This window comes from Tribolium castaneum, chromosome 8, assembly GCF_031307605.1.
Source record: "Tribolium castaneum strain GA2 chromosome 8, icTriCast1.1, whole genome shotgun sequence".
NCBI classification, from domain to species: Eukaryota; Metazoa; Arthropoda; class Insecta; order Coleoptera; family Tenebrionidae; genus Tribolium; species Tribolium castaneum.
Genome location: NC_087401.1, coordinates 17,276,761 through 17,398,656, shown reverse-complemented (window position 1 = coordinate 17,398,656; position 121,896 = coordinate 17,276,761). Strand labels below are relative to the sequence as shown.

At 35.4% G+C, this 121,896-nt stretch overlaps 25 protein-coding genes, 1 long non-coding RNA gene and 8 other non-coding genes across 38 annotated transcripts; 10 read left to right on the top strand and 24 right to left on the bottom strand.

Moving 5' to 3' along the window:
* Window positions 1–394: 394 nt before the first annotated feature.
* LOC658210 (probable multidrug resistance-associated protein lethal(2)03659) lies at window positions 395–7,471 on the bottom strand. The gene is made up of 6 exons (XM_964618.4): window positions 7,326–7,471; window positions 7,046–7,279; window positions 6,412–6,999; window positions 3,403–5,066; window positions 3,126–3,356; window positions 395–1,341 (listed from the first exon to the last, which is right to left on the bottom strand). The coding sequence occupies exons 1-6, from the start codon at window positions 7,415–7,417 to the stop codon at window positions 422–424; spliced, it is 3,729 nt and encodes a 1,242-aa protein (XP_969711.1). The 5' UTR covers window positions 7,418–7,471; the 3' UTR covers window positions 395–421.
* A 2,739-nt stretch (window positions 7,472–10,210) lies between these two features.
* LOC658360 (cytochrome P450 4C1) lies at window positions 10,211–12,828 on the bottom strand. Of its 2 annotated transcripts, none has more exons than XM_008196314.3 (7): window positions 12,458–12,828; window positions 12,235–12,414; window positions 12,125–12,188; window positions 11,431–12,077; window positions 11,079–11,387; window positions 10,864–11,035; window positions 10,211–10,814 (listed from the first exon to the last, which is right to left on the bottom strand). In XM_008196314.3, the coding sequence occupies exons 1-5, from the start codon at window positions 12,798–12,800 to the stop codon at window positions 11,218–11,220; spliced, it is 1,404 nt and encodes a 467-aa protein (XP_008194536.2). In that variant the 5' UTR covers window positions 12,801–12,828; the 3' UTR covers window positions 10,211–10,814; window positions 10,864–11,035; window positions 11,079–11,217. The 2 variants fall into 2 exon arrangements, with proteins under 2 accessions (XP_008194536.2, XP_064214497.1); XM_064358427.1 differs by having other exon boundaries at window positions 12,573–12,707.
* Window positions 10,238–11,121, bottom strand: LOC103313304 (chymotrypsin-1). The gene is made up of 3 exons (XM_008196256.3): window positions 11,079–11,121; window positions 10,864–11,035; window positions 10,238–10,814 (listed from the first exon to the last, which is right to left on the bottom strand). The coding sequence occupies exons 1-3, from the start codon at window positions 11,119–11,121 to the stop codon at window positions 10,238–10,240; spliced, it is 792 nt and encodes a 263-aa protein (XP_008194478.1).
* A 239-nt stretch (window positions 12,829–13,067) lies between the features above and the next one.
* On the top strand, window positions 13,068–15,267 carry LOC658432 (uncharacterized protein). Its single transcript, XM_015980758.2, has 5 exons — window positions 13,068–13,708; window positions 13,754–14,337; window positions 14,387–14,501; window positions 14,556–14,708; window positions 15,139–15,267. The coding sequence occupies exons 1-5, from the start codon at window positions 13,264–13,266 to the stop codon at window positions 15,234–15,236; spliced, it is 1,395 nt and encodes a 464-aa protein (XP_015836244.2). The 5' UTR covers window positions 13,068–13,263; the 3' UTR covers window positions 15,237–15,267.
* A 1,050-nt stretch (window positions 15,268–16,317) lies between these two features.
* LOC100142545 (serine protease 1) lies at window positions 16,318–17,204 on the bottom strand. Its single transcript, XM_015980749.2, has 2 exons — window positions 16,938–17,204; window positions 16,318–16,901 (listed from the first exon to the last, which is right to left on the bottom strand). Exons 1-2 carry the CDS (start codon window positions 17,105–17,107, stop codon window positions 16,340–16,342), a joined length of 732 nt encoding a protein of 243 aa, XP_015836235.1. The 5' UTR covers window positions 17,108–17,204; the 3' UTR covers window positions 16,318–16,339.
* A 31-nt stretch (window positions 17,205–17,235) lies between these two features.
* LOC103313305 (uncharacterized) lies at window positions 17,236–18,271 on the top strand. Its single transcript, XR_010335228.1, has 3 exons — window positions 17,236–17,359; window positions 17,403–17,565; window positions 17,618–18,271. It is a non-coding gene; the product is annotated as an uncharacterized LOC103313305 (transcript).
* A 360-nt stretch (window positions 18,272–18,631) lies between these two features.
* Window positions 18,632–19,710, top strand: LOC103313322 (uncharacterized). The gene is made up of 3 exons (XR_010335131.1): window positions 18,632–18,767; window positions 18,815–18,968; window positions 19,021–19,710. It is a non-coding gene; the product is annotated as an uncharacterized LOC103313322 (transcript).
* Window positions 19,711–21,024: 1,314 nt separating this feature from the next.
* LOC658670 (anoctamin-4) lies at window positions 21,025–26,217 on the top strand. 2 transcript variants are annotated; one of them, XM_015980755.2, is made up of 13 exons: window positions 21,025–21,206; window positions 21,276–21,511; window positions 22,295–22,917; window positions 22,978–23,391; window positions 23,441–23,703; window positions 23,948–24,069; window positions 24,122–24,600; window positions 24,661–24,800; window positions 24,846–25,051; window positions 25,409–25,514; window positions 25,572–25,750; window positions 25,800–25,998; window positions 26,054–26,217. In XM_015980755.2, the coding sequence occupies exons 1-13, from the start codon at window positions 21,155–21,157 to the stop codon at window positions 26,170–26,172; spliced, it is 3,138 nt and encodes a 1,045-aa protein (XP_015836241.1). In that variant the 5' UTR covers window positions 21,025–21,154; the 3' UTR covers window positions 26,173–26,217. The 2 variants fall into 2 exon arrangements, with proteins under 2 accessions (XP_015836241.1, XP_008194539.1); XM_008196317.3 differs by having other exon boundaries at window positions 25,800–26,007.
* Window positions 26,218–26,317: 100 nt separating this feature from the next.
* On the bottom strand, window positions 26,318–27,415 carry LOC658732 (platelet-activating factor acetylhydrolase IB subunit beta homolog). Its single transcript, XM_965094.4, has 4 exons — window positions 27,274–27,415; window positions 26,875–27,023; window positions 26,644–26,827; window positions 26,318–26,597 (listed from the first exon to the last, which is right to left on the bottom strand). The coding sequence occupies exons 1-4, from the start codon at window positions 27,337–27,339 to the stop codon at window positions 26,328–26,330; spliced, it is 669 nt and encodes a 222-aa protein (XP_970187.1). The 5' UTR covers window positions 27,340–27,415; the 3' UTR covers window positions 26,318–26,327.
* A 130-nt stretch (window positions 27,416–27,545) lies between these two features.
* Window positions 27,546–29,493, bottom strand: LOC658800 (fatty acyl-CoA reductase 1). The gene is made up of 5 exons (XM_965158.4): window positions 29,247–29,493; window positions 28,559–29,051; window positions 28,078–28,510; window positions 27,769–28,026; window positions 27,546–27,717 (listed from the first exon to the last, which is right to left on the bottom strand). The coding sequence occupies exons 1-5, from the start codon at window positions 29,439–29,441 to the stop codon at window positions 27,612–27,614; spliced, it is 1,485 nt and encodes a 494-aa protein (XP_970251.1). The 5' UTR covers window positions 29,442–29,493; the 3' UTR covers window positions 27,546–27,611.
* A 1,605-nt stretch (window positions 29,494–31,098) lies between these two features.
* LOC658874 (alpha-tocopherol transfer protein-like) lies at window positions 31,099–32,497 on the top strand. The gene is made up of 3 exons (XM_965225.4): window positions 31,099–31,285; window positions 31,585–31,744; window positions 31,789–32,497. The coding sequence occupies exons 1-3, from the start codon at window positions 31,147–31,149 to the stop codon at window positions 32,408–32,410; spliced, it is 921 nt and encodes a 306-aa protein (XP_970318.1). The 5' UTR covers window positions 31,099–31,146; the 3' UTR covers window positions 32,411–32,497.
* A 400-nt stretch (window positions 32,498–32,897) lies between these two features.
* On the bottom strand, window positions 32,898–41,704 carry LOC658944 (fatty acid synthase). The gene is made up of 14 exons (XM_008196258.3): window positions 41,553–41,704; window positions 41,125–41,503; window positions 40,871–41,074; window positions 40,696–40,825; window positions 39,281–40,107; window positions 37,429–38,625; window positions 36,252–37,230; window positions 35,926–36,204; window positions 35,714–35,879; window positions 35,206–35,668; window positions 34,750–34,905; window positions 34,294–34,699; window positions 33,583–34,242; window positions 32,898–33,533 (listed from the first exon to the last, which is right to left on the bottom strand). The coding sequence occupies exons 1-14, from the start codon at window positions 41,623–41,625 to the stop codon at window positions 32,931–32,933; spliced, it is 6,522 nt and encodes a 2,173-aa protein (XP_008194480.2). The 5' UTR covers window positions 41,626–41,704; the 3' UTR covers window positions 32,898–32,930.
* A 3,037-nt stretch (window positions 41,705–44,741) lies between these two features.
* Window positions 44,742–52,650, bottom strand: LOC135266945 (fatty acid synthase-like). Its single transcript, XM_064358425.1, has 12 exons — window positions 52,526–52,650; window positions 52,103–52,478; window positions 51,723–52,056; window positions 50,850–51,676; window positions 49,364–50,515; window positions 48,196–49,174; window positions 47,864–48,142; window positions 47,654–47,819; window positions 47,146–47,608; window positions 46,521–46,676; window positions 46,065–46,470; window positions 44,742–46,013 (listed from the first exon to the last, which is right to left on the bottom strand). Exons 1-12 carry the CDS (start codon window positions 52,605–52,607, stop codon window positions 44,778–44,780), a joined length of 6,456 nt encoding a protein of 2,151 aa, XP_064214495.1. The 5' UTR covers window positions 52,608–52,650; the 3' UTR covers window positions 44,742–44,777.
* Window positions 52,651–53,443: 793 nt separating this feature from the next.
* On the bottom strand, window positions 53,444–54,401 carry LOC659095 (acyl-CoA Delta(11) desaturase). The gene is made up of 3 exons (NM_001319267.1): window positions 54,281–54,401; window positions 53,726–54,245; window positions 53,444–53,675 (listed from the first exon to the last, which is right to left on the bottom strand). Exons 1-3 carry the CDS (start codon window positions 54,399–54,401, stop codon window positions 53,444–53,446), a joined length of 873 nt encoding a protein of 290 aa, NP_001306196.1.
* A 465-nt stretch (window positions 54,402–54,866) lies between these two features.
* LOC659179 (fatty acid synthase) lies at window positions 54,867–64,170 on the bottom strand. The gene is made up of 14 exons (XM_965506.4): window positions 63,010–64,170; window positions 62,584–62,962; window positions 62,263–62,466; window positions 60,984–61,943; window positions 60,061–60,411; window positions 59,792–60,015; window positions 59,392–59,746; window positions 58,127–59,348; window positions 57,804–58,079; window positions 57,353–57,518; window positions 56,842–57,307; window positions 56,636–56,791; window positions 56,180–56,585; window positions 54,867–56,126 (listed from the first exon to the last, which is right to left on the bottom strand). Exons 1-14 carry the CDS (start codon window positions 63,080–63,082, stop codon window positions 54,867–54,869), a joined length of 6,498 nt encoding a protein of 2,165 aa, XP_970599.3. The 5' UTR covers window positions 63,083–64,170.
* Window positions 64,171–64,238: 68 nt separating this feature from the next.
* On the top strand, window positions 64,239–67,263 carry LOC658399 (leucine-rich repeat neuronal protein 1). Its single transcript, XM_961505.5, has 5 exons — window positions 64,239–64,756; window positions 64,801–65,186; window positions 65,804–66,011; window positions 66,063–66,244; window positions 66,942–67,263. The coding sequence occupies exons 1-5, from the start codon at window positions 64,367–64,369 to the stop codon at window positions 67,219–67,221; spliced, it is 1,446 nt and encodes a 481-aa protein (XP_966598.1). The 5' UTR covers window positions 64,239–64,366; the 3' UTR covers window positions 67,222–67,263.
* A 3,102-nt stretch (window positions 67,264–70,365) lies between these two features.
* Window positions 70,366–75,699, top strand: LOC103313323 (brain-specific homeobox protein homolog). Its single transcript, XM_015980771.2, has 4 exons — window positions 70,366–71,183; window positions 73,433–73,549; window positions 73,605–73,805; window positions 75,443–75,699. Exons 1-4 carry the CDS (start codon window positions 70,862–70,864, stop codon window positions 75,559–75,561), a joined length of 759 nt encoding a protein of 252 aa, XP_015836257.1. The 5' UTR covers window positions 70,366–70,861; the 3' UTR covers window positions 75,562–75,699.
* A 163-nt stretch (window positions 75,700–75,862) lies between these two features.
* Window positions 75,863–76,977, top strand: LOC659322 (acyl-CoA Delta(11) desaturase). Its single transcript, NM_001321669.1, has 3 exons — window positions 75,863–76,070; window positions 76,151–76,670; window positions 76,716–76,977. The coding sequence occupies exons 1-3, from the start codon at window positions 75,863–75,865 to the stop codon at window positions 76,975–76,977; spliced, it is 990 nt and encodes a 329-aa protein (NP_001308598.1).
* Window positions 76,978–77,340: 363 nt separating this feature from the next.
* Window positions 77,341–78,866, bottom strand: LOC107398048 (odorant receptor 22c-like). Its single transcript, XM_015980769.2, has 6 exons — window positions 78,788–78,866; window positions 78,645–78,730; window positions 78,030–78,598; window positions 77,882–77,984; window positions 77,680–77,835; window positions 77,341–77,511 (listed from the first exon to the last, which is right to left on the bottom strand). Exons 1-6 carry the CDS (start codon window positions 78,864–78,866, stop codon window positions 77,452–77,454), a joined length of 1,053 nt encoding a protein of 350 aa, XP_015836255.1. The 3' UTR covers window positions 77,341–77,451.
* Window positions 78,867–79,017: 151 nt separating this feature from the next.
* LOC103313324 (odorant receptor 4) lies at window positions 79,018–80,449 on the bottom strand. 2 transcript variants are annotated; one of them, XM_015980766.2, is made up of 6 exons: window positions 80,237–80,449; window positions 79,752–80,194; window positions 79,598–79,699; window positions 79,449–79,551; window positions 79,258–79,404; window positions 79,018–79,210 (listed from the first exon to the last, which is right to left on the bottom strand). In XM_015980766.2, the coding sequence occupies exons 1-6, from the start codon at window positions 80,447–80,449 to the stop codon at window positions 79,145–79,147; spliced, it is 1,074 nt and encodes a 357-aa protein (XP_015836252.1). In that variant the 3' UTR covers window positions 79,018–79,144. The 2 variants fall into 2 exon arrangements, with proteins under 2 accessions (XP_015836252.1, XP_015836251.1); XM_015980765.2 differs by having other exon boundaries at window positions 79,752–80,449.
* Window positions 80,445–82,105, bottom strand: LOC107398047 (odorant receptor 85b-like). Of its 2 annotated transcripts, XM_015980762.2 has the most exons (6): window positions 82,010–82,105; window positions 81,737–81,965; window positions 81,104–81,696; window positions 80,957–81,059; window positions 80,702–80,860; window positions 80,445–80,655 (listed from the first exon to the last, which is right to left on the bottom strand). In XM_015980762.2, coding segments are annotated over exons 1-6 (1,143 nt in total). In that variant the 5' UTR covers window positions 82,012–82,105; the 3' UTR covers window positions 80,445–80,598. The 2 variants fall into 2 exon arrangements, with proteins under 2 accessions (XP_015836248.1, XP_064214419.1); XM_064358349.1 differs by lacking the exon at window positions 82,010–82,105 and having other exon boundaries at window positions 81,104–81,689; window positions 81,737–81,904.
* LOC107397429 (odorant receptor 85b-like) lies at window positions 82,079–83,950 on the bottom strand. The gene is made up of 5 exons (XM_015980763.2): window positions 83,687–83,950; window positions 82,800–83,359; window positions 82,648–82,750; window positions 82,238–82,393; window positions 82,079–82,193 (listed from the first exon to the last, which is right to left on the bottom strand). The coding sequence occupies exons 1-5, from the start codon at window positions 83,873–83,875 to the stop codon at window positions 82,119–82,121; spliced, it is 1,083 nt and encodes a 360-aa protein (XP_015836249.2). The 5' UTR covers window positions 83,876–83,950; the 3' UTR covers window positions 82,079–82,118.
* A 789-nt stretch (window positions 83,951–84,739) lies between these two features.
* On the bottom strand, window positions 84,740–84,799 carry Mir11642 (microRNA mir-11642). Its single transcript, NR_161896.1, has one exon. It is a non-coding gene; the product is annotated as a microRNA mir-11642 (primary transcript).
* A 37-nt stretch (window positions 84,800–84,836) lies between these two features.
* Mir3858b (microRNA mir-3858b) lies at window positions 84,837–84,927 on the bottom strand. Its single transcript, NR_161871.1, has one exon. It is a non-coding gene; the product is annotated as a microRNA mir-3858b (primary transcript).
* An 8-nt stretch (window positions 84,928–84,935) lies between these two features.
* Window positions 84,936–85,027, bottom strand: Mir3851i (microRNA mir-3851i). Its single transcript, NR_161838.1, has one exon. It is a non-coding gene; the product is annotated as a microRNA mir-3851i (primary transcript).
* Window positions 85,028–85,038: 11 nt separating this feature from the next.
* Window positions 85,039–85,133, bottom strand: Mir3851j (microRNA mir-3851j). The gene has a single exon (NR_161839.1). It is a non-coding gene; the product is annotated as a microRNA mir-3851j (primary transcript).
* A 27-nt stretch (window positions 85,134–85,160) lies between these two features.
* Mir11625a (microRNA mir-11625a) lies at window positions 85,161–85,275 on the bottom strand. The gene has a single exon (NR_161840.1). It is a non-coding gene; the product is annotated as a microRNA mir-11625a (primary transcript).
* A 91-nt stretch (window positions 85,276–85,366) lies between these two features.
* Window positions 85,367–85,530, bottom strand: Mir11626a (microRNA mir-11626a). Its single transcript, NR_161841.1, has one exon. It is a non-coding gene; the product is annotated as a microRNA mir-11626a (primary transcript).
* Window positions 85,531–86,380: 850 nt separating this feature from the next.
* LOC135266902 (uncharacterized) lies at window positions 86,381–86,895 on the bottom strand. The gene is made up of 2 exons (XR_010335111.1): window positions 86,820–86,895; window positions 86,381–86,768 (listed from the first exon to the last, which is right to left on the bottom strand). It is a non-coding gene; the product is annotated as an uncharacterized LOC135266902 (long non-coding RNA).
* Window positions 86,896–88,236: 1,341 nt separating this feature from the next.
* LOC659524 (putative fatty acyl-CoA reductase CG5065) lies at window positions 88,237–92,065 on the bottom strand. Its single transcript, XM_965823.5, has 9 exons — window positions 91,958–92,065; window positions 90,395–90,604; window positions 90,096–90,347; window positions 89,898–90,043; window positions 89,739–89,848; window positions 89,493–89,685; window positions 88,648–89,029; window positions 88,479–88,597; window positions 88,237–88,427 (listed from the first exon to the last, which is right to left on the bottom strand). Exons 2-9 carry the CDS (start codon window positions 90,602–90,604, stop codon window positions 88,331–88,333), a joined length of 1,509 nt encoding a protein of 502 aa, XP_970916.1. The 5' UTR covers window positions 91,958–92,065; the 3' UTR covers window positions 88,237–88,330.
* Window positions 92,066–92,117: 52 nt separating this feature from the next.
* Window positions 92,118–93,718, bottom strand: LOC659586 (lysocardiolipin acyltransferase 1). The gene is made up of 4 exons (XM_008196259.3): window positions 93,554–93,718; window positions 93,401–93,504; window positions 92,760–93,355; window positions 92,118–92,540 (listed from the first exon to the last, which is right to left on the bottom strand). Exons 1-4 carry the CDS (start codon window positions 93,609–93,611, stop codon window positions 92,207–92,209), a joined length of 1,092 nt encoding a protein of 363 aa, XP_008194481.1. The 5' UTR covers window positions 93,612–93,718; the 3' UTR covers window positions 92,118–92,206.
* Window positions 93,719–93,784: 66 nt separating this feature from the next.
* LOC100141651 (gustatory receptor 52) lies at window positions 93,785–95,685 on the top strand. The gene is made up of 2 exons (XM_001812862.4): window positions 93,785–95,389; window positions 95,435–95,685. The coding sequence occupies exons 1-2, from the start codon at window positions 94,616–94,618 to the stop codon at window positions 95,678–95,680; spliced, it is 1,020 nt and encodes a 339-aa protein (XP_001812914.1). The 5' UTR covers window positions 93,785–94,615; the 3' UTR covers window positions 95,681–95,685.
* A 656-nt stretch (window positions 95,686–96,341) lies between these two features.
* Window positions 96,342–97,609, bottom strand: LOC659726 (uncharacterized protein). The gene is made up of 2 exons (XM_966004.4): window positions 97,406–97,609; window positions 96,342–97,359 (listed from the first exon to the last, which is right to left on the bottom strand). Exons 1-2 carry the CDS (start codon window positions 97,491–97,493, stop codon window positions 96,359–96,361), a joined length of 1,089 nt encoding a protein of 362 aa, XP_971097.1. The 5' UTR covers window positions 97,494–97,609; the 3' UTR covers window positions 96,342–96,358.
* Window positions 97,610–97,699: 90 nt separating this feature from the next.
* Csl4 lies at window positions 97,700–98,646 on the top strand. The gene is made up of 2 exons (XM_064358384.1): window positions 97,700–97,786; window positions 97,843–98,646. The coding sequence occupies exon 2, from the start codon at window positions 98,000–98,002 to the stop codon at window positions 98,588–98,590; it is 591 nt and encodes a 196-aa protein (XP_064214454.1). The 5' UTR covers window positions 97,700–97,786; window positions 97,843–97,999; the 3' UTR covers window positions 98,591–98,646.
* Window positions 98,647–121,896: the final 23,250 nt, after the last annotated feature.

Genomic DNA, 121,896 nt, shown 5'->3' with positions numbered 1-121,896 from the left:
AACTTTCGGATGGTCGCTTTTTCTGGTAATTACTCAGTGCATCTCTCACACCCTCCAACATTTGAGCAACTTTATCTACCACTCACATTCTTTTCAAATAATTCTCGTAATTGTTGTGTCACTTTTCGTCCAACTTATCCCAATGGTGACTTTGATTTTTTTGTGTGGTCGTGTGATGGAAGAGCGCAAAAAAATCATCAAACTCACGTACGAAATGGATCCGAGTTTTGGAAAATCGCCAGAAATCGTCAGTTTGATCCGAAAAACCGAGATTAAAATCACAGCTGCAAATTTTTTTGTTTTGGACAAATCAACAATTTTGGGCGTTTTGGAAACTATAGTGGCTTTCGTCATCGTTCTGGCACAATTCAGGACTTGAAAAAATAATACTCTCGACTGTATAATTTTTTTTAATAAATAATTATTTTTTCCCACTCGTTTGAACAAACCCATAAAACAAGCCATTTTCGTTCTTCAAGAGTTGGGCAGGTGGGCCAAACTCGGCCACCGTCCCAGCATCCATCACCAGGATCTTGTCCGAGTCCATGATGGTGTTCAACCGATGGGCGATGGTCAGAACCGTACAATTCCGAAACTTCCTCCTTACAACTTTCTGGATAACTTCGTCGGTTTTCAAGTCAACATTTGCGGTCGCTTCGTCCAAAACTATGATTTTTGAGTTGCGCAAAATGGCCCGGACTAGGCACAAAAGTTGCCTCTGGCCCACACTAACATTAGCCCCGCCCTCCAAAATCGTAGTTTCAAGACCTTGCGCCCAATTCGTCACCATTTCCTTAAGTTCAACCTCTTCGAGTGACGACCACAACTGACTGTCGCTGAATTGCTCAAACGGGTCCAGATTTTGGCGCAAAGAGCCCAAAAAAAGCACCGGATCTTGTGGAATTATTGCGATTTTTGAGCGCAAAATCGACAACGGGAGCGTTTTAGTGTCAACACCGTCGATCAAAACAGTACCATCGAAGTGAAACAGGCGGAAAAGTACCGAAATTAGACTGCTTTTGCCAGCGCCTGTCCGGCCAACAATTCCGATTTTCTCGCCTGGGTTGATGTTGAATGTGACGCTTTTGAGTACCGTTGTGTTGCTTAGAGGGTACTTCATGGTCACGTCGTCGAAGAGGATGCGACCATTGTTGGGCCACAAGTCCGATGGTACCGTGGTACCATCGTCTTTTTCGGGCTCCAGTTCCGCGTATTCGACCACACGTTCCACTGAAGTCATCTGGGAGTCGAGTTCGCTCCAGGTTTTGGTGCCGTATTGGATTAAGCCCACCAGGGAGGTGGACTGGGTTATGGCCAAGCCGATGTAGCCAACCCACATTTCTGCAAAAAATATACAGAAATTATTGTGAAATAATCGACAGTTTTCCAATTTTTTTGAAACTAAAATTTACAATTTTTTGGCTTTTTTTTATTTCATTTATTTCAACCCACTTGTTGAGATCCACTGTGTGTCTTATGGAGGTTTATAAGCAGTAATTTTTTTCATTGAACAAACTGGAGATAGTGGCTCATGGACGTTTTAAGAATTTTTTAAAATTGTGGCTAACATGTTCATTTGTGTGGGAGGTTCGAATCCCGGTCCCGGCACAAAAAACTTTTGTTTTTTTTCTTAACATTTAATAACAAAATACAAATTAAAACGTAGTGGACCAAGGAGTTAATTTACCTCTGCTCTTGTGTCAATATTATTAAAATTTACGCAAATTTTTATATTAGTTCAGCGGTTCTCAAAATTGGGGACTTTAATTTCAGAACGATTTCTTGAGCAAACTATGCATTTTTTGCTGAATGATTTGTTTTGCCATACTCTATCTACCTTTAAATATTTGCTAAACCATTCCCTAACACGCTGTATAAATTTAATTTTTTTTGATATACCAGTGTTTTAGTTTTTTCAGTCTTTATTTGTACTTTTTATTTTCTACTTTTGGGTTCAATAATTTTCTAATTTTTCAGTTTTGTTGCAGTTTTCTATTTTATCAATTTTTTAATTTTTTAAATTTAATTTTTATTTTATGTTTACCGTTCGCTAATTTTTCGGTACTTTGAGTTTTTCAAACTTCCGGTTCTAAAGTTATTTCAATTATTTAGAGATTTTTCACTTTTTAGTTTGATATATTTTTTAAAGTTATTAGTCTTTCGATTAGATAATTTCAGTCCTTCGATCTTACAGCTTTTTTAGCAGTTTCTTATTCTCTGTCTTTCTTATTTAAGATGACTTCTCACACTTTTTTATTTAATTTTTAATTTTAAATTTTATTTAATTTTATAGTTGCCCAGTATATCAGTTTATTTTTTATATTTTCAGTATTTCAGCTTTACTTCTTGAGTTTTTTATCTTATTATTAATTTTCCTTTTCATTTACTTTTACTTTTGTATTCTACAGTTTTTCAGCATTGCCGTCTTTTATAGTATTTTAGCCACTTTTTTTAGTCTCAAAGTCTCTTAGTATTTCAGTGCTTCAGTTTTCTTTAAGCTATTATTAAATTTTCTACTCTTCGGTTCGATATTTTTTTTATTTTTCTTTCATTTGCATAGTTAGTCTGTCGATCTTTTAGTTTTCCAGTGTTTTAATCTATCTCTTCTCTATTTAAAATGATTTGTTACATTTTTTTATTTCCATTGTTTGTTGTTTTTTTCAACTTTTAGCACTTTATTTTCGCATTATTTCAATATTTCATTGATTTATTCAATTTTAAGGTTCTCAGTTTTTATTTGAGTGTCTCGGCTACGTAAAATATGAATTATTTAATTCATTATTATAAATATTTCAATTTTTTTATTTTACAATTTTGAGTTTCTTATTCTTTTTAATTTCTTTGTATCTCAGTCACTTAATTATTTTAATTTATTATATATTTTACCTTGCAGTTTGATAGTTTTTTAGTTTCTTGTGCTTTTAGTGACTGTTTTAGTTCTTTTTTAAATTTACGTCTTTTACAATATTTTAACTACTTTTTTAGTTCCAAGGTTTTTTCAGAGTTTCTCTGTTTTTTAGTGCTTCCAGTTCTTCAATTCCGTAGATTTTTTACAATTTTTTCAACTCAACGGTTTCCCACCTTTTAGGCCTTAAAACAAATTAAAAAAAAAATTAGTTACTCACTCGAGCCAAAAGCGAAGAAACTGAAGATCACTAACCCAGTATAAAGAACACACGTAAAATCCGTCCAAAAAGTCAAAGTCGAATACATCGCTGTCAACATATAAAAGGCCGAACTGTACAAATTCAAATGATTATCAAACTCGCGCTCTAGGATTTTCTCGCCACCAAAGGCCCGAATCGTCGTCAAACCCTGAAGCGAAGCCATCGTATGCGTAAAAACCGAGCTTTTAGCTGGAAAAAAAAATAATTCCCCCAAAAAAAACCAAACCAAACTCACTAATTGACTCCGTTCGTTTCACATTGTTGTTAGTCGGTTGGAACAAAATCCCGTAGAAACTGATAATCACCACTAGGATTATAGTTGGGATTATCATCCAATAGTTCAGGATGGATATAGTTATGGTGATCCCCAACAGCAGCAAGCCCATGGTCACACCCAGGATCAAATTAAGCGGGATTTGTTCGTCCACACAACCCATATCCTTCGAAAACCTGTTAATAATCCGCCCAGAAGTGTGATGATTGAAAAATTCCATGGGTCCATGTACCACATTTCTGAGCATGGCATTGTGCAAGTTCCTGGCCGCTTTGAGGCAATAATGCGTCAAACAAGTCAAAGCAGTGTAGGTCATTGTCACGAAAACCACAACCAGACCCGTGTACACGTAAATACTATTAGTGCGTGTGAAAAATTTGCGCAGTTCGGAGTGAAAACTCTTCTCCTGGGCCATGTTTACAAGAAACGCCACGAAATATTCAACAGTGTTGGCCAAAGCTTGGCTCAGGATCAGTAAAACTAGAATGAGTAGACTAACGAGTGCGTTTCCGGCCGCTTTGGTGTAGCTCCGGTAAATCCGGGTCGTGGTGGTTCCGGAGCTCCGGTGTTCCTTGATTTCGAGCGGGAGGTCGTAACTTTTCATTTCCTGGACTCCGGGAGTGTCGCTCCTCGCGGCAATTGAGTCAATTTCGTTGCTAAAATCGTGGAAAGTTTTCTCACGTATTAGGTAAATTTTGGTGGCGTTTTTCAAGAAGTGGACTTGGTGTGTCACCAAAATCACGCATTTTTGGGCCAAATAACCGAGAATACAGTCGTTGTAAATTGTGGAAGCCACGTGTGAGTCTACAGCTGATAAGGGGTCGTCCAGGAGGTAGATTTGGGCGTTTCTGTACACAGCCCTGGCTAAATTAATCCGGGCTTTTTGGCCCCCGCTTAACATAACTCCGCGTTCGCCAACGAACGTGTTATCGCCAAAGGGGAAAAGGGAAAAGTCGCGCTCGAGTGCGCACACTTTGACCACTTGCTGGTACTTTTCCGGGTCCATTTCCTCGCCGAACAGGATGTTTTGCTTGATGCTGCCCGGAAAAATCCAGGGGTCTTGGGAGGCGTATGAGACGGCTCCGGTTACGTCAATTGCGCCTTTTTTCAAGTCCAGTTCGCCTAGAATTAAGTTAAGGAAGGTGGTTTTGCCGCAACCTGCACTTCCAATGATGCCAATGACTTGGCCTGAAGTTGCGACGAAGTTTACGTTTTTCAGTAATTCGTAATTTGGTGACCAGCTGAAGCTGGCGTTAGTTAAACGCACGCCGATGAAGGTTTTTTCAAGGTCGCTTTGTGACTTGATTAAGTGTACTTGCGGGATGTGTTTTTTGGTGATTGTGGGCGTTTGCTCGTATTCGGTGAGAAGGAAGTTTTGGATTCGGAGGATTGAGATGCGGGCTTCGGAAAAAAGGGTGACTCCGAGTGGCATTAGAATGATGGTTGAGATTTTTAAGTATTCGTAAATGTTGATTAGGCCGAAGACGAATTGGGATGTGAGGGAACGGCCAGTTAGGAACATTATTAGGAGGCATAAGTAGACGGCGATTTTGGTGAAGAGTAAGCGGAGGCTGTTGTTGACCACGCGGTATTGGAGAGATTTTCGGACTTTGGACAACTCAATTCTGGAACAAAATTATTTTTTTTACATTTGGAAAAAAATACAATTTGTACATGTGGTGTTTTCATTTTTTTTACCTCAAAAAACTGCAAGATTTTACCACTTTTTGCATTTATCTTCAATTTTATCGAAAACTATTAGTCGGAAAACAATATTTTTTTTTGGAAAAAATAGATAATTTAAAGAGCTTTCCAACGATAATACACTTCATGGGGTTATCTCTCATAGTTCCGGAGCTATTGCTCGAGAAATGTTCCGGGTACCCAAAATTGAAAAAAACTGCGACGAAAATTGAAAAATCAAACATCAAAAAATCGAACATATGGACTTTTTGTGGACTAAAAACAACTTTTGTGGGTTGTTAAGATATGTGGAAGTCCATAAAAATTTACTGGAGTGAGTTTAAAAAAATTTTTTTTTCACCTCTTTGAAGGTAAGTGTTTTACTCAGGAAATTTTAGCAAAAAAATTGAAAATTTTAAATCTCGTGAAAAGTTGGTATAATACAGAAAATGAGCCGCTGAATCCAATGGAACAAACCGCATTGCTCTACGGCTTTTAGTTTTCGAGTTATGAATTTTTTTGTTGAATAAAACTGTTCACCATAAATAGCCACATAAAATTAAGGAAAAAAAATTTAAAAATTTTTATTCTTGTGAAAAATTGATATAATATGTAAAATGAGCCGCAGAATTCAATAGAACAAACCGCAGTGCTCTACGACTTTTAGTTTTTTTTTTATGAATTTTTTTAGTGAAAAACTTTGATCGCCTCTGTAGCCGGAACTTTTGCCCGGAGCGGCTCCGGGTTTGGTCGATAAAATAGATAAAATTAAGCGCTATCAGATGGTTTTTTGCTCGTTCCTCTAAGTCTTATAGTTTCCGAGAAAAACGCAAAAAAAGGTTTCCATTTTCACTTTTTTTCAATTTTCAACGGCCAATTACGGCCAAACTATTAAAGTTATCGACAAACGGAAAAATTGAGGACAACCGGAATAAAATCGGAATCGGTTTTATTTGATTTTGAGACACTTTAAAAATTGACCGATTTCTAAGGGGGGGGGGGTGTTCAATTTTTTTTAATTTTTTTTATTTTCTTATTTACGGCTAAACTATTCTAAAAAGTGGAACTATTTTGATTCATGCCTATGCAAAATGATCCGGGGAATCGATTGGCATCAAGAAAATTGCCAATTTCCCAATAGTTTTTTGATTATGAATTTTTTAAAATTTCTAAAGGTTTAACCTTTTTAGAAATATATATTTTTTTAATTTTTTTGATTTTTACTTTTTTTTTTTGATTTGAAATATTTGTTTACACAACGTAAAAAAAATCGCACACTTGACTCACTTTCTGGCCGCTTCAATCAGCTTGGCAAATGAATTTTCCCACGTGAACATTTTAATCGCTTGAATTCCGGAAACAATGTCGTTCATAAGCCGAATTCTGTAGTCGGTTTTAACGGCAACATTTTTACGACAAATGGAGATTTGTCTGGACATGTAAGCTTGCAGCAAAAGACACGAGACAATAACTGCAATTCCGGCCAAAGCCGTGTGACCTAGAGCATAATCCAGGTAAAGTCCCGCGAGGATTGTCTCCAAAGGACTGATCCAGATAAAGTGCATGTAGGCGAAGACGTAGTCCAGTCTGTACACGTCGTTCGACAGCAAATTGACGATTTGTCCGGTGGTGATTTTTTGGAAAGTGGTTTTCTTCAGTGTCAGCGATTTTCGGTAGATTAGGGACGAACAGGCGATTCGGGCTTTAAGTCCGACGATGGATAAAGACATGACGAAGAAGTGGAAGAAGAGGACGCGAAGTAACGACAATAAAACGATGGCTAAAGCGTACAAAAGTGCTTCTTTTAGTGTTGTGTTTGTCTGCTTTGGCGTGTAATAATTTAAGAGATTGATCAAAAAATGTGGCTGACAAAGACTAGAACCAAACATTTAAAAATAAATTTTTCCTTTGGCAAACTTACACCACAGCCAAGTCAACCGGAAAATACAAAATGCCAAATTTTGCAATTTCCCAGCCAAATAATCGCCTAATAGCCCGAGCTAGTGACGGTTTTTTCTGGAAATTTTCCTCCTCGAACCAGAACTGTTCCAACTTATCTCCCAACATTTTCGAGTCGATTTCCTTCAAAGGGCTGTAAAGGTCGTCTTCGCTTAAGTCTTTCTTCCATCCTTTGATCACAATCGGAAGTTCCCAACTAAACTCATTCTTCTGGTTTGTTTTCAAATCAGTTAAAATCTTACCAGAACAGAAAGTGAAAAATGCAATTTGTTCGCTCCTTCGGGTGGCTTTTTCGCGTTTTTGAATAAATTTTCGTACGTTCTTTATCTTCCATTGTGACGGAGCTGACTGGGGACAACGATTGTGATATTTTCCCCAATTAGCGATTATCACAATTGTGAATTACGACCGTTTGTACGGTTTTAATTGACGGTTAGTTATCGTAACTTATTAACTTGGTAATTTATTTAAAATCTTATTTTTTAATAAAAATTACGTTTTTTTTCTGAATTTAAATTGAGAGAAAATAGAACAAACAGTTCAGTAATTTTCTGCTCAATTTTGTTAAGTGCACTAAATCTACAATGTGTTCAAAAATGATTGTCCATCAAGTCGACTATGGATTTTAAACATAATGTGCCGTTTAATTTAAATTGTGAATGCCGTCAAAATGACAGAACCGTGAAAATAATGCAAAAAGATCTAAAAACGAAAGAAAAAAAAAACAATTATCACGAAAATATAAAACACAAATCAAGGCAACTTTGTCGAAAAATGCAAAAAAGTGAGTAAAAAGAATTCAAAAACTTGACAAAGGTGACAATAGTCAGAAACTACAATAGTTATTTGGACGAAGCGGCACATTAAATATTCCATAGTTGACTTGATGAACAATCATTTTTGAACACTTTGTATCAAAATGAAGAAAATATTTTTTTTACGTTTAATTACCTATCTTGGTTGCGTTTATTGAATTGATCGCCAATTATTTAGACTAAAATAAATTGCTTGTGTTTTGCTTCGTTTAAGCAAAATAGAACGAGTTTAATTTTTTTTTATTTTTTATTATTGAAACACCAAATACAGTATTTATTGGTCGGTTTTGAATTGTGCCAGAACGATGACTGAAGCCACAATCGTGTCCAAAACCGCCAAAATTGTTGATTTGTCCAAAACAAAAAAATTCGCAGCTGTGATTTTAATCTCCGTTTTTCGGATCAAGTCAACAATGCCTGGCAATTTTTTCTTCTTTTGTTTGAAAGTCGGGTTTATTTCGTACGTGATCATGACGATTTTTCTTCGTTCTTCCATCACATGACCACACAAAAAAATTAGAATCATTGTTGGGATATGGAGGACCAAGAGAGTCACAACAATCACAGAAATCTCTTCAAACGTCTGATAGTTGTAGATAAAGTCGCTTAAATGTTCAAGAGTGTGGACCATAGATTGAACAATTATTAGAAAAATAGGTATTCCAAAAATTTCGTTAAACAGTTGTAAATTTTTCTTCTGAATTGTCATTCCATATGCGACCGTTTTTAAGTGGTGATTTTTAAGTTGAGTCTTTAGTTTTTGGTACCTTGAAGCTAAAACAACCAAAAGTGTACAAACAAAGTACTTGTACCAGAAAATGCAATAGTTGTCAATGACTCTGACTATTCGTAGTTGGACTACATATCGTTGGAAAAAACTGGCTTGATATTCTTGACACCAGTAAAATATAACGTAAGAAAGAGTCAAAGCATAGATTAAATTTGCAAAAAATAATCCCAAATAGTACGATTTTTTTCCCATTCTTCTCCCTTTCACGAGTTTCAAATTTGCCCAAAACTCGCTCCATTGGCTCTTTTTCCAAAAATTCAACCCCAAAATTAAATAAGTGTTGCAATGAAGTAATAACAAGTCGTTAAAAGAATGAAGCAATTTAATAATTGGGCTGAATGTTGCGTAAAATTTACGACACTTTAACGAATAAAATTCGGCAAAAATGTAAATAATGACAATGATAATTGGCCACACTTTCCCCGAAAATTTATCAGCAAGTGTTAAAAAAATTCCAAACACTTCCAAATCCATGATTGCGTGTCGCAGAACTTCAACTATTAATTTACGATCGAGATTAGAATCGAGTTATTTGACAAGCAATTTAGAACAGATATTATTACATTTCCTGTCTTAATAATTCATTTACACAAAATCTATCAATAGGTTCAAAATTAGGAAGTTTGGACATTCTCCAATTTTTTTATTTTCTTAATTACGGCAAAACTACTCGAAAAAGTGGAACTATTTTGATCCATACCTATGCAAAATGATCCGGGGAATCGATTGGCATCGAGAAAATTGCCAAATTCCCAATAGTTTTTTAGTTATGAATTTTTTTAAATATTACCAATTTTTGGTTTTATTTGCAATTTGCTCGAAAACGATTAGTCAGAGAACAATAAACTTTTTTGAAAAAAATAGATAATTTAAAGAGCTTTCCAACGATAATACACTTCATAGGGTTATCTCTGATAGTTCGGGAGCTACTGCTCGACAAAAGTTCCGGGTACCCAAAATCGACAAAAACTGCGACGAAAATTGAAAAAATCAAACATAAAAAAATCGAACATATTGACTTTTTGTGGACTTTTAACAACTTTTGTGGGTTGTTAAGACATGTAGAAGTCCAAAAAAATTTGCTGGAGTGAGTTTAAAAAAAAATTTTTTTTCACCTCTTTGAAGGTAAGTGTTTTACTCAGGAAATTTTAGCAAAAAAATTGAAAATTTTAAATCTCGTAAAAAGTTGGTATAATACAGAAAATGAGCCGCTGAATTCAATGGAACAAACCGCATTGCTCTACGACTTTTAGTTTTCGAGTTATGAATTTTTTTGTTGAATAAAATTTTCCACTATAAGAAATACCTAACTTAATTTTTTGCAAAAAATTTTAAAACTTTAGATCTCTTTAAATGTTGGTATAATACTGAAAATGAGCCGCTGAATTCACTGGAATAAACCGTTTTGCTCTACGACTTTTAGTTTTTTAGTTATGATTTTTTTTTAGTGAAAAACTTTAATGGCCTTTGTAGCGGATCCGGGTTTACACGTTTTGTGTTTCTACACCAAAAATGAGAAAACTTTATCAGTACAACTTATTTATTGCAATTATTTGAAGAAATAGATATTCGCAGTTTCGCAAATCCACTTGGCATAAGCCTCCACTTTAGTGAAAACCAACGGATGATTGTGATGCGAATGACATTGGTGGCTTTTCCCCGAAGCGGCAAAAATCACATCATTAAAAACCCCAACTTGTCTTCCGGTACCATCAACTAAAGGACCCCCAAAATCAACTCCACACATGTCTTTCCCCTTTCCACCGTAACCACAAATCTGCTTCTCATCCAACTTAACACTCGAATGAAACTTTTTCTGGCAATCTTCCATTGATAAAATTTCAAGGTCAAGTCGGCCAAGGTGGTACGGTTCAGGTTTCGAGTAATCGTTTTTATCATTTTCGTTCCATCCAAAAGCTGTCAACTTTTTCACATTTTTGGAGAAGTGACCAAGTTGAATCGACGCGACCAAAACGTTTGATTCGGTTCGTATTAAAGCGATATCGTTCTGACCAGTGGTACTATCAAAGTCGGGATGTACCTCAATTTGGGTACTTTTATACCGTTTTGGTGGTACATCAGAGTGGCTATAAACCCCAACATCTACAAAAATCGTATCTGGATCCCTACAAAGTACCTCAACCAAAAAAAAACGCAAAAAATTTAAACAAGTACCCGCCCAAAAGGCAAAAACCGGACGTTAGTACCCATTGATTTGAAATAACACTCCCTAGACAAGACTTAATCACTTCATTATTTTTCAAATGCTTAATTGAAGCAATGTACGGGATGGTACCATTGGTGTTCACACCACCCAACATACGCAAAGTAAGACGACTTGATGCAACTGAAACGAGTACCATGATTTTGGAAATGTACGACTTACGTACCATTCACAAAAACAAACAAACAAATGACACAAAACTTGCCCATTTTGTTGCAACTTTGACTCAAATAAATGTTATCTGTCTTTATATATTGCAAAAATCGTGACAGTACCATAAAATAAAACCAAAACAAGTCGTAAAATCATTTATTTCGTTTCTCCAAAACAATTTTATAGCCATTTGTGGCCTTGGCTATGATATGTATAAGTAGTACCACCTCATCTATACTTTTATAATTCGATGACTTGACCCGGTACTTCCTTAAAATCGTCGCCAGAATCACTTTCATGGACAACATTGCGTACTTATAACCTGAAACAAGCAATTAATTTTGCTCCGTTTGGTCAGGTCGTACCTAAACAATTCCTAGTACCGTAACTGAACGGTATGTAAGTACCAGATGGCCGTTCTTCAAGGAACCGGTCCGGGTCAAATTTTAACGGTTCCGGCCAAAAATCTTCCCTTCTGTGTACCATCATTATGGGTACTATTACGCGCGAACCGGCCGGGAAAGTACCACAACTTAGTTTCAAGTTTTCGTCAAGGGAGCGCATAACGAAGGGGATTGGGGGTAATAATCTTAACGTTTCCTTAATTACGCGCTCCAAATAGTCCAAATGGTTGATTTCGTCGAGGGTACTACCAGTGGTACTACCAAAAACTTGGTCAATTTCAATGAAAATTTTTTCTTGGATTTGGGGAAACATGCCCAAAATTAATAAAACCGAACTTATGGCAACGCCCGATGTTTCGGTACCAACGAAAAACATGATCTGAGCCTCCTCGATTGTGTAATTAAGGTCATGAGAGGGGATTAAGTGGTTGAGGAAACGCTTTTTGTCCAAATTATCCGATTGTTTCATTATATCAATCATTTGAGTGATGAAGGTACTGTTTTGTTTCCAAAGTACTGCCAGTTCTTTCCGCAACGGTGAAAATTTCCATAATATATTTAAATGGCACAAAGGATTAAAGAATCGCTCAAGCAGAATTTCTTCAATTCTAAAAATTATTTTTCTTTAAGAGAAAAAAATTAAAGTGGTACTAACCGAAACACCCGCCTTAAACACGCTTCAGTGTCTATAAAAATGGGGTCAACATCGGCCAAAGTCTCTAGAACAAAGCAATGTATTCAAGTTACTGTGACACTAAATGGTACCACAGGCTGAGTCAAGTGTGCATTTCCATACGATGGGAAAAATATCTTCATCACTTTGGTACTTTTCCAAGTTCTTGACCAAAATTTCAGCTTGTTTGGCAAAAGCGCCAATAAAAGTGTTTAAAATCGTGGTATTGAAGGTCGGGTTAATGTTTTTGCGGTGCTTTTTCCACAAATCAACTAAAACCAAATTTGGTACTACTCACAAAATATTGGTACTGACCTGGAGCTGCAGCCAAAGCCCGTCGAAAATATTCCGACATCAATTCATAAAATTCTCCCTTATCCAAGTGATGAGTCAGAATGACTTTCAAGTCGCTGGGTTCGGTGGTACTTACGTATAACCATGGTCCGAACCAGATTTTCACAACTTTAGGGTACGATTTGTAAATGTTTGCCAAAGTTTGGTGAATTTCTTTGGGCCCTTTGACCAACAAGTGGAGACTTCCGAGAAAAGGGAGGCCAAAAGGGCCTGGCAATTTTGCACTGTAGTACCACAAGGTGACCCTTTTACGTAATAAAAGTAGTACCACAATTCCGACTAGAAATGCACTTACGACAAACATGTTTGAAATACTAGAGAGAATGTGATTTCTATTTGAATAAATTTCGCGTTTGTTGGTCAAGGATAAGTGGTACCATTCATATATTTTAATAAATTATCGATTTCTCAAAAAATTACTATTTAAAATATGTCAACACTTTCCAAAAATCATTGAAAACGTAGGCAACAATATCGAATATTTGTACAAAAATGTAAAAAAAGATTAAATACAAGTTTAAATTTTCTAAAAAGTCATACTTTGCACAAAAATCCGATAAAAACACACGATAAACATGTTTACCAGCAAGAATGTGATTTTTAATGAAATTAATCCCGCGTTTGTCGGTCAAGGACAAGTGGTACCATTCATAAATCACAAACATTTCACACCAATTTGTCGATTTCTGGAGCGTATATGTGACATTTTTCGCTCTGGTAAATCATACTTTTAAGCACGTCTTTTTGTCTCAGTTCGTCAGTTTAAAATGCTTCTTGTGATTGTGTTGGTACTACCTCTTGTGCGTTGTAACGATATTATTCGCTTCGATTTTTGGGAACCACCCGAATTAAAAAATGAGATTGAATCAGAATTTGGTGTTTTCGTAGATAAACGCCCAAAATTTCACACCGAAACAGGTCGTACCAAAATAAACAACTTACTAAAAAATCACTTGACAAGACTTTACGAACAAAAATTCAAAAACCATGACCATGAGGCTAAATTTTTCGGCACCGCCTTGCAAAACAAGACGAAAAAATTCAATAAGTTTTTGAGCCTCTTCCAAATAGTACAATTCGAAAATTCGGAGTGTCAGAGTAGTAGTACCTTTGGTGATTATTTGGGTACTTGCTACCACGAAACGGAATGCTCGGCCTTGAATGGTACCAATCTGGGCGATTGTGCGGATGGTTACGGCGTTTGTTGTGTCTGTAAGTACCACCAAACCTTTGACACTTAAAAATTGGTACTTCCAGTTCGTAACACTTGTGGTACGAGTTCAAATCGCAATTGTACGTATTTTGAAAGTCCGGGGTACCCTGACTATGACCCGCCCGGTTCCATGGTACTTCCCCCAAGTTCGAGTACCATGCCACCGCCAATCACCCCAGACCCTAGATTTCCAATTACCGGTGGTACCACTCGTCAATCAGACACTACCATGGAATGTACCATCAATATTTACAAATTGAGTGATAACGTCCAACAAATGCGACTTGATTTCATCGATTTGGAGTTAAGGGGGCCTGTTAATGGTACTTGTAGTACCGAAAGTTTGGTAATTCAAGGCCAAAATATCAATACAGTACCGGAAATTTGTGGTTATAACACTGGCCAACATGTTTATGTTGATGTATCAACATTGACTGGTCCTTTACAATTGTCGGTACTATCAAGTACCGGTGAAAGAAAACGCTACAATATCCGAATCTGTCAAATTGCAAATGATTGTTCGCAATCAAGCAATTGTCTACAGTACTACACCGGAGTCACTGGAATGATATCATCATTTAATTACGATCAAGCAGCCATAAATAACCGAAGCCAACCGGGATATTTTGTTAGTACCAAGCGTAAAATTTTCCGCTCTAGTAACACAATAATTGCAGAACAATCTCAACTATGCGATTTGTATACGAAAGGAAGCCGGTTTTTGCTCAATTACGTACACAAATATGCCCAATGGGCTTGAATATCCCTTCCAATTGGTTAACTTGAATGAGGGTAGGTTTTTGGCAAATTGTTACAAAAAAAAAATAATAAAAAACATTCTTCAAGCTGGTGAAAGTACCGTTCCAGCGGGTCAAGCTGGCGCTGAGATTTTTAATTGTCCAGATGATTACATAATCATAGGTGGTACCAGACTGTGTGGTGACAAATTCAACGATGGGGCTTTGATAGAAGATTTTACCATGAATGCGCCCGTTACAGGTGAGTTTTCATTTGTTTTTCAACATTTTTTAGGCAGTTTTTAGAATTGTTCAACGCTTTTTTGTCAATTTTTTTTTGCAATTTTTAATTTTTTTTTCACAAATTTGCAAATTTTTGACAATTTTTTATACATTTTTGTCATTTTTTTCAAGATTATGCCCATTTTGCCAAAATTTTTTCTTGGTAAGTCAAGACTTCATAATTTTTGACATACTGTGACTAATTGTTGTCCATTTTTGACTTATTTTTATCTTTTTTTTTCACAACTATTGTCAATTTTTTATATTATTCTATTGGTTTTTAACACTTTTTTGGTACATTTTTTACACATTAAGTCAAGTTTTCATAATTTTTGACAATTTTCTCACTTTTTTTGTCAAATTTGTCAAATTTTTGCTGATTTTTTAACAATTTGTGCAATTTTTGGCAGATTCCAGTGCCGGACCGATCGTAATTCCAGTACGTACTGACGGAAGTGTCACAGGCCGTGGCTTTAAATTATTCTACACCCAAAACCGATGTGTTTGATTATTTATTCGTATTTATTAACACAAATAAAAATGCTTGCAATTTTTCTATTTGTTTTTATTTCGCATTGAATTGAACTACAACGATCAAGCAAGTGGTGACAGAACCCAAAATTTTGAAAACTAAACTTTTGTCAATTTGAAAAAACTCAGCGGCTGTAAATTGTGGAAAGTGGTTCCGACTTGTCTTGATAAAAAAATCAAGTTCTCTTTGTTTCTCATCTCGAAGAAATCGTCTCAAATAACAAGCTTTCAGTAGCAATTTTCGTGCATTTTCGCCCACTTGATTACAATATGCAATGGCCAAAAAAGTGGGAACCAAACATTGCATAATTGTGATTAAATTTGCAATCAAAATACCGAAATATTGGCCTTTGGTGTAACCATAACTGTTTTTGAAAACATCGTCCAGTAGTTCAACCACAATCAGCCCACAAGTCATTACAAGAGGAACAAAGGAAAAACCAAAAATCTGATTAAAATTTAAAACACAATCATTAAGAGAAACCAAGCGATTTTGGATTTTCCCCAAATTGTAGTACTTTATTTTATGTTCAAGTTGCTGGTACTCTTCCTTGATTATTTTCGCCAAAATAATCACAACACATGTGATGTAAAACTGATAGTAAAGTAGTACCTCATCGGTAAAGTACTGGCTGAAAAAATCAACTCCTTCCATGTCAATCCAAACCAAAATCGAGACCCAGTCAAGTACCACAAACACAACTTGGGCTAAAAGAAACCGAAAAACGTATTTTTGACCATGTCTTTCAACCACCGACCATAAAATAACCCATTGGTCCATTTTACAAAAAGTACCATCGACTATTAAAACCACAGCAAAAAAGTACATCATAACTTCGATCAAAATATTATTATTAAGCTTAATCGGGGTGAAGTTTTGGTAATAAGGCAGTCGGAAATAATTCGAAAAGAAAGTTGAAACAGTTAGGGTAATTACCAGAATTGTTGAATAGATTTTATTAGGTTTTTTGGGCCCAAGTGCAAGGACTTGACCAAACATGGCGATTATTTTCGACATTTTTGGTGTTAATGACGAGTTGAATTATTAAAAACGGAAGTGATAAAAATATGATTTTAATCTCAGTTTTTATTGACTTTTAAATAATGTGTCACTTGATAAATCCAGTCGAGATATTTGGAGATGCGCACAAATAGTAACGGGTACTCCCCTGTACAATCCTCCATTGATGAAAAAACGCCAACCAAGGCACCACTCCTTGCATCAATCAGGGGACTCCCCGAATCTCCAAAACACAAAGTAGTACCAGAATCACCCATCCCACAAATTTGGGTACTTGGATCAACTCGATTCTGCCTCAAACTGTGCATTTGTTGGCATTTGTGGTACTCTACAGTACCCAATCTGGTAACTTGTTTCCCAAATGGGATGGTACCATATTGTGAGGAACGACCCCAACCAACGGCAAACACCGCCAAGTGGTCCACATTTGCAATGGTACCGAAAGGTACCATTGGGACGTGTATTTCACTTGCTAGTTCCACCAGACACAAATCATTGCGGTAGATTTCCGGCGATTCAGATTGGTTTTGGTGGATGGTATATTTCACTATTTTATGGGTAGTACCATGGTCTAGGTACTCACCAACATGGACCGTGATCCATTCTATGGGATTGTAAATACTGAGGAAATTACGCAGCTGTTTTCTTGTGACTTACATTGGGGTGAAACAATGACCGGCTGTTAGTACCCATTTGGGTGCAATTATGGTACCGGTGCAAAAATGGTTCGAGTTGGCCCTCCATAGGGAGTTTTTCAAAGACACGACGTACGGGAACTGATCACTTGATACAGTCATAAATAACGAGACCAGGAAAAAGTGTAACATGGTACCACCTCAGTAATAATAAATATAGGTTTGTATACGTGGTGGTACTAAATTTTTGCCACCATCTCACGTGGACTCGTGTTATCAAATCGATAAAACTCCATTGGTACTTAAACAACCAATTAGTACCGAACATAATAGAAAATAAATTTTTATAACTCGTTTAAAAGCAACAATTTTTCTTACGCCCACCAGTCACAAATGCAATGGTACCGCTACTTTTAACCCTGTTGGTACCTTTAGTGGCCTCTGGTAAGTACCAAATTTCAGTGGTACCACCTTACTTTTATTTTAGGCCCGGTTACCAAGCTAGCAAATCCTGGTGAATTTCCATACGTTGTTTCGATTCGATTATCTTCAAATAATTTGCATTTTTGCGTGGGTTCTGTCATTGGTGCCCATTGGGTACTATCATCAGCCATTTGTTTCACACTTCCGAATTCTTCCAAACAAATTGTGTACAATAATAATGAAATATGTTTATTTTTTCGCTATTTTTTTTCTTTGTAGGAATGGTACCGATTTGATCATTTACAGTAACACTATAATGAGTGGCGGTACCATTGGTAATCTGAACTATGGTAAAAATCTGATACTACATCCCGGGTTCGTACGAACCCCTCAAATAATCCGTAACGACATTGCGTTAATCCAAGTCAAAAGTTCGTTCTATTGGTGGTGGCAAAATAAATTAGGTGTTAGTACCACAAGTCCGATTTCAATCGGGCGCCAAATTTTAGGTTCAGATGGGCTTTCCCTAGCTTGGAGTACTCTAACACCGGATTTGAAGAAGTTAGTTTCTGCCAAATTAACAGTCTTTCGCCTGTCTACAACCGCAAGTACTACCAATGGTTGTACCAACAGTGACGAATTTATTTGTACCATCAATAAACCTAATGATAAGACTTGTCATTATGAAGCTGGAGCGCCTCTTATCACTGATCGTGAAAAGTACCATAAATTGGTGGGCGTGGCGTCCCATCTGTTCAATGGGTGCCAGTCCAGTCCTGGATCTTTTACCAGAGTTGAGTACTTTTTACCATGGATTAATGATGTCACGAAATTGGGTCTTAGAGTTGAATAAATGAAATTAGCACGATTTTTATTGTTTTAAAACCACTCTGGTACCAACAGTACCACAAAAATAAAGTCTTGTGAACAATTTTTTCTTGTTTACTAATAAAACAGTGTTCTTTTTCCAAGCTGTACTTCCAAGCACAAATTGCGAAATGATCGATAAAGATCAAAATATTAGAATAGTACTAACGATATAGGTGGTACTGCAAAAAAATGGCAATTTCTTGCCACGAAAAATCATGCAAATACCGGATTCGGTATATTACAATTATTTTAATAATTGAAATCACTGTACCTGATGGTACCTAAGATTCGTAATTTTCCGCACGATTGGTACCACCATTAAATTTTAACGTTAAGTGATAATTTAAGGATTATAAATCTGGTACTTACTCAATCATGCACAAAATTACAAATTCATAAAAATTAATGGTAAAATTTTAATGGTACCACTTTAAAACCTTTAATTTTGATTAGGTACTGCTTGGATATAAAAGAATTTAAACATTTTTTATTTAAATTAGAAGTTGTGCAAAGATGGTTGCACTCACTGCTTGTTTATTTTTTTTGTTTGCCACTGAGGGTAAGTACTTTTGGTCGTACTTTTCGTTACTTGTACTCAAATTCTAGCAATGTCAATGTTAAATGGAGCCCCTAAACCAACATATAAAAACGATATTCTGGCTATTAAACACATCAAAGACAGTGTAGTACTGAAATCATGTATAGGAGTCGAAATTTCCACTTTTTGGGTACTTTCATCAGCTCTGTGCCTTCACAGCAAGTACTTACTTAACCTAGTGTTTTTAAACCAACTTCTTAATCAAATTTTCAAGTATTTCGGACAAAGTAGTTGTTGAAGCTCGAGTTAACGAGGAAAAAGTCTTACGTTACACCAATACCGAGGTTAAAATTCATCCAGATTATGATAAAATGAGCGGGAACAATGACATCGGTGTGCTTCATATCAAAGGAGGGAAACATATTGAAGGGATGGGTCAACACCTTATACTTCCATTTGCTCATTTTCCTAAAATGAATGGAAGTATAAGTGCTTGGAATTTAAAATCAGGCGGTTATTCCCAGATAGTTGAGTCTCTAGAAGCTGGTCATTTAAAAGTTAATATTTATCTTATGACTGATTGCAAACTGCAATTTCCTCAGTTGGACGCGCAAGCCCATTTACATGGAGACTATCAGATTTGTACATTTCCAATGGTTGAAGGTTCAGATTTGTGTGAACCAGATTCCGGGGCGCCATTGTACAGTTACCATAAGTTTAGTAATAGATGGGGATTGATTGGGATTTACAATGATATTATGGCTGCAACAACAGGACGTACACATCAGTGTAATCAAGAACATCGACATCCGTTGATTTTTACACAGATTTTTCACTACTTTGGGTGGATTTCTAATGTTACTAAAATTCCCTACGAAGTTTTGAAAGGAACTAACGCAATAAATAAAGATTACAAGTAAAAAATGTATATTAATCGAATTTCAAATAAATATTTTTCTATGTTTTCTGAACCCACAAACAAAAAAGCGTCTGATGCGGTTGAAAATTAAAAAAAAGTGAAAATGGAAACCTTTTTTTGCGTTTTTCTCGGAAACTGTAAGACTTAGAGCAACGAACAAAAATCCATCTGATAGCGCTTGAATTTATCTATTTTTTCGTCCAAACCCGGAACTGCACCGAGCAACGGTTCCGGCTACAGAGGCAAAGTTTCTCTAAAGTTCTCAAAGTTTTTCACTAAAAAAATTCATAAAAAAAAAACTAAAAGTCGTAGAGCACTGCGGTTTGTTCCATTGAATTCAACGGCTCATTATACGTATTACACCAGCTTTCTTGTAATACTAGCTTACGCTAGAAATTTTTTAAAAATTATTTTAGTTTGAAAAATGGTGGATGCGCCGGGTTATTTATTAAAAATTCATAACTCGAAAACTAAAAGTCGTAGAGCAATGCGGTTTGTTCCATTGATTTCAACGGCTTTTTTTCTGTATTATACCAACTTTTCACGAGATTTAAAATTTTAAATTTTTTTGCTCAAATTTCCTGAGTAATAAGTAATACACACTTACCTTCAAAGTGATGAAAAAAACATTTTTTTTTAAATTCACTTTAGCAAATGTCTATGGACTTCTTTATGTCTTAACAACCCACAAAAGTTGGTAAAAGTCCACAAAAAGTCCATATGTTCGATTTTTTGATGTTTGATTTTTTCAATTTTCATCGCAGTTTTTGTCGATTTTGGGTACCAGGAACTTTTGTCGAGCAATAGCTCCGGAACTATCAGAGATAACCCCATGAAGTGTACTATCGTTGGAAAGCTCTTTAAATTATCTATTTTTTTCAAAAAAAAATTATTGTTCTCCGACTAACAATTTTCGAGCAAATTGGAGACAAATGCAAAAATTGGTAAAATTTTAAAAAATTCATAACTAAAAACCTATTAAAAATTTGTCAATTTTCTCGATGCCAATCGATTCCCCGGATCATTTTGCATAGGTGTGGATCAAAATAGTTTCACATTTTGAAATAGTTTTGTCATAATTAAAAAAACAAAAATCGAAAAAAGTTTTTTTAGTTTTTCACTGGTGCAATCAACACGCAATAATTGATTCCATCCTAAACTTTTAAATTCTATTCTGGGCATCTGTGACATTTAACACTTTGAATAATTTCAGGTCATTCCTATCTTTAGTTGTAAAAAACGCTCCCATTCCAATAATATCGATATTAACGTGGGTTAGTAAAATTGATTTTACTGTGTTGTTATTAACGTTTCTATAGAGTTGGTTTATTTATTATTAACCACTTTTCCGATACAATCTACATTACAAGCCAAGTGAGATATAAAGAGATAACTAGTTGGTTTCCCTTAGTCATACATTAAGGGCGAGAAAAGTGCAAAAAAATGAACGGTAGTGCAAGTGTTTGAGTGATTTTAATGCAACAATCAGATGGATAATAACACAATTTTCATTGAAACGGAAAAGGCACAAGGATCAAACGGTACTAGCAAAAATATTTTCTTTCACGTGTAGGTGTTCAATTGATTGACACAGTTTTAATCGATCGAAGGTTCTTCCCGACGTCCGAGCAACGAAAGCACGTGCAGTTTAAACGTACCATTTGAACGTCAACCCACACCTCAAGTCTTCAACGCCTTGGGTACCACCTTAGTTAAAACCAAATCTAAATCCCTAATCAACATATCCAAGTACCACAACAAAACTCTGGATCAGGAGAATTGCTTGAACGGAATTGAGGAAAGTCCAGACAATCACTTGAGACGTGGTTCCCTACAGAGTGACAAGGTACTACCACAAGTGGTACCACCTCAAATTAAGTTAAAAAATAAATAATTTCTTACAAAAAAACAAAATAATAACCACCTGCGTCACCTTCTGTATTATACCTGCTTTTACACTTACCTTCAAAAAAATGAAAAAAAATTTTTAACTCACTCCAGAAAATTTTTATGGACTTCTATATGTCTTAACAACCCACTAAAGTTGTTAAAAGTGCACAAAAAGTCCATATGTTCGATTTTTTGATGTTTGATTTTTTCAATTTTCGTCGCGATTTTGGCCAATTTTCGGTACCCGGAACATTTATCGAGCAATAACTCCGGAACTGTTAAAGATAACCCCATGAAGTGTATTATCGTTGGAAAGCTCTTTAAATTATCTATCTTTTTCAAAAAAAAATATTGTTGTCCGACTTATAGTTTTCGAGAAAATGCAAATAAAACGAAAATTAGATCATATGCTCAAAAATTCATAACTAAAAAACTATTGGGAATTTGGCAATTTTCTTGATGCCAATCGATTCCCCGGATCATTTTGCATAGGTATGGATTAAAATAGTTCCATTTTTTTTGAAAATTTAGCCGTAATTGAAAAAAAAAAAAAAGTACCAAAAACCACCCTGTATTAAGATTTTAGTTATATAGCCTAAGGGTAACATTAGTCATTATTAGCTGAAAATTTCACTTTTTAACTACTGAATACAATAGTTAATAATTTTTTTAGTGTTATACAAAATTTTTGTAATATTTTTTTTTCATCTCTTCTCCTTTCTTCATTTTCTCTTTGTAGAAAAGTAACCTGTCAACAGTCAGAGACGCCTTTGGGCCCCAACTGGCCACCGACTCCTTCGTCACTCTTCCTGGCACCCCCATCCCATCCCTGGTCCAAGATGAAGAAGAAGAAGAAGAAGACTGGCCCGAAATCCCCCCACCAACACCCGCAGAAAAGGAAGATGTTCTAGACCCCGAAAGTTTATATTTCCGAGATGGGCGCCGAAAAATCGACATGGTACTAGTTTACGAAGAAGAAGAACTGGGTGTTATGACCGAAGCTGAGGCACGAAGACGTGACCATAGAAGAGTGTTCCAGGAAAACTTGGTCAAAGAAGGACTAGAACTAGAACTGGAACACAAGGATATATCATTCGATGGTAAAACGTGGTTCTTGAAAATACATCTACCATGGAAGACCAAGACGCGATACGCGGCCGTCATGGGCATGAAACTGCCCATCAAGCGCTTTATCACCATTTCAGTGAAGGCATGGGACGATGAGAAAAACCAAAACAAGAAGGAAACTTTCTGGGCTAAGTTGCAAAGAAAGTTCAGCGAGTTCACACAATACAATACTGATTTAATTCCCGAGGAACCATCGTTTTACGAAGCCACTAAAGGAGCAGACAGGGAGGAACAGTAAGTACTACATAACTCACTTCCAGTACAATTTTTGTGCAATAAATTAAAAAAAAATAGATTTGTGGTCAAGGACCGAGTCACCAGCTACTCAAGTGCCCAAAGAAGCCTAATAGTTATGCAAATTTTGCTCAGAGTTAAATTTGACGAAACGGATAAAGTTGGAATAAGACGACTTTTGAACGACAACACTTACCTGGCCTGTTTTCCCTTGCATGAAGGTCGCTGGGAGCGCAATCAGAGTGATGGTAAGATTCTAGACAGGCGAAAATTGTACTTAGAATGGGCAAGGCCGGGCAAATGGATGAAAAAACAACCATTGTGTCTGGTACGGAAGTACTTTGGGGATAAAATCGCTTTGTATTTCTGCTGGTTGGGTTTTTACACGAAAATGTTAATCGCGCCAGCGATTGTTGGTACTTTGTGCTTCTTGTATGGCCTTTTTACCATCGATAGTCCCGACAATATACCGACGTAAGTACCATATATATTTTTTTTTGAAAACTTTGGAACGACTTTTTAGGAAAGAGATTTGTGACCCGTTAGGTCCCGGTAACATTACTTTGTGTCCCTTGTGTGATAAAGCATGCAAGTACCAGAAATTAATAGATAGTTGCAAGTTTGCACGTTTGACTTATCTTTTTGATAATCCAGCGACTGTCTTTTTTGCTATTTTTATGAGTCTTTGGGCTACGGTTTTTCTGGAACTTTGGCGAAGGAAACAGAGTGTTATTCAATGGGAGTGGGACCTGAATGGTACCGATCAAGACGAAGAACCACGACCAGGTACTACCAAAAAATAAGTTGGCAATTGAAAAAAAAACCTAAAGTCCCTCATAACTTTAAAATTGAGTTAAAAATTGGTCTGTAACCGATTGGCAACTTCATAATATTGCCAACTTAAACTGTCATAACTTTGAAATAATTTTCAACTTTAGCTAATTGTGGAAAATGTTAGCAATAATGAAGTTTTTTATAATATTGTCAATTTAAAGTATCATATCGTCAAAATTAAAACTGGTACTTGCAGAATTCGAAACAAGCGTCAAGACCTTCCGTACGAACCCAGTAACGCGCGAGAAGGAACCTTACCTACCTGCTAGTTTCAAAGTTGTGCGTTTTTTCGTTACTGGTTCCGCCGTTTTCTTCATGGTACTACCAACCCAAACGGTACCATTTTAAAGTGACTATATTTTGTTTGTAGTTAGCGGTGGTACTATGTGCAGTCTTGGGTACCATAATCTATCGACTATCACTTGTTTCGGTGATTTATGGTGGTGGAGGTACTTTTTTGAAACGTCACGCAAAAATCGTGACGTCAGTCTCAGCCGCCTTGATCAATCTGATCATAATTATGTGCCTAACGCGATTCTATCATAGACTTACCATTTATTTGACTAACATGGAAAATCCAAGGACGCAGACTGAATATGAAGATTCTTACACGTTCAAGATATTTCTTTTCGAGTTTATGAATTTTTACTCGTCTTTGATTTACATTGCATTTTTCAAGGGACGTTTCTATGCGTTTCCGGGTGATGCAGCAATTCGTGAATCGATTTTTTCAAGGGTTAAAGGTGATATTTGTGACCCAGCTGGTTGTTTAAGCGAATTGTGCATTCAATTGGCCATAATAATGGTCGGTAAACAAGTCTTCAATAATTTCGTCGAACTTTTCAATCCGTGAGTAGTTGGCTGTGCGAGTAACTGTCAAAATCACACGGCCGGGATTGATTTTTTTAGCAAATTTTACAATTGGTGGAGGTATAGAACTCATAGATCTAATACCAAAGACTTGACTAGGAAACATACAAGATGGGAGGAAGATTATCATATGCAGGATCCAGGCCGCTTGGCCCTCTTTGATGAATATCTCGAAATGAGTAATTATGACAGTTTAGACAGTTGTCAAAATAATGAATTGATAGTTTTACAGTATGGTTTTGTGACGTTATTTGTAGCTGCGTTTCCTTTAGCTCCACTCTGTGCCTTATTGAATAATGTAGCCGAGATTAGATTAGATGCGTACAAGATGGTGACGCAAGCCAGGCGACCTCTAGCGGAGAGATCGGAAGATATAGGGGCGTGGTATGGCATCTTAAGAGCCATCACCTACACTGCCGTCGTTTCAAATGTAATTTCTCACAATTTAGCAATTTTTTTCCATTTTTTTTTTATAACACTGGATGATAGATTCAAGTTTTTGCTTCCAAATGCAAAAAAAATCGTTGGAAAATGTTGAAAATTGGCCGAGTTATGAATTTTTAAACGGGGAGGTGCAAGTCTAAAAATTTCAAAAGAAATTTAAAAAAAATTTAAAGGGCTAACCTAATAATTAGCTACGTTTTTTCTGTCTAATGCCTATATACGTTTTCAAAATAATGAAAAGTGGCCGATTTATCAGTTTTTGGAAGCAAATAAACAATTCCAAAAATTTTGTTAAACAATCGTAATGTTTGCCAAAACGAGTGAGCGCAAAAAATTCTTTAAGGCCTTTGTCATCGCATACACCAGCGACTTTATCCCACGCATGGTCTACCAGTACAAGTACTCGCCGACTGAGGATCTAGTAGGCTACATTGACTCCTCACTGTCAAGTATGTGGTGAATACGTTATTTTTTCTACAATTTATTGTATACATTATTTTTTCTAGCATTTAACACTTCGGACTACCACGCTGACATGGGTGGTGACAATAACGAGGAACCACCACCTAGCATATGTCAGTACCGTGGGTACCGTAACGGCCCCGAAGACATCGACAAATATGGTCTAAGTCCGCAATATTGGCACGTTTTTGCTGCCCGTCTCGCCTTCGTCGTAATATTCGAAGTGAGTCGCACGAATCACATACAAATTTTTTCTACAACTCGTTTTCAAGCACATCGTGTTTGCCTTGACCGGAATCATGCAATACGTCATTCCGGACGTCCCTTCAGAACTCAAGACACAAATTCAAAGAGAAACTTTATTGGCCAAAGAAGCGAAATACGAACACGGTTTGAAGAAAAGTGATAACGATATGTACGAAGATTTGATGAATACAATCAAAGAGAACAATAATCCACGGGTTGAGGGTGGTAGGAGAGGTAATTTGGGTGTTTTTACGTCAAAGTTTGTTATTTTTTGTCGTAGCTTTGAAAGGCTCATGGGCGAGAAGATTGAGTCGCTTATCGGACGGCTTGGACGCACATGTTGAAGTGACAAGTAGGAAAAAAAATTCAGTCAGTTCCACTGTTTGGGAAGTTACGTAATAGCGACTTTTGTTTGCATTTAAATCAATAAAAAATGTCATAGTTGCGGTGTGTTTGATGTACGCGCTTGAAATATTGCTAGGTGACGGTAAAATGGCCGCTTGACCTTGGCAACGTCAGTGGGACAAATCGATAAAAAATAAAATAAATCAAAATTATTTATTCAAAAGAGTACAAAGTTTATCATAAACGGGTCCAAAAACCTTCAAATAGCCCGAATTGGTCAAATGCAGATAATCGTGCATGATGTGATGCGAGATTGTTTGGTCATTTTGTACAATATTGTGATGAATTTCAACGACATGAACATTCTGAGTGTGTTCATCTGCATTTGCCTCATTACAGAATTTATCAATGAGGAATGTATTAACATGTTCGTTTCGCTCACGGTACGGGTTAGGGTACTGCCCTCGAGGTAACAAAGTCTAGAAAAAAATCTAAAAAAACACAAAACAAAAAAAAACAAATTACCGGTAAAATAACAAAAACATTGCCCAATCTCTGCTTTATCTCTTTAACAATCTCCAAAATCCCTTCGAAAATCTCATGCGGCGTACAATCCGTGTTATTAGTACCAACAAAAAGTACCACCGCTTTTAACTTGACGTTAAAATCGAGTTCGCCATTTTGGATCCGCCATAACACGTTCTCAACCCTGGGGGAATCACATAGTAAAAAAACAAGATGGTGGGTTTTTTGTACCTATCGCCACCTATCCCGAAATTGATGCAATGCAAAGCGCTGATTTTTTCAAGCCATAAAGTAGAAAACTGTAATTGTTCGATGATAGAATCACCAATGAATAAAATTTCTGACTCGCAGGTGCGCGCTTGTTGGACGAAACGTTTGTGCTAGAAATTGAATAATTGGAGCAATTGTTTCAAGTGTTTAATGACAGGTGTGACCTTGACCCAATCACCGGACGCTAAATTCAATTTTTTGACAAGCAAGCGGCGAAAAAACTGGACATAAAGTAAACAAACAAAAAAATTAACTGGCCGAGGCAAAGCCGAGGTTAGATTTTGTTTTATATTTTTTTTTATTTTAAAACTTTTAATTCTAATTATAACAAAAAAATTGATAAGTGAGATAAAGTCATACCATGCTCAATTTGCGTTCATCTCCATCGTAATCTTCGGATAATTTCGGGATTACGCAAGGATTCATTCTGAAACAGTCTGAAAGTACTTAACATGTGCACAACGTCTAACCTCTGCCTTTCTTTATTATTTTTTCCTGCAATTTATTTTGCGTTGATTTGTGTAGAATCCTGTAATTGGTTGAGTTGACGCATCAGAGGTGGCGGCACTTATCACATTGGGTAACAACTTGGTTTTTATCGATCGATTTGTTTTATTATTTATAAGAAAAAATTAAAAAACTAACTAATTGTGTTTTATTGGCAGTACTACAAAAAATATACAACCATACCATACATTTTAGTATCTTAAAATGGTACGAGTAAGTGTTTGGTACCACTGGTACCCATAATACAGTAGTACTACTAGGAATAGTATTTTGACTACAATATCCACGGCCCACATTCTACAAAAAAACGTTATAATTACAAAACTGAATAAAATTTAAGGTACTCACACTTTCATATGACGTCTAGCCGCAGGTACTGTCTCATCACTTTCCTTCAAATTATTTCGTCTGAGACACCACATACACTTCGTTAAATAGTCCTTCAAGTCAAACCCTTCACCATCAATTTTGTAGACTTTTCTCTCAATCTCATTCATAATACCTTTGACATCATTGGCTCTTCTATTACTAAAATCCCAAGCCCGGTTTGTATAATACTCAAAAACTTCATTCCCTTTTTGTATTCTTCTCTGAATTTGGTACAAACTAAAAGTACCAAAGTAGTACCAGTCAAAACTTTTGGTGCTAGAGACTTACACTGGTTTGTACCGAAGTAGTACCAAAATTACGTCAATCAAAATCGCTGGTAAAAGTTGAAAGAGATAAAAACACAACTCGTGCACCCATCGTACTGTTTTGATCGACCCACCAGGGTACCACACAACTCCATTAAATGGTACTTCATTAAAAATAACACTTTTGCCCGTGGTTATGAGCTCCTCCCATGTAAAATTGTATTGTGATGAAGACGTTATGTTGTAAAACTGGGCGTTTTGGTCGTGACTTAGGTAGTACCATGAGGCAGAAAGCATACCATTGATGGTCACATCCGCCGGTACAAAATCCGCGTACGAGTCACCTTGCATGTACATGGAGCGGATTATACCTTTCCCAGCACCCACAAACAAACCCATGGGACCCTGCAGATTGTTGACCCATCCTGGAATGGGTTCGGCCAAGGTGGGACACACTATAAAAAGTCGATTAAATCGTTGGTTACGTGGTTTAATAGTAGTACCAATGGAAGGTCGTACTATTATTGATGGGACTATGCCCATTTTTTCCACAACTAATGCCTCGGCTAACGCCTTGCTGAAAGTATAAGTGTTGGGTGCGTCACCAAGTAGCTCTTCAATATCATCGTCTTTGCCAAATTTGATCATTTCAAGTACTTCATGTGGGTTTTTTGGTGGGTTGTACGATTTTTCATGTAGTACCTTGACGTTTGGAAAAGCATAAGCTGTAGAAACGTGGACCAAAAGTTTTAAGTTTTTGCATTCTTGTGCCAAGTCGAGCACGTATTTGGTACTTCTGGTGTTTATTTTAACGGCAGTTTTGACCGAGTCGTCGAAACGCGTGGAGGCGGCACTGTGAAATATAAAATCAATTTCTTCCTGGAGAAGGATGCGGTTGGGGGTGGAGATTCCGAGGCCTTCTTGAGTGATATCGCCCGGAATAATCAGACATTTTTTAAGAACGGACGGATTTTCACGTTTAAGAACGTCAAAAAGCTAAAAAAAATAGATAGTAGCAGTTTTATATTTTAATATTTTTGGATTTTTTTTATTGTTATATGTAGAAGACTAAAGGCTAGACATTTAGCGAAAAAATTGTGCATTGGTTCCATGTCGTTTTGGAGATATGGCTCCCGGAACCACACAGTACTACCTAAAAGATGCGCTAACTTGATCAAATTTTTACCGTACCATGTTACTATAAAGCTCGTCGAGACGCTCTTGTGGATTTTTTCCTTTCTTGCTCCGAACCAACAAATATAATTTTTTCACTTCGGTGCATCGTAAAAATTTCTCCACTAGCACTTTGCCCAAAAAACCAGTGGCTCCTGTTATTAGAATGTTTTGGTCTTTGAAAAGTTGAGAAATTCGGTTTGTTTCACTCATTTTTCATTTAATTAAACAATACAAAGGCAAGAATCAAACTGCAGTACTGTATTCTTAGCCTGTTTTAAATATTGGACGTTGGTAACCTTGATTGGGCTTGCACCCAATCCTTTCATCTAATTGAATAAAGCTGTTGATTTTTAGTACCATCATTGGTGTTTCGGAAAAACTTGTTTTAAAGTTTGATAAAAAAATGTCCGAAAGTCAGGACCAAGGTCGGTTGTAATTTTTAATTTATTTAAATTTTAGTCCATTTGTCTACTCAAATAAAATAAACAAAAGTTATTGTTTGGCAAGTGTTTATTTTTTTGATTTTTTATTTCGTCATTGACATTTTCCTTTTATGAGAAAAAACGGTACCACTAGTACCACTTTTAATTGAGGCCAGAATGCAAGAAAAAACTTTCTTATCGATGTTGCATTTAATTTACATCTTCTGTCGTCACAAAATATTCCAATTTCAAGAATAAACAACAAATTAAAAGCCAATAAGTGGCTAATTGAAGTGCATCAAGGTAAATGGTTCAAAGATGCAAGTGAAAGCTGTAAAATAATTAAGAAATTATTTCGTAACTTAAAATAAACAATAACGACGTAATTACATGAAAAACTAGTTTATTGGTACAAAGGTACCACTGCTTGATCCAATAAACATAAATCTTAATTGTATTAATTGTAACATCACATAATTTTGACGTATGCAAGTCGGTGTGCGCAAATGTAAAAACGGTTGCCTAGAAATTATGAATTAATTATTTAATAATTTTTGATTTACATTATAGTTAAGCAGCAGCGTTTACAAAAATTCTGTGATTTTTGGTCGCAAAAAGTAGATTTTTTGGTAGTACTGTTTAGTACCGGACGTTAAAACACTCAAAAGGAATGCAAAAGAAATGTAAATTTTATTGTATTTTATGGCTTAGTCACAATATCTTAAAATAAAAATAATAGCAGAGCCTTGATTTTTACTTATCAGTTTTTTGTTTTTGTTTAATACAGAAACGTTTATATTTTTGCTGAATTAATTAATATTGCATTAATATAATAAATACACAGTTCCGGTGTCTGGTATTTATTTGTGAATAAAATTAGGATTAAACTTATCCAAGGTCATCAAATTTTTCTTTCTTCAATTGTAAACTTTATTATTGCAAAAGGAAAAACTTGTTGATTATGCACAAAAATTAATTTAATTGCATGTAAATAAACACGTAAAAGTGGGTTTAATGAGAAGAAAAAGTTAATATACATAATTAATGTAAATTATTTTGCACAACGGAAATTACAATCGTATTCAGTCAAGCGAACAAACTTTTTAACAATTTTTTTTGACCCAAAAATCAAAAATTTTGGTAGTACTTTTGAGTACCTCAAGACTAAACAGCTATGCGAATGCAAAAAGTTTTGCACTTTTTACATATTTATCTTTGGTCTCAGCTCCTTAAACTAGAATGACAAAAAAAAACAAAAAAACATTACTTTTAGTTGGTAGTACTTTGACAAAAAGTGAAAATTAATTGATTACTGTCGCAATTAATAAGAATGTGACCCATCTTAAGACCGGGTTTGTAGCTTACGCAAATTACGCGTCAAGTCATGGTCATTTCTCGCAACCGGTTTCGGAGATCCTTGCTCTTGACGTGTTACCACCACCAAGGCTAAACACGCGTCTCGCTTTCGAGGCGCTCTTCCAGTCGTTGACACCATGTCTCTTGTGATACCTGACGAAGAGCAGCAAAAAATTGTGAGAAATGCCCTCAACGAAGACGTCAACACCAGACAAAGGGACTTGGAAGCGATCAAAGAATGGCTGAGGAAGGAGCCGCATCTTCCAGACACTTGGGGTGGGTCATTGTTAGTTTAGTTTAGTTATTTTGTAATTTATCGGACACTAAACGTCAAACCTTTGGTAGTACTGTTGGGTACCAAGCGACAAAATGCCTAATTGTCTTTAGAAAAAATTGTTTTTTGTTTTATTTTTGGGTTTAGTCATTGTTACGTAACCGAACGTAAAAAAAATTAAGGAAAAAAACACGACTTTTATTGAGTACTACTGAAAAAATATGAAAGATAAACATAAAGTGTGACCCCTTATTCCACACTACAATTGACTGATTAAGGCAAATATGTCAATACTTTTTAGATGAGGGCCGTTTGATGAACTTTTTGCGCGGCTGCAACTTTTCTCTCGAGCGCACGAAACGCAAACTCGACATGTACTTCACCATGCGAGCTGCAATTCCGGAATTTTTCACCAATCGGGACATTACACGTCCCGAACTGCAGGAAATCGTCAAATTAATGTAAGCTCCGCCTAAAGCCTCGCCCATCTATACATATTTTGTAGGCGTGCTACTGTTATGCCAGGCCTCACAGCCGACTGCAAACGTGTGACAGTAGCTGGTGCAAAAGCTGTCGATTTTGACACACCTGACATTGCCAACTTTATGAAAATCGCACTCATGATGGGAGATCTCCGCCTCGAAATGGAGGAAGTAGGCGTGGCTGGTGACATATACGTCCTCGATGCCAGTGTTGCCATTTTGAAGCACTTTGTTAAAGTTTCGCCAACGATTGTAAAGAAATTTTTTGTGTGTGTCCAGGAGGCGTATCCGGTCAAGGTCAAGGAAGTGCACGTGATCAATGCCACGCCCCTTGTTGATTTTATAATCAAGTGGGTGTCGCCGTTTTTGAAGGAAAAAATCCGTAACCGGATTCATGTTCATCAAAATATGGAGTCGCTTTACCGCCATGTTCCCAAAGAGTTACTTCCGGAAGAGTTTGGTGGTACCGCAGGTAAGGTTACCGAACATATGGCCAAGTGGATGGAGGCGTTGGAAAAGGAGAAGGCGTGGTTTGCCAAAGAGGAAGGGGTGAAAGCCGACGAATCAAAACGGCCGGGCAAACCCACGTGTCATGAGGAGTTGTTCGGATTGGAGGGGAGTTTCAAACAGCTGGCGATTGATTGATAGCTAATTTTTCTATTTAATTTATTAATTCGTGGGTGTTGTAGTACCATTTGGTGGTATAAATATTTATTAAATTTTTTGATAATTTTGGTGGTACTTTTATTTAAACATTAAAATAAAGTCATAGTGTGACCCATCGTCCCAAGCTGAAATTGTCTAATTAAGTCAAAAATTATAAAATTATGAAATTTTGTCGAATCGTGTGTGCTTTGTCACCTGTTTTTTAGAAAAAAATTGGGATTCAAAATAATTTACAACAATTAAATAATTTTATAAGATCAAATTTTAATTTTTTTTTAATTTTTGAGCCATTTTTTGAGTTTTTAGAAATTTAAATTGTAAATTAGACCCATGATGTGACCCATCTTTCCACACTGAAATTGACCGATTAGGTGAACACAGTTGTAATTTTACGGTTTTGACCTTCATTTCGCTAATTACATGTAATTGATACGAAATTTGTAATTATTGGAAATAAAATTCAATGTAATTTAAGAAAATTGGTTTATTTATACAATAATTAAAGCCCGAGAACCTTTGTAATATCATCAGCAAGTCCGTCTTGTTCAACAATTGTGAAATGATTGCCTTTCAAATTAATTACTTCAACTTTCTCACAAACTTCCGATAAGTTATAATCTTCTTGCATATTTCCAACGACCGGAACTTCCGGTTTGTACAATCTAATCACTGATTTAATTTTTGCTTGTGTTTGGTATTCACGTACTGCTTTGTACCTTCTATGGAAAGTGATCAAAGCTTGTTTATCCATTTTTTCCTTGTTTAATAACTCAGGTGGTACCAAACTAGCTGCCGTTTCAATTCTTTCAGCGAAATTGGTACAATTTAACAACTTGTCTCGATTTTTATCTAGGAATTCGATCGGTAAAAAGTGGGCTAGGACTGAGTAAATAATAAACGTTTCGAATTCGCCTTCGGTACTGCCGGAAAGGTGCTGCAAAATGGAGGCTTTTAGGTACTTTGGAGCGCCATCTATTGCGAAAATTGTGCCAAAACAGTCCTCTGATTCGAGGAGAACTGCAAGTTCAAAGGCCACAAGTACCCCAAATGAATAGGCGATTAATGTGAAGTTTTTTCTGTCTTGTAATAATGTTTTGACGTGCTGTAAAAAATCGTGTTTTTTTTGTTAGTTAATTAAAGAAATTACGCACCGGTAGGATATTTTTTGCAATTTCTTGGACTGTATTTTCGGGATTTTTGAACGAATATTGCAAACCGTAAACGTGAGCTTTGAGTTTCTGGCTCAAAGTTTCGATTAATTGTACGACACCTTCAATGCCAGGTAGTACAAAAATGGTGGGGGCGTCTTCATTTTGATTGGCTAGACTTTTGAGTTTAATGAATGGTTTATCGTCTGAGCTACTATCTGGTACCAGTTGGATTAATGCTTTAGTGCCTTGTTCCATTTTTTCAGTTTGTGTTTTACTGTTTTTTTGGTTTTGTAAGTCGAGTAATTTGGCAAATGTCATGTTTCTTAATTCCTTTGGTGGAATAAAAATGTCAAAGTCTTTTTCGAGTGTTTGCAAAATTTCGTTTCCAAGGATTGAGTCCATTCCAAGTTCGGTTAAATTCGACTGTTGGTTAACTGTTTTAATGTCCTTGATGCCTAAAATAGCACAGACTGCGTCGACTGGATTTTCACCACCGATTCTTTTATCGCGTTTTTCTGCCACAACCATTGACGAAACCACTGGATTGTCTTGGTTGAGGAAACGGTCCATCACGTTAAGACAGCTGGAGATTTTCTGTTGGAGTGTTCCACCAATTACTAGTTCCTTGTTGTCTTTTTGCATTTTGGCAACAAGGCCGACCTAAAATTTGTTTTTTTTTACACACTAATAATAACGGGAGGGAAAAATTACGTCTCCAATTGCTCCCCATTGGATGGCCAAGGCTGGAAACCCTTCACTTTTTCTTTTTTCGCAAACTCGCTCCATGATCGAGTTGGCCATGCCATAATTGCTCTGTCCTATGTTTCCACGTCCGCAGGAAACGGACGAAAACACGACGAAAAATCGCAAATTCGGACACAAATCTCTCGAGACTTGGTCCAGATATTTGGTGGCGAAAGCTTTCGGTGTGAGAGAAATCCGGAAATTTTCTTCGGTTTGGTTTTCGAATAATTCGTCCTTTAGGACAACAGCGAGGTTGAAAATTGCGTCAACTGGAGCCAACTTTGTGGCTTCTTGTATCAATTTGACGCAATCGTCTTTTGACGAAATGGTGATTGTGGAAATGTTGACGCGAGCGCCGTATGATTGCCAGATTCTGAAGTGGGATTAAGTGATTAATTGGTTTTGGGTTTGGGATCGGATTACTTGATTCGTTGCGTTTGATAACCGGTTTGGACGCCAGTTCTTGAAGTTAAGACGAGGTTTCGAGCTCCTCTCAAGACCAACCAATCGGCTAATTCTAAGCCAAAACCGCCCAAGCCACCTAGGATTATGTAGCATTTGCTTGGATCAGCCCAGAATCTTCAAAAATTAAAATCACATTAACTGATTAATTATCAACAGAATTGGGAAAAAAATATGAAAACACGTGTTAAAACCTTTCGAATGATACAAATCTGAATTACAAATAAATAAAAAAAAATTTTTCATGTAAAATCTGTGTCACGTTCAACTTAGAAACCCAGTTTTTATCTTAAAAAATGCATAAAAATTTGAAAGAAAAAACTGGAATAATATTATTTTCCATCGTTTTTTGTGTTATTTGCGTCAACAATTTTCTAAAAATCTTCATCTTTTCGCTGTAAAAAATTGTGCTCTTACTTAGGCAAACACTGAATCGAAGCTTCCTTGTGATTATCTTCCCTAATCTTGAGTAAAACCTTCCCTATGTGTTTCCCTGTGGTCATGTACCGGAAAGCACCCTCAACATTCGCACTTTCAAAAACAGTCCTTGGCAAAGGTTTAACGTAACCCTTTTTAACACCTTCACAAACCATGTCGTTAAGTGTTAATTTAACGTCGACTGGTCCATTAAACAACGAATCTAACATAATCCCATGATAACTTGCCTCCTTCTCCAACAATAAAAGTTGAAGCGAGTTGTTATTAACTAAATCGAATTTGCCAATTTCCATAAATTTGCCACCTCGTGCCAAACATTGGATCGAAGTTTTCAATTTTTCTTCAACCAAAGAATTCAAAACTATATCAACGCCACGACCTTGAGTCTCTTTCAAAATCAGTTCTTTGAACGAAACGTCTCTGGAATTCCCAATATGACTCTCTAAGACAAACTATTAACCACAATCCAATAAATCACGAGTAGTACCATTAATTTCCGGAAAGTTTTTCTTGAGAAAATCACGTTTTTCTTTGGTACCAACAGTCACAAAAACGGTGCATTTGTGGGCAAGTGCCACATTAATGGCCGCCAGACCTACACCACCAGTGCCAGAATGGATCAGAATTGAAGTACCAGCACTCAAACTCGAACGCTACAAATCTTGTTTATTTATGGGTAATTTTATTGATATTCCGTACCATCAAAAGACCGTAAATCACAGTTGAGTAAACTACTGGTACTGTGGCTGCTTCTTCCAAAGACCATTCAGGTGGTACCATCCAAGTCAAATGTGGAACAGGATCAATCAAAGTTGATAAAGCTCCATTACTGACCATGCCCATAACACGATTACCTTTCGAATCTACGCCACTGAATTCAAATCCTTCCATGTTTTCCTGACTGATACGGTCCATAGTCAAGGTAATGCGACCAGAGGCGGTCATAATATCTTTAAAATTAATTGCGCAATAACTGGTCTAAAATTAAAAAAATTATGACAAAAAAATACAATTTTGCTACTAACAGTGACTAAATTTTGGCTAGTTTTTTGACGGGATAAGGGACCTTGAACCCATTTTAAACTCGAAAGATCACCACGTGATAAACAAGTCACAAAGGAATGTTCACTTGATTGCTTAATTGTTTCAATAAGACGTAAATGTCGGTACGTCCCCCAACTTCCATTTTTGTAAACATTAAAGACCATATTTTTATCAATTTGTTGGCTGTAGAAGGTGTTTTTGGGATCAAAAGCAGGCGCTTGATCCATGATAAAAACACACCGAATTTTCCTCCCGTCAGGTTCTCTCCTCACACAATTAACAAATCCTAAAATTCCCTCAATTTGGTTCTTTTGGCTCACGACAAGTGTCTCGTTTTTGGTCTTTAAAGCTTGCTTCAGTTGAGACATCCATTGACTTGAACTCAACTCAACCACAAGTCGTTCGTTTGATTCAAACTTCCGGAAAAGTATCAATTTCTCATTTCCGATGCAATGTTGGGTCAGAATTGAGATTTTCGTGCTATTTTCCGGAACGTAAGACAAATCCTCGCGACTTAAAACAAACCCATGCGGACTCAATGAGGCCAAAATCTGGTTGAGAAAAGAGGCACGTTGGAGCAATTTTGAGCCAACAATTAAGAGAAAATTGCTAGGTGTGAGCCCATCTGAGGTGATTTTCACACCAGGGCTTTCCTGAACTGGGCTTTTGGTCGAAATGGTTAAGTCGGGTTGTACCAAAGGTACGTCCTCAAGGGCATTAAACACCAAAGGCATTATGAACGTATCTGGTGGCGAAAACTCGTCATGGATTTCCAATGCTTTGAAATTAATATCAAGCGACTCTTCGAGGATTATTTGAGTGTTGATTCGAACTGATTGACTCAAATCAGTCGTAAAATCATTCGGGACAAAAATATTTGTCTCCAGGACCGGCTCAAGTGTCACTTTACGACGCGAGATTGGCCTTGCGTAAAGTCCACTGATTTCGATTCCTCCACATCTGAAAAAAAATATTTTGCAAGTTTTTTCAGACCAAGAAAACGCGAATATTTCGAAAACTATTCCTCTTTCAAATGTTGAGCTAAAAAATATTTTCAATTTTTTTAAAATAGCAGAGTTATAGATTTTTAAACTGAAAGGTGCAAATCCAAAAAAAAAATAAAAAACCCTATTTTTTTTTTAAATATTAATAACTTACTTTAAAACATTGCAATGGCGATAAGACGACACCTTCATGACTGTTTCTTGTTCCTCCAAGTGTTTTCTAGGGTCAATTAAAATTTTCTTGATCCCAATTGGAACAAACAACAGTCTTGAATCCAACTCAAGCAGTTTCAACTGCAGCATCTTATCCATAAAACTGACAAAATTGTTCTCCCAACGAATCAACCCAACCGACGCATCTATATTACACTTGACGATACCTTTGAAACACCCTGTATAATTGTACCCCCTCAAGTGCAATTCTTTATAAATTTCAGACTCGTCCAAAGTTTCAGTAACTTCAGTTTTTAGTTCCAAATCAGGTAACTTGGCAAAATTTAAGTGAGTAGGCGTGGAAACACGTCCAGTGACCACAACGGAATCATTTTCCGTAATTTCAAACTCCCCGCTGACTTTTTGCAAAGACACAGAAAACGTAACAAAGCCCGTTTTTGGAATAGTGGTCGCTCTCACAAATTTGCAATTTTCAAAAACAATGGGCAAATAAATCGGGATGATGTTGCGTTCCTTAGCAATGAGTTCCCAAACAATGGTCAAATACCCAGTAGCTGGGAATAAATTGCGCCCATCGATCACGTGTCCGCCCAAATATAGGTTGTCTTCAGCCAGTCTTACGTCATATTCCATGTTCGACCATTGGGCAAGTTTGACAAATGGGTCAACTTTCCAACTCTTGGAATGGTCCCATTGGACCAATGGTGCCACCATTGGGGTGTTACGCCCAACTGGGAATGGCAAATTTGGGTACAATTGGTCGAGGTGAGGGTGGTACCCTTGCTGGAAGAGTTGGCCCAAGATGGGTAAAAACTGGTCCTGGATGTTGGGGTTTGAGTCAGATAGGTCCAGGATGGTTGAGTTTGGTGGTGGGGGGTTTAATTTTGATGGGTTTGTTTGGTGGCGCGTTTTTTTCGGGTTAGTGAGTACCGTTTCGTTGTAATTGTAATTTAGTGATTCGAGTAGTACTTCCTTTAGTGTTAAATGACCTTCGTGATAATCACTGACTAGTTTTGAGGCCAAGTCAGTGAATGACATGATTGGGTCAAGTCTTAGGTTTTTGAGAACGTCAACTATTCCTATTTGGACGGCGATGCCTCCTAGATTTGTTTGAATGCCAGATTTTTGGATCAAATCAATGATGTTCAGGTTGTACTCATTTAAGATTATGTTAATTCTGAAATAAAGAAACGTCCAGTTGAAGAAATTAATTTTTTTTTATTAAAATTACATTATAATAAATTGGTAACTTGGGTACCGTTCCATATTTTTTAAAATTCTGTCGAAACGTGTAAAGATACGGAAAAATTGTTAACACAAAAGTTGTAGAGAATTAAATTTGCTGCAAAAAAGTTCAAATAACTTTTTTTCTATCTTTAACCATTTAATTTCTATAAGAGTTCAAATATAAGTCAAATATGATTTATTGTTATCTGTGTCAAGTAACAAAAAATTAGTTTCAACTTCTAAACCGTTAAAGATAAAAATGTGGCCAATAAAACTTTTTTGTAGCAAATTTAATTCTCTGCAATTTTGATTATTACGACTTTTTGTATCTTTTACCGTTTTTTAATTGTAACAAATTAAAAAAAAAATGTACGTGATTACCATTTTTATAAAGACACTGCGAACATCGTTGAAGATATAAAAAAAGTGTAAAAACAAAACTTGTAGAAAAATAAATTTGCTACAAAAAAGTTAAATAGCAATTATTTATATGTCTAACGGTTTAGGTCCTAAATGCATTTAAAAGCGCCCAAAACCCATTTTTTGTACCATTTAGTTTTTGAAACATGTGCAATTTAAAACTAAACATAACAAATGGTACTCACCGATGCATCGCTTGCTGGAACACCGGAAACTGCAGAAAGTACCTTCCTACCATTTGGTACGACTTGCCAAAACGGCCAAAATTGACCACAAATTGCGTTTTTTGTTCCAAATTCTTCCTGATTGAAGTGACAACAGTATCATTTTTTGTAACAATTGAGTACCCGCGGTACAAATGATTGTTGAACGGTTTTTTGAAAATTTGGTGCAACAGTGCGACAAAATCATAATTTAGTGGTACCAGATTTTTCAGAATAGTTTGAACGCTTTCTTCAGTTCGCCCACTCACACAAACCAATCGCGGGATGTTGTCGTCAAATTGTTGTTTTAACTTTGCAACTCTTTCAAGTATCACGTGACAGTTGGTACCACCGAACCCAAAGTTACTCACTCCCATGATGGTGTCGTTGCTTTGGTACGGTGTTACTTCTGTTACAACTTTCATTCGTCCGGTTTCAAGTGCAACCATTCCGGTTTTGACTTTTTTGAGGTTGATGTTTGGGATCAAAGTTGCCTCTTCCATGGCAAGGAGTACTTTGATGATGGCGGCCATGCCTGAGGCCGGTTCTGCGTGGCCGATGTTTGATTTGACACCTCCGATGTAAAGTGGTTGCGTTCGTTTGGCACAAATTGCCTTGTCTACAGCTTGGATTTCTTCAGAATCGCCCACTTTGGTACCGGTACCATGCAGTTCCATGTAGATGAGGCGTGATGGGTCGATGGTACTTTCATTGTAGATTTCCTGAAGGAGTTTGCTTTGCATTTCGGATGAGGGGAAGAACAAACCATCGTTTTTGAAACCGTCATGGTTTGATTTCGAATGGATTATCTTCAAAAATAATAAAAAAAATATATTTTTTTGGGTACTAAAGTGGTACCCGATTTGTTTAATTTCGAGTTTAACACAAAACTTTTAGAAAAAGAAAAATTCACGTAAAGTTTTTTTGGAAAATTATTGTTTTTGCAAAAATCAGAAAAATTTGACAAAAAATTATTTGGCTAAAAATAAAACAACGTCAAAATAATTCGAGAAAATCAAAAAAATTATAATTTTTTTAACAGTCAAAGACCTTTCGAATTAAATTTCATTTTACCTTGTTCATAACTTTGTCAAAAAAATATCAAAATAAGATATTTAGAAAACAGAAAAAAATTAATTCAAGCCCTAAGACGTCATTGTGGAATCAACTATTTTTTACAGTCAGAAGCTCTTTGTATTAGCTTTGTTTTTGCAAAAATATAAAAAAAAACATTTTTTTTTGCCAGCTATTATTAGCCAAAAAATTAAAAGAAAAAAATTTTGAAAAAAAAAATTTTCTGAGAACGGTTTATTATTCTTTTGCAATAACGACTCTAAAAATGCTTTCTGTATTGGAAAAAAGTAACAAAATATTTTGAGTAGACCAAAAAATCCAACCTTTGCATAAATCCTTCTTGCACTTCTCGCCTTTTGCAGAAAAATACAGGCAATGGTCTCACTTCTCACATACCCATCAGCATCCTGATCAAACACTTTACATCGTCCTTCCTTACTCAAAACACCAAACCTTAAAAGCCCTTTTACCCAAAATCCAAAAAAAAAATACAAGTACCTTGCAAACTGTAGCGTTGTATTAGTGTTAAGTGTTAGATTACAACCGCCAACAAGGGCATTATCGCATTGCCCGCTTCGTATGGCCTTGAAGGCATGATCTAGGGCATTCAGCGAACTACTACAGGCAGTATCAACAACATAACTTGGTCCCTTGAGCTTCAAAAAATAACTAACTCTTCGAGGAATAAACGAACGCTCGTAACTAATTTTTGGAAAAAGGAAAAATTAAGAAATAATTCAAAAAATATTTACCCAGTGATTCCGAAAGTTTGAGGTTCGTCAATGCTCCTCAAAGACGCCCATTCAACGTCCGACCACGAGTACCCCACAAAAACCCCAGTCTTGCTCCCTTTTAGCTCCTCTGGATGGACGCCAGCGTCCAGGATCGCCTCCAGACTAACCTCCAGGAAGCCCCGAACTGTGGGGTCCATCGTCTGGCATTGCCTCCAATGAATCCCGAAAAATCCCAAATCGAGTTTAGTGATATCCGGGAGGAAGCCGCCAGTTGGAGGAATTTCAGTGTGTTTTTCCAACCAGCGTTCTTCAATTTTCGAAAGCATTGATTGCTTGTTGAAGAGATTGTCCCGGAATTGTTTGACGTTCCCGGATTTGGGGAATTGTCCGGAAATACCTGAAACTCGTATTATTTCAAATCAAGTTGGTCATGGTGCTGGTAGTACCCGTGATGACGACTTCATCACCAGGAGGTGGCGTCGAGAGCCAGCGACCGAATTCAAAGTTCTCGTCTTGCATTATTATTATAACTAGGGAAAAATTCGGTGTGGGTTTATATATTGTTAAGTGGCCTTTTTAATTCTTTTGTGTTTATTCATCAAGGAAGCCAGATTTGTTTTGAGGATTTTTCACGAACGTAGTTCGCAAAAAATGGGCCGAAATTAATAAGGGGAATGTGGGCCTTGACCTAAATTAAATTTGATTTTTAAGGTGAGTGTCTACGTTGAGTCTTTCCTGTTATTCACCTAATTGATATTCTAACACATACAAAATTATTCACTTGAATTGATAATTGTTTCGACGAAATTATTTATGATATAAACAAACACACTTGGAATGTTGTAAGTTTGAAAAACATCTTTAAAAAATATTAATTTTAAAAAATTTGTTGCTATAAAAAAGCTTAATAGATTGTTCGATGCCTTTACAACCCCCTGCGCTATTAAAAGTGCAAAAAGGGCACCAGGATCGATTTTTAATGGTTTGAACATTTATCGAGCAATAACTCCCGACCTATTTGAGACAACCCCATGAAGTCTATTATCGTTGGAATGCTCTTTAAATTATCTATTTTTTTCAAAAAAGATTATTGTTCTCCGACTAATAGTTTTCAAGCAAATTGCTGCTAAATGCAAAAATTGGTAAAATTTTGAAAAATTCATAATTACAAAACTATTGGGAATTTGGCAATTTTCTGGATGCCAATCGATTTTCCGGATCATTTTGCATGAGTAAGGATTAAAATAGTTTTACTTTTTTGAATAGTTTAGCCGTAATTGAGAAAATAAAAAAAATAAAGAATTCTAAAAAAAAAAATTATAACTAAAAATCTAAAAGTCGTAGAGCAAAACGGTTTGTCCCAGTGAATTCAGCGGCTCATTTTCTGTGTTATACCAACTTTTCACGAAATTTAAAATTTTGTTTTTTTTTGCTAAAATTTCCTAAGTAAATCACTTACCTTCCAAGAGATAAATAAAAATTTTTTAAAACTTACTCCAGCAAATTTTTATGGACTTCTATATGTCCTAACAACCCACTAAAGTTGTTAAAAGTCCATAAAAAATCCATTTAATCGATTTTTTGATATTTTATTTTTTCAATTTTTGTCGCAATTTTGTTCAATTTTGGGTACCCGGAACATTTGTCGAGCAATAGCTCCGGAACTATCAGACATAACGCCATGAAGTCTACTATCGTTGGAAAGCTCTTTAAATTATCTATTTTTTTCAAAAAAAAAATATTGTTCTACGACTAATAGTTTTCGAGCAAATTGGAGACAAATGCAAAAATTGGTAAAAATTTAAAAAAATTATAACTAAAAAACTATTGGGAATTTGTCAATTTTCTTGATGCCAATGGATTCCCAGGATCATTTTGCATAGGTATAGATCAAAATAGTTCCACTTTTTTGAATAGTTTAGCCGTAAATGAAAAAATAAAAAAAATTAAAAAAAGTTAACACCCCGTAATCGGCGTTGGAAAATTGAATTTTTTTTTTGAAGATATTGCTTTGAGTCATATGCCATTTTGTAAAGTTATATATTAAAAAAATTAAAAATGGAAATATTGTTTTGCGTTTTTCTCGAAAACTGTAAGATTTGGAGCAACAAGCAACAAAGCGTCAGATAGCGCATAAAATTATCTATTTTTCTTCTAAACCCGAGGCCGCTTCGAGCAACGGTTCCGGTTACAAAGACGATTACATTTTTTCAATACAAAAATTTATAACTAAAATAATAAAAGTCGTAAAGCAAAACGGTTTGTTCCAATAAATTCAGCGGTTCATTTTCTGTATTATACTAGCTTTTCATTAGATTACAAATTTGTTTTTTTTTAAACTCACTCTAGCAAAGTTTTGTGGATTTTTATATGCCTTTACATCCATCTGAAGTTGTTAAAAGTTCAAAAAAGTCCATTTGTTCGATTTTTTATGTTTGATTTTTTCAATTTTTGTTGCCATTTTGGTCAATTTCTGGTATCTGGAACATTTACCGAGCAATAACTCCGAAACAATAGAAAAAAACCTTATAAAGTTTAGAGCCGTTAGAAAGCTTTTTTAATTATCTATCTTTTTCAAAAAAGATCATTGTTCTCCGACTAAGAGTATTCTCGTAAATTGCTCATAAAAGCATAAATTGGTTGAATTTAAAAACAATTCTTAACTAAAAGACTATTGGAAAACTCGAGATATTATATAGGGATAAAAAACAAAGTCTAAAACCAGTGATCTAGCGTGTGCTCAAGTAGGTGGATAAATGCCTGAAATCACCCTTGTCAAGAGTGCTTTGACTTTGCACTCATTTGGACGCTGCTTTTGACAATTGACAGTTGTCTTAGCGTGGTTTTCACCGTCCGTGTCGTTATCTCTCAGAAAATCAAACGAAACCAGTGATTAATCGTGTGGGTGGTTCAAAAGTGCAAAGTGGGACATGCATTTTGTGAAATATTTGTGAATTTCAAAGTCTGGGCGCGCGTGCGGGCCGTGCTTGCTGTGACTTTCGGCGCGACGCGCATCATGTGCCACGAACTGTCCCTTGATTGTAATTGATTATGAAGAAAACCCGAGGAAGTACCAGTTCAAAAGACTGTTTTCCACACATTTTTCAACTGGAGAAAGGTAGGTGCTCCATTTTTGCGGCCCAAAACCTATTAGAACGTTAATTTTATTTGCACCGGAGTGTGACGTCATCGTGTGACGTCATACCGTCATTGCTATCTAGACAGCCGGTTATAATACAAACTTTCTGACTCTGAAGAGTCGGGTGGTGAATCGTTAAGTCTGGTTTGAGACTTAATAGCCCCGTAATGTAGAGTTTGGCGAAAAAATCTTAAAATTAATGTTAATTAAAGGTACATTTCTACAAAAGGGGTGATTAATTTTTTGCAATTTTTCTACCCTAAAAAACGCAGAGACAGTGCCTCTATAGGCAATCAGAGACAACGCTAGGTTTGATTCGTTGCTTAGCAACGGTCACCATCTGGCTGCTATTTTATTACAAAGCGCTCGAAAAGTCCTTCTATCAAGTAAGCATTGAAATGAAAGGACGTATGTCGACCTAATGTCAAAGGAAAAATGTCAAAAAAATTAAGCAAATTAAATATTCAGTGTTTCAAGGTCAATAACAAACACAATAGTCTTTCACACTCGGTTTTATTCGTACAAAAATTATTCAACAACGAATTAATTTATTAATATCTTTGTAAAGTTCAGCTTGTCCCAGAATCGTGCCATGATCGCCACGAATCGTCAAAACCTCAACTTTTCCCTCGCAAAAATCATCCACTTTGTAATCATCAACGTGAACAATTGGCGTCTCAGCTTTGTACAATTTCACAGTAGATTTCAATTTTTTCCCAGCAAAAGTATAACTGGCAACTGCTTTACATCTATTGTAAACTTTTGCCAAAACTTGGAGATTCATTTTTTGGTACGCTGGCGATTCGCGTGGTACTAGTGCTAAAGCTATGGCAACTCTTTGCTCAAAGTTGCTACAATTTGCGATTTTTTCTTTATTTTCTTGGATAACGCTGTGTGGTAATAAGTGGGATAAAGTGCTACAGAGGATTGTAGTTTCGAGATTATTTTCGGTATCAATTTGGTGGAGAAGTGTCTGCATGTAATGAGGAGAACCATCGATTAGGAAAATGGAACCGGTGTGGTGGTTTTCTTCAAGGAGTAAAGCTAACTCAAGGGCTACAATCGCACCAACTGAATAACCAATCAAGAAAAATCGTTCGTTTGCTTGTAAATGGCTTTGGACGATTGGTAGTAATTCCAGGGCTATTTTTCGTATCGTGTTGGAATTTTGCCCAATGTATTGTAAACCTAAGACTTGTGCGTCCAAATTTTTGACTAGTGGTTCTAGCAATTTTAAAACACCTTCAATTCCAGGCATGACAAAAATTTTCGTTCCGTTATGACAATTTTTCAACTGTAGTAAAGGTTCAGTTGTATTTTCGGGAATAAATTGGATTAGGTTTATTCCGGTTTGGACATTTTTTTCCTCTTGTTTGGTTTTGTTTGATTCTTCCTTGCCTAATTCACTCAGCTTGGCAATTGTTAGGTTTCTTAATTCTTTGGGTGTGATAAAAATCTCGAATTCTTTTTCGAGTGTTTGCAAAATTTCGTTTCCCATCATTGAGTCCATTCCAAGTTCGGATAAAGTTGATTGTTGACTGATTGTTTTCATGTCTTTGATGCCTAAAAGAGTGGCGACAACGTCAAGGGCACTTTCACTGCCGAGTCTCTTATCGCGTTTTTCTGCCACAACCATTGACGAAACCACTGGATTGTCTTGGTTTAGGAAGCGGTCCATGACGTTAAGACAGCTGGAGATTTTCTGTTGGAGAGTTCCTCCAATTACTAGTTCTTTGTTGTCTTTTTGCATTTTGGCAACAAGGCCGACCTAAAATTTGTTTTTTTTTACACACTAATAATAGTGGGAGGAAAAAATTACGTCTCCAATTGCTCCCCATTGGATGGCCAAGGCTGGAAACCCTTCACTTTTTCTTTTTTCGCAAACTCGCTCCATGATCGAGTTGGCCATGCCATAATTGCTCTGTCCTATGTTTCCACGTCCGCAGGAAACGGACGAAAACACGACGAAAAATCGCAAATTCGGACACAAATCTCTCGAGACTTGGTCCAGATATTTGGTGGCGAAAGCTTTCGGTGTGAGAGAAATCCGGAAATTTTCTTCGGTTTGGTTTTCGAATAATTCGTCCTTTAGGACAACAGCGAGGTTGAAAATTGCGTCAACTGGAGCCAACTTTGTGGCTTCTTGTATCAATTTGACGCAATCGTCTTTTGACGAAATGGTGATTGTGGAAATGTTGACGCGAGCGCCGTATGATTGCCAGATTCTGAAGTGGGATTAAGTGATTAATTGGTTTTGGGTTTGGGATCGGATTACTTGATTCGTTGCGTTTGATAACCGGTTTGGACGCCAGTTCTTGAAGTTAAGACGAGGTTTCGAGCTCCTCTCAAGACCAACCAATCGGCTAATTCTAAGCCAAAACCGCCCAAGCCACCTAGGATTATGTAGGATTTGCTTGGATCAGCCCAGAATCTTCAAAAATTAAAATCACATTAACTGATTAATTATCAACAGAATTGGGAAAAAACTATCAAAACACGTGTAAAAACTTTTCGAATGATGCAAATTTGAAGTCTTGAAATGGGCCTATTTTTGAAAAAAATCTCAAGTACCAAGTGATTTTCAAATTAAGAATGGAAGAAAATTGTCAATTTCGAAAATTATTTACTCCGTAATTAAGTACATAAAAATAATGATTTTTATTTCTAGTGGTACCAAGCTCAAAATACTGCTACTAGCAGTTAAAAAGTTATTAGACTTGAATCTTAATAAGAACTAACTTTTTAACGATCACTAGAGACCGCATTGTCGGAACTTTTTCTAACTCGCATTTTTTAGGGGTTTTTTGTAAAACTCGAAATAAATTTGTTTTGTTAAAAATGAAAATGTTTGATACCTTTTCTATTTTTCTTTTGGCTGTAAAAAAAAGTTGTGCTCTTACTTAGGCAGACACTGAATTGAAGCTTTCTCCTGATTATCTTCCCTAATCTTGACTAAAACCTTTCCTATGTGTTTCCCTGTGGTCATGTACCGGAAAGCACCCTCAACATTCGCACTTTCAAAAACAGTTCTTGGCAAAGGTTTAACGTAACCTTTTTTAACACCCTCACAAAACTTGTTGTAAAGTTTTAATTTCACTTCTGCTGGTTCTTTAAACAACGAATCCAACATAATTCCATGATAACTCGCCTCCTTCTCCAACAATAAAAGTTGAAGCGAGTTGTTATTAACTAAATCGAATTTGCCAATTTCCAAAAATTTGCCACCTCTTGCCAAACACTGGATCGAAGTTTTCAATTTCTCTTCAGACAAGGAATTTAAAACGACATTAACGCCACGACCTCGAGTTTCTTTCAAAATCATTTCTTTGAACGAAACATCTCTGGAATTCCCAATGTGACTCTCTAGGACAAACAATTAATCACAATTCGATAAAACACAAGTAGTACCAGGAATTTCCGGAAAGTTTTTCTTGAGAAAATCGCGTTTTTCTTTGGTACCAACAGTCACAAAAACGATGCATTTGTGGGCAAGTGCCACATTAATGGCCGCCAGACCTACACCACCAGTGCCAGAATGGATCAGAATTGAAGTACCAGCACTCAAACTCGAACGCTACAAATCTTATTTATTTATGGGCAATTTTATTGATTCCGTACCATCAAAAGACCATAAATCACAGTTGAGTAAACCACTGGTACTGTGGCTGCTTCTTCCAAAGACCATTCAGGTGGTACCATCCAAGTCAAATTCGGATCAGAATCAATCAAAGTTGATAAAGCTCCATTATTGATCATGCCCATAAAACGGTTACCTTTTGAATCTTTTCCACTAAACTCAAATCCTTCAATGGTCTCTTGATTGATTCGTTCTGTTGCCAAAGTAATACGTCCGGACGCAGTCATCACATCACGGAAATTGATAGCACAATAATGAGTCTAGAAATTGCAAAAATTAAATTTGAATTAAATAAGTCATACAATAATTTTACATAAATCAAATTTTTTTCGTTATTTTGTGTCGAAAGTGGGCCTTGGAACCACCTCATGCTGGAAAGGTCGCCTCGATTCGTAACACTGATAAATGAGTGTTCCTTAAAACTGTCCAAGTTTTCTTCAAGACGTAAATGTCGGTACGTCCCCCAACTTCCATTTTTATAAACATTGAAGGCCAGATTTTTACTAATTTGTTGGCTGTAGAAGGTGTTTTTGGGATCAAAAGCAGGCGCTTGATCCATGATAAAAACACACCGAATTTTCCTCCCGTCAGGTTCTCTCCTCACACAATTAACAAATCCTAAAATTCCCTCAATTTGGTTCTTTTGGCTCACGACAAGTGTCTCATTTTTGGTCTTTAAAGCTTGCTTCAGTTGAGACATCCATTGACTTGAACTCAACTCAACCACAAGCCGTTCGTTTGATTCAAACTTCCGGAAAAGTATCAATTTCTCATTTCCGATGCAATGTTGGGTCAGGATTGAGATTTTCGTGCTATTTTCCGGAACGTAAGACAAATCCTCGCGACTTAAAACAAACCCATGCGGACTCAATGAGGCCAAAATCTGGTTGAGAAAAGAGGCACGTTGGAGCAATTTTGAGCCAACAATTAAGAGAAAATTGCTAGGTGTGAGCCCATCTGAGGTGATTTTCACACCAGGGCTTTCCTGAACTGGGCTTTTGGTCGAAATGGTTAAGTCGGGTTGTACCAAAGGTACGTCCTCAAGGGCATTAAACACCAAAGGCATTATAAAAGTATCTGGTGGCGAAAACTCGTCATGGATTTCCAACGCTTTGAAATTAATATCGAGCGACTCTTCGAGGATTATTTGAGTGTTGATTCGAACTGATTGACTCAAATCGGTCGTAAAATCATTCGGGACAAAAATATTTGTCTCCAGGACCGGCTCAAGTGTCACTTTACGACGTGAGATCGGACTTGCTTGAAGCCCACTTATTTCGATCCCTCCACATCTAGAAAAATATTTTTTAGGTCAGTTGGTAAAAAAATTTTGATTTTAGTTCAAAAAGTTGCCAAAAAAATTATACTTGTTATACTAAAACTCTTAGGAACTAAACAAGTGGTAAAAAAAAAAATTTGACGTTTTTTTTTTTCGTGCTTTAGTTAATATTTTCAGAAGAATCCAAATACCAATAACTTACTTCAGAACATTGCACTTGTGATACGACGAAACTTTCATGACTGCTTCCTGCTCCTCTAAATGTTTCTTGGGATCAATAACAATTTTTCTGATTCCCACAGGAACATACAAGAGTCTCGAATCCATTTCAAGTATTTTCATTTGAAGCATTTTATCCATAAAAGTGACCCAGTTGTTTTCCCACTTGATCAACGCAGCCGAACCATCAACGTTACACTTGTCGATACCTTTGAACAACCCTGTGTAATTATAGCCGCGTAAATGCAACTCCTTATAAATCTCAGTTTTGTCCAAAACCAATTTCGGATCATCAGATAATTTCAAAGGCGCCAAATCGGTGAAAAAATTCGTTTCAGGTATGGTAGCACGTCCAGTTACCACAACACTATCATTAGCCATCACTTCAAAATCACCGTTTTTTTGAATCGTGACCGAAAACGACAAAAAATCGCTGATTGTTGTGGCACGAACGAATTTACAATTTTCGAAAACCACTGGAAGGTATTCAGTACTCATTGAAAACTGTTTGGCTAAATATTCCCAAACTATGTTCAAATAGCCAGTTGCTGGGAACAAATTGCGACCATCGATCACATGACCGCCCAGATAACCAGTGGTTTCATCCAAAGTCCAGTTAAAATCAGCTCCTGATCGCCTCACATCTTTATAAACTGTATTGTAGAAACATTGCTCATGGTACCACTTGACCAACGGCGAAATCATTGGAGTACCACGACTTACCGGAAACTCTACTTTCTGGTACAAATTGCGTAAATCAAGGTCGTACCCTTTAAGGTACAATTGGCCCAAAATTGATAAAAATCTGTCAGGGTTTTGGCCTAAACCACTGTCAGAAACGTCCAAAATAATCGAATTGGGGTTAAATGGACGATTTTGGTTCATTTCTAAGTGTTTCAAGTAGCGATCAAGTTTCGGGTTTTTCAAAACGGGTGAAATACCATTGGTTGAACCTTCAACTACGTCCTTAAGGCTTAAAGTACCATCCAAGTATCCTGAAAGGAGTTTGCCTACGGAATTGTCCCATGTGGCTACTGGTTCAAGGTTCAAATGTTTGATTAGTTCGATTAAACCAATTCCGAAAGATAGTTGGTTTAGGATTGGGGTACCATGTCCTGAGGTTACCTCGTTAAAGCTGGAAGTTAAAATAGTACCGAATTACAAAACAGTACTTTTTTAAAGAATTTTCGATTTCACAATTTAAGCAATCAGTATGACAGCAAGCTTTTTGAAAAATATTTTTACGTATTTTAATAAACCATATTGATTCGGGTAGTTGTACCAAATGCAGAATTTTTTAAAGAATTTATATATGTTTTGATTTTTACGGTAATATCAGTACTTTTGCAGTTATTAACAAAAAATTCAGTCAAGGTACCAGAAAATTAAACAACATATTTTTAAAACTATTTTTTTAAACCAATTAGAACGTTTCGGTAAAACTTTGCTAAAAGTACTTCACTACTTACGATAAGACGGTTTTCTTGAAAATCGGAAAATTTCCAAAATACTCTGTCATTTCCTTGCACGTCGTTTCAAATTTTCCAAAATTGACACAAAACTGAGCTGACTTGTCCACAATCGGCCCAATGGCCACCTCTACGGTACCACCTTGTTCAAAAACACCAAACCCTCGGTACAAATGACTAGTAATCGACTTGTGAAAGATTTCGTCAAACAATGCATAAAATTCCCTGTTGTATTTGGCTCCCAAATCGTTTAAAAGCACTCGAACTGCTTCCTCCGTACGACCACTTACACACACAAGTCTTGGTAAATTATTTTGAGGAAGTGTTTCGTGCCCAGTCAAACTTTTAAGGATTGTGTGACAATTATTGCCTCCAAAACCGAAATTGTTGACTCCGATTACGTACTGTGAGGTGGCACCAAGTGGTGTAACATCAGTTACAATGTGGAATTTTTTATCAATGATTGGTTTTAAGTCTGGTTTAATTTTTTTGAAGTTGATGTTTGGGGCGATTTGATCTAGTTCCATTGCCAGAATGGCTTTAATGATCGATGCCATGCCAGAACCTGATTCTGCGTGCCCTAAATTTGATTTAACCGAACCGATTGGTAACGGTTTGGTTAAAACTAGTGTCCTATCAATGGCTGTCACTTCTTGGACATCGCCTACTTTGGTACCGGTTCCGTGCAATTCCAAGTAGGAAAGTTGTGAGGGATTAAGGCCACTTTCAAGCAAAACTTCTTTGATTAGTTGGGATTGCATTATATTTGAGGGGAAATGTAAACCTTCCTCTTTGTAACCATCACTGTTGACTTTGGCATGAAGTACCTTAAAGGTACTGGTCAAGGAACAGAATTCAATTTTTGGTACTTACTTGGGAGTAAATCCTTTTGGCATTTTTCGATTTTTGAAGCAAAATGCAACCAATTGTCTCACTTCGAACGTAACCTCCAGCTTCCTCATCAAAGACTTTGCAACGACAAAACTTACTCAAAACACCAAAGCGGGCAAATTGGAGCGTCATATTTGGGTTTAAAATTAGGTTACAACCCCCAACTAGAGCATTATCACATAATCCACTCCTAATAGCCTTGAATCCATTTTCCAAGGCATTAAGTGAACTACTACAGGCTGTATCGATCACATAGCTTGGCCCTTTTAACTTCAAAAAATAGCTCAACCTGTTTGGTATAAAACTCCTCATGGTACTGAAACCAAAACTAAGTTAGAGTCACTCGGAAAGTACCAAAAAACCTGGTCAAAAACATCCGATTCTTTATATCCAGATCGCCCAAGGAAGCCTCAGTTTCGGACCAACTGTACCCAACAAAAACCCCAGTTTTACTCCCTTCCAAATCTCTGGGATTAATCCCAGCGTCTAGAATCGCCTCAATTGCAACTTCCAGGAAGTTGGCTAAGGCGGGATCACATCGTTTCGTTTGTCTATAAGGGATTCCAAACGATCCAGGATCGAAGTACCCAATCCCCGGGATAATTCCTCCTTGTTTAGGGATCTCGTCATTTTTGCAAACCCAGCGCTCGTCCACGTCGCAAATCATGTCGTTTTTATTGTAGAGGTTTTTCCGGAACTCTTCCACGTTGTGACTAGACGGGAAACGTCCCGAAAGTCCTGTTTTTTTTTGGAGATTAGTTGGGGTAATGTTTTAAGGGTAGTACCTGAAATGACGACCTCATCGCCGGGAGCTGGAGTAGAGAGCCATCGGCCGTATGCGAAATTTTCACCGCTTTGGTCTTGCATCGTAATTGATGGGAAAATGTTTACGATTGCTATTTATATACGGAAATTATTCAATTCTTTTGTGTTTTATGCTGAATTGTCTTGACTCGTTATATCATACATGGACAGATTTCCATTGCAAAAATCGATGTGACGTGAGAATTTTAATATTGCTGACGTTTATTTTCAGCAAAGTCACAATAAATACAAGTTTTATGAGTTATTGATGCATGTTAAGGTGTTCAACATAAACAGGATCTGGGTGAACAGCCGACCGATTGACTCGGAAATTATTTTTTGACGAATTAATTACGAAAAAAAAACTGTAAACTAATGGAAAACTTTTATAAATTTACAAGTTTGTTTTTGTTTTTGCGGTACGACCAATAATTTATGAGATATTGGTCAGAAACTGTTTCAAGGTACTACCTTGGAATTCTGCAATTTACTCAAAACTTGAGACTCGTACTAACAGGAAACTTATTTCAATGGAAAGGAAATGACGAGAGCTTTTTGCAAATACCACATTTGCAAAGGTACTACCAAAAGTCACCGGCAAAAACATTGTATCAAAAATAGTTGTGTTTTTTTTAAATACTTTAACACAGAATTGTTAACCTAGACTTTCTACACCAGATACAGAATTTCCTGAAGAATTCAAATTTGTTTTTGCTTTTACGGTTCGACTAATAGTTTTTGAATTATTGATAAGAAACGTAAGGTACTAAAAAAACAATTCTGCCAGTGTTCTCAGTCTAAATATTTTAATAGAAAGAAAATTATGTCAGGAATAAAGGTGTAAATAAATAAGAAATCACTTCTTAAGTTTTCTTTGGTACTGTACGGTACTACAAAATTTATTGCCCAGTCCTCAAAACCCGCTTCCTGATCACATCCAATGGTACCGTTTTCAAATCATAGGCCCACCCAATCTTCGCCATCAAATCAATGAAGGCAGTACTCAAATTACCATTGTAACTGTCCAGTTCCGCAGCCTTATAATCCCATGGGAAGGTATGATGGTAATTGTGCCAACCTTCACCCATTGTTAACTTTGCAACAATTTGATTTTCTGATGGTTTAATAAACCTACAATTTTTTTTAGCTATTTTTGTAGTGGTACCAAAAGTAGTACCAACCTGTCGTAAGGTTTAAACCCCCATAAATGAGCCGCACTGTTTACCAACCACGTAAAATGTAAACTTATCAAATACCTCAACATACAAACACAAAACGAAACATAAAAATTCTCCTTCCAGAAGTACCACGGTACCATTGTTGGTACGACAAAGCAACAAAGCGGAGCTAAAACATGGTAGTACTTTTTCTGAAAACGTACCACTGGATCATTTTCTAAATCACTCAAATCAATCAATTGACCCTTCATTTTGACTTGTGGGTGTTTGCGTACTAGTAACCAACCCATATGGGCGAAGAAAAAGCCACGTTTAATGTTATGTGGGTCAGCATCGGTGTCGCTAAACTTGTGATGGGCACGATGGTCACGTGCCCATTCGTAAATGGAATTTTGGAAACTTATAGTTTGACACAGACATAGAAAAATTCGGAGAGGGAGTTTGGCTTTGTATGATCTATGAGACCATAAACGATGGACTCCGGAGGTAATCCCTTGTCCAGCTAGGACCAAAATCAAGAAGGCTACGAGAGTTAATAACAATTCTTATGGTACTTACCCCAAAATATAGTTCTTAAATTCGTTTGAAAAGTTATAAAATAGTACCACCCTTGAAGGGCTATGGCATGGTAAAGGATGAAGAGAATGACGTTGGGCCAGACGATGGGTGTTTGAAACATTGCGATGGACTAGTGATGGGTCATGGGTACTTTACTTATAAAAGGATGTGTAATTTTCTAAGACACGCAAACAAATTACAGAAAAGTACCAAATTAAAGTGTGTGAAGAAGCAAATTTAATGCAAAGTTTTCATACAAAGGCAATTTTGTTTTCACGGTACCACCAATAATATTAAAAATATCAGCAAAAAAAATTTCAAAGTACTAATAGTTCTATAATACTAAAAAAGTTTAATCGCTAAACAAAATTTACTTTTATGTCCTGCTTAAAATTTTCGAATTAAAAAAGTGGTACCTCTAAAGAAAGAAATGAAACAAAACAATATCACAAAAAAAGTATAAAATAAAAAATTATTTGTTTATTTATTTTTATTTTTACTTTATTTTCTTTATACTTTTTATTTTATTGTATTTTTTTTGACTTTTTTTATTTCTTTGTGATGGGCAAGAGAAATAAGACAACAATTACTCTTCAAAAATTTTATTCAAGTCATTTGCGAGTTCGCCTTGTTCCAGCATTGTCGTATGGTCACCTCCAACTGTCATAACTTCGACTTTGTTGTCACACAGTTGTGCCAACTTGTAATCATCATCCATACCACCAACTAATGGTACTTCAGCTTTGTACAATTTGACGAAAGATTTGATTTTTTCGCCACCAAAAGTGTAACAACGAACCGCTTTAAACCTTTGATGAAGTGTGACAGCAGCTTGTTTTTCCAATTTATGTTTTTCTGCTAAATCTTCAGGAATCAACGAAACGGCTCTATTAATACGTTCGTCAAAATTTGAACACTTTATTAAATCAGTTTTGGATTTTTCGAGCAAGTCAAGTGGTAGTACCGTGCCTAAAATATTGTAAAGTAGCATAGTTTCGGTTTCAGCTTCGCTTTCTCCAGGTGCATAATGTTGAATTGATTGTTTGGTGTAGTGAGGGGAGCCATCAAGTGCCACTATTTTACCAACAAAACCTTTTTCTTCAAGTAGTTGGGCTAGTTCTAGTGCTACCAAGGCACCGAACGAATAACCAACAAAATTGAAGTTTTTCGCAGTTAATTGACGTTCAATCAGTGGTAGAATTTTAATCGCTGTTTCCCGAATGGTACTTTCGGGATTTTTGTAAGAGTACTGAACTCCCAAAAGTCGCGATTTTAAGTTAGTGGTCAAGGGATCGAGCAATTTTAACACTCCTTCAATCCCTGGGAATACGAAAATTAGTGACTTGGACGTGGTGGTACCTAAACTTGGGATGGTAACAAGAGTTTCGTCACAATTCTCTGGAATAAATTTGATTAGGGTTTTGGTTCCTTGGGACAATTTCTGCTTGTTTTGGTCTTGGTTTGGCGAATTTTTGCCCATTTCTTTCAATCTTGTGAAAGTTAAGTTTCGGATTTCTTTGGCCGAGATAAAAATTTCGAAATCTTTTTCGAGGATTTGCATAACTTCGGTACTCATCATTGAGTCCATTCCGAGTTCGGCCAAAGTCGAGTGGTGACTGATGGTTTTCAAGTCTTTGATTCCTAAAATTGTGGCCACAACATCGACCGCACTGCCACTCCCGAGTCTCTTATCGCGTTTTTCTGCCACAACCATTGACGAAACCACTGGATTGTCTTGGTTTAGGAAACGGTCCATGACGTTAAGACAGCTGGAGATTTTCTGTTGGAGAGTTCCTCCAATCACTAGTTCCTTGTTGTCTTTTTGCATTTTGGCAACAAGGCCGACCTAAAATTTGTTCTTTTTTTCACACACTAATAATAGCGGAAGAGAAAAATTACGTCTCCAATTGCTCCCCATTGGATGGCCAAGGCTGGAAACCCTTCACTTTTTCTTTTTTCGCAAACTCGCTCCATGATCGAGTTGGCCATGCCATAATTGCTCTGTCCTATGTTTCCACGTCCGCAGGAAACGGACGAAAACACGACGAAAAATCGCAAATTCGGACACAAATCTCTCGAGACTTGGTCCAGATATTTGGTGGCGAAAGCTTTCGGTGTGAGAGAAATCCGGAAATTTTCTTCGGTTTGGTTTTCGAATAATTCGTCCTTTAGGACAACAGCGAGGTTGAAAATTGCGTCAACTGGAGCCAACTTTGTGGCTTCTTGAATCAATTTGACGCAATCGTCTTTTGACGAAATGGTGATTGTGGAAATGTTGACTCGAGCGCCGTATGATTGCCAGATCCTGAAGTGGGATTAAGTGATTAATTGGTTTTGGATTTGGGATCGGATTACTTGATTCGTTGCGTTTGATAACCGGTTTGGACGCCAGTTCTTGAAGTTAAGACGAGGTTTCGAGCTCCTCTCAAGACCAACCAATCGGTTAATTCTAACCCAAAACCGCCCAAACCACCAATTACGATATAACATTTCTTGGGATCACAATAAAACCTTTAAAAATTCAAATAACTCAAGTATAATTTTTGGTACTGCTAACCTACTTTGGGTATGCTTTTATGAGCTTTGGTTTATCGGTACTTTCGTCTCGTACTTTTAATAAAACCTTACCAATGTGAGTACCACTCATCATATACCTGAAGGCAGTCTCAACTTTATTACTTTCAAAAACCGTTCTTGGCAACGGTTTAATGTAACCCTTTTTTAACCCTTCATCAACTTTTAACCAAAGCCCAGTTTTCCGCTCTTTAGTTTCCTTAAACAAAGTATCCAACATAATCCCATGATAACTTGCCTCCTTCTCCAACAATAAAAGTTGAAGCGAATTATTATTAACTAAATCAAATTTGCCAATTTCCATAAATTTGCCACCTCGTGCCAAACACTGGACCGAAGTTTTCAATTTCTCTTCAGATAAAGAATTCAAAACAACATCAACGCCACGACCTCGAGTTTCTTTCAAAATCATTTCTTTGAAAGAAACGTCTCTGGAATTTCCAATATGCCTCTCTAGGACAAACAATTAATCACAATTTGATAAAACAGAAATAGTACCATTAATTTCCGGAAAGTTTTTCTTGAGAAAATCACGTTTTTCTTTGGTACCAACAGTCACAAAAACGGTGCATTTGTGGGCAAGTGCCACATTAATGGCCGCCAGACCTACACCACCAGTACCAGAATGGATCAGAATTGAAGTACCAGCATTCAAACTCGAACGCTAAAAATTTTATTTATTTTCAGTAAACACTTTTTTGTAATCGTTTAGTTACAATTATTATGTATTGATATCTATGTACTTAAAATTTTAAAAAATGGTACCGCCAAAAAATAAAACCAAAATTGCTATAATTCAAGTTTTATAATAATTTATCTCGAGTATCCAGATAGTTAAAGTGGTCTGTGAAAAATCTATTTTTTTGTTTTTAATAGTACAACATCTAAAGTACCAACACTAGGCTTTTTCAAGTTTTATAGTATTTTTTAGTAAGTAATTTTTTCATACCATTAAAAGCGCATAAATCACAGTTGCGTAAACCACCGGAACTGTTGCTGCATCTTCTAAAGACCAGTGAGGTGGTACCACCCAAGTCAAATTTGGATCGGAAGCAATTAAAGTCGACAGGGCCCCATTTGAAATAATCCCCATCACATTTTGACTATTTTTGCGCCCACTAAACTCAATACCTTCGATATTTTCCTGATTGATCCGATCAAGAGTTACAGTAATCCTAGCTGAAGCAGTCATAATATCTTTGAAATTGATGGCACAATAGTTACTCTACAACTGGCGAAATTATGGCCAAAAATCGCAATCGTGGTACTTACAATGACCAAATCTAGGTCACTATTCACAGTTAAAGGTCCTTGGACCCATCTGAGTGTTGATAAGTCACCTCTGGAACCACACGTCACAAAGGAATGTTCCCTCAAAACCTCCAGTGAATCCTCAAGGCGTAAATGTCGGTACGTCCCCCAAGTACCATTTTTATAAACACTGACAGCTAAATTTTTGGCAATTTGTTGGCTATAAATTGGGTCTAGTGAATCAAAAACTGGAGCTTTGTCCATCATAAAGACACAAATGATGCGACCACCTCCAGGCTCGCGTCTCAAACAATTGATCAAACCTAAAGTACCGTCACAAGGGTACTCACTATAAAGTACCAAATTATCATGTGGTAACTTTTGTATTTCTTGGACCCAATTGAAATTATCCGAGCTAATCTTTACAAAATTGTGACTCTTAACAGGTTCTAGTTTCTTACAAAGTACCAATTTTTCGCCGCTAGTGGTACTATAAGTCGTGACAGTGACTACATTCGTAATTGGACTAAAATTCACATCTTCGCGGCTTAAAATATAGCCAGTTTTGCTCAAACTGGTTAAAACCTTTTGTAGTACCGTTGAACGTGACAGGATTTTGGTACCCACAATCAGGGATAAGTTACTTTCGTTTGTTAGACTATAATTTTCGATTTTTACACCTGGTACTTCTTCCAAGACATGTTTTGTGGAAATGATCAAGTTGGGGTGCACCACTGGTACGTCCTCTAATGCGTTGTAAATCAAAGGCATTAGAAGGGTTTCAGGTACCACCTCATCAACGATTTCGACCGCTTTGAACAGTTCCTCCATCGTATTTTCGAGAATAATTTGAGTATTTACACGTGTTATGGTACTCAAGTCCATGGTACCACTATTTGGGACAAAAACATACTTTTCGAGTACCGGTTCTAGAATTTGTTTGCGTTTTGAAATAGGACTAGCATAAAGTCCTGAAATTTCAATCCCGCCTGATTTAATCAAGTTATTGTTCTTGTAGGCGTTGATTGGTACCACTTGGCCCACTTGATCAATAATTCGCAAGTGTTCAATTGGGTCAATTACAAGTTTATTAATACCAACAGGAACGTAAAGATCTCTCGTGTCCATTTGGAGGATTTTAATTTGTAACATTGTGTCCATGAACGCAACCCAGTTATTGTCCCATTTGAGTACTCCACAAGTCGCCTCAGTGTTACACTTGACTAGGTTTTTGAACAACCCTCTAAAAACATATTTAGACGAAGTACCACAACCAAGTGACTTACGTGTAGTCGTAACCTCTCAAATGTAACTCTTTGTAGATATCGTACTGATCAAGTACCACCTCTGATTGGTTTTCCACAACTTTAAAGGTACTTTTAAACGGTTTCAAGTCTTGTGGAGCTTGAATTCGTCCCGTTACCACAATGGTATCATTCTCCATTATTTCGAAAAACCCACTTTCACGTTGTATGGAAACCACAAGGTTCAAAAACCCAATTTTTGGTACTATCGTTGCTCGAATAAATTTACAATTTGTGAAAACAACCGGGGCAAGTTTGGCTGAACGTGTTAGATGATTTTCAGCGTAAATCACCCAAATTAGGTACAAATAACCAGTGGCGGGGAATAAATTTCGACCTGGAAACGATTTGACTACTAGTACTACTTCCAGTTTGGACTTACCATCAATTACGTGTCCTTCTATATACTTATCGGCTTCTTCCTCCAAGTTAAATACCACTGAAACTGTTAATTTTTCGGCTTGAATTTTACATTCTGGAATCGGCCATTTGGTCTCATGGTTCCATTTGATCAAAGGCGACAAAAATGGAGTAGTACGCCGGACGGGGAACTTTACCTGGGGGTATAATTGCCATATTTGGGGGTTGTAATTGTTTAGGTACAATCTACGAAAGAAAAACAGTCAAGGTAAAACTTTGAAGGGGTTGTACCGGCCCAAAAACTCCAAAAACTGCTCAGGGTTAGTACCAAAAGGGCCAGAATCTGTGAAATCACACACGAGTGAATGTTTTGGTACTACGTCAAGTCTCTCGAAACCGTTTGACGTTTCCTGAGATTTAATCCGCTCAAGGATTGTCTCAAGGGACGAGTTTTGGTAGTACTGTGATATGAGTTTTGCTTTAGAGCCATCCAAAATCAATTTGGCATCAATTTTTAGTACTTTTAGTACGTCTATAATTCCTAACTGGACGTAGGAAGATAGTAAAGTTGGGTCTTTAACCTGGTTTTTGTATCCTTTTAGTGTTTCGATGATTTGGTCATTGCCCAGAAGAGTACCGATTCTATAACAGTACTTACATTAATAAGCAGTCAATAATTTTTTTTTAATGGTTTAACAACATATTTGTTAAAGTATGTAAATGTCGAGTTAAAATTATTAAAATTAAAATAAAATGTAAAATTTTGAACTTTTTTTCTAGTTAATAAAAAATTATTTAATCCTTCAACAACAAAAAATATATCTCAAAAACTAAAAATCGTGGAGCAAAACCGTTTACTCCCGGAAATTTTGCAATTCGTTTTTCGTATGAATGCATGTACTACTTTTTTTACAGCATTTTTAAAAGTTTGATTTTTGTTAAAATTTTTCAGACTAATACTAGTTTTGGAGAAAATTGAGGAAATTAGGTAAAAAGAAAAAAAAATCATAACTTAAAAATCGTTTTGAATTTAGCGATTTTCTTAACGCCAGTCGATTCCCCGGATTATTTTACGTAGGTTTACGTTAAAATAATTTCATTTTTTCTAATAGTTTTGGCGTAATTAAAAAAATTCAAAACCAAAAATTTTAGTTTTTAGTAAAAAATTCATAACTTAAGTAATTTACGTATTATTCTCGTTTTCGCCAACTTACCTTCGAATCGTCTGTTCAAAGACCGGAAATTTTAAGAAGTACCGCCCCACAGTTTGGTACGACTTATCCATTGGTCCGAATTTAACAAACAGTGGTACTTTTTCAAGTGGGCAGGGCCGTACTGATTCACTCAGAGGCCCCTTTTCGCCTAAAACAACGAATCCTCGGAACGGATGTTCCGAGAATTCGTGTTTGAAAACATGATGAACAAGTGCCACAAATTCAACATCAAAATGTTTGCTTTTGAGTTCGTTCAAAAACCCCCAAACTGCCATTTCCGTCCTTCCACTCACACAAACCAATCGTGGCATGCCATCTGTCTGTGCCACATCCTCCCCCCATCTCTGTACAATCACGTGACAGTTACTTCCACCAAATCCAAAACTGCTAACTCCAGCAATAGCGTTCGGACTGTGGAGGGGCGTTTTTTCGGTTACAACCTTTAACCGGCCATCCACAATTCCGGTTATGTTTTGCTTGACTCGGTTATAGTTGATATTAGGTAGCAAGTAACCCGAGTGCATGCATAAAATAACCTTGATGAGGGAGGAGAGTCCAGAACCGGGCTCCGAATGCCCGATGTTTGATTTAACCGAACCGATGTAGAGCGGTTCGGTACGGTTCTGTGCAAGGATTGTGTCAATTGCGTTCACTTCTTCCACGTCTCCGACACGAGTTGCGGTTCCATGAGCTTCGAAATAGCTCAATTCGTTGGGATTAATCCCACTTTCGGCGTACATCTCTTTGAGGAGTTGGCCTTGGATGGGGGATGAAGGGAAGGTGATTCCCCCTGATTTGAAACCATCGCTGTTTTCTTTGGAGTGGAGGATTTTTGCGTAAATTCGGCGCGCGTTTTTCGATTTTTGCAAAAATAGACAACTCATTGCTTCGGAACGGACGTAACCGTTGGCTTCTTGGTCGAAAACTTTGCATTTGCTGTCAGGGCTTAAAACACCCAAGCTGCGAAAAAAATTTTTTTGATGCTCTTTTCGAAATAATTCAGTTTTCAGGTCGGATTATTTAAAGTTATTATAGCATATTTTGACGAATTTTTGCTCAAAAACAAACTTTTTTTTATTTTGAGACAAAAAAATCTATCACTTTTTATTTATTTTCTGATTTTGTGGTTATTTTTGACTTTTTTTGACACTTTTTCGAAATACTTAAGTTTCTGCTTATAATTTCAATGACAGATAAAGAACTTGTCTGACAATCTGTGGTAATTTGTTGATGCGTCATTTTAATTTTGAGTGACTGTACTACTTTTTTGGGTTTTTACCGGAAAAATTGCACCGTGACGGCAGGATGAAAGGTCAGATGACACGTGGCAACGATGGCATTTTCGCATTGGTCGCTCCTTAGGGCCTTAAGGGCGTGGTCAAGGGCCACTAGACTGCTACTACACGCCGTTTCACAAATGTGGCTTGGGCCCTTCAGTTTGAAAAAATAACTGAGACGATGTGCCACCATACTTCGTAGCAAACTAAAAAACACAAAAATTTTGCACTTAACAAACGAGTGTTAAAATGATCATTTCAGCACTCATTTGAGTATTGAAATGAAAAATATTTAAACACTCATTTTGAGTTTAGTGAAGTACCCAGTCATGGCAAACTGTTGTGGTTCGGTTACTTTGGCAAGAACTTCAACTTCAGAGTCGTTCCAGGAATAACCAACAAAAACTCCCGTTTTGCTCCCTTTCAACTCCTCTGGATGAATTCCAGCGTCCATGATTGCTTCAGTCGTGATTTCCAGGAGTTTCCTCAAACCCAGATAAAGCGTCTGGATCTGGCGATGGTGTATTCCGAAAAATCCCGCATCGAATTTGTCAATGCCCTGAAGAAGGCCGGCTTTGAGTGGCAATTCTGGATGATCGACCTTGAAGCGTTCCTTCGATTCGGTCAACATGTCCTTTTTCTCTTCTAAATTTTCCAAAAATTCCGTCACATTTTCACATTTGGGGAATTTACCCGAAATTCCTGAAACGATTTTGTCATGGAATGGGTGAGGGATTTAGGGGAAGTACCTGAAATCACGACTTGTTCGTCGGGTGGTGCACTCGACAACCACTTTCCATACTCAAAGTCGTACCGATTCATCACGATTGATTAAACCGGACAATTGGAGTCATTTTGCTTTATATAGCTTTTCGATTTGCAGGTGATTGAATTACAGTCAGGTTCAGGGTCAGAATAATTCAAGTGTAATGCAGGAAATGCAAATTTTCAGTATATTTGTTGACGTATTTGTTTTCCATTTATAAAGCGAACGAAAGGTTAAGTGTGACGTAAATTAAAGAAAATGCAATTTTGTAAGAACGAAACATTGCAACACCACGATTTTTGGAAGTTTTGTAGAGAATTTACAAAGCTTTCCAGTTGTTCAAACCTGAAGAGTCTACGACCAACTGGTCCAAAGTTATTAATGTGCCATTCGGGTGCAAAAATCATTTTCTGGATCTGTGAATTACTAGGTAATTTTTCACTTGACTTGGTAATTAATTATCAAAAAACAATCATTTTTATGGCATCTGGTAGAGAATTTCCTGGGCTTTCCAGTGGTCTAAACGCGAAAAGTCTACGATTATCTGGACCAAAGTTATTGCTAAAATTCCTGTCTTATGTAGAAATTTATTTTTAGATCAATGAGTCACTACGCAATTTTTCCCTGACTCGGCAATTAAACATCATAAAACAATGACTTTTACTTCACTTGATAGACAATTTCCCAAGCTTTCCAATGGTATAAACTGCAAGACTCTACAATTACGTGGTCCAAATTTATTGCCATTTTCCAAGCTTAAAAATCTGTTTTTGGTTAATACGTTGCTAAGCAATTTTTTGCCTGACTCGGCTACTAGACATCACAAAGCAATGAGTTTTACTTCATTTGATAGAGAATTTTCCGGGCTTTCCATTGGTATAGACGGTGAAAACGTGCGACCATGTGGGTCAAACTTATTCCTTCCATGTGTTAATTATTTTTTGGACAAATGAATCGCTAAGTAATTTTTTTGTTTTACTCGGCTACTAGATATCCTAAAACAATGGTTTTTACTTCATTGGATTGAGAATTTTTCGGGCTTTCCAATGGTACAAACGGCAAAAACGTGCGACCAAGTAGGCTAAAGTTATTGCCAAATTAATTTCGGGTGTATTGGATCAATGAGTCACTCTTGTATTAACCAGAACGCAGTTATCACTTATTTGTTTAATATACCTGACGAAATTTTGTTTAAACAATGATAAGATAAGTGAGAATTATTCTGTCAACAACGAATTGAAACATTCAGTGCGACATTATTTTGTAATTGTTTTAGTAGTGAGCCAAAATTAGTGTAAAATCAAGTGCCAAAATTGCAGTTTTTCGTCCAGAAATCACCAATGTTGTTACTTATTGTATTCTCACTGATTTTATCGGTGATTTCGGACCCAAACGTTCCACCCTTTTGCGACAAATGTGCGTGTGTTAATGACGATTCCAATCAATTTGTGGTCACTTGTACCAAAGACGTTTCGTCCTTTATGTTTGATAAAGCATCATGGATCGATGCAGCTGATAACAAGCCGTACAGTTATTCCAAAGTTTGGATTCAGAATTCACCGATTCTGACGTTAAAAGAGCAATTTCCAGTCTCAAACCTAATCGAGTTGAGTTTAGCCAACAATTCGATTGTTAGCATTAGCAGTGATGTGTTTAGCAACCTCCAAAACATGCAAATGTTGGACCTGAGTTACAACAACATTGAAATTTTGCATCCTGATGCTTTTAATGTAAGTTGACTTTTTTTACAATTTTTCGTAATTTTTTTTTCAAGGGCCAATATTTGGAAGGTGACTGGAATCCTTTACGATCCTTGGTTAAGCTCTATTTGGCTCATAACAGGATTCATAGTCTTGATAAGGATATTTTCGAGCATGCTGACAGGATTGAACTTTTATCACTGTCTCACAATCCTTTAAAAATCCTAGATCAGTCAACTGCAATAGCAATCACTAGTTTGGTCTATTTGAAAAATTTGGATTTGAGTTATACAGGTTTAAGCAGTCTTCCGGCTGCTTTTTTGCACACTCCAAAAAAATTAATTTTCTTGGATTTGAGCGGAAACCAGTTTACGGGAATTCCCGATACTTTAGGGGATGCACACAGCTTAGAAACGCTTTATTTTAATAATAATCCCATGGTTAATTTGACCAATAAAAAGTAAGTAAGTGACTGCAGATTTATAAGTTTCGAGAAAAAAAACTCAATGTTCATAAAAATCAATTTTTTTTATTTATCAAATTTTTTAAGTTTTAATTTTTTTTACGGCCACATTTTAATCGTAATCAAAAACAACTAAACATTTTTGAACCCAGCGTTTCAAAATCTAGACAATGACATAAATATAAGATGTTTGAGTCGCATTTTTGTTGCGAAAAATGTAAAATTTGTAATATTGTTACTGAAAACATTGTAATATTTGGCTATTTTTTATTTAACAGCCGATACTCAAAAATTTTGGATTTTGGATTTATTGGATAGGTAATTTTTCGGGCTTTCCAGTGGTATCAAAATAAAATGTTTTCTGTCAATGGTTTTAAGTGTTAAATTTATTAATTTATAAAAATCAATTAAAAATTACAACATTTTAGATAAGAAATTTTCTGCGCTTTAAAAGAATTCAATTTTCTTAAGCAATGCAAAGGCCACAAATTTCCTGGCCGACAAAACAATGGGAAATGACTCGGCCAATCCAGCGGTACCACAATAAAAATTCTGCAATTAATAGTTCCGGAGTTATCGACCAAAAACTATGTCACGCATAATTTTTTTTGCAGCGGTTTTCCTGTCATTTCCACTTTGAAATATCTCCACTTGAGTTCGATGCCCAACTTGGTCAATATCAGTAAAGAATCTTTAAGTAATCTTGTTAATTTAACTGAATTTTATTGCTTCAACAACCCCAAATTATCGTACATTGACCGAGACGCGTTTTCGTCACGACGTGACGGTGCCGAATACAAAACTTGGCCACCGATCAAAAAAGTGAGTCAAAAATAATTGAATCAAAACCAGTGTTCATTTATTTTTTTTTAGCTTTTTCTACAAAATAATAAATTAGCTTCGATGGATATGGAAGTTGTTTTGAATTGGAAGGATTTGGTTGCGCTTGATTTAACAGAAAACGCGTGGACGTGTGAGTGCGAAAATCAATGGATGATTGACGAATTGATGCCCATTTATTTGCAACTGGACGAGAATAAGGCCAAAGCACTTAAGTAATAAAAAAATTTAAATAACGCTTTTTTCTAAAATTATTTATTCGGTTAATAAAGATGAATGACTGTTGAACGAGTGATATGAGTGATAATGATTGCCTGACAAATGAATCATAAATAACTGATGAATGATTGATGACTGACTGTTGAATGACTGATGAAATGATAAATGATTGCCGAAAGAATTAAGAATGACTGAAAAATGATTGATGAATGACTGATAATATCGATAATCGACAGAAAACTATATAATGAATAACTGAGTTGTTATCAATTGATAAATGATTTTGAATCAACTGAAGATTGATAATCGTCTGATGAATAACTGACTGGTTGTTAACTGATGACTGTTTAATGATTGACTGATAAAATCACTCTACTGATTGATGAATGATGTATGGCCTACAAGTAAATGACTGATGTGTGACCAAAAATTAAAATATTAAGTTATAATAATTGACTGATAAATGGATAATGATAGACTGATGAATGACTATTGACTGACTGTTAAATGACTGTTGAAATGATAAATGATTGTTGATCTAGTGATAAATGCTTGATGATCGACTGCTGAATGATATCACGACTGATAATCGACTAATCAATAATTGTTGATAAATAATTAAATTAAAAAATATATAATTTTAGTTTTTATTTTCTGTATATTTAATACAAAGCTCTTATAAAAAAAATTTAGGTGTGAGGCCCCAATCGAGATGGCTTCCCTGACATTCTACGACGTTTATCAGAAACAAACAACGATGCGATGTCTTGACTTATACGGTCATAGACCCGAACGAGACGGCGTTCTATTGGTTGGAATTTTGGCTGGTGTTTTAATCACAATACCATTGGTATTGTTCATAATTTACGCTTATCAGAGACACTGGTTTGGATTATTTGATAATTCACCGGCTGGTTTTTCACGCCAGTTTTACAAACGAAGCGTTTCGACATCAGAAGACGCTTATCTTTAATTATTTGTTTAGTTTTTTTTTAATAAAATTAAATTAAATTTAGCCCTTTCATCATTGCCCTAATCCCCACTAATAAATCTAATAAATGGCAACGTTGTAGTAGTGAGAGGACGTGTCATAGAAACGTAATAAAATCAGTGTCTGAAGGCACGACATGAATGGATGTAACCCGAGTAACCTCATAGGCGAACAATCGACGGCCGTCAAGGGTGGCTTGATTTTACAATCCCCAATTAAGGAGACGTACGGAAGCGATTACGACCGGCCGTATAATCACGATAATAATATTTGCTCCACGATAAATACAAGAGAGTGTATTTGTTATTCGATTAAACGGAGCGTTTCAGCCGAAAAATTTCATTAGGCTTGTTACGGCGCTCAATTAAAGGGCGGTACATTCCAAAAAAAAAACAAAATAAAATGGTCAAATATCTTTATTCATACATAATTTCCAAGTAATGAAAAAAATATTAAACACTTTTCTTCTATTTTATTTTATTTGTATTTTTTCCTATTGAACTTTCTGTTGTACCCGTTTACACAACTTCTGGGTCACCCTGTATTATTATATTTTTTAATAAACTTTGAGCATTCTTTTTGGAAGGACTATTAAAATCGCTTGGTTTTATCCATCGGCTGCTTGATTAATGATTGCCTGTTTCCTGTTCGCATACAAAGTCGAGTGTTGTTCTCAAGTTCTATTCAAAAGTGACATCTCTGTAGTGTTTTTCTTTTCCTTTCCTCTACATACGTAATGATGTAGCCGCCGCATGAGGGTCGAGAGTGCTTTCGACGATCCTGTCACGATCTAAAATCCGGAGCTTTTCACAATTTTACCCTCTCGCTTGTTGTTCATTAGAAGAGTGGATGCAATTATTTTTTAAACGAAATTTAATAGCACAAAGAGGGCCATGAGAGACGTGTCATATCTCGCCAATCATCGTGTGATTTTATATTTATCGACTCTCTCTCTAAGTACGTATACTTTTTCAATAGACTGTACGCCGCAAATTGCTCGTAACGAATGCTATTCTCCCATAATTTTTCCAATAATGTTCAATTTATGATGTGCTGAAGAGAGAGAAGGGGAAAAATACAAAATGGAAGCGGCTTTTAGGTAATCGATACGTCTACCTTTTCGCGACGAGACAACAAAACGCGAAAAATTATTTAATTTTTAAAAAACGCGCCTTTTTTAACCAATCGCTATCAGTGTTAATTAACCAACCAATCAAATTCGGCTTTCTATCGCCGGATTGGCCAAATTGGGGTCACGTGGTGCATTTCCATAGATACAAACCTGTTTATAATGTCACGTGACACTGCCTCAGTTACGATGATTTGTTAAAAATACTTTTATGTAGCACAGGTAATTTTTGTGTTTTTTTTTTGTTATATCTACCTATAGGTATTTTTTTTAATAAGTTGGCTACTTTGTTTGATCAATCTTTGATCTTTGGTAACTATGGTTGTAGGGAGCGTTAAATAAAATGCAGATTAGTTTCAGTAACGTGATATTTTATTTGACTCAAAAAAAATTCCTAAATTGCATAACACGTCTGGTAAATTAGCGGCCTTTTCGTTGACATTTGCTGACATTTCGGTCGCTATTCTGCGGTGGCCACTAGACGATTAACCTTTCGTTATCCCTTCGAAACAAGCGAAAATCGTATATCCTTGGCAGCAGCAAAAAAAAACAAAACACACACACACATTGAATTTCTCAGTCGACTAGAGTCGAAACTTTCTTCCGATAATACACCGCATATTGTCAGCTAAATGCCCAATTTGTACGTGAATATGCGGATCAGTGCCGTAAATACGCTCCGAATCGAGATTGGGCATCGACATCATCTAGTCGGCTGTAAAGGCGCGCCATTGGTTGCCGCAGATACGCCCCGATTGTGGGTTGTCATGGCGACGTAATCTCAGGTTTAACGCACCTTAATGGGGGGGTGAGGGATGTTAGCGAGGGTGAAGCAAAATATTTAACTTCCGGTCGAAACAATGAATTGAGAGCAGGGCGGGTGATGCCAACTTGAAAAAAAAACAAAATCAAGTTTTTTTAATTATTAATACTTACCTAATCATGTTTTTCTGGTCAAAGACGCATAAATTTAATGCAGTCTTTTCAAATTTTTAACTTTTAATAGTAATATTAATAATAATAATCACAATAAATCACACAATCTGAAAAAACAAAACTTAAAAATTCGAAGCAATTTTAAATTATTTTTGTCTATAAAACTGTTTTTCTTTGACTTATGGCGTAATTTTTATATCATTTTTTTTGTTTTTTACCTAATAAGTACAGTCAGTGACAAAAATAGTGTCTTTTTGTTGATATAAGACGTTTAATACCAATTTTTTTGTGTTTTTTCATACAAGGTGCGAGTTTGCTAAAGGCATCTTTCACCAATGTCTCAAAAACTAATACTAATCACATCATATTCAGCGCTTGCTGTGAAATACGTACCTAATGGTTTTCTCTGAGTACCTATGTAAATTTTAAGAATTTGAAATTAATAAATTATTAAGCTATAAAAACATTAAAATTAAAATAAGTATATGCTATGTCAATTTTTCTTTCTATATTTTTTTTAAATTTAAACAAAAGTTATTAAAATACGGTGTGGGTACTGTCATTTGCAAAAGTAGTGTCGTGTTTAAGTTATAAAACGTCAGGTTAACAGATTATGTTTTATTTAGGTAGTAATTTCGGGATAACTTTTTTTTACAAAGAGATTAACATAAAAATTATTAATATGATTATTAAAATCATATACAAGGTGTTTTTTTTTCGGGATCTCTCAGTTATTATCAGAGATACGAGGTCTGTTAAGTTAGGGCGAAATTTTACCTGAAAGAAAATTGAATGTATCATTTTTGGTTTTGAATTATTAAGAAAAATCAAAAATTTGTAATTTTCGTTTTTATTTTTTTTATGGGAAAACTAAGAGAACTAGACGTTTTTAACTAGGATGTTCTTCAGGCACTTTGTTGCGAAGAATCTAAATCTGTCATCGTATTTTCCAAAGCATTCTTGATGTCAGAGTTACATTTCTCAACTTTGTTTTTTCTTACGGAAGCCATATTCGTTTTTTGTATTTTTGAGAAGTGTTTTTATTCCTGATTACAACGATGTATCACATGATATAATCGAATCTTACATGCTGTTAAAAATTAAGAAAAACGTTTTTGGAAAGAGTGCTTTGGAAAAAACGCCAAACAAACTAGATTTTGGAGGTTTAATTAAATTTGGATCTGGAAGATTTACATTTTTCCCAAGCTATTATTCGTAGGTATTTGATTATTTAACAATAATTTTTGCGTTGTCTTTGGGAATGTGCAATAAAGACGCATTCGAGGCAATTTGCGTGCAAGCTCCCCTCGCCCTTCCCTCCCCTACAATAGCAATAGCAGGCCGTAATTAACTTAGAACGGAACACAATTAGCTCCAATCAATCTCATCACCCTGGGTATTATCCCTCGATGATGGTGTAGATAGATATAAGGGCGGTTTTACTCGAAACTGATTTCCGGGTCGCGAAGGCGGGCTTCCGGACACGTCCCCGGAGCTTTAGCAGCTCCAGAACAGATTGTGATCGTTTGTCGTTTCGGATGGAGTCAACTACTCACAATGAACAACAACAACAACAACAATAAGAAAGAGTTTGAATCGCAACATCAACACAACCGAACTTCGTTTCTCATCGAGGACATCCTCTACAGACAGAAGGAGGAGGAGGACGAGAACAAGGTGGTGTTTCAGCAGCCAAAGCGACAACATCATCAGGAAAAAAGTGCATACGGGTACTTTCAGCCGGTGCAAAACGGTGGATGTGCAGTGCAAGGCTTCCAGACGCCGGAGAGTAATGGGTACATCCAGGTCATGGGTGCGCTGGGTGCCTATCTGGGCACGCCGTACAAGACCATGACGGATCCCTACTTTTTAACACAAGGTAAATGCCACAAAAGTACTTCATAAATTATTGTCTGCGACAATTTGTAACCAATAACTCTTGGTCAAAACTCTTCAAAAAAGTGAAACTATTTTGAATGCCAGATGTAAAATGATCTGGGGAGTCAACTGACGTCGAGAAAATGACCAAATTCCTAGTAGTTTTTTAGTTATATATTTTTTTAAATTTTACCAATTTTTGCATTTATCTGCAATTTGCTCGAAAACTATTAGTCAGAGGACAGTTACCTTTTTTGAAAAAGATACATAATTTAAAGAGCTTTCCAACGGGGTTATAGGGTTATCTCTAACAGTTCTGCAGTTATTGCTCGATAAATGTACCGACTACCCGAAATCGACCAAAATCGCGATAAAAATTGGAAAAAATGGAAACATCAAAAAATCGATCAAATGGACTTTTTTAAACTTTTAACAACTCTAGTGGGTTGTAAAAGCATAGAAAAATTTATAAAACTTTGCTAGATATGTTGAAAAAAAAGTGAAGGTAAGTACTTTGATATTTTCCATAACATTTTCAATTTTTAATCGCCTATACGGCCAAACTAAAGGAGCTAGGAGATAACGGTTTTTTCCATCGTAAAGAGCATATCAAAATCTATAAGATAGAATAGGTTTCATTTGATTTTGAGACACTTTAAAAATTGACCGATTTAACTTTAACTTTTTTTCATTTTTTTATTTACGCCTAAACTATTCGAAAAAGTGGAACTGTTTTGATCCATACCTATGCAAAATGATCCGGGGAATCGATTGGCATCGAGAAAATTGCCAAATTCCCAACAGTTTTTTAGTTATGAAATTTTTAAAATTTTACCAAATTTTGCATTTGTCTCCAATTTGCTCGAAAACTATTGGTCGGAGAACAATAATTTTTTTTGAAAAAAATAGATAATTTATAGAGCTTTCCAACTATAATACACTTAATGGGGTTATCTCTGATAGTTCCGGAGCTATTGCTCGACAAAAGTTCCGGGTACCCAAAATCGACCAAAACTGCGACGAAAATTGAAAAAATCAAACATCTAAAAATCGAACATATGGACTTTTTGTGGACTAAAAACAACTTTTGTGGGTTGTTAAGACATAAAGAAGTCCATAAAAATTTACTGGAGTGAGTTTAAAAAAAATTGTTTTTTCATCACTTTGAAAGTAAGTGTATTACTCAGGAAATTTGAGCAAAAAAATTGAAAATTTTAAATCTCGTAAAAAGTTGGTGTAATACAGAAAAAAAGCCGCTGAATTCAATGGAACAAACCGCATTGCTCTACGACTTTTAGTTTTCGAGTTATGAATTTTTTTGTTGAATAAAATTTTCCACTATAAGAAATACTTATCTTAATTTTTTACAAAAAATTTTAAAACTTTAGATTTCGTTATATGTTGGTATAATACAGAAAAAAAGCCGCTGAATCCAATGGAACAAACCGCATTGCTCTGCGACCTTTAGTTTTCGAGTTATGAATTTTTTTATTGAATAAAATTTTCCACTATGACAAAATAGCTACCCTAAATTTAGGCAAGAAATTTTAAATTTTTAATTCTTGTGAAAAATTGATATAATATGTAAAATGAGCCGTAGAATTCAATGGAACAAACCGCAGTGCTCTACGACTTTTAGTTTTTTTGTTATGATTTTTTTTTAGTGAAAAACTTTGATCGCCTCTGTAGCTGGAACGCTGGAGCGACTCCTGGTTTGGACGAAAAAATAAATAAAATTAAGCGCTATCAGATGGATTCATTACTTTAATTTTGATTTTAGTTTGTTGTAGACGGAACACTATGTATACCTATCTTATTTGAACAAGCCCACTAAAAAACTTTAATTTATTTTAGTTTTAATTATTAGAAATGTCAATGACTGATGCTTCTTTGTTTAAACTTGTGACTATAACTAACATTAACATAATTATTTAGGTCACGTGACAGAACCACCATTTCAATAAATCGGCACAAAATATACGGTATTTCCTAAGTTTCATTTTGTTGTATTATACAGGATGTCCATTTATCGAGCTCTACCATAAGGATCTCAGTTGTTATAAGAGATACGAGATCGGTTAAATTAGGGCAAAGTTGCGAATTTTTATGCTAAACAATTATCTACTAGAAAATTTAATGTGCCATTTTTAATTTTTGAATTATTAAAAAAAATAATTTATTTTAAATTTAAAAGATTAGGTTTTTTCGTTCACGTGATTAGATTATTGGTTGAATTAAACTATTTTTGAGGCATTCCTTTTCATCACGCCCTTTTCGGCACCTCAACGAGCGAAATTTCTCTCAACGCTCTCAAACACTGTCGTCGTCGGAAAGCGCGGACTGTCTTCAGCGACCCTCAACTCACAGGTGTGTAATTTCCACAACCTCAAAACCTCAGAAGTATGTAAAATGTGTAATAAAGGTTTAGAAAAACGTTTCTCATCTCAACGTTATCTTTCAACCCCTGAAAGAGTTGAATTAGCGAGTGCTTTAAGCCTCAGCGAAACACAAGTCAAGACTTGGTTCCAGAACCGACGGATGAAACACAAGAAACAGATGCGAAAACTACAGGAAGAGAAAGCCACAACGAGTGGAAACACCACCGAGAAAACTCAAAGAAGCGGTAAGTTTTATTAAGAAAAAAAACTCGAGTGCAAACGCGTATTGATTGAGGACGACACCTCAAATTCCCCTTTTCCCCCACCTTAAACATCAATTAAGGCAAGTTCACGGCGTAATGAAGTAAATTAGTGTAAGATGTCGCTAAGATCGTGCCCACTTAAGAAACAAAATTACATAATAAAGTTCCGACAAGTTTAGTTTAAAAGCAGGCATCAAGCAAGCGATGGACGGACAAAAATCGTAATTCGACTTAATTGACGTTTAGACGTCACCGCATTTAATGACGTCCCTAGACGACTAGATTTAGGATTTAATCGGCTTGTTTTGCGAAATATGAAACCATCACATTGTGAGTGAGGCGGAGGATGACGATGGGAAAGAAAAATGTTGTGCTTCAACGATAAATTCATTAAGTAATTTGATATTTATAGTCTTTTCAAGGCGGACCCGGCGCCATCTTAATGCAAATTACGAGGCTAACTTGATTAATTTGAGTTTAAGATGGTGGGCGGGGCTTGAGGTCGGTCACTTGATGCGACCAACTTGAAACTAAAGCAAAAAATTACATTAACTAAGTTTGTGAAACGAAATGAAACGAAGACACTTTCTTTTACAAAAAAATAAGTAAAACTTAGTAACAATTAAAAATAGGAACACATAATTTTATTGTGAACTAATACAGTTACTTTTGATTGTTTTTGTAATTGGAAACAAACTTTTATTTCCTGTTATCCTTATTTAACCCTCTTGTGGGTATAATTTCCACAAATAGAAAATTTTGTATTTAACTCCTTTGGAGGTGGAATTTCTGAAAATTTTGAATTACACGACTACGGATAACTAAAAGTAAGGATATGAAACAACATACAAATAAAATGTCCCCGTCCCCGATAGTTCCGTTAATGGCGCCAGAGGCGCAGTTTTACCGTTTTCAGAGCAATAAATTTATAAAAATAGTTGTAATTAAATAACGGTTAGCACGAAGCGAATAAAAAATGCAGGCACATAGAGCATTAAATTCTCAATAATAGGAGATAAAAATTGTGCAAAAATTATATCGTAAACTACATTTAAAAAAAATTCCAAGTTTTACCAATTTGCACTCGGCCCCATCTTTTTCAAAACGCTGCGAATACGGTTACAGATACAAGAAAAATGTCAGGAAGAAAGTTGTAGAAAATTAAATTTCCTACAAAAAAGTCCGCGAGACCATATTCCGATCTTCAACCATTTAGGCCCTAAAGTCATTCAAAGACGCCCAAGCGATGGATTTCCATCATTTTGAAGGTGGTCTAATATTGGAAAATAAATTTATATCTAAATCGTTGAAGATAGATATATGTTGTCGCGGACTTTTTTGCAGTAAATTTAATTCTATACAACTTTGTACGTCACACTTTTTTTTGTATCATGGCCTACTATCAAGAAAAAGCGAAATTATTTAATATTATTATTTAATATTAATATTATTAATTATTTTTTAATATTTAAATATAATGTATTACATAAACAAATTCACTGATACACACATTATATTTTACCGAAATTTTATTTTATTTTTTGATCTTTTTTTTAATAATAGATAATTAAAAGACCTTTTCAATGATAATTAACTTAGTAGAGTAAAATTTCCCGCAGAGCTTGGGGCCGATTTTCCTGGAAAGTCTCTGACAAGCTCCGATTTGAGCGACTGTGAGAGCGACATCGACATCGTCGGCGATGCCAAAAACCTCCCCTATTCATACAAGGGAGCTTAAATCCACCACTAGTTTCCCTAATTTAAATTTAACATTTTTTTTGTAAATAACTTGAGTTCGTCTAGCAACCAATAACACACAGGGTTTAGTGTAGAAGTGTCTCGTGTACATATTTTTGTTAATAAAAATGTTAGTTTACTGGTGTTTATTTGTTCCAACCCTTCAATGCGCCCCTTTATTTGATTAATAAAGGGAGAAGCACAATGGTCGTGTTTTTGTTGATCATCAAATCAAAGAGACACGGCGTGTGTCTTATCCATTCACACCTTTATTAAATTTTTTCCGTCTCTATTAATAAAACATGAGACAAATTCAGGTCAGATTTGAATCACAAATCGGGCTTCTTTATTTAAAAACTAGTGCATTTCCGCGAACTATCATTTCGAGAAAAAAAATGTTAGAAATTGTTTGGAAAAACGTTTTTTCCTTCATTCTGTACCATTATCTCGCCTTCCATGGGCTGTTTTATCTCGTGACAGGACACACCCATTGGGCCACTTTCGCCTTCAGTAAGTACCATAACTTGTAGCTTTTTTATTTTTAATAAAAAAATACATAATTTATTTTCTTTTCACTAATTCAATGGTAGATTTGTTTTTGGCCCAATTGTCCAATCTGGGTACCATCTCAGGGGCCCATCGTTTATGGACCCATCGTTCGTACCAAGCCCAACTACCATTAAAACTTTTCCTCATGTTTTGTAATAACATAAGCAACCAAAACTCCATTTATGATTGGGTTAGAGACCACCGAGTTCACCACAAGTTTAGTGACACTGATGCCGACCCTCACAACATCAAGCGTGGCTTTTTTTTCGCCCATATGGGTTGGTTAATGGTTAGGAAGCACCCAGAAGTTACCATCAAAGGACAAACTTTGGATTTTAGCGACATAGATAGCGACAAATTAATACAATTCCAACGAAAATATTTCAAGTTTTTGGCGTTTTTTTGCTCCATTTTCCTACCAGTTGTAGTACCATGGTACTACTGGGGTGAGAACTGGTACGTTTCCTTGTGTATCACTTTTGTGCGCTATGTTGGTACTTTGCATGGTACCTGGTTGGTTAATAGTGCCGCCCATGTCTATGGTACCCGGCCTTACGACAGGTATCATCTTATATGGTAGTACCAAAAGTATTTTTACCATTTTAGTGACATTAAACCGACGGAGAATCCAATCGTGGCTTATATTACCATGGGTGAGGGTTGGCATAACTACCATCACACCTTCCCATGGGACTACCGAGCTTCAGAATTTGACAGTTTCAATGGCAATGTCAATACAGTATTTATCAATTTTATGGCAAAAGTTGGACTAGCCCATGGTTTAAAAACGGCATCACTTAGTCTGATCCAGCGAAAAAAACTGAAAAGTACCAATAGTACTACGAATAAAAAACAATTGCAAAAATAAATTTCTTATTTATTTAATTTAACAATTCACCTAACATTAAAAAAACTAACAATCACATCGGTTTGAAACGCGATGGTTTGGCAAAAACATAAGAAAATTCGAAGTGGTACCGTTGCCTTGTAGGCACGATGTGACCATGAACGATGGGCTCCTGATGTTATGCCTTGACCAGCAAGTACCGAAAGTACTATTGCTGTAAGGTTTTGTCTTCTTGGATTTTTTGTTGGTACTACTTACCCCAAAGTACTGTCTTGACGTGGATTTGGAGGGTGCAAAGGTGGTAAAGGCCATTCAAGGCCATAAGGTGGTACAAGAGGAATAAAATTACGTTCTTGTAAACGATTAACATTTTGATAGTGACAATTCAATGCAAGTGTCTTTATTTTATAAGTTCAATGATTTGAATTACAAATTTATAGAACGGTACTATTTGCATACAGACAACACGGAACGAATACAATTTGTGTCATTTTTCTAGTTTTGGTAAACCATAGTGTTTAAGTACGTGTAGAAAGAGAGAGCCGTCTTAAAAATCTGAAAAACAATATTAAGGTAGTACCACTATAGTCTACCAGAAATAAGCAAGTCTTTCACATTTTTGTGAACTTTTAGGTACTTTACTAGATTTTTCTTCAATTTTAATACGTTATTTTAAAGAGCAGGTAATTTTACGGTAGTAGTACCGCACATTTTAGGTGGTACCTTTGTAAAAGTCTCCATCTTGATCCAAACCAGCCCAAGTCCGTTAAAAACTACCTTTTTCTGTGACCTGACAATAACCAACGCAATATCTCTCCTAGTACCACAATTAAAGTCGTACCAAGGTGCCTTGTAAACTGCATTACCAACATTTTCGGACTGGAACCATAAATTATTTTGGTACCATCATTTCAATCCGACTCACACTTTCGGAAATCAACTGTGCCGTGAAACAATAAATTCCAGTCTCAATGATTTGCATAATAAAATAGGTCAAACACTTGATTTTGTTCAAAAGACCAAACTCTCTGGAAATTGATATGAAAAATTGGACGAGTTGTAGAAAAAATTACGGCTGCGATGTTATGAAGAGCTGCATACAGGACGTAGCAATGGCCACTAGATACTGAGTCAGGAAAATTCCGCTCGACATTCGATTGATATTTTGGCAATAATTGATCAGAAAATTGTGATAATCGACCAGTTTGCGGAATTCGTGACGCACCCGTTTCGAATCCATCTTCAGGTCGATTGTCTCAAACTTGTGAGCGAGCAGTTTAAACTGAATGGAAACTGGAGTTGTGATTGAAAAAAACAAAGTATCGACACCCCAAATACTTGACATAATGCCTGGTGTGATTGTCATGAAAATGACAAAAAAAATATAGTATGTGCCTCGTGGTACGTACATAAAAACTGGCAATTGTCCCGTGATTATGGGCTGTATCAGAAAACTGATCACAACCAAGAGACTATAACCCAAATAGGACTTAATTATAGTCAAACTTTTTGTTAAAATTCTGACACATTTTTGACGCACTGTCATTTCAAAAGTGTCAATTGGCCAAAATTTTGACCGCTCTTGAATCAACATAGCTAGAGTGTCTTTATGCAAATGCAAATTCACATATTTGCTAGCAATCTGCAAAAATAGTCAAAAAGAAATCAAAAATTGTCAAATCACTCACATGAAGATATAGCACAATTGTCAAAATACTGTCAATCGTGTAGTAGATATTTTCGTACGAGAGGTAAATCTGCGTGATTGCGAGACCTAAAATTGTGCCAAAGCCCGCAAAATTGTACAAAAATAAAAATTTCGCTACTAAACGATCATTTTGGGGGTGTAAACCCCCGAGAGATATCCATTTAAAGGGGTAGAAAGTCAAACGCTCCCAAGCGTCCAACATTTTACTTTACACTGATTGTGCGATGAAATTTTCAAGTCTGTTATTAAGGATCAGGATTTAGGGGTGGGTTAGAACGCCCCTTTAGTCGAGGGGTGATTTATAATAGATGAGGTGCAACCTGTGCACGAAACGACCTTGAACTAAAAATCAATTGAAAAAAGGCTCAAATTGCTTTATTACAACACTTATTACAACCTCAGCAAGCACACAGCCCTAATTTAAAGTTATACATATGCAAAAACTAAATAGTTGTAACGTTGTTATTTGGTTGTCTAATTTTAGTTCTTTTCAAATGCTACCATCGTGTTCAAATAACTATAAAACGACAGCGCGGTTTTGAAAATCTACAAAACTTAGTCAATATTTACAAAAATCGTGTTTTTTTTTGTACCTGTGTGAACGTTTTCAAGTTAATTGCAACCAAACCAAGTCCGTTAAAAACCACCTTTTTCTGCGTCTTGGCAATAACCAAAACGACCGATTTTCGTGGTACTTTGTACCACTGTGAATTATACACAGCGATGCCAACTTTTTCGGCCTAAAACCATCAATTTATAAAAAAAAACACCAAAAAAAATTTACAGCATCAGAAATCATTTCGGCATTGAAGCAATAAATCGCAGTTTCGATCACTTCGCCAAAACAATAACCCAAACATTTTAGTTTGTTGGGGAGTAAAAATTCCCTAAGGAAAAAAATTAGTTTTTTTACAACTTTGGTACTAGTGGTACTTTTGCGAAACTATAAACAACTGCATGCAGATTATGGCCGTGGCTACGATCACTTGATTGAGGAAGATCGGTTCAATGTATTTGTTCAAGTCGTTGCAATATCTGAAAAAAAGCGTACCACAGGAAGCAACAAACGGACCAATGCTTTGCTCACTTTATTAGAAAATTGTGATAATCGACGAGTTTTTTCAACTGTTGGGGTTTGAACTTTTCGAATTTGTGTGCTAGTAATTGAAATTGTATAATAACGGGAACACAAAGTGAGCAAAAAATTAAATCAGAACCGTAGATACTTCCAATTATGACCGGAATCAAGTACCAGTAGACTGAATTGATGTAATGGAACCAACCAGACGGTACGTACACACGTACCGGTAAATCCCCTGTTAGAATCGGTTGTAGAAAAAAATTCATTATTACTAGAAACGTAACGATTATAAAATAGCGAATAAATTTCGTTGTGTTGGTCAAAATCTGGTCAAATTTTTTGGCGAGTTTTGGTTCAACATTATCAATAGGCCAGAATTGTTTTTGGCGTTCTAGCAGCTCTTTCAGTGTTTTTTTCTTGAAGAAAAGTGTCGGGTATTTACCCAATAACTGGAAAAAACAGTCAAGTGTGAAAAAAAATCTGTTACTTACATGAATGTAGAGAAAGACAGTTTGTAAGTTTTCGATCGCTTCAAAAACATTACTATCGTAAGTTTTGGAAATTCCAATAATGGCAAGCGTTAAAATCGCCAAAAAACACGAATAATTCACCACAAAATAAACATTAAGAAGCTTATTGTTTGAGTTTGGGTGCAAACCACAAACTTTGAGCAATTTAAGAGAATAATAACTCGGATCGTTCATTTTTCACTGCGCCTAGCCACCTATTCGATTTATTTAAATACTGAACGCTGTACAATTAATTAAATTTTAAAATAAGTGAAATTACAAAGCACTGAAATTAATTACAAAGCCGCTAAGTTTAATTATTTAGGTATGTGTGGTCGCTTTAATTAATTTAATACAACGTTGTGGAGATAACTGTAGAATGAGAGGGCGGTTTTAAAAATCTGGAAACGATTTTTATGCACGGAAATTCTCATATCAAGTGGAAACCTGAGTGAAAGTTTTCAAATTGATCCAAACGAAACCAAAACCGCTGAAAACTATGCGATTCTGCGAACGCGCAATTATGAGAGTTATGGCGTGTCGTACTTCGGGATCGTCTGATTCGTACCAGAGGGAGTCGTAAGCCGCATTTCCGACGTCTTCGGACTGAAAAAAGCATTAAAACACTTATTTTAGGATTGCAATGGTCATTAGAACAAAAAATACCGAAAAAATTTTTGGCGTTTTTTGAGTAGTACTTACCGCATCTGAGATTAATTCAGCATTGAAGCAAAAAATAGCAGTTTCGATAATTTCCATAAAGGAATACCCGACACATTTAATTTTATTTGGCAGTTTAAACCCTCTACAAAAAATTTTAAGTGGTAGTACTTTTGGTGCACGTCGTACTTTTGTGACACTACAAACAGTTGGACACAAATAATTCCAACCGAAAGCAGAAACTGGTTGAGAAAAATGCCGTTATTGAACTTATTCATTTCGTTACAATACTCAAACAAAAAATTCTGGTGGTCTACTAGCTCTTTCAAATTTTTTTTGAAAATTTTCCTACTCTTTTGATTATTAAGTTTGGTGTTTTCGATTTTCCAGTTTTGTATTTTCCGTGCCAAAAGTCGAAATTGCACAATAACTGGAACACTTATTGCGCAAAAAAGTGCATCTGAACCGTAAATACTGGCAACAATGCATGGTGCCAAAGGCCAGAACCCAAAATGGATGTAGTAGTACCACCCATCTGGTACGTAAACACTGACTGGCAAATCGCCATGGGTGAGGTATGGTTGCATGTAGAAGCTGAAAACCACACAGCTGGTGCAAAACATGAAGGTGTTGACGAACTTGGAGGTTTTTTTGAGCAGTTGTTGGAACTGCTCGATGGTACTTAAGTCGAACGTCTCCAATTGGAGGAAATGGGTGCGTTGGGCAAGGAGATGGGACAGGATGGGTTTGCTGTAGAACAAGACGAAGTGTTTGCCTAAAATCTGAGCCAATGGTTGGTTTTTGGTACCACTTGGTACTCACATGTATGTAAATAAAGGTACTTTGGAGACATTCAACCACTGTGTTAATATCGTTGTCTAAAGCGCCGAAAATTGCACCAATGGTTGCCAAAACTATAACAGCAGACACAATAGTACAGTTCATCCAGAAAAAAAAGACCAAAAATGGGGTGACTTTAACGTCCGGGTGCACACCAGCTGCTTTAAAAATTTTCAAAATATAGTAAGTTGGGTCTAGTTGTTTATTCGACCTGAAAAATGACTCGTATCAGACGTTATGACCGTTGTGACTCACATTTTGTGGACGTCTAACAACAAGAGTGAAGAAAATAAGTCAAGAACTGTAATTATTGTGACAGCTATGTGTGTAATTAAGTGATCGATAGTGACATCCGTGTGTTGTTTCAATTATTTAGCATTTTTTCATCCACTGTGACCGTATTTAAGTAACTGGTGAAGGAGAGAGTGGCTTTAAAAACCTACAATTGTGTTAATTACCCGAAAAAAAATTGAAATTTGTTACTTGTGTGAACGTCATCATATTGATTCGGACCAGTCCGTAGCCACTGAAAGTGACTTTTTTTTGGGCTCGTACGATAATTAAGATCAAACTTCGGCGAATTTTGCTTTCGGATTCGTACCATAATGAGTCGTAAGCTGCTTTACCGACGTTCTCTGACTAAAAATAATAATAAAAAATTTTTTTGGGTACGGTCCTGGACTTTGGGGGTGCCCCAAAGAAATCTGGTTGAATTTTGCTTTGTTTGTTATGCAAGTGGGCAAAAAATTGGGCTTTAATTGGCAAGAATAAGAGAGTTATTGAGGTGGGGTCAATTTTGTGCCCACCCTGTATGCAATAAAAAAATCAGATTAAAAATATTATTTAAATAAACGATAAAAACAATTACCAAAATTTTATAAAAAATAACTCACAGCGTCTGAGATTAGTTCACAATTGTAGCAAAAGATGGCAGTATCCAAAAACTGACTCACGATAAAACCTGCATACTTGATTTTATCTACGAACGGATAATCGCTAAAAATGCAAAATTAAAAACAATTACCAAATTGTAGCATATTATTACTTTGCAGCGATAAAAATCAAAATACAACAAACTGAAATCGTGATAAAAAACTCAAAAAGTAGCACCCCGTTCGAATACCGATTAATTCTCGTGCAATAATCAATCAGAAAGTTATGATAATCGACCAAATGTTTCAAATCACGTTGAAACTTTTCGCTTTTGAAGTCCAAATTTTGGATACGATGAGCCAAAAGTTTGAACTGAATTGTGACTGGAATACAAATAGCGCAAAACATCGAAGTGACTCCGTAAACACTGACGAACAAAGGCGGTGTCATGTACCAATAAACCAAATACAAGTAGTAAAACCACCCTTCAGGCACGTAGATTTTCATTTGGAGTTCGTGGAAAATAAACGGCTGGACATAAAAAACTGCGGCTAAAACTATGGCATAATTTTTGTAATTTCGGATAAAATTCGAGCTTGTGTGCATTATTTTGGCACAATCGGTGCGAATTTGGCCCTCAAAGTGCTCCAAAAGCCAGAAGTTTGAGCGCTTTTCCAACAGCCAGGCAAGGGATGGTTTATTGCGATAATTGACGACGTAGCGAAAGAGTGTCTAAAACCAGAAATGCAAGCTTTTTTTCAACATTTATTGATTAAAAATTATTTGACTGGCGTATACCGGATGTTTCAGCTTGATATTCGTACGCTTGTAACTTTTTTATTTTTAAAATATTCTTAAATAAATTGACGAAGTATACCAAAAAATTTGTACTTGAGCCTAAATTAAAAAATGTTTATAATAATTATTGTGATAAAATAATATATATTTTGTACTTTTTATTTTTTTTATATTTATATTTATCACATATTTATATTTTTCATCATTTTTCAAAAAAAAACTACACTGTAACACCCTGTATTTAAACTTAGCCAAACTTACCAAGGTCATGAACAAAACTGAAGACAGCGCTTCAATAGCGCGATAAATGTCGCACTTGACTGAAACGCCAACTTCCAAAATTGCCAAAAATAGTAGAAAAATGAAAAAGAATAAATTGAGATAGTGGTGGTAGAAAAATTTGACAATTTTCAGCTTGGTATAAGGGTGCAAGCCGGCGCTTTTCAGCATCAGTTCGGGGTAGAATGAGAGGGTTTCGGGCCTGAAAAATTGTTTCAGTTTACATGGAAGTGACTTAGTTTAAATTGAGCACATTTTATTGACTGTTGTGTTTGCATACGAGAAACGAGTTTATAAGTAAGCAATTTTGACGATTAATAATTTAATTAATTGGGTGAAATTGCCAAGGAAGGCTAATTGCACACACATGACGTTTGAATTTGAATAATTTAAGGCCGTTTTAACTGTTTTTATTGATTGGCTTTTGTGGGTCATTAAAACAGTCTATACTTGGGAATTTTTTTTTGGTTAATTAAAGCATTTCTTAATTTCCAAAAATTCAAAAACGTTTTTGCAAAGTTTCATACCTTTTCAACCTTCTCGAGTTATTAAAAGTGCAAAAAAGTCAATTGCTTCGATTTATGAATTTCAATTTTTCCAATTTTTGTCGCGATTTTGGTCAATTTTTGGTGCCCGGAACATTTATCGAGCAATAGCTCCGGAACTATTAGAGATAACCCCATGAAGTGTATTATCGTTGGAAAGCTCTTTAAATTATCTATTTTTTTCAAAAAAGACTATTGTTCTCCGACTAATAGTTTTCGAGTAAATTGCTGATAAATTCATAACTATAAAACTATTGGGAATTTGGCAATTTTCTCGATGACAATCGATTCCCCAGATTATTTTGCATAGACTAGGAACAAAATAGTTTTCCTTTTTCGAATAGTTTTGCCGTAATCGCGAAAATAAAAAAAATAAATAAAAAATGTTAACTCCTTCCTGTAACTGAAACTCTAAGACTTTGATCAACAAACAAAAAACCGTCTTGAAATTAAGTTTAAATTGAAAAATTGATGAATTGTGATAAGTTTTTAAGGCAACATCAATCGTACCATGATTGAAACTGAAACATGGTACGATCAAATGTTTCCATAAAATCAAATCAAGTGTGCACACTCTTGTTACGAAGAATAAATTTGCATTTATTAGAGAAGCTAAAGAGTTTCATTCTTTTTTACACAACGAAAAATCTTCGCTTCTCTAAAAACAACAAACTGTGTTATTGTTGAAATGGAATTTATCAGTGAGCCGACATGGGCCGTACTATGTTCAAAAAATTCACAGTACCACCCCATATCCACTCAATGTTAAATTCAATGAATTTAATTATCGAATTTAAATTTGTTAACAAGTTGATTCGGAACGTACTATGCGTATCTTCAAACATAGTACCACCCCAAATCAACTCATCACCATATTTATTATTTATCCGGTAGCAGAAAAAATAAAGTATGTATTCCAGGAGTATTCAAAAGCGAGTCTCAGGAGACATTAGCAGTATTATGAATAATGCCACAGAAACACCACTCATGTCTACTTAAAATCAATTTTGAATCAAGTTGGTTAATTGACAGATTTGTGATTTTTGTAAAATTGACACTTTAGCATATCATGTTGCAAAAAATTACAAGAAAATGCCCAAGTCTCAATTTACACCAATCCACTTCAAAGATAAGAAAAATAAAACACAAAATTCGGAGGTGGCTCCGTTTCTCGGCCTACTTGATCAACTCATGAACCAATTCAACATGAGCTAAATCAATCATGCCAACAAACAAAACCAAAATCTTGACGAAAATCATGACTTACCCCTGGCAGGTTTCACCATCAATCTGATGGCTTGAGGCCAAAATTTCGGGCTTATATTGGCCAACCCCCCGGGGTTGAGGGAGAGTGGGGTTGGAGTGAAAGTTATTTTGACACTTTTTTGCAAAAACATTATTTTTTTCGTGTTATTTTGGCAAATTTTCGGTATTTTCTACTGATTTTGAGAACTAAAATTAGTGCTAGATAATTATTTTTGGGTCTTTGTGTTGCATTTATTGTGATTTTTTATTTCATCTTATAAGTTTCTCATCTAAAGATAAAACGTTGATTGATTTATGAATTTGAAGACATAGTTTTGTTGCAAAAGAGATTTTTTTAACAAAAGTTGATAAAATTAAATAATATCTTCAAGGTTAAGTAGGTTATTTTTTTAATCTTTTTGACTTATTTTAATCAAGCATTAGTTGATAACCAAAATTTTGAGATAAATACGCAACTTTTATTTATTTCTGTTTCAGTGAGCACAAATTTAAAGTAATTTTATACAATTATTTTATATAGTAATCAAAATAAACGAATTTTTTTCTCAAGGTCAGCATGTTCCTTTGACCAAATTGTTATTTCACTCAGCATTTTCTCAGAAAAAAGTTGTTACTTTTTAATTTTGTATTAAAAAATCCTTTGCCACAAGTATTAAGTAATTTATGCAACAGTTTCCTTGGTAACCATTATTTATGGTGCAAAACGAACAAAATCTTTTATTTTCTCAAGGTCAACATTCCAAATGGCTATTTTAACGTCAAAACAGTCTTGAAAACCTTTCCTTTTTTTCAGACTTTAATTATTAGTTTTTATTTTTGTTTGTTTTGTTTATAATTGTTTACAAATGAAATAAAACCAAAGTCATAATTCGTAAAATTTTATTTAAATTACAACAATTCTCACAATCAAAAAGGTAAATACCGGCGTAATTACCAGCCTTCTTACATAATTTATTCAACAATCGTTATTCGTTTCATATCGATTCGAAAATCAAACGACAAGTTACACCTCTCACATTTGTTAAATTATTCAAACACTTTTCTAAATAAATAACAAGAGGATTAAACCACGGAATTTCAACCACCAACCCTAACTTTCCCTTAATCCCCAGTAAGTGATAAGTGGATTAGAGGCCTAAGTGAAGTTTTTCACAGCCACCTGCGCTAACTTTTTCTCAGTATTCTCGAAATTCCTAATGACCCTGGTCATTAAATTCGTTCCACGAAACAATTTCACTAAATCGGGTTGCAAACTAGAAAAACAACAAAATAAATCGCTCTGGAATAAGTTAACAACAACTCACAACAAAATGTTGTGGCCCGTCTCAGGGTGCTGTGCCCACACGTGGCCTAATAGTATTATCATCAAAAGAAGTAACATTTTGACTAAAAAATTCGCATTTATCCTTTGATATTTATTCGAATCAAATAAGTTGGCACGCGATTAAGACGTGCCGCCATCTGTGATGCAACAACTCGATCTATTACAGTTTTCTACTTGGAGATTAAATTAAGTAAATTGTGATTGAAAATTGCATAATTTTTCAACAAAAAAAATCATAACTTGAAAACTAACAGTCGTAGAGCAAAACGGTTTGTTCCATTGAATTCAGCGGCTCATTTTCTCTATTATACCAACATTTAACGAGATCTAAAGTTTTAAAATTTTTTGCTAAAAATTAAGATAGGTATTTCTTATAGTGGAACATTTTATTCAACAAAAAAATTCATAACTCGAAAACTAAAAGCTGTAGAGCAATGCGGTTTATTCCATTGAATTCAGCGGCTCATTTTCTGTATTATGCCAACATTTAACGAGATCTAAAGTTTTAAAATTTTTTGCTAAAAATTAAGATAGGTATTTCTTATAGTGGAACATTTTATTCAACAAAAAAAAAATCATAACTCGAAAACTAAAAGTCGTAAAGCACTGGGGTTTGTTCCATTGAATTCTACGGCTCATTTTACATATTATATCAATTAAAAATTTAAAATTTTTTTTCCTTAATTTTGCTATTTATGGTGAACAGTTTTATTCAACAAAAAAATTCATAACTCGAAAACTAAAAGCCGTAGAGCATTGCGGTTTGTTCCATTGAATTCAGCGGCTCATTTTCTGTATTATACCAACTTTTCACGAGATTTAAAATTTTCAATTTTTTTGCTAAAATTTCCTGAGTATTACACTTACCTTCAAAGTGATGAAAAAATAAAAAAATTTTAAACTCACTTCAGCAAATTTTTATGGACTTCTTTATGTCTTAACAACCCACAAAAGTTGTTTTTAGTCCACAAAAAGTTCATTTGTTCGATTTTTTGATGTTTGATTTTTTCAATTTTCATCGCAGTTTTTGTCGATTTTGGGTACCCGGAACGTTTGTCGAGCAATAGCTCCGGAACTATTAGAGATAACCCCATGAAGTGTAATATCGTTGGAAAGCTCTTTAAATTATCTATTTTTTTCAAAAAAAAAATTGATGTCCGACTTGGAGTTTTCGAGAAAATGCAAATAAAAGCAAAAATTAGATCATATACTCAAAAATTCATAACTAAAAAACTACTGGGAATTTGGCAATTTTCTCGATGCCAATTGATTCTCCGGATCATTTTGCATAGGTATGGATGAAAATAGTTCCACTTTTTGGAATAGTTTTACAGTAATTAAAAAAATAATCGAAAATTATAGTTCGAGATACAGGTAGTGGTAAAAAAACTCAGTCAACAAATATAAAAAACTGTATTTGGTCGTCTTTTTGTGCACTATTTACAAAATACTAATCACAATCACCAATTTGCTAAGTGGTACTTGTTGGTACTAGAATCCAAAAATTGGGATAAGAAAAAATCTCCAAACCAGATACATCAAGCCAAAAATAATCAACGACTTGCAAATCCTATCCACACAGTACATCCTGTAACGAATTTTATTAATACAAAATTATGGTACTTTCGGTGGTACCTACACTTTCATGTGCCTTTTAGCCGCCGGAATCGTATCATCCGTCTCGTTTAAAATATACAACCTGGCCGATTTGACACAATTGTAGAAATAATCCTCGTAACTAATCCCATCTCCATCAACCTTGAAGCAAAAAGGTGGTACCACTTCTTATAGTACCAAAACCTTCATACCTTGTACAACTGTCGTTCTTTTTCTGTCATCAATTTCCGGGCTTTGAACGAGCCTTCATTGTCAAAATCCCACTGTCTGTTAGCATAGTACTCGAAAACGTCGTACCCTTTAAGGATCCTTCGTTGTACCCGTTTGAGTACCGGTTTATACCCAAGACATACAAGGAGTATATCAACGATAACTGCCGGTACCCATTGGTAAAAAAAGAAGGCTAAGTTGTGGGCGAGACGTGAACGTTTCATGGAACCACCAGGGTACCAAAACACCCCGTTTAAGGGAATTCGGTTATAGACAGTATCACGACCAATGTCCAACATTTCTTGGAAGGTTAGCTTATATTCAGCCGAGCTCGTTATGTTATAAAAGATGCGTTCCGAAGATCTGAAAATAAATAGTAGTACCTTGCTTTTAACAAAATTGGTGGTACCACCAAAATCAAACTTACAAATTGCTGTTTTTTAAACTTCAGTTACAATTCGAAAATAAATAAATTAAAAATAAGTTTAAATTTTTTATTTTAGGTAGTACCACTTTATGTATTAGTAAAATTAAAGTAAAAAAATGCAAATTTAGCCGATTTTTTATTGTTAAATCGCTTGTAACGTTTCAAAAACGTAAAATAACATGTGGTACTAAATGGTACCACCACGTGAAAATCGTTGGCAAAGAACCTATTTTGCATATTTCAACACCAGAGGTTAAATGGGTCGGTGCCAGCTCACAGAACAGCTGGAAAAGCCATAATCTTACGTAAAAGTTACAACTTTCCTCCGAAAAATTACATAAAGAAATAGATTTGACCCAATTTTTTTCATCTAGACAAGTGAAAGCGGTCATGGCTTACTTGAGCACGAGACGATCACAAGCACTTCCGATCATGACGTTGACTACGATATCAACTGGGACGTAATCAGCGTAGGCTTCGCTTCGCCCATACATGGTACGAAGTACCCCTTTTCCGGCGGCTATCAAAAGTCCCATGGGACCATTAATGTTGTCGGTCCACCCAGGGATGGGTTCTTTCAAAATTGGCATAACTAGAATTAATTTAAAAAAAATTGAAAAAAAAGTATTTATTGGTACTACTTACTTATGGAAGGTCGTAAAATAATGAGAGGGATTTTGCCGACTTGATCGTGGACTAAAGCCTCGCCCAAAGCCTTGGTGAAGGCGTAACTGTTGGGCCACTCTTCCAAAAGTCTAAAATTTAATTTTGAAAAAAGTGGTACCATTTTTTCAAAAAACTCACTTTGGGGCAATACTGTTTACAGCTTCGTTGCTCATCAATTCGCATGATTTTATGATGCTATGAGGGTCAGCTGGGGGCGGGTACGCCTTCTCGTAAAGCACTCTCTCGTTCAAGTGACAATAAGCCGTAGAAAGATGGACAAAATTCTACAAAAAAATTATTTCTAATTTTTAAAAAAAATATTGAAGACAGTAGTACCAAAAGTTTTTTGCACTCTTTTGCCAGCTCGAGCATAAGTTTGGTACCTCTGACATTAAGTAGTACCGCAGGTTTCAAATCCATATCAAAACGAATGGTGGCGGCGCAATGAAAAATAAACTCACACTCCGCCGCCAATTTTTGGCGGTCGCTGGTACTCAAGGCCAGGCCGGGGGCGGCAATGTCCCCCGACACAAACTCCACCCGCTTGACGATGTCATCGCCACGTGTTTTTTTGGCCAACTCGAAAAGCTAAAAGAATATATTACATTTTTTTATACAAGTTTTTGAGGTGGTACCGGATCGGCAAAAAGTGCAGCTCGTCGTTCCGTCGGAGATTTGCCTTTTTTAGGTCGTACCAGAACGTAGATTTTCTTCACATCGAGACAGCGTAGTATCTTTTCAATGAGTACTTTGCCCACAAAACCAGTACCACCTGTTATAAGTAAGGTACGACCGACGAGGGTTTCGGCAATGCGGTCACGGTTCTGGTCGATTTCCGTTGCCATCTGGAAGTACGAAGGTCAAGGTTAGTGGTACCGCTTTATTTTTTACTCAAAACGGTAATTGTAATTTATTAAAATTATAACAAAAAGGCTTAACTGTTGACCAAAATGTGGTACTTATGTCGTACTATTGGCGATATCTTCCAAACTATCAATTGCAGAGTTATAATTCGTTTATATTTTAAATTTTTGTTTAATTCTGAACAAAATTTCATTAACAAATCATTTCAAGGTACTATCACATATCGGCACAATCAGTCCTACAAAATATTTGCACTGCAAATTTTTACTTAAAACGTTTAAATACTTGTAAAATTGTGCCCACAGTTGCAGTTAACGACGTTAAAAAAATTAATTGGGTAGTACCACAAGGTAAAAAAAACAATTCTAAACAACAAGGATAAAATTATTAGCATTAAAATTGCTTAGAACGGCACTAAATTGTATTTTTGTAAATTTTGACCAAAAGAGTAAAATAAAAAATGGTACTCACATCGTACTATTAACTATATTTGCCAAACTATCAAACGCAGATCAATATTTTTTTAGATTTTAAATTTTTATTTAAATCTGAACAAGATGTGATTATTATTTAGACAACAACTTCTAAATAATATGAAGGTACTGCCGTATACAAGCAGTAAAAATTTCATTTGTTTTTCGTCAAATCAATAACTTTAATTTAAGAATTAAACTTTTTTGCATTTAATAATATAAAAACTAAGCCATTTTATATGTGAAAAATGAGGTAGGGTATTCGAGGTACCACCAAAATTAACTAAAAATGTTTTATCGTCTGTTTTAAACAAATTATTTAGGAATCACGATTCTTCACAAATTACGTAAGTACCACCAAATTCCGTCACGTTTTTGCTCTTTTGGTGGAAAGTAGTAACATCGTAACAATTTGCTTTACGTAAAATTACTCAAGTTTATTATAATATTAAGACAAATTCCAGGAACAAATTAACGTGGTACTACCTAATTATTATCTTACAAAAAATTTGGAAAGTCTCTAAATTGCCAAAAATAGCTAACAGGCCATTAATAACTCGTTTACAAATGACTTCTTGGTAAAACCCATAATGGTAGGTACTTGTTTACACGCTGGTCAAAAGAGCCAGTGTCAAGGTACTTCCCTGTCTTAAGTCCATTGCTAATGCTACGCACTAGAGCGAAAAAAGTGGTACCATCCTTCAAAACCCGTTCAAATTGCGTAAATACTCCGACTTTCTCTGACCATCTCGCGTCTGGTCAGCCACAATAATTTCCGAATATTTTTACGGCCGGTTATTACATAACGCGTTAAGCAATACGGAAATAAAAGTTGGGAAAAAAAACGAAAATTCGACTTACCTGTAGTGGTACTACTCTCTCAAAAAATCGAAAAAATAGCAACTAATAATTTTTTGAACTCGTCTAACGCAGTCTGAGTCGAAACTAACCAAACTGCCTCAACTTAGGTACTATTATTAAAGTGGGGGAAACCCCCTCCAGGAGTAGGAAAGTGATGATATAATCTTCAAACACCGACTTTATTAATTAATACATAAATATTTTGGCACATTTGAATTCACATTTTCCAATAATAATTAGGTACTTAAACTAGTTTTTTCTCCTAAGGTGGTACCACCAGATTTCGAAATTTTGGAACCCACCCATTGTCACATTTACAATAATTAAAAACACGGTATGGCCCAAAATCACAAAACGGTACCACCAATACACACACAATAAATAAGTGACAAAAAACGGCAACAATGTCCAAAAAAATAGCGCAAGAAGTAGTTCCCAACGATTTTCACTTTTGAGGATTCGTCCGTGGAGAAATTGAGTCGTTGAGTGGTACTCACGTAGAGTACGTTCTTTGTCCAACCAGCGTTTTTGCAAAAAATCGCAAAGGCCGGCCTCCGTTTTGGGCAAAACGGCACTAGGGTACCTAAAATATAGGTAGTACCAAAAAATATATACAGGGTGTAACAACAAATAGAAAAAGTTTATTATTGACTTTGAGGTACTAATTTCCTGATACAGGGTGTTTTCGAAAAAAGCATATGTAAACTTATGTTTTTTAATATTTATATATTTACTGAAAGGTCAGTAATGAACTTTTCCAAGTTGTTGGGACACCCTGTATAATTTTTTAAAATTATTAAACCTTGCTAAATGTACTTTGACCAGTTTTGGAAAATTTCCTTTCAATAAAATAGCTTCGTTTTGTGGTACCAAATCAGGATAGACCAACGTGACGTCATAAACCGCATCCAGCGCCTTCTTCTCTAACATTTTTTTGGCCAAAAACACAAAACCTGTAGTTCTAGGATGCAGAACAAAATCGTAACTTTCAAGCCCATTTTTTCGTGCAAAGTTATCACTTTTGGCTTTGGTACTATCGGTAAAGTCGGTACCTTCAGGAAAAACCAACAAACTATACTTATATCCAAGTTCTGAGAAATAATCAATCGCTTTCCCCAGAGTTAACTTATCCAAACCCCAACATCTCTTAATATAGACAAAACAGGCCAATTGCATGACCCAGCCCGGCCCTGGAATGTGTCTTATGACATCTTTTAGCACAAATTTGGTGGCAAATTTGAATTTCCCGCTTCCTGAAATAGAGTGATACATCGTGGGCCACAAAAAATTCCAATCCGTCCGCGTCCGATGATTCATAACAATGAGCGACGTTTCGTCCGTTTGAATGGCATCACCAGATACTTGTATCTCGCATCCGCACAGTAACTCGAGCAACACCTACGGAACGGACGTGAAACCGGAACAGTGTATGGAGCGCTTTACCGTCGGATAAAACTGCCAGAACGTAAATAAAGCGTCCGTACACGTTCGGTAAAACTTGTTTGAAATAAACAGAAGTGGCAAAAGGGGACAAAACATCGCATAGCCTACAAGTTAATAAAACACAAGGGTGGAAAATAATCTATTATTACCTACCAGCCATTATACTCGAATACCACAAAAAACAATACAAAAAACCGTGAAACAAGCCCATTTCGGTGAAAAAAAATTAAAATACGGCGAATTTTACGAAAGATTACATGGTGAGGGTTGAGATGAATTTATTGATTCGCAGCATCCGACAGTATGACCAACTAAATGAAAAATAAAAGGGAAGACTTTTAAGGGCATTTAATCCAATTATGCCATTGGTCGTGACCGAGTTATACAATCAAGCCACGTGTGTTATTTAATCCAATTAAAACAATCATTAAAACGAAAGTTGAATTTTTTATTAAAAGGAAAGTTTGTAGTATAGGCAACCAATCATACAACAGACGCAAAAACTGTTTATTTTTTTGTTTGTGTACATTTTTTGTTGTATTATTTGTTGTTTAGCATCTGGTAGTACACTTAATACATTATTGATAAGAACTATTAATTAACAAGAAAAATACCGATTACGTAACATAGTATAGGCAACCAGTTATGCACACAATTAATTAATTGCATTAAAATAACATTAACAACATTTAAAAAACGCTTTAGTTCCTGGCTTTTAATTACCGTATCGCATAATATTATTTATATATTTTATTAACAAAAATTAATAAATCAGGTTAGGTAACATTACTAATGCTTACACCAGAAGAATGAAATTAGCGAAATGCTTGTTTAAGTGATTCTTAATCGTTGTTATTTAACAATTATGGCAATTATTACTAAACAAAGTGAAAGTTAAATGTTATCGTAAAACTTTAATTATAGTGAGTATGCAACCAGTTATACAATCTAATATTAAATTATTCAATTTGGGCAAATTTTATCACTTCCGGTACGTTTTCCGTGATAAGGAATCATAACAAAACGACGCAAATGTTTAATTCTGGCAAAATAATCTATTAAAAGTTATGCAAGTTTTTTTTGTGGTGTTTTTTTTTTTAGTTAATAATTGAGGTGAAATAAAACAAACACATAAAAACGTAACTTTTATTTATCTAACAACACTGAATAATTTATTTCGCGTGTGAGGGAGTCAAGGTCAGTTGGGACCCAGCCATGGGTCTGAAAACGTTGCGTCTTGTTTGTACCATTGGTCGGTTTTTTGCAATCACCCCATCGTCCATTGACACGAAAACGGAACCATTTTACCAAAAAATGTACATTTTCGTGGTCTTGGGTTTGCTAACTTGTGGGCTAATTTCAACCACGATTACCAACAATTTTTACCTTGGGGACATTTACATGAAAATCGTGGTGGCTTATTTGACCGAATTAAACTTGTACATTTTTAGTTTGTATGTGTTGGTAGTGGTGAATTTGAGGCAACGCAAACGTTGGTACCTCCTGATGCGTCACCTTGAAATTATCAAAATCAAGATAAAAGTCCCTAAAAAGAAGGGCTGGAAGTTGCCGTATTTTAGTAAATTTTGGGGATTTTGTTTTTTGACGTTGTTGTGTGAGGCTTTGGTGGATTTTCGGTGGGCGTTTTTGTTCGGTTGGCGCTACTTGAACAAGTTTAATGTGCGTTTGGTGCAGATTTTTTTCACCAATTATTACAAATTTATGCTATGTGTTGTACTGAACACGTTTCGGGTTTGTTACCAGAAAATACGCCACCAAAAAACGCTAAACGAAACTGTGCAAATTTTCGTCCAGTTGAGACAAACTATTGATGTTTTCAACGAAATTTTCCAATTCCCCATTGCTTTAATGGTCGCGTTCACGACTTTTGAAGTCCTTAACTATATTTTGTTCACCCTGTATGTGAAAATTGAAGTTTCGGTGTTTGAAAGCATAGTTTTGGCAAGCTTGAGGCTTGGACCGACTGTGGTTAGTGTCTTAATGGTTTAGGTTGGCAGTGCTAGTTATTTTTAGGTTTGGACCACTGTTTTATTACTACTGTGTGACTACGTGAGACAAGAGGGCGAGAAAATTGTAACATTGTTTTACGAAATGCGGTTACAAAATTACGAATTGTTTGAGTTAACCGAATATGTGGAGGAGAATTTGCCGGTTTTAACCGCCGGTTATTTCCGGTTGGGCAAGCCGACGATTTTGCGCATGTTTGCCACTGTTGCCAACTTTGTGATCGTCGTGGTGCAAGTCACTAATAAAAATTGAATTCTGATTTTTCACTTTTTCTTCCTGTTTTTATTGAACTTGAACGAAAAAAATCAACAAATTTGGACAAAAATGACCAAAAATTTATTTTTTTCTAAGCAAAAACTTAATTACTTCGCAATTTTTTTTTAAAAATCGGGTAATAAATCACAAAATTATTCAAAAATAACATTTTTTGCAAATTCTGAAAATATAAACACGTTTTTTTAAACCAAAAATCTAGTTTTTTTCCTGTTTTTATTAAAGTAGAATGAAAAAAATCACCAAATTTGGTCAAAAATGAAAAATAATTTACTTTTTCTAAGCAAAAACTTCATTATTTCGCATTTTTTTAAATCAGGTAATAAATCAAAAAATTATGCAAAAAATGAAATTTTTTTGCAAGTTCTGAAAATTTAAACACGTTTTTTGACCAAAAATCTAGTTTTTTTTTTCATGTTTTTATTAAACTAGAACAGAAAAATCACCAAATTTGGTCAAAAATGAATGAAAAGTTACCGTTTCTAAACAAAAACTCAAATATTGCGCAAAATTTCTAAATAATTTAATTGTTATGGAAACGGCCAGAACAACAGTGACAACTGTTAATACAGTGAAACTTCTGTCACCCGAACTAATTCGTCCGAAATTATATATTTTTGAAATATATAGAAAGACGAAATTTAATTGTAAAAAAATTTATTCATCTTTTAAAAACTGCTCATCCGCTTTATTGAAGTCTTCGCTTAAACTTTGGGGCACTTTAAGTGTCTTCAAATCATCTTCTCCAATTTCCTCCTCGGTGCGTATCAAAATATCGACCAAATTTTCACACGCTAAAAGCACCTTTCTGTCCTTTTCCCACTTGTGCAACTCGCGCAAAATCACATAAGTGTTTCTCTCTCTGATAAATTCTCGATTTTTTCTCTTGGCACATAACTGGGTCAAAGCCTCCAGTAACATGCACCTGATATCTGGATCTTCTTCACGCTGTTTCTCCTCCGGGAGATATTGCAGTTCAAGGGGGAGCTTGTCGTTGTCTTCGTCGTCAAATTCCTCGTTTCCGGCCAGGGGGCGGAGCAGCCGGGGCAAGATATCGACATGGGGGCCCAAGAGCAGCTCATGACACTCGGGGTCAAATGTGCAGTTACGCAGGGCCCCCACGACGCCCCCGCGCCTCACGGCCGACTCCTCGAATTCAATGAAAGGCACGAGTTTGTGGATCCGGTCCAGGAAGCGTCTCCGGACGCGCCCACTTTGCGACAAGTTCGAAAAAAGGGGGCTCAAGTAGTGGAGGTTAGCCCCCGCTTTATTGTACTGTTTTTTCGTGAAAATGTCAATCAAATCGTCCAAACTTGCGCTTTTCTCAAGCGCATCAATCACTTTATCGTGATTGGCCCGAGATAAGTTCGATAAAATCATGCAGGAAAAATCGGCGATTTTACTCATGGGGTCCGTCACGAATTTAACAACAGTCGAAGTAATGTCACTCGGGGGGCTCTGTAAAGGGGGGCACCCCACACTCGTGTCCAAATCAAGCAATGCCAGGGCCCCCTTGTGATCAGCAGAGACATTAACAAGGCAAAGTGCCGAGTCTTTGACAATTGTGGCGTTATTATCACTCAAAAGTGTGATTAAGGAGACCAGAAGTGACGGTGTGTTGATTAATGTGGCAATTCCGTCCGCATTCCCCGTCAAACCTACAAAAAAATTACAAAAAACAAGTCTAACCTCGAACCCTATTACCCAAAATGTGCCCCAAAGCCACCGATTTGAGGTCCAAACGGGCCCCCAGATGCACAAACTGCAACAATTCGGCCACGGAATCACCCATTATCAGGCTAAAGCCCCCAAAAAAAAACAAAACACGAGGGGTGACAGCTGTCAAAAAAGTGGGGTTAGGTGGCAAAAAATCATTCTAATAAGTAAGGCATTATTTTTTTAGGTTTATCTCTACGTTGTATGTATATACAGGGTGTAATGAGTAGTTAAATAAACATAACATAAACCAGTTTATTTAATTCTGTAGCCAAATTAATGGTCGTAATTGGTAATTAATGTTAATTAATGAATGAGAAAGTAAAATTTTGCAAATTCGTTTTTTGACAATTGACAGTGACACTTGACGTAACCTCAAAAAAATCAAAAATTTCGTTTTTGTGCTGATTTTTCGCATGTTATAGCTCCTTGTGTGCCTTTGATTGGCTTTGAACGTCGTCTGCCGTGATAATAATATTGACAGTAAAAGGAACACGCAGTTTTTGAAATTTCTTCATGTCAATTGACATTTGACTTAACCTCAAAAAAAATCAAAAATTTCGTTTTTTGTTGATTTTGGGCATGTCATCGCCCCTTGTGTGCCTCCCGGGGCAGCGGCTGTGCCTGTCGGACCCCTCGCACGTGTCCGGTCAAGGCACGTACGAGCGTGGGGGCTACATCTACGCCACCCTTGCCGGTGTTGTGGACATTGTCCCCAAAGACAACGTCCAGATCATTGAAGTGCGCAGTTCCGGGCAGGAAACGCTCGTGCCGTCACAGGGCGACATCGTCACAGCGCAAATTCACACAATCACGCAGCAGTTTTGCAAATGCTACATTAAGTGTGTCGGGGATAAGGTTTTGGGGCGGCAGTATCGCGGGATTTTGCGGAAGGAGGACGTGCGAGCGACGGAGAAGGACCGCGTGGAGATTTACAAGAGTTTCAGGCCCGGGGACGTGATTCTGGCGAGGGTTTTGCCGATCACGGAAGCTCACACTTATCAGTTGTCCACGGCTGAGAATGAGCTGGGGGTCGTGACGGCGCACTCGGAACATGGGGGGCTTATGGTGCCTGTGAGCTGGACGGAGATGCAGTGCTCCAAGACGTTTGTGAAGGAGGCCAGGAAGGTTGCAAGAGTTGTGCCAGAAAGCGTGCAAAATGATGTGAAATAATGTTCAATAAATTGTATTTTTGTTTATTTTAATAAACCCTTTTGCGTCCCTTAAAAGTGCAAAAAAGTTAATTGAACTATTAGAGATAACCCTATAAAGTTTATAATCGTTGGAAAGCTCTTTGGATTATCTATTTTTTTCAAAAATGATTATTGTTCTCCGACTAATAGTTTTCGAGAAAATTGCAAGCAAAAGCAAAAATTGGAAACATTAAAAAAATCATAACTAAAAAACTATCGGGAATTTGGCGATTTTCTCGATGTCAATCGATTTCCCGGATCATTTTGCATAGGTAAGGATCAAAATAGTTCCACTTTTTCGAATAGTTTAGCCGTAATTCGATAAAAATTGAAAAACTTAAAAAATCACGCTGCTTCCTGAAAAACGTGCTCAAAAAACTTAAAAATAAACGCAGGCGCGAAAATTTGAATTTGAACCTAATTCTTTAAATATCTCGGAAACTAAGCGTTGGGCGCAATTTTGTTCTATGAGAGAAAAGATGCAACTTGATGTAGTCTAAGCGACGGTCTGGTTGAAATTGTAATTTTCAATAGTCATTTTGCTATCTCTTTAAGGAGCCATAAAAGACCTACACATTTTTGTGTTTTTGTAATGTCCAGTTCAGGCGGTGAAGTTTGAGGGGTCACTCGATGGGGTTTATATTAGTTTGAAAAACCCACCCTTATATTTTTTTTCAACTTTTATTAATACTTTTTCTAGTTTCGGGAACTGTTTGCAGTGGAGAATAAGTTGGTTTTGATTTTAAAATTTTTGGTCAACTAGGAACAGAGATACGAGATTTATTTATTGAAGGGTTGTTTTTTATGAAAGTGGCTAAATGTCATTTAAATCTACTTATTTTGTTTTATTTTGTCTGTTGTTGCTGTAATTGTACGACCATGTTAAAAGTCCACAAAAACGTAAAAAAAACGGAATTTCCGCCCCACCAAAAACTAAGGGTGAGTTTATTTTTGTGTTTGTATGATGGCTGTGAGGGTCTCAATGCGTAATCGTAAAAGTGGGACTTAAAAAAAAAAAAAAAAAAAAAGGAGAAAGAAGGGGGTGAATTACATGTGGCCTATTCCATATTAATGGATTTCCATATGTCTTAACAACCCACAAAAGTTGTTTTTAGTCCACAAAAAGTCCATATGTTCGATTTTTAGATGTTTGATTTTTTCAATTTTCGTCGCAGTTTTGGTCGATTTTGGGTACCCGGAATTTTCTCGAGCAATAGCTCCGGAACTATCAGAGATAACCCCATGAAGTGTATTATCGTTGGAAAGCTCTTTAAATTATCTATCTTTTTCAAAAAAAATTAGTGTTCTGCGACTAATAGTTTTCGAGCAAATTTGAGAAAAATGCAAAAATTGGTAAAATTTTAAAAAATTCATAACTAAAAAACTATTCGGAATTTGGCAATTTTCTCGATGCCAATCGATTCCCCGGATCATTTTGCATAGGTAAGGATCAAAACAGTTCCACTTTTTCGAATAGTTTAGTCGTAATTGGGAAAATAAAAAAAATAAAAAAAAAGTTAACACCCCCCCCTTAAAATCGGTCAATTTTTAAAGTGTCTCTAAATCAAATGAAACCTATTCTATCTTATAGATTTTGATGTGCTCTTTACGATCGAACAAACCGTTTTCGTCTAGCTCTTTTAGTTTGGCCGTAATCGGCGTTTGAAAATTGAAAAATTTTTTGCGAGATATCGCCTTGAGTCCTATGCCATTTTGTAGAGTTTTTTATTCCGGTTATCCTCCATTTTTCCGTTTTTCGATAACTCTAATAGTTTCGCCGTAATTGGCGGTTGAAAATTGAAAAAAAGTGAAAATGGAAACCTTTTTTTGCGTTTTTCTCGGAAACTGTAAGACTTAGAGCAACGAACAAAAAACCATCTGATAGCGCTTAATTTTATCTATTTTTTCGACTAAACCCGGAGCCGCTCCGGGCAACGGTTCCGGCTACAGAGGCGATCAAAGTTTTTCACTAAAAAAATTCATAAAAAAAAAACTAAAAGTCGTAGAGCACTGCGGTTTGTTCCATTGAATTCTACGGCTCATTTTACATATTATATCAATTTTTCACAGGAATTAAAAATTTAAAATTTTTTGCCTAAATTTAGGGTAGTCATTTGTCATAGTGGAAAATTTTATTCAATAAAAAAATTCATAACTCGAAAACTAAAAGTCGTAGAGCAACGCGGTTTGTTCCATTGGATTCAGCGGATTTTTTTCTGTATTATACCAACTTTTCACGAGATTTAAAATTTTCAAATTTTTTGCTCAAATTTCCTGAGTAATAAATTTGTGCCTACACCTTACCTTCAAAGTGATGAAAAAAAATTTTTTTTTAAATTCACTCCACCAAATTTTTATGGACTTCTTTATGTCTTAACAACCCACAAAAGTTGTTTTTAGTCCACAAAAAGTCCATATGTTCGATTTTTAGATGTTTGATTTTTTCAATTTTCGTCGCAGTTTTGGTCGATTTTGGGTACCCGGAATTTTCTCGAGCAATAGCTCCGGAACTATCAGAGATAACCCCATGAAGTGTATTATCGTTGGAAAGCTCTTTAAATTATCTATCTTTTTCAAAAAAAATTAGTGTTCTGCGACTAATAGTTTTCGAGCAAATTTGAGAAAAATGCAAAAATTGGTAAAATTTTAAAAAATTCATAACTAAAAAACTATTCGGAATTTGGCAATTTTCTCGATGCCAATCGATTCCCCGGATCATTTTGCATAGGTAAGGATCAAAACAGTTCCACTTTTTCGAATAGTTTAGTCGTAATTGGGAAAATAAAAAAAATAAAAAAAAAGTTAACACCCCCCCCTTAAAATCGGTCAATTTTTAAAGTGTCTCTAAATCAAATGAAACCTATTCTATCTTATAGATTTTGATGTGCTCTTTACGATCGAACAAACCGTTTTCGTCTAGCTCTTTTAGTTTGGCCGTAATCGGCGTTTGAAAATTGAAAAATTTTTTGCGAGATATCGCCTTGAGTCCTATGCCATTTTGTAGAGTTTTTTATTCCGGTTATCCTCCATTTTTCCGTTTTTCGATAACTCTAATAGTTTCGCCGTAATTGGCGGTTGAAAATTGAAAAAAAGTGAAAATGGAAACCTTTTTTTGCGTTTTTCTCGGAAACTGTAAGACTTAGAGCAACGAACAAAAAACCATCTGATAGCGCTTAATTTTATCTATTTTTTCGACTAAACCCGGAGCCGCTCCGGGCAACGGTTCCGGCTACAGAGGCGATCAAAGTTTTTCACTAAAAAAATTCATAAAAAAAAAACTAAAAGTCGTAGAGCACTGCGGTTTGTTCCATTGAATTCTACGGCTCATTTTACATATTATATCAATTTTTCACAGGAATTAAAAATTTAAAATTTTTTGCCTAAATTTAGGGTAGTCATTTGTCATAGTGGAAAATTTTATTCAATAAAAAAATTCATAACTCGAAAACTAAAAGTCGTAGAGCAACGCGGTTTGTTCCATTGGATTCAGCGGATTTTTTTCTGTATTATACCAACTTTTCACGAGATTTAAAATTTTCAAATTTTTTGCTCAAATTTCCTGAGTAATAAATTTGTGCCTACACCTTACCTTCAAAGTGATGAAAAAAAATTTTTTTTTAAATTCACTCCACCAAATTTTTATGGACTTCTTTATGTCTTAACAACCCACAAAAGTTGTTTTTAGTCCACAAAAAGTCCATATGTTCGATTTTTAGATGTTTGATTTTTTCAATTTTCGTCGCAGTTTTGGTCGATTTTGGGTACCCGGAATTTTCTCGAGCAATAGCTCCGGAACTATCAGAGATAACCCCATGAAGTGTATTATCGTTGGAAAGCTCTTTAAATTATCTATCTTTTTCAAAAAAAATTAGTGTTCTGCGACTAATAGTTTTCGAGCAAATTTGAGAAAAATGCAAAAATTGGTAAAATTTTAAAAAATTCATAACTAAAAAACTATTCGGAATTTGGCAATTTTCTCGATGCCAATCGATTCCCCGGATCATTTTGCATAGGTAAGGATCAAAACAGTTCCACTTTTTCGAATAGTTTAGTCGTAATTGGGAAAATAAAAAAAATAAAAAAAAAGTTAACACCCCCCCCTTAAAATCGGTCAATTTTTAAAGTGTCTCTAAATCAAATGAAACCTATTCTATCTTATAGATTTTGATGTGCTCTTTACGATCGAACAAACCGTTTTCGTCTAGCTCTTTTAGTTTGGCCGTAATCGGCGTTTGAAAATTGAAAAATTTTTTGCGAGATATCGCCTTGAGTCCTATGCCATTTTGTAGAGTTTTTTATTCCGGTTATCCTCCATTTTTCCGTTTTTCGATAACTCTAATAGTTTCGCCGTAATTGGCGGTTGAAAATTGAAAAAAAGTGAAAATGGAAACCTTTTTTTGCGTTTTTCTCGGAAACTGTAAGACTTAGAGCAACGAACAAAAAACCATCTGATAGCGCTTAATTTTATCTATTTTTTCGACTAAACCCGGAGCCGCTCCGGGCAACGGTTCCGGCTACAGAGGCGATCAAAGTTTTTCACTAAAAAAATTCATAAAAAAAAAACTAAAAGTCGTAGAGCACTGCGGTTTGTTCCATTGAATTCTACGGCTCATTTTACATATTATATCAATTTTTCACAGGAATTAAAAATTTAAAATTTTTTGCCTAAATTTAGGGTAGTCATTTGTCATAGTGGAAAATTTTATTCAATAAAAAAATTCATAACTCGAAAACTAAAAGTCGTAGAGCAACGCGGTTTGTTCCATTGGATTCAGCGGATTTTTTTCTGTATTATACCAACTTTTCACGAGATTTAAAATTTTCAAATTTTTTGCTCAAATTTCCTGAGTAATAAATTTGTGCCTACACCTTACCTTCAAAGTGATGAAAAAAAATTTTTTTTTAAATTCACTCCACCAAATTTTTATGGACTTCTTTATGTCTTAACAACCCACAAAAGTTGTTTTTAGTCCACAAAAAGTCCATATGTTCGATTTTTAGATGTTTGATTTTTTCAATTTTCGTCGCAGTTTTGGTCGATTTTGGGTACCCGGAATTTTCTCGAGCAATAGCTCCGGAACTATCAGAGATAACCCCATGAAGTGTATTATCGTTGGAAAGCTCTTTAAATTATCTATCTTTTTCAAAAAAAATTAGTGTTCTGCGACTAATAGTTTTCGAGCAAATTTGAGAAAAATGCAAAAATTGGTAAAATTTTAAAAAATTCATAACTAAAAAACTATTCGGAATTTGGCAATTTTCTCGATGCCAATCGATTCCCCGGATCATTTTGCATAGGTAAGGATCAAAACAGTTCCACTTTTTCGAATAGTTTAGTCGTAATTGGGAAAATAAAAAAAATAAAAAAAAAGTTAACACCCCCCCCTTAAAATCGGTCAATTTTTAAAGTGTCTCTAAATCAAATGAAACCTATTCTATCTTATAGATTTTGATGTGCTCTTTACGATCGAACAAACCGTTTTCGTCTAGCTCTTTTAGTTTGGCCGTAATCGGCGTTTGAAAATTGAAAAATTTTTTGCGAGATATCGCCTTGAGTCCTATGCCATTTTGTAGAGTTTTTTATTCCGGTTATCCTCCATTTTTCCGTTTTTCGATAACTCTAATAGTTTCGCCGTAATTGGCGGTTGAAAATTGAAAAAAAGTGAAAATGGAAACCTTTTTTTGCGTTTTTCTCGGAAACTGTAAGACTTAGAGCAACGAACAAAAAACCATCTGATAGCGCTTAATTTTATCTATTTTTTCGACTAAACCCGGAGCCGCTCCGGGCAACGGTTCCGGCTACAGAGGCGATCAAAGTTTTTCACTAAAAAAATTCATAAAAAAAAAACTAAAAGTCGTAGAGCACTGCGGTTTGTTCCATTGAATTCTACGGCTCATTTTACATATTATATCAATTTTTCACAGGAATTAAAAATTTAAAATTTTTTGCCTAAATTTAGGGTAGTCATTTGTCATAGTGGAAAATTTTATTCAATAAAAAAATTCATAACTCGAAAACTAAAAGTCGTAGAGCAACGCGGTTTGTTCCATTGGATTCAGCGGATTTTTTTCTGTATTATACCAACTTTTCACGAGATTTAAAATTTTCAAATTTTTTGCTCAAATTTCCTGAGTAATAAATTTGTGCCTACACCTTACCTTCAAAGTGATGAAAAAAAATTTTTTTTTAAATTCACTCCACCAAATTTTTATGGACTTCTTTATGTCTTAACAACCCACAAAAGTTGTTTTTAGTCCACAAAAAGTCCATATGTTCGATTTTTAGATGTTTGATTTTTTCAATTTTCGTCGCAGTTTTGGTCGATTTTGGGTACCCGGAATTTTCTCGAGCAATAGCTCCGGAACTATCAGAGATAACCCCATGAAGTGTATTATCGTTGGAAAGCTCTTTAAATTATCTATCTTTTTCAAAAAAAATTAGTGTTCTGCGACTAATAGTTTTCGAGCAAATTTGAGAAAAATGCAAAAATTGGTAAAATTTTAAAAAATTCATAACTAAAAAACTATTCGGAATTTGGCAATTTTCTCGATGCCAATCGATTCCCCGGATCATTTTGCATAGGTAAGGATCAAAACAGTTCCACTTTTTCGAATAGTTTAGTCGTAATTGGGAAAATAAAAAAAATAAAAAAAAAGTTAACACCCCCCCCTTAAAATCGGTCAATTTTTAAAGTGTCTCTAAATCAAATGAAACCTATTCTATCTTATAGATTTTGATGTGCTCTTTACGATCGAACAAACCGTTTTCGTCTAGCTCTTTTAGTTTGGCCGTAATCGGCGTTTGAAAATTGAAAAATTTTTTGCGAGATATCGCCTTGAGTCCTATGCCATTTTGTAGAGTTTTTTATTCCGGTTATCCTCCATTTTTCCGTTTTTCGATAACTCTAATAGTTTCGCCGTAATTGGCGGTTGAAAATTGAAAAAAAGTGAAAATGGAAACCTTTTTTTGCGTTTTTCTCGGAAACTGTAAGACTTAGAGCAACGAACAAAAAACCATCTGATAGCGCTTAATTTTATCTATTTTTTCGACTAAACCCGGAGCCGCTCCGGGCAACGGTTCCGGCTACAGAGGCGATCAAAGTTTTTCACTAAAAAAATTCATAAAAAAAAAACTAAAAGTCGTAGAGCACTGCGGTTTGTTCCATTGAATTCTACGGCTCATTTTACATATTATATCAATTTTTCACAGGAATTAAAAATTTAAAATTTTTTGCCTAAATTTAGGGTAGTCATTTGTCATAGTGGAAAATTTTATTCAATAAAAAAATTCATAACTCGAAAACTAAAAGTCGTAGAGCAACGCGGTTTGTTCCATTGGATTCAGCGGATTTTTTTCTGTATTATACCAACTTTTCACGAGATTTAAAATTTTCAAATTTTTTGCTCAAATTTCCTGAGTAATAAATTTGTGCCTACACCTTACCTTCAAAGTGATGAAAAAAAATTTTTTTTTAAATTCACTCCACCAAATTTTTATGGACTTCTTTATGTCTTAACAACCCACAAAAGTTGTTTTTAGTCCACAAAAAGTCCATATGTTCGATTTTTAGATGTTTGATTTTTTCAATTTTCGTCGCAGTTTTGGTCGATTTTGGGTACCCGGAATTTTCTCGAGCAATAGCTCCGGAACTATCAGAGATAACCCCATGAAGTGTATTATCGTTGGAAAGCTCTTTAAATTATCTATCTTTTTCAAAAAAAATTAGTGTTCTGCGACTAATAGTTTTCGAGCAAATTTGAGAAAAATGCAAAAATTGGTAAAATTTTAAAAAATTCATAACTAAAAAACTATTCGGAATTTGGCAATTTTCTCGATGCCAATCGATTCCCCGGATCATTTTGCATAGGTAAGGATCAAAACAGTTCCACTTTTTCGAATAGTTTAGTCGTAATTGGGAAAATAAAAAAAATAAAAAAAAAGTTAACACCCCCCCCTTAAAATCGGTCAATTTTTAAAGTGTCTCTAAATCAAATGAAACCTATTCTATCTTATAGATTTTGATGTGCTCTTTACGATCGAACAAACCGTTTTCGTCTAGCTCTTTTAGTTTGGCCGTAATCGGCGTTTGAAAATTGAAAAATTTTTTGCGAGATATCGCCTTGAGTCCTATGCCATTTTGTAGAGTTTTTTATTCCGGTTATCCTCCATTTTTCCGTTTTTCGATAACTCTAATAGTTTCGCCGTAATTGGCGGTTGAAAATTGAAAAAAAGTGAAAATGGAAACCTTTTTTTGCGTTTTTCTCGGAAACTGTAAGACTTAGAGCAACGAACAAAAAACCATCTGATAGCGCTTAATTTTATCTATTTTTTCGACTAAACCCGGAGCCGCTCCGGGCAACGGTTCCGGCTACAGAGGCGATCAAAGTTTTTCACTAAAAAAATTCATAAAAAAAAAACTAAAAGTCGTAGAGCACTGCGGTTTGTTCCATTGAATTCTACGGCTCATTTTACATATTATATCAATTTTTCACAGGAATTAAAAATTTAAAATTTTTTGCCTAAATTTAGGGTAGTCATTTGTCATAGTGGAAAATTTTATTCAATAAAAAAATTCATAACTCGAAAACTAAAAGTCGTAGAGCAACGCGGTTTGTTCCATTGGATTCAGCGGATTTTTTTCTGTATTATACCAACTTTTCACGAGATTTAAAATTTTCAAATTTTTTGCTCAAATTTCCTGAGTAATAAATTTGTGCCTACACCTTACCTTCAAAGTGATGAAAAAAAATTTTTTTTTAAATTCACTCCACCAAATTTTTATGGACTTCTTTATGTCTTAACAACCCACAAAAGTTGTTTTTAGTCCACAAAAAGTCCATATGTTCGATTTTTAGATGTTTGATTTTTTCAATTTTCGTCGCAGTTTTGGTCGATTTTGGGTACCCGGAACTTTTCTCGAGCAATAGCTCCGGAACTATCAGAGATAACCCCATGAAGTGTATTATCGTTGGAAAGCTCTTTAAATTATCTATCTTTTTCAAAAAAAATTAGTGTTCTGCGACTAATAGTTTTCGAGCAAATTTGAGAAAAATGCAAAAATTGGTAAAATTTTAAAAAATTCATAACTAAAAAACTATTCGGAATTTGGCAATTTTCTCGATGCCAATCGATTCCCCGGATCATTTTGCATAGGTAAGGATCAAAACAGTTCCACTTTTTCGAATAGTTTAGTCGTAATTGGGAAAATAAAAAAAATAAAAAAAAAGTTAACACCCCCCCCTTAAAATCGGTCAATTTTTAAAGTGTCTCTAAATCAAATGAAACCTATTCTATCTTATAGATTTTGATGTGCTCTTTACGATCGAACAAACCGTTTTCGTCTAGCTCTTTTAGTTTGGCCGTAATCGGCGTTTGAAAATTGAAAAATTTTTTGCGAGATATCGCCTTGAGTCCTATGCCATTTTGTAGAGTTTTTTATTCCGGTTATCCTCCATTTTTCCGTTTTTCGATAACTCTAATAGTTTCGCCGTAATTGGCGGTTGAAAATTGAAAAAAAGTGAAAATGGAAACCTTTTTTTGCGTTTTTCTCGGAAACTGTAAGACTTAGAGCAACGAACAAAAAACCATCTGATAGCGCTTAATTTTATCTATTTTTTCGACTAAACCCGGAGCCGCTCCGGGCAACGGTTCCGGCTACAGAGGCGATCAAAGTTTTTCACTAAAAAAATTCATAAAAAAAAAACTAAAAGTCGTAGAGCACTGCGGTTTGTTCCATTGAATTCTACGGCTCATTTTACATATTATATCAATTTTTCACAGGAATTAAAAATTTAAAATTTTTTGCCTAAATTTAGGGTAGTCATTTGTCATAGTGGAAAATTTTATTCAATAAAAAAATTCATAACTCGAAAACTAAAAGTCGTAGAGCAACGCGGTTTGTTCCATTGGATTCAGCGGATTTTTTTCTGTATTATACCAACTTTTCACGAGATTTAAAATTTTCAAATTTTTTGCTCAAATTTCCTGAGTAATAAATTTGTGCCTACACCTTACCTTCAAAGTGATGAAAAAAAATTTTTTTTTAAATTCACTCCACCAAATTTTTATGGACTTCTTTATGTCTTAACAACCCACAAAAGTTGTTTTTAGTCCACAAAAAGTCCATATGTTCGATTTTTAGATGTTTGATTTTTTCAATTTTCGTCGCAGTTTTGGTCGATTTTGGGTACCCGGAACTTTTCTCGAGCAATAGCTCCGGAACTATCAGAGATAACCCCATGAAGTGTATTATCGTTGGAAAGCTCTTTAAATTATCTATCTTTTTCAAAAAAAATTAGTGTTCTGCGACTAATAGTTTTCGAGCAAATTTGAGAAAAATGCAAAAATTGGTAAAATTTTAAAAAATTCATAACTAAAAAACTATTCGGAATTTGGCAATTTTCTCGATGCCAATCGATTCCCCGGATCATTTTGCATAGGTAAGGATCAAAACAGTTCCACTTTTTCGAATAGTTTAGTCGTAATTGGGAAAATAAAAAAAATAAAAAAAAAGTTAACACCCCCCCCTTAAAATCGGTCAATTTTTAAAGTGTCTCTAAATCAAATGAAACCTATTCTATCTTATAGATTTTGATGTGCTCTTTACGATCGAACAAACCGTTTTCGTCTAGCTCTTTTAGTTTGGCCGTAATCGGCGTTTGAAAATTGAAAAATTTTTTGCGAGATATCGCCTTGAGTCCTATGCCATTTTGTAGAGTTTTTTATTCCGGTTATCCTCCATTTTTCCGTTTTTCGATAACTCTAATAGTTTCGCCGTAATTGGCGGTTGAAAATTGAAAAAAAGTGAAAATGGAAACCTTTTTTTGCGTTTTTCTCGGAAACTGTAAGACTTAGAGCAACGAACAAAAAACCATCTGATAGCGCTTAATTTTATCTATTTTTTCGACTAAACCCGGAGCCGCTCCGGGCAACGGTTCCGGCTACAGAGGCGATCAAAGTTTTTCACTAAAAAAATTCATAAAAAAAAAACTAAAAGTCGTAGAGCACTGCGGTTTGTTCCATTGAATTCTACGGCTCATTTTACATATTATATCAATTTTTCACAGGAATTAAAAATTTAAAATTTTTTGCCTAAATTTAGGGTAGTCATTTGTCATAGTGGAAAATTTTATTCAATAAAAAAATTCATAACTCGAAAACTAAAAGTCGTAGAGCAACGCGGTTTGTTCCATTGGATTCAGCGGATTTTTTTCTGTATTATACCAACTTTTCACGAGATTTAAAATTTTCAAATTTTTTGCTCAAATTTCCTGAGTAATAAATTTGTGCCTACACCTTACCTTCAAAGTGATGAAAAAAAATTTTTTTTTAAATTCACTCCACCAAATTTTTATGGACTTCTTTATGTCTTAACAACCCACAAAAGTTGTTTTTAGTCCACAAAAAGTCCATATGTTCGATTTTTAGATGTTTGATTTTTTCAATTTTCGTCGCAGTTTTGGTCGATTTTGGGTACCCGGAACTTTTCTCGAGCAATAGCTCCGGAACTATCAGAGATAACCCCATGAAGTGTATTATCGTTGGAAAGCTCTTTAAATTATCTATCTTTTTCAAAAAAAATTAGTGTTCTGCGACTAATAGTTTTCGAGCAAATTTGAGAAAAATGCAAAAATTGGTAAAATTTTAAAAAATTCATAACTAAAAAACTATTCGGAATTTGGCAATTTTCTCGATGCCAATCGATTCCCCGGATCATTTTGCATAGGTAAGGATCAAAACAGTTCCACTTTTTCGAATAGTTTAGTCGTAATTGGGAAAATAAAAAAAATAAAAAAAAAGTTAACACCCCCCCCTTAAAATCGGTCAATTTTTAAAGTGTCTCTAAATCAAATGAAACCTATTCTATCTTATAGATTTTGATGTGCTCTTTACGATCGAACAAACCGTTTTCGTCTAGCTCTTTTAGTTTGGCCGTAATCGGCGTTTGAAAATTGAAAAATTTTTTGCGAGATATCGCCTTGAGTCCTATGCCATTTTGTAGAGTTTTTTATTCCGGTTATCCTCCATTTTTCCGTTTTTCGATAACTCTAATAGTTTCGCCGTAATTGGCGGTTGAAAATTGAAAAAAAGTGAAAATGGAAACCTTTTTTTGCGTTTTTCTCGGAAACTGTAAGACTTAGAGCAACGAACAAAAAACCATCTGATAGCGCTTAATTTTATCTATTTTTTCGACTAAACCCGGAGCCGCTCCGGGCAACGGTTCCGGCTACAGAGGCGATCAAAGTTTTTCACTAAAAAAATTCATAAAAAAAAAACTAAAAGTCGTAGAGCACTGCGGTTTGTTCCATTGAATTCTACGGCTCATTTTACATATTATATCAATTTTTCACAGGAATTAAAAATTTAAAATTTTTTGCCTAAATTTAGGGTAGTCATTTGTCATAGTGGAAAATTTTATTCAATAAAAAAATTCATAACTCGAAAACTAAAAGTCGTAGAGCAACGCGGTTTGTTCCATTGGATTCAGCGGATTTTTTTCTGTATTATACCAACTTTTCACGAGATTTAAAATTTTCAAATTTTTTGCTCAAATTTCCTGAGTAATAAATTTGTGCCTACACCTTACCTTCAAAGTGATGAAAAAAAATTTTTTTTTAAATTCACTCCACCAAATTTTTATGGACTTCTTTATGTCTTAACAACCCACAAAAGTTGTTTTTAGTCCACAAAAAGTCCATATGTTCGATTTTTAGATGTTTGATTTTTTCAATTTTCGTCGCAGTTTTGGTCGATTTTGGGTACCCGGAACTTTTCTCGAGCAATAGCTCCGGAACTATCAGAGATAACCCCATGAAGTGTATTATCGTTGGAAAGCTCTTTAAATTATCTATCTTTTTCAAAAAAAATTAGTGTTCTGCGACTAATAGTTTTCGAGCAAATTTGAGAAAAATGCAAAAATTGGTAAAATTTTAAAAAATTCATAACTAAAAAACTATTCGGAATTTGGCAATTTTCTCGATGCCAATCGATTCCCCGGATCATTTTGCATAGGTAAGGATCAAAACAGTTCCACTTTTTCGAATAGTTTAGTCGTAATTGGGAAAATAAAAAAAAAAAAAAAAAAGTTAACACCCCCCCCTTAAAATCGGTCAATTTTTAAAGTGTCTCTAAATCAAATGAAACCTATTCTATCTTATAGATTTTGATGTGCTCTTTACGATCGAACAAACCGTTTTCGTCTAGCTCTTTTAGTTTGGCCGTAATCGGCGTTTGAAAATTGAAAAATTTTTTGCGAGATATCGCCTTGAGTCCTATGCCATTTTGTAGAGTTTTTTATTCCGGTTATCCTCCATTTTTCCGTTTTTCGATAACTCTAATAGTTTCGCCGTAATTGGCGGTTGAAAATTGAAAAAAAGTGAAAATGGAAACCTTTTTTTGCGTTTTTCTCGGAAACTGTAAGACTTAGAGCAACGAACAAAAAACCATCTGATAGCGCTTAATTTTATCTATTTTTTCGACTAAACCCGGAGCCGCTCCGGGCAACGGTTCCGGCTACAGAGGCGATCAAAGTTTTTCACTAAAAAAATTCATAAAAAAAAAACTAAAAGTCGTAGAGCACTGCGGTTTGTTCCATTGAATTCTACGGCTCATTTTACATATTATATCAATTTTTCACAGGAATTAAAAATTTAAAATTTTTTGCCTAAATTTAGGGTAGTCATTTGTCATAGTGGAAAATTTTATTCAATAAAAAAATTCATAACTCGAAAACTAAAAGTCGTAGAGCAACGCGGTTTGTTCCATTGGATTCAGCGGATTTTTTTCTGTATTATACCAACTTTTCACGAGATTTAAAATTTTCAAATTTTTTGCTCAAATTTCCTGAGTAATAAATTTGTGCCTACACCTTACCTTCAAAGTGATGAAAAAAAATTTTTTTTTAAATTCACTCCACCAAATTTTTATGGACTTCTTTATGTCTTAACAACCCACAAAAGTTGTTTTTAGTCCACAAAAAGTCCATATGTTCGATTTTTAGATGTTTGATTTTTTCAATTTTCGTCGCAGTTTTGGTCGATTTTGGGTACCCGGAACTTTTCTCGAGCAATAGCTCCGGAACTATCAGAGATAACCCCATGAAGTGTATTATCGTTGGAAAGCTCTTTAAATTATCTATCTTTTTCAAAAAAAATTAGTGTTCTGCGACTAATAGTTTTCGAGCAAATTTGAGAAAAATGCAAAAATTGGTAAAATTTTAAAAAATTCATAACTAAAAAACTATTCGGAATTTGGCAATTTTCTCGATGCCAATCGATTCCCCGGATCATTTTGCATAGGTAAGGATCAAAACAGTTCCACTTTTTCGAATAGTTTAGTCGTAATTGGGAAAATAAAAAAAATAAAAAAAAAGTTAACACCCCCCCCTTAAAATCGGTCAATTTTTAAAGTGTCTCTAAATCAAATGAAACCTATTCTATCTTATAGATTTTGATGTGCTCTTTACGATCGAACAAACCGTTTTCGTCTAGCTCTTTTAGTTTGGCCGTAATCGGCGTTTGAAAATTGAAAAATTTTTTGCGAGATATCGCCTTGAGTCCTATGCCATTTTGTAGAGTTTTTTATTCCGGTTATCCTCCATTTTTCCGTTTTTCGATAACTCTAATAGTTTCGCCGTAATTGGCGGTTGAAAATTGAAAAAAAGTGAAAATGGAAACCTTTTTTTGCGTTTTTCTCGGAAACTGTAAGACTTAGAGCAACGAACAAAAAACCATCTGATAGCGCTTAATTTTATCTATTTTTTCGACTAAACCCGGAGCCGCTCCGGGCAACGGTTTCGGCTACAGAGGCGATCAAAGTTTTTCACTAAAAAAATTCATAAAAAAAAAACTAAAAGTCGTAGAGCACTGCGGTTTGTTCCATTGAATTCTACGGCTCATTTTACATATTATATCAATTTTTCACAGGAATTAAAAATTTAAAATTTTTTGCCTAAATTTAGGGTAGTCATTTGTCATAGTGGAAAATTTTATTCAATAAAAAAATTCATAACTCGAAAACTAAAAGTCGTAGAGCAACGCGGTTTGTTCCATTGGATTCAGCGGATTTTTTTCTGTATTATACCAACTTTTCACGAGATTTAAAATTTTCAAATTTTTTGCTCAAATTTCCTGAGTAATAAATTTGTGCCTACACCTTACCTTCAAAGTGATGAAAAAAAATTTTTTTTTAAATTCACTCCACCAAATTTTTATGGACTTCTTTATGTCTTAACAACCCACAAAAGTTGTTTTTAGTCCACAAAAAGTCCATATGTTCGATTTTTAGATGTTTGATTTTTTCAATTTTCGTCGCAGTTTTGGTCGATTTTGGGTACCCGGAACTTTTCTCGAGCAATAGCTCCGGAACTATCAGAGATAACCCCATGAAGTGTATTATCGTTGGAAAGCTCTTTAAATTATCTATCTTTTTCAAAAAAAATTAGTGTTCTGCGACTAATAGTTTTCGAGCAAATTTGAGAAAAATGCAAAAATTGGTAAAATTTTAAAAAATTCATAACTAAAAAACTATTCGGAATTTGGCAATTTTCTCGATGCCAATCGATTCCCCGGATCATTTTGCATAGGTAAGGATCAAAACAGTTCCACTTTTTCGAATAGTTTAGTCGTAATTGGGAAAATAAAAAAAATAAAAAAAAAGTTAACACCCCCCCCTTAAAATCGGTCAATTTTTAAAGTGTCTCTAAATCAAATGAAACCTATTCTATCTTATAGATTTTGATGTGCTCTTTACGATCGAACAAACCGTTTTCGTCTAGCTCTTTTAGTTTGGCCGTAATCGGCGTTTGAAAATTGAAAAATTTTTTGCGAGATATCGCCTTGAGTCCTATGCCATTTTGTAGAGTTTTTTATTCCGGTTATCCTCCATTTTTCCGTTTTTCGATAACTCTAATAGTTTCGCCGTAATTGGCGGTTGAAAATTGAAAAAAAGTGAAAATGGAAACCTTTTTTTGCGTTTTTCTCGGAAACTGTAAGACTTAGAGCAACGAACAAAAAACCATCTGATAGCGCTTAATTTTATCTATTTTTTCGACTAAACCCGGAGCCGCTCCGGGCAACGGTTCCGGCTACAGAGGCGATCAAAGTTTTTCACTAAAAAAATTCATAAAAAAAAAACTAAAAGTCGTAGAGCACTGCGGTTTGTTCCATTGAATTCTACGGCTCATTTTACATATTATATCAATTTTTCACAGGAATTAAAAATTTAAAATTTTTTGCCTAAATTTAGGGTAGTCATTTGTCATAGTGGAAAATTTTATTCAATAAAAAAATTCATAACTCGAAAACTAAAAGTCGTAGAGCAACGCGGTTTGTTCCATTGGATTCAGCGGATTTTTTTCTGTATTATACCAACTTTTCACGAGATTTAAAATTTTCAAATTTTTTGCTCAAATTTCCTGAGTAATAAATTTGTGCCTACACCTTACCTTCAAAGTGATGAAAAAAAATTTTTTTTTAAATTCACTCCACCAAATTTTTATGGACTTCTTTATGTCTTAACAACCCACAAAAGTTGTTTTTAGTCCACAAAAAGTCCATATGTTCGATTTTTAGATGTTTGATTTTTTCAATTTTCGTCGCAGTTTTGGTCGATTTTGGGTACCCGGAACTTTTCTCGAGCAATAGCTCCGGAACTATCAGAGATAACCCCATGAAGTGTATTATCGTTGGAAAGCTCTTTAAATTATCTATCTTTTTCAAAAAAAATTAGTGTTCTGCGACTAATAGTTTTCGAGCAAATTTGAGAAAAATGCAAAAATTGGTAAAATTTTAAAAAATTCATAACTAAAAAACTATTCGGAATTTGGCAATTTTCTCGATGCCAATCGATTCCCCGGATCATTTTGCATAGGTAAGGATCAAAACAGTTCCACTTTTTCGAATAGTTTAGTCGTAATTGGGAAAATAAAAAAAATAAAAAAAAAGTTAACACCCCCCCCTTAAAATCGGTCAATTTTTAAAGTGTCTCTAAATCAAATGAAACCTATTCTATCTTATAGATTTTGATGTGCTCTTTACGATCGAACAAACCGTTTTCGTCTAGCTCTTTTAGTTTGGCCGTAATCGGCGTTTGAAAATTGAAAAATTTTTTGCGAGATATCGCCTTGAGTCCTATGCCATTTTGTAGAGTTTTTTATTCCGGTTATCCTCCATTTTTCCGTTTTTCGATAACTCTAATAGTTTCGCCGTAATTGGCGGTTGAAAATTGAAAAAAAGTGAAAATGGAAACCTTTTTTTGCGTTTTTCTCGGAAACTGTAAGACTTAGAGCAACGAACAAAAAACCATCTGATAGCGCTTAATTTTATCTATTTTTTCGACTAAACCCGGAGCCGCTCCGGGCAACGGTTCCGGCTACAGAGGCGATCAAAGTTTTTCACTAAAAAAATTCATAAAAAAAAAAACTAAAAGTCGTAGAGCACTGCGGTTTGTTCCATTGAATTCTACGGCTCATTTTACATATTATATCAATTTTTCACAGGAATTAAAAATTTAAAATTTTTTGCCTAAATTTAGGGTAGTCATTTGTCATAGTGGAAAATTTTATTCAATAAAAAAATTCATAACTCGAAAACTAAAAGTCGTAGAGCAACGCGGTTTGTTCCATTGGATTCAGCGGATTTTTTTCTGTATTATACCAACTTTTCACGAGATTTAAAATTTTCAAATTTTTTGCTCAAATTTCCTGAGTAATAAATTTGTGCCTACACCTTACCTTCAAAGTGATGAAAAAAAATTTTTTTTTAAATTCACTCCACCAAATTTTTATGGACTTCTTTATGTCTTAACAACCCACAAAAGTTGTTTTTAGTCCACAAAAAGTCCATATGTTCGATTTTTAGATGTTTGATTTTTTCAATTTTCGTCGCAGTTTTTGTCGAATTTGGGTACCCGGAACTTTTCTCGAGCAATAGCTCCGGAACTATCAGAGATAACCCCATGAAGTGTATTATCGTTGGAAAGCTCTTTAAATTATCTATCTTTTTCAAAAAAAATTAGTGTTCTGCGACTAATAGTTTTCGAGCAAATTTGAGAAAAATGCAAAAATTGGTAAAATTTTAAAAAATTCATAACTAAAAAACTATTCGGAATTTGGCAATTTTCTCGATGCCAATCGATTCCCCGGATCATTTTGCATAGGTAAGGATCAAAACAGTTCCACTTTTTCGAATAGTTTAGTCGTAATTGGGAAAATAAAAAAAATAAAAAAAAAGTTAACACCCCCCCCTTAAAATCGGTCAATTTTTAAAGTGTCTCTAAATCAAATGAAACCTATTCTATCTTATAGATTTTGATGTGCTCTTTACGATCGAACAAACCGTTTTCGTCTAGCTCTTTTAGTTTGGCCGTAATCGGCGTTTGAAAATTGAAAAATTTTTTGCGAGATATCGCCTTGAGTCCTATGCCATTTTGTAGAGTTTTTTATTCCGGTTATCCTCCATTTTTCCGTTTTTCGATAACTCTAATAGTTTCGCCGTAATTGGCGGTTGAAAATTGAAAAAAAGTGAAAATGGAAACCTTTTTTTGCGTTTTTCTCGGAAACTGTAAGACTTAGAGCAACGAACAAAAAACCATCTGATAGCGCTTAATTTTATCTATTTTTTCGACTAAACCCGGAGCCGCTCCGGGCAACGGTTCCGGCTACAGAGGCGATCAAAGTTTTTCACTAAAAAAATTCATAAAAAAAAAACTAAAAGTCGTAGAGCACTGCGGTTTGTTCCATTGAATTCTACGGCTCATTTTACATATTATATCAATTTTTCACAGGAATTAAAAATTTAAAATTTTTTGCCTAAATTTAGGGTAGTCATTTGTCATAGTGGAAAATTTTATTCAATAAAAAAATTCATAACTCGAAAACTAAAAGTCGTAGAGCAACGCGGTTTGTTCCATTGGATTCAGCGGATTTTTTTCTGTATTATACCAACTTTTCACGAGATTTAAAATTTTCAAATTTTTTGCTCAAATTTCCTGAGTAATAAATTTGTGCCTACACCTTACCTTCAAAGTGATGAAAAAAAATTTTTTTTTAAATTCACTCCACCAAATTTTTATGGACTTCTTTATGTCTTAACAACCCACAAAAGTTGTTTTTAGTCCACAAAAAGTCCATATGTTCGATTTTTAGATGTTTGATTTTTTCAATTTTCGTCGCAGTTTTGGTCGATTTTGGGTACCCGGAACTTTTCTCGAGCAATAGCTCCGGAACTATCAGAGATAACCCCATGAAGTGTATTATCGTTGGAAAGCTCTTTAAATTATCTATCTTTTTCAAAAAAAATTAGTGTTCTGCGACTAATAGTTTTCGAGCAAATTTGAGAAAAATGCAAAAATTGGTAAAATTTTAAAAAATTCATAACTAAAAAACTATTCGGAATTTGGCAATTTTCTCGATGCCAATCGATTCCCCGGATCATTTTGCATAGGTAAGGATCAAAACAGTTCCACTTTTTCGAATAGTTTAGTCGTAATTGGGAAAATAAAAAAAATAAAAAAAAAGTTAACACCCCCCCCTTAAAATCGGTCAATTTTTAAAGTGTCTCTAAATCAAATGAAACCTATTCTATCTTATAGATTTTGATGTGCTCTTTACGATCGAACAAACCGTTTTCGTCTAGCTCTTTTAGTTTGGCCGTAATCGGCGTTTGAAAATTGAAAAATTTTTTGCGAGATATCGCCTTGAGTCCTATGCCATTTTGTAGAGTTTTTTATTCCGGTTATCCTCCATTTTTCCGTTTTTCGATAACTCTAATAGTTTCGCCGTAATTGGCGGTTGAAAATTGAAAAAAAGTGAAAATGGAAACCTTTTTTTGCGTTTTTCTCGGAAACTGTAAGACTTAGAGCAACGAACAAAAAACCATCTGATAGCGCTTAATTTTATCTATTTTTTCGACTAAACCCGGAGCCGCTCCGGGCAACGGTTCCGGCTACAGAGGCGATCAAAGTTTTTCACTAAAAAAATTCATAAAAAAAAAACTAAAAGTCGTAGAGCACTGCGGTTTGTTCCATTGAATTCTACGGCTCATTTTACATATTATATCAATTTTTCACAGGAATTAAAAATTTAAAATTTTTTGCCTAAATTTAGGGTAGTCATTTGTCATAGTGGAAAATTTTATTCAATAAAAAAATTCATAACTCGAAAACTAAAAGTCGTAGAGCAACGCGGTTTGTTCCATTGGATTCAGCGGCTTTTTTTCTGTATTATACCAACTTTTCACGAGATTTAAAATTTTCAAATTTTTTGCTCAAATTTCCTGAGTAATAAATTTGTGCCTACACCTTACCTTCAAAGTGATGAAAAAAAATTTTTTTTTAAATTCACTCCACCAAATTTTTATGGACTTCTTTATGTCTTAACAACCCACAAAAGTTGTTTTTAGTCCACAAAAAGTCCATATGTTCGATTTTTAGATGTTTGATTTTTTCAATTTTCGTCGCAGTTTTGGTCGATTTTGGGTACCCGGAACTTTTGTCGAGCAATAGCTCCGGAACTATCAGAGATAACCCCATGAAGTGTATTATCGTTGGAAAGCTCTTTAAATTATCTATCTTTTTCAAAAAAAATTAGTGTTCTGCGACTAATAGTTTTCGAGCAAATTTGAGAAAAATGCAAAAATTGGTAAAATTTTAAAAAATTCATAACTAAAAAACTATTCGGAATTTGGCAATTTTCTCGATGCCAATCGATTCCCCGGATCATTTTGCATAGGTAAGGATCAAAACAGTTCCACTTTTTCGAATAGTTTAGTCGTAATTGGGAAAATAAAAAAAATAAAAAAAAAGTTAACACCCCCCCCTTAAAATCGGTCAATTTTTAAAGTGTCTCTAAATCAAATGAAACCTATTCTATCTTATAGATTTTGATGTGCTCTTTACGATCGAACAAACCGTTTTCGTCTAGCTCTTTTAGTTTGGCCGTAATCGGCGTTTGAAAATTGAAAAATTTTTTGCGAGATATCGCCTTGAGTCCTATGCCATTTTGTAGAGTTTTTTATTCCGGTTATCCTCCATTTTTCCGTTTTTCGATAACTCTAATAGTTTCGCCGTAATTGGCGGTTGAAAATTGAAAAAAAGTGAAAATGGAAACCTTTTTTTGCGTTTTTCTCGGAAACTGTAAGACTTAGAGCAACGAACAAAAAACCATCTGATAGCGCTTAATTTTATCTATTTTTTCGACTAAACCCGGAGCCGCTCCGGGCAACGGTTCCGGCTACAGAGGCGATCAAAGTTTTTCACTAAAAAAATTCATAAAAAAAAAACTAAAAGTCGTAGAGCACTGCGGTTTGTTCCATTGAATTCTACGGCTCATTTTACATATTATATCAATTTTTCACAGGAATTAAAAATTTAAAATTTTTTGCCTAAATTTAGGGTAGTCATTTGTCATAGTGGAAAATTTTATTCAATAAAAAAATTCATAACTCGAAAACTAAAAGTCGTAGAGCAACGCGGTTTGTTCCATTGGATTCAGCGGATTTTTTTCTGTATTATACCAACTTTTCACGAGATTTAAAATTTTCAAATTTTTTGCTCAAATTTCCTGAGTAATAAATTTGTGCCTACACCTTACCTTCAAAGTGATGAAAAAAAATTTTTTTTTAAATTCACTCCACCAAATTTTTATGGACTTCTTTATGTCTTAACAACCCACAAAAGTTGTTTTTAGTCCACAAAAAGTCCATATGTTCGATTTTTAGATGTTTGATTTTTTCAATTTTCGTCGCAGTTTTGGTCGATTTTGGGTACCCGGAACTTTTCTCGAGCAATAGCTCCGGAACTATCAGAGATAACCCCATGGAGTGTATTATCGTTGGAAAGCTCTTTAAATTATCTATCTTTTTCAAAAAAAATTAGTGTTCTGCGACTAATAGTTTTCGAGCAAATTTGAGAAAAATGCAAAAATTGGTAAAATTTTAAAAAATTCATAACTAAAAAACTATTCGGAATTTGGCAATTTTCTCGATGCCAATCGATTCCCCGGATCATTTTGCATAGGTAAGGATCAAAACAGTTCCACTTTTTCGAATAGTTTAGTCGTAATTGGGAAAATAAAAAAAATAAAAAAAAAGTTAACACCCCCCCCTTAAAATCGGTCAATTTTTAAAGTGTCTCTAAATCAAATGAAACCTATTCTATCTTATAGATTTTGATGTGCTCTTTACGATCGAACAAACCGTTTTCGTCTAGCTCTTTTAGTTTGGCCGTAATCGGCGTTTGAAAATTGAAAAATTTTTTGCGAGATATCGCCTTGAGTCCTATGCCATTTTGTAGAGTTTTTTATTCCGGTTATCCTCCATTTTTCCGTTTTTCGATAACTCTAATAGTTTCGCCGTAATTGGCGGTTGAAAATTGAAAAAAAGTGAAAATGGAAACCTTTTTTTGCGTTTTTCTCGGAAACTGTAAGACTTAGAGCAACGAACAAAAAACCATCTGATAGCGCTTAATTTTATCTATTTTTTCGACTAAACCCGGAGCCGCTCCGGGCAACGGTTCCGGCTACAGAGGCGATCAAAGTTTTTCACTAAAAAAATTCATAAAAAAAAAACTAAAAGTCGTAGAGCACTGCGGTTTGTTCCATTGAATTCTACGGCTCATTTTACATATTATATCAATTTTTCACAGGAATTAAAAATTTAAAATTTTTTGCCTAAATTTAGGGTAGTCATTTGTCATAGTGGAAAATTTTATTCAATAAAAAAATTCATAACTCGAAAACTAAAAGTCGTAGAGCAACGCGGTTTGTTCCATTGGATTCAGCGGATTTTTTTCTGTATTATACCAACTTTTCACGAGATTTAAAATTTTCAAATTTTTTGCTCAAATTTCCTGAGTAATAAATTTGTGCCTACACCTTACCTTCAAAGTGATGAAAAAAAATTTTTTTTTAAATTCACTCCACCAAATTTTTATGGACTTCTTTATGTCTTAACAACCCACAAAACTTGTTTTTAGTCCACAAAAAGTCCATATGTTCGATTTTTAGATGTTTGATTTTTTCAATTTTCGTCGCAGTTTTTGTCGAATTTGGGTACCCGGAACTTTTCTCGAGCAATAGCTCCGGAACTATCAGAGATAACCCCATGAAGTGTATTATCGTTGGAAAGCTCTTTAAATTATCTATCTTTTTCAAAAAAAATTAGTGTTCTGCGACTAATAGTTTTCGAGCAAATTTGAGAAAAATGCAAAAATTGGTAAAATTTTAAAAAATTCATAACTAAAAAACTATTCGGAATTTGGCAATTTTCTCGATGCCAATCGATTCCCCG

Excerpts from the sequence above, each read along its gene's own strand:
- LOC658210 (XM_964618.4), bottom strand. The coding sequence starts at position 7,417 with ATGGAAGATAAAGAACGTACGAAAATTTATTCAAAAACGCGAAAAAGC. Across the intron at positions 5,067-6,411 it reads CTGATTGAAGCGGCCAGAAA|AATTGAGTTGTCCAAAGTCC; the intron begins GTGAGTCAAGTG and ends ATTTTGTTCCAG. Across the intron at positions 3,357-3,402 it reads GAAACGAACGGAGTCAATTA|CTAAAAGCTCGGTTTTTACG; the intron begins GTGAGTTTGGTT and ends TTTTTTTTCCAG.
- LOC103313304 (XM_008196256.3), bottom strand. The coding sequence starts at position 11,121 with ATGGGCAAGTTTTGTGTCATTTGTTTGTTTGTTTTTGTGAATG. Across the intron at positions 11,036-11,078 it reads TTTGTTTGTTTTTGTGAATG|TTGCATCAAGTCGTCTTACT; the intron begins GTACGTAAGTCG and ends TACTCGTTTCAG. Across the intron at positions 10,815-10,863 it reads GGTTTTTGCCTTTTGGGCGG|GGATCCAGATACGATTTTTG; the intron begins GTACTTGTTTAA and ends GGTACTTTGTAG.
- LOC658360 (XM_008196314.3), bottom strand. The coding sequence starts at position 12,800 with ATGTTTGTCGTAAGTGCATTTCTAGTCGGAATTGTGGTACTACTTTTA. Across the intron at positions 12,189-12,234 it reads CACACTTGACTCAGCCTGTG|AGACTTTGGCCGATGTTGAC; the intron begins GTACCATTTAGT and ends GCTTTGTTCTAG. Across the intron at positions 12,078-12,124 it reads TGTTTAAGGCGGGTGTTTCG|AATTGAAGAAATTCTGCTTG; the intron begins GTTAGTACCACT and ends AATAATTTTTAG.
- LOC658432 (XM_015980758.2), top strand. The coding sequence starts at position 13,264 with ATGCTTCTTGTGATTGTGTTGGTACTACCTCTTGTGCGTTGTAACGAT. Across the intron at positions 14,502-14,555 it reads ATTGGTTAACTTGAATGAGG|CTGGTGAAAGTACCGTTCCA; the intron begins GTAGGTTTTTGG and ends ACATTCTTCAAG. Across the intron at positions 14,709-15,138 it reads CATGAATGCGCCCGTTACAG|ATTCCAGTGCCGGACCGATC; the intron begins GTGAGTTTTCAT and ends AATTTTTGGCAG.
- LOC100142545 (XM_015980749.2), bottom strand. The coding sequence starts at position 17,107 with ATGTTACACTTTTTCCTGGTCTCGTTATTTATGACTGTATCAAGTGAT. Across the intron at positions 16,902-16,937 it reads GGTCATTGTTTCACCCCAAT|TATTTACAATCCCATAGAAT; the intron begins GTAAGTCACAAG and ends TAATTTCCTCAG.
- LOC658670 (XM_008196317.3), top strand. The coding sequence starts at position 21,155 with ATGGATAATAACACAATTTTCATTGAAACGGAAAAGGCACAAGGATCA. Across the intron at positions 23,704-23,947 it reads AGACGAAGAACCACGACCAG|AATTCGAAACAAGCGTCAAG; the intron begins GTACTACCAAAA and ends TGGTACTTGCAG. Across the intron at positions 24,601-24,660 it reads TTCGTCGAACTTTTCAATCC|CAAATTTTACAATTGGTGGA; the intron begins GTGAGTAGTTGG and ends TGATTTTTTTAG.
- LOC658732 (XM_965094.4), bottom strand. The coding sequence starts at position 27,339 with ATGAATCCTTGCGTAATCCCGAAATTATCCGAAGATTACGATGGAGAT. Across the intron at positions 27,024-27,273 it reads ATGAACGCAAATTGAGCATG|CACAAACGTTTCGTCCAACA; the intron begins GTATGACTTTAT and ends TTCAATTTCTAG. Across the intron at positions 26,598-26,643 it reads ATGTTTTTGTTATTTTACCG|ACTTTGTTACCTCGAGGGCA; the intron begins GTAATTTGTTTT and ends ATTTTTTTCTAG.
- LOC658800 (XM_965158.4), bottom strand. The coding sequence starts at position 29,441 with ATGAGTGAAACAAACCGAATTTCTCAACTTTTCAAAGACCAAAACATT. Across the intron at positions 29,052-29,246 it reads ACGAGCTTTATAGTAACATG|CTTTTTGACGTTCTTAAACG; the intron begins GTACGGTAAAAA and ends TATTTTTTTTAG. Across the intron at positions 27,718-27,768 it reads GCTAGACGTCATATGAAAGT|AATGTGGGCCGTGGATATTG; the intron begins GTGAGTACCTTA and ends GTTTTTTTGTAG.
- LOC658874 (XM_965225.4), top strand. The coding sequence starts at position 31,147 with ATGTCTCTTGTGATACCTGACGAAGAGCAGCAAAAAATTGTGAGAAAT. Across the intron at positions 31,286-31,584 it reads GCATCTTCCAGACACTTGGG|ATGAGGGCCGTTTGATGAAC; the intron begins GTGGGTCATTGT and ends AATACTTTTTAG. Across the intron at positions 31,745-31,788 it reads CAGGAAATCGTCAAATTAAT|GCGTGCTACTGTTATGCCAG; the intron begins GTAAGCTCCGCC and ends CATATTTTGTAG.
- LOC658944 (XM_008196258.3), bottom strand. The coding sequence starts at position 41,625 with ATGCAAGACGAGAACTTTGAATTCGGTCGCTGGCTCTCGACGCCACCT. Across the intron at positions 40,108-40,695 it reads CAAGAAGGATTTATGCAAAG|ATAATCCATTCGAAATCAAA; the intron begins GTTGGATTTTTT and ends TTATTTTTGAAG. Across the intron at positions 35,669-35,713 it reads AAACTTTCCGGAAATTAATG|AGAGTCATATTGGGAATTCC; the intron begins GTACTACTCGTG and ends AGTTTGTCTTAG.
- LOC135266945 (XM_064358425.1), bottom strand. The coding sequence starts at position 52,607 with ATGCAAGACCAAAGCGGTGAAAATTTCGCATACGGCCGATGGCTCTCT. Across the intron at positions 52,479-52,525 it reads CGATGAGGTCGTCATTTCAG|GACTTTCGGGACGTTTCCCG; the intron begins GTACTACCCTTA and ends AAAAAAAAACAG. Across the intron at positions 46,677-47,145 it reads TCAATTCAGTGTCTGCCTAA|ATTCTGGGCTGATCCAAGCA; the intron begins GTAAGAGCACAA and ends TAATTTTTGAAG.
- LOC659095 (NM_001319267.1), bottom strand. The coding sequence starts at position 54,401 with ATGTTTCAAACACCCATCGTCTGGCCCAACGTCATTCTCTTCATCCTT. Across the intron at positions 54,246-54,280 it reads TTTAAGAACTATATTTTGGG|CCTTCTTGATTTTGGTCCTA; the intron begins GTAAGTACCATA and ends TAACTCTCGTAG. Across the intron at positions 53,676-53,725 it reads GGGTTTAAACCTTACGACAG|GTTTATTAAACCATCAGAAA; the intron begins GTTGGTACTACT and ends AAAAAATTGTAG.
- LOC659179 (XM_965506.4), bottom strand. The coding sequence starts at position 63,082 with ATGAATCGGTACGACTTTGAGTATGGAAAGTGGTTGTCGAGTGCACCA. Across the intron at positions 59,747-59,791 it reads AGAAGGACACGTAATTGATG|GTCGAAATTTATTCCCCGCC; the intron begins GTAAGTCCAAAC and ends AATCGTTTCCAG. Across the intron at positions 57,308-57,352 it reads AAACTTTCCGGAAATTAATG|AGAGGCATATTGGAAATTCC; the intron begins GTACTATTTCTG and ends TGTTTGTCCTAG.
- LOC658399 (XM_961505.5), top strand. The coding sequence starts at position 64,367 with ATGTTGTTACTTATTGTATTCTCACTGATTTTATCGGTGATTTCGGAC. Across the intron at positions 64,757-64,800 it reads TGCATCCTGATGCTTTTAAT|GGCCAATATTTGGAAGGTGA; the intron begins GTAAGTTGACTT and ends TTTTTTTTCAAG. Across the intron at positions 66,012-66,062 it reads CTTGGCCACCGATCAAAAAA|CTTTTTCTACAAAATAATAA; the intron begins GTGAGTCAAAAA and ends ATTTTTTTTTAG.
- LOC103313323 (XM_015980771.2), top strand. The coding sequence starts at position 70,862 with ATGAACAACAACAACAACAACAATAAGAAAGAGTTTGAATCGCAACAT. Across the intron at positions 71,184-73,432 it reads TCCCTACTTTTTAACACAAG|GCATTCCTTTTCATCACGCC; the intron begins GTAAATGCCACA and ends ACTATTTTTGAG. Across the intron at positions 73,806-75,442 it reads CGAGAAAACTCAAAGAAGCG|AGCTTGGGGCCGATTTTCCT; the intron begins GTAAGTTTTATT and ends AATTTCCCGCAG.
- LOC659322 (NM_001321669.1), top strand. The coding sequence starts at position 75,863 with ATGAGACAAATTCAGGTCAGATTTGAATCACAAATCGGGCTTCTTTAT. Across the intron at positions 76,071-76,150 it reads TTGGGCCACTTTCGCCTTCA|ATTTGTTTTTGGCCCAATTG; the intron begins GTAAGTACCATA and ends ATTCAATGGTAG. Across the intron at positions 76,671-76,715 it reads GGTACCCGGCCTTACGACAG|TGACATTAAACCGACGGAGA; the intron begins GTATCATCTTAT and ends TTACCATTTTAG.
- LOC107398048 (XM_015980769.2), bottom strand. The coding sequence starts at position 78,866 with ATGTTGGACGCTTGGGAGCGTTTGACTTTCTACCCCTTTAAATGGATA. Across the intron at positions 77,836-77,881 it reads CACAGTTGATTTCCGAAAGT|TCCGAAAATGTTGGTAATGC; the intron begins GTGAGTCGGATT and ends TTATGGTTCCAG. Across the intron at positions 77,512-77,679 it reads AGATGGAGACTTTTACAAAG|ATTTTTAAGACGGCTCTCTC; the intron begins GTACCACCTAAA and ends ATTGTTTTTCAG.
- LOC103313324 (XM_015980765.2), bottom strand. The coding sequence starts at position 80,449 with ATGAACGATCCGAGTTATTATTCTCTTAAATTGCTCAAAGTTTGTGGT. Across the intron at positions 79,405-79,448 it reads CCGAAATGATTTCTGATGCT|GCCGAAAAAGTTGGCATCGC; the intron begins GTAAATTTTTTT and ends TGATGGTTTTAG. Across the intron at positions 79,211-79,257 it reads ACTTGAAAACGTTCACACAG|ATTTTCAAAACCGCGCTGTC; the intron begins GTACAAAAAAAA and ends TAAGTTTTGTAG.
- LOC107398047 (XM_015980762.2), bottom strand. Across the intron at positions 81,697-81,736 it reads GTACCTTTATTTACATACAT|ATTTTAGGCAAACACTTCGT; the intron begins GTGAGTACCAAG and ends CCATTGGCTCAG. Across the intron at positions 81,060-81,103 it reads CTGTTTGTAGTGTCACAAAA|AGGGTTTAAACTGCCAAATA; the intron begins GTACGACGTGCA and ends AATTTTTTGTAG.
- LOC107397429 (XM_015980763.2), bottom strand. The coding sequence starts at position 83,875 with ATGCTGAAAAGCGCCGGCTTGCACCCTTATACCAAGCTGAAAATTGTC. Across the intron at positions 83,360-83,686 it reads CAGTTTTGTTCATGACCTTG|ACACTCTTTCGCTACGTCGT; the intron begins GTAAGTTTGGCT and ends TTCTGGTTTTAG. Across the intron at positions 82,194-82,237 it reads ATATGATGACGTTCACACAA|GTTTTTAAAGCCACTCTCTC; the intron begins GTAACAAATTTC and ends ACACAATTGTAG.
- LOC659524 (XM_965823.5), bottom strand. The coding sequence starts at position 90,604 with ATGGCAACGGAAATCGACCAGAACCGTGACCGCATTGCCGAAACCCTC. Across the intron at positions 90,348-90,394 it reads CTGCACTTTTTGCCGATCCG|CTTTTCGAGTTGGCCAAAAA; the intron begins GTACCACCTCAA and ends ATATTCTTTTAG. Across the intron at positions 90,044-90,095 it reads AAGAGTGCAAAAAACTTTTG|AATTTTGTCCATCTTTCTAC; the intron begins GTACTACTGTCT and ends ATTTTTTTGTAG.
- LOC659586 (XM_008196259.3), bottom strand. The coding sequence starts at position 93,611 with ATGGGCTTGTTTCACGGTTTTTTGTATTGTTTTTTGTGGTATTCGAGT. Across the intron at positions 93,505-93,553 it reads GTATTCGAGTATAATGGCTG|GCTATGCGATGTTTTGTCCC; the intron begins GTAGGTAATAAT and ends ATTAACTTGTAG. Across the intron at positions 92,541-92,759 it reads GTCAAAGTACATTTAGCAAG|GTACCCTAGTGCCGTTTTGC; the intron begins GTTTAATAATTT and ends CCTATATTTTAG.
- LOC100141651 (XM_001812862.4), top strand. The coding sequence starts at position 94,616 with ATGGGTCTGAAAACGTTGCGTCTTGTTTGTACCATTGGTCGGTTTTTT. Across the intron at positions 95,390-95,434 it reads TGAGGCTTGGACCGACTGTG|GTTTGGACCACTGTTTTATT; the intron begins GTTAGTGTCTTA and ends AGTTATTTTTAG.
- LOC659726 (XM_966004.4), bottom strand. The coding sequence starts at position 97,493 with ATGGGTGATTCCGTGGCCGAATTGTTGCAGTTTGTGCATCTGGGGGCC. Across the intron at positions 97,360-97,405 it reads GGCTTTGGGGCACATTTTGG|GTTTGACGGGGAATGCGGAC; the intron begins GTAATAGGGTTC and ends ATTTTTTTGTAG.
- Csl4 (XM_064358384.1), top strand. The coding sequence starts at position 98,000 with ATGTCATCGCCCCTTGTGTGCCTCCCGGGGCAGCGGCTGTGCCTGTCG.